The sequence below is a fragment of the Chiloscyllium plagiosum genome, unplaced genomic scaffold (genome assembly GCF_037043375.1).
Source record: "Chiloscyllium plagiosum isolate Xiang-an unplaced genomic scaffold, Cpla_swu_hap1 HiC_scaffold_3, whole genome shotgun sequence".
NCBI classification, from domain to species: Eukaryota; Metazoa; Chordata; class Chondrichthyes; order Orectolobiformes; family Hemiscylliidae; genus Chiloscyllium; species Chiloscyllium plagiosum.
Window position 1 is genome coordinate 75,161,370 of NW_028270141.1, and position 144,179 is coordinate 75,305,548.

Sequence of the window (144,179 nt, forward strand, 5' to 3'; positions counted from 1 at the left end):
GAGGTCCATTTACAACATTAACATTTCATTAGCACCTCATTTCACCTCACTGAAATGCAGTTTGCTGTTCCCTCATACACTGGGTAGAAGCTAGATGGTGGCAAATCCGGTCATCGGCACCTGATGTCACTTGCTCCTCTGTCTTCCATCTTGGCCGTCAGTCTTCAACATCTCACGGGTGACATGTGGTCAATAGTTCCTTCACACTGATGGAGCAGCTTTATTATATCACCAACTCGGGCCCACTTAAAATAAAGGTACAGTATAGAATTCTGTACTGCTCCATGGAATGCACCAACACCTTCAACACCCCCTCTCACTCTGCCGAGGACGCCTTCTCACAGAGCGCTTCAGAGAACATCTCCAGGACACCTGCACCAATCAACCCCACCACCCTATTGCTGAACATTTCAACTGCCCCCCCCCCCACTCTGCTGAGGACATGCAGGTTCTGGGCCTCCTCCACCACCACTCCCCTCACCACCCAATGCCTGGAGGAAGAACGCTTCATCTTCTGCCTCGGGACCCTCCAACCCTAAAGCATCAATGTGGATTTCACAAGTTTCCTCATTTCCCCTTCCCCCCAACTTACCCCAGTTCCAACCTTCCAGCTCAGCACCGTCCTCATGACACGTTCCCATCTAGTCGCTCCACCCTCCCCTCCGACCTATCACCTTTATCCCCACCTCCATCCACCTATTGCAATCTCAGCTACCTTACACCCTAGCCCCAACCCCCTCCCATTTATCTCTCCACCCCTGAGGCTCCCAGTCTCATTCCTCATGAAGAGCTTTTGCCCAAAACATCGATTTTCCTGCTCTTCAGATGCTGCCTGACTTGCTGTGCTTTTCCAGCACTACACTCTTGACCTCGCATTGTAATGCTGCTGCTCAGCCTAGCAGGGAAAGGCATCCATCCCAAAATGCACTTCAAAGTCTTCATTTGCCTTCTTAGTGTTCAGTCACTTTGCACAGAGTTGGATGATCATTGCATCCCTGCTTTGCCCTTTTGTACTTTGCCGCCAACTTCGGACACCCAACCTCACAGTAGTTCTGTCTTGTCTTGCCTTTTAGCATGGACATAAAGCAAGTTAGCTTGGATTGTGAGAATCAATGATCTGTCCAGACTACTGATACTGTGTTATATTGCAATGTGCTACAAGAATCTCACATCTATACCATATGCCAGCAGCCTACACAGCAAATACAAAGCATAGGCTTCCATCAAATGGCAACATCTCAAAATCTCAGGGAAGCAGTCCTTAATCAAGGGGGATTATTATCAGTCAGAGGTGTTGACACAGTAGGTCAAGGGTATCCTCCAAAATCAGTTCAGGATCTTGAACACAGTCATTTGGTGCTTGTGTCAATGAGAGACAAGGGATCCAATTTCATTACAGTCCAGAGTATGGATCATGGTCAATCCTGAAGGTCTAGTGCAACTAGTCTGTTAGTAGTAAGTCACCGTGATCAGTCAGGACTGCCTTTCAGAGTCAGTCAGGGGTGTACTGTGGTCAGTTCAAAGGGTACGTTCACTAAAATTCAAGGGGGGTTATCAGGAACCACTGCTGAGATGGTGACATTGGAGAAATCAATTGTGGGGATTGAAGGTAACATGCGGGGATGGCAGAGGGGTAATAATAGTTGCTGGACTTGGGTTTCCATGGCAGCTGTTCACTTGTCTGTGGAGGCAGCCAAATGCTTGTTTAAGGCAGCACCGTACAGAATGTTTGTGGTCTCCTCCAATCTCTGAGTCAGTTGCCCTCAGTGTCTCTAACACATCTTTATTGGTCAGAGCATTGAATATATGAGTTGGGAGATTATGTTGTGGCTGTACAGGACATTGATTAGGCCACTTTTGGAATATTGTGTGCGATTCTAATCTCCCTCCTATCCGAAGGATGTTGTGAAACTTTGAAAGGGTTCAGAAAAGATTTACAAAGATGTTGCCAGGGTTGGAGGGTTTGAGCTGGAGGGAGGGGCTGAATGGGCTGGGGTTGTTTTTCCTGGAACAAAGGCTGAGGGTCCTTATAGAGGTTTATAAAATCACAAGGGGCATAGACAAGGACTTTTCCCTGGGTTTGGGGAGTCCAGAACGAAAGGGCATAAGGTTAGGGTGAGAGGGGAAAGCTTTAAAAGGGATCTAAGGGGCAACTTTTTCACACAGAGGGTGGTACGTGTATGGAATGAGTTGCCAGAGGAAGTGGTGGAAGCTGGTACATTTGCAACATTTAAAAGGCATCTGGATGGGTATACGAATAGGAAGGGTTAGAGAGATATGGGCTGGGTGCTGGCAGGTGGAACTAGATTAATTTAGGATATCTGGTGAGCATGGATGAGTTGGACCAAAAGATCTGTTTCCATGCTGTACATTTCTATAACTCTATGACATGTGGCTGTTTTAGCAGACCTCTGAAACCTGCTCACTGATATTTTCAACTCTGGATGTAATGCAGCCACTGAGATGTCAGTATCTGAGCTGATGCAGGGGGCAGTCGGACAACTTTGCCAAAGTTTCCTCTGAAGGATCCGTGGCTTCTTCCTCAGAGATGGAGGAGAGGATGATGTCCTGAGGAACCTCTCACTTCATGAGAGGGAAAGATGATGAGATGGCTGGCTGAGTGTGAGTAGGAGATGCAGGGTTAGTCTGAGGGGGTGTGATGGGTAAGAGAATGATTAGAGGAAAATGCTAAATATATTTACGAGAGGGGTAGACCATGAGCCCCGGTGGGAAGAGGGAGTGATGACAGAGTTAAAGCAAGTGTGAGGTAACAGAGAAAAGATGGTGGCGTTTATCCTTGCTGAGCACAGAAGGTCATTAGCCTTCTTCCTGTAGTGCTAGGCATTCATGTGGACATTGCACTGACCTGGGTGATAACTGGTGGCATGATCTTCTCTGGCAGTCCTGAGAAAAGATGAAGAATCTCTTCTCAAGCATCCCATGTACCGGGATGACCAGGTCCCTGTCAGCAAATCTGGGTACCAACTTACCACTGTCAGCTATTTCTGTGGAATGTCTTCAGACACACTGCAGCTGCGAAGGACTGCTTCTGGTTCGCAGCAATTTTCCTAGAGCACAGCTGGAGTTTAAATATGGTGCCAACAAAACATCTGGAAGGTCCTGCAATGATGTGTAGTTCTGTCACTGCTGAGTACAAGATTGCATGAGATTGGCAGCAGAGTGGCATGGGGCATACCCATGGTGCATGGGGAGGTGGTGGCTGAGCAGCATTATCACTAGTCACTGTTAATCCAGAGACCTAAGCAATAAATGCTGGCCTAGTGAGTGATGCCTTCGTTCTGTGAATGAATAAAACAAAAAAAATGAGCTCACAGACAGAAACCCTCCATTAAACTCCCCAAAATTGAGACATTTTTGTAAAAGTCAGACCTTCGTGCTCCCATTCTTGCAGGACTGAAGCTGCACTTAAAAGAAGCATTGGGCAGACATTTTCAGGATGCTGCTTCCAAAAAATGTTTGATACAGGGAGTCAATATATGAACTGAACATAAGAAGACACAGCAAAAAAAAAGTTTGAATTCACAGAAAAAGTGAAAAGTGGAGAGAAGGCTTGCAGTGAGGAAATAATATGGAGCCAGGAAAGCACTGTGTACCAGTGATCAGACAAAAGCCTAGGAAACCTGACAAGCAGAAACACCTCTGCTAGGTGCAAGCAGCATTCAATAGTGTCTCACATTCTCATCAGAAGACCCTTTATCCTTTGATTGCACAACCTTTATTTATCTTTCAACACTCTTCAAATAAAAGTCAATTCCAACAAATTTTGCACAGCAACCTATTTAACTGCTAACTATATTATTGATTCCTCAGCTTCTATCAAGACTATCTGATGTAAATAACCAGTGATTCAATCTTACATTTGAGTTTACTGTTTAGTATTGGTTCTCAATGAATAGTTAAGATCCATATTCTTTTAACAATTTTACTCATTTTCCAATGTTAGCATTCACTCATGGTAAAATAACGGACAGTAGTTTAACCATTCAATGTTCAGCTTGTCTTTCATCACTTAACACATCATCCTTACCTGCTGATTAAGGCATTTAAGGAGAATCATTTACTTGTCTTTTTTCAATTAATTTTCTCTCAAAAGTACCTCTGTTCCACTAATATTTTTTGCCGCTTTCCAAGTATAAAATTTATAGTCACTCTTGTTTTATTATATATACACTTACATTTTGTGTTTAATTTTAAATGTAAAATTTGAACTCCAGTTTTTACTGTTTAATTTAGAAAGTGTTTTATGTCACCTGATAATAATTTACTTTTATCCTTTACAGCATGCTTGTTCTGGATATTTCTTTTCTCTTTTTCATTCTTGTACCAGACCAATTCTTATTGTGGTTACTATTTTCCAAATTTCTCTTTTGTTTTAAAGACAACCTTCTGATCTATTCCATTATCCGGAATAAGATCAGGTAATCCTTTATTCTGCAGAGGAACAACATATTTACTGAGAAACAGATGCAGGCTAGAAGACAGCAAGTCTTCTGTTCTGTAAATAATTCAGTAAAGAAGGTAGAAGTTGATAATAAAGGTACTGAGGAAAAAGAGCTGTGAAAAGAAAGAAATGTTCAAGTTTGACTTTTGTCTATAATTGAAATTTAAATGATGTTTGCAACAACAGAAGGGTGTTTTACAATATTGCTCCTAAGAATTGTTTGGAGAGATCGGGGGAGACAGTTAAATGAGGCATTGCTAGCTCCCTGACCTATGATTGGGAAGCATTTTCCATTTATCTGGACTCAGCAAGTTGGCAAGAGTCTGAAATATGCTGGTAGACTGGCACGCCCACATCTGAAATTGCTGCCTTCATTAAATGAAAGTTCTTCTCAGTGTAGCCTCCTCATCCTTGCCAGCAGGAGAAAGTGAGAACTGCAGATCAGAGTTAAAATGTGTGGTGCTAGAAAAGCACAGCCGGTCAGGCATCAGAGGAGCAGGAGAGTCGATATTCCTGAAGAGCTTATGCTCGAAACGTCGACTCTCCTGCTCCTCAGATGCTGCCTGACCGGCTGTGCTTTTCCAGCACCACACTTTTTGACTGAGATGGATATGAGGCCCCATTAGGAGTAGAGAACCCTGTATATTGGGTGGCAACCTACTTTCAGTTTTCAAAATAACAAATTTATAGAGGAGGCCATAGATAACTCCCAGCCTTGTTGTTGAATGAGGGTCTCCGTTAACCCATTTTGACATCAATCAATTTTGTAGTCTTAAACATGTTGAGCTGCAACAATTCAAGCAACTTAAGAACCTGACCAGGGGCTGCATGGTGGCTCAGCGGTTAGCACTACTGCCTCTCTGCACCAGGGTCCCAGGTTCGATTCCAGCCTTGGGCGACTGTCTGTGTGGAGTTTGCACATTCTCCCCATGTCTGCGTGGGTTTCCTCCTGGTGCTCCAGTTTCCTCCCACAGTCCAAAGATGTGCGGGTAAGGTGAATTGGCCATGCTAAATTGCTAATAGTATTAGGTACATTAGTTAGAGGGAAATGGGTCTGGGTGGGTTACTCTTCAGAGGGTCGGAGTGGACTGGTTGGGCCAAAGGGCCTGTTTCCACACTGTTGGGAATCTAATCTAATCAAATATGCAGGGGATTCAGCAGCAGAGGTTCCCACCAGGTGTGATCTCAGTACAATTGCCCAGATCACTTGCTCCACAGATTGTAATCTATCGATTCTGGTTTCAAATTTGAACATTCTGCCACTGACGGAGTCTTAGGTACAATGGCAAAGGAAAATGAACTTAAGATATGCTTACATGTAGAGGTCTGTCGCATAAAACTTTAATTTGTAGTTGTATTGCAATAGATTTTATGTCCAGTATCTGAGCTCTTGTCACTTCAGGACGCTACTATTCTAATGCTTTCCCCACTTGCCTCCCATCTTCACCCTGCAAAACCTTCATCTGATCAAGGCTCCCATCATACACTAAGTCCTGCTCACCTAGGGTTCCTGTCCCATTGACTTACTTTGGCTCTGGTCTCCCAACATAGACAGTTTAAAAGAAAGGATACCATCTGTATTGGAAGCAAACATGGTCATCTTTCAATGTGCAGCTGAAAGGTATGAGAATGCAGAAAATTAATGAACTGAAAAAAAAAATTCCTTTCAAAGGAGGTGAATATTTTGTTGTAAATTCTGCAGTGTTGTTACTTGGTAGAAATGAAATCAGGTTTAAGTTTTATCAATTGAAGCACTAATAAATCAAAAGAGAAAATACAAGTATTGACGTAAAATTAAAAATATGACACAATGTAATTCTGCTTTATTTTTCATTGGAATAGTACATTTGACATCGTCACATTATTTCAGCTATTGTTTTTGCACTGCTAGTTGTTTGTGGTCCAGTCACAAGTCACTTGAAATACCCAAGGTCTTACTTTTATGCAGATGTGTCATTAATCAGATACATTTACATAGGATGTATTATTTATTTCTTTTACTAATCTGATTAAGCTTTTTTAATGGAATTGGCTGCAACAATGTCATTGAATAAACAGCTACATCTCTTGCTTAAACTAAAACATAAAATTAAAATGAAAAAGCTTAAATACATCTTCTCAGCACAATCCACAGTGGAACTATATTGTAAAAGTATAATTTTTTTTGATCCTGACCAGCAGGACCCTACAATTGGCAGATCAATCAATAAACATTTACTGCAAGTGCAAAGTACCTCTGGACTCAAGTTTTCCTCGCTCTTTCCTGCGAGGGATGAGTGGGAATAGGGAATGAGAATTAAGCAATTTAAATTGGCATTAAAAAAAATGAACATCTTTGTGGATCATTGAGTATTTGTAGCCATATTGAAACTTACTGAAAAGATAAATTTTAAAGAGGCTACATCAAATAAAAAGGCACATGTTTTGGTGATGAATTATCCATTGATACTTACAAACAAAAACCATCTTTTTTTTTTAAAAAGGACAATGCTGTTATTTGGAAACAGAGAAATGTTACTGGTGTTAGTTTACTTAATTAATAAACTCAGTACATCTGTCCAGTTACAAAATTTACTCATACAGTTAATCCCAATAATCATTTGAAATAAAATCAAAAACGTTGTTACTGAAACAAAAATGGAGATGGAACAAATAAAGAATAACCTAGACAGAATGCTACTGATTTAAAGTAGTATTGAACAAAACATCATTGTGGGCTGTGGTCTCACTAAATTGGTTCCTTCATGGATCAAAATAATTCCAGTTGACTGTCCAAATTACAAAAATTTTAAATTTTCTTTCTGCACTGTTCAAGATATCATTTTCCAATATACTATATTTGTACAGGCTAAGTCAGAGTTGGAATGATTCGTGTTAGAAGTAAATCCAATTAAAGAGTCCCACAGGAATCTGTTTGGAAGTTTTCATGCTTCGCTGCTGTAATCTTGGTGGAAAATCCATTTAAATAAGGTTTCCAGAAACCTTCTACCCACTGACAGCGGTCAATCAGGAAACCACTGAGGGGTTTTCAACATTTGTGTCATAGCCAGCATTTCCAGCCATCTTTTTGGTTAGCTTTCAGATGGTGCAGGTAACACCTTTTAGTAAGTTACAAGCAGGTGAGATCATTCTCCAGTGGAGGCTTTGGAACTAAATGGTCTTTCTTTACCTTACTTTTGACTTTTAATGAGCAGGGTATAGAAGTTAATTCACAATTCAATATGGTTCTTGACTATGACAGTAAAAATGTAACGATGAAGAAACATTGAGCAAAACCACAAAATTGTCCCACACAACTGCTTTGAATTTTTCTGTAATATTTGTCGCTGTTAAGATAGCTTCTCTTTAAAATATGCTTGGACTATCAAGTGACCCATCTTAACCTACAGAATTAGCATTGAACTACATCTTATCTATAGCAAGGCTGTTTAGCAGCAGAAAGACTCTCCTCTCAAAACAAAATTGCGAATAAGGCACTAAAAATTACTTTTAGATAGCATTATTTAATGTTATTAGGTGGATTTCAAGCAAGTGAAAGGTGATTGCCAGATATTATCTTAGAATGTTTTTTACTTCCATTATCCTAGCAATTAGTCATGATTGGAAATCAAGCGAAACCAAGTTCATTGCCAGTCATGTGAATTGTGCAAACTGATATGTAAATTGCAAATATTTGCTTTTACGTGACCAAGCCAACCATCCATCCACACGTCCAGGCGGTACGAGGATGGGAGTGCTGCTCAGCCTGACTGACTGCCTACCTCCCTTCTCAGGTGTGCTTGAAGCACATGGAGATACCTGAGCCCTCTATGAATGGTGGGCACTGAAGTGTCAACCCCCAGGGCCAAATTTTAATTTTCTTTCATACCTTACACATTTTCTTCAGCTTAATGTTTATGCCCCATTAACAAAAAGAGAGCTTGCATACGCATGAACCAAATTTGTTCTGCATGTTCACACTTTCACAGCCGGTTAGTTTTGACTTGATTCCAAAATATTCCACTCCTGAAGTAAAGCATGTCTGTATGTGTTATTCTGGCTAAAAGTCAGAGTCCAGCTTTTTATTGTGACTCCAGAATTTTAAATATCAAGTCTGTTTGGGCCAGTTCAGAGATAACTTGGACAGTATTCTCCAATACCCCAGTTTATTTCTAGTCCCTTCAGCTGAATTAAAATTGCCTTCTCACAAATGTTAAGTGCTAGAAGGGTTGTGTATAAATATCCAATTAGATTAGATCTTAACGACATGGCATTTCATGGCACATTGGTATCCCTTGAGATGATATAATTTTCCTTGAGAAAGGAACAGGAATATCACACTATACAGGGAAAAATTCTCTTCAGAAACTGAGGCTCAAGACAGTGTTAGGACAATGCAAGAGTGCAAACATTGCCAAAGATCCACATCGTCCATGATTATAGCTGAGTATTCCTAACATGTGCAAAATGGAAGAGAGACTCCTATCTCCAGCTGTGATTGGTAGATTCATCAATAAAAATAAGAGAGTCTGATTAGTTTCTTCTTTCTTGAGTTGTACGTCACAGTGCTTGAAGCCAAGTCTTTGGAAATAATTCCAAGAATTTGTACTACTTAGTAATATGGCCAAGAAATAATGCATGACACCATTCCCAGTGTCATGTCTGTTCAGTATTTGAATGTTAATTACATGCTATTGCTTCTCACTGCAGAGTTCGGAGAGGTCCCTGACACATCCATCGTTTCCCATGTAAACAAGGCTCGTTTTGTTTATGTAAACATACCAGTCTGTGACCTTTTCCTTTGCTTCTTACAAATGTAATAGATAGGAAAGATAAACAAGCCTATCAAAAGAAAAGAAATATATTGTGTTACAAATACTAATTAACATAATGTTATAATTTGCATGTAAAAGCAAGAGCTGTCATTGTTAATGGAGTTACATGATAGCAAGCTCTGTAAGTAATTGTTGTCTTGCAATTATTTAAACCTACACTTCAAAAATTAAATAAATACATCATTAGGTACAAAAATGCACATTTTGCATTTGGCAATTATATAGTATTGTTTTTGTCATGTCATAGGAATGGAACACTCAAAGTATTGTTGTGATTATAGCTTTGGTTCAAGAGAATGTAATACATAATCTACAAGATGATGCAATGTGATTTAAAACAACATAAAAAATATCAGAAGTGAATCCAATTATTGCTCTATTACATTGAAAACTATAATTCCCATTTAAAACCAGATGTGATGCAGATCACTATTTGTGTGTTCTACATTGCCAGTTAATGGATAGAGGATAATCATCTGAACAGCACAAAATGCAAATGTGTTTTGTGAAACTGAGAATCTGGGAGAAGTAAATACAATGATTCTTGTGTACATTCCTTTGACAAATACAAATATGCAGGTCATTTCTTTATAAAATGGTAAAATAAAATTGAAGTGTTATTCTTGTATTTGGCAGCATCAATTACAAACAGATGAATTTGGTGCAGGAGAAGGCTATTTGACCTCAAGTCTACCTTGCCATTTAAGCTAACCTAACTATAGCCAAATTCCCAATAACCTCAAGAATCTACCTCCACCTCAAAAATATTCAATAATTCTTCTCCAGAGGGTAGTGCAGACAGAGTGTTTTAAAGACTCACAACCCCCAAAACAGAAAAAAAATTATCCTCATCTCAGTTTAAAACTAAGGGGGTCTTCCATTTCAGACATTGTATCCTAGTTCTCGCCTCTCCCACAAAGGGAGAACATCCTGTTAGCATCCATCCTGACATTGATCTTCACACCTCAATAAGATAACTTCTTATTCATCTAAACTACATTGGGTAAAGGTCTGGGTTATTCACACTTCCATTACACAATAACCATTGCAATCCCAGAAATCAGTCATATGAACCTGTGAACGACTTCTAAAACATTTTTATCTCTTCTTAAATAAGGAGACCAAACCTTTACTCAGTACTCCAAATGTGGTCTCACCATTCTTTTACAAATGTGGAAAAATATCCCTATTGCTTATTACATCCCTTGCAGAAATGAGAAGTTTCCGCTCACCTTCCCAATTACTGACTGACGTTACACAATATAATGTGTTAGGCCCCCCAAAATTCCATTGTATCTCAGAATTCTGCAATCTGTCTCCATTAAATAATAAGATGCTTTTCTAGTTCACCTGCCAAAGTGAACAAATACACATTTTTGTAGATTATAGTCAATTTGTCAAATTTTTGCCCACTCACTTAATTATCTACATCCCTTTGCAGACTCTTATATCATCCTCACAACTTACTGTCCTACTTATCTTTGCGTCATCAGAAATTTAACAACCATACATTTGGCTCTTCATCTAAGTCACTGATGTAAAAGAGTTAATGTTCCAGCATTCATCCATAGCAGTCCAACCATTAAATCATGTTGATCTGTTTATGTTTACTTACCATCTCCTGTAAGCTAATAAACCCCCTAGCTGCTGTCATGCTATTTCCTAAACAAAGAGTTTTCCAAGTGCACGCCATATCCTCCTTAATAATATATGCCTGCATTTTTCCCACTGGAAGGTGTTAAGTTAACTGGCGTATCGAGTGTCTGTGGCATTAATCACCGAATGATATGGATGTGCAACGCTATTTTGTCCATCCTTGTTATTCCCCCTTAACTGCTTTGTGGCTTCCAGTAATCTCTTTAAAAGTTCCATGTTTTTGCTGTCAATATCCGACTGATAGTTTATTCCACATATTGATCACTTATTATATGAACAAGACTTTCTTGATATCTATTAAAAAAAATCATCTTGGAGGTTGCACCTGTTATTCTGGTAGCCTAAAATAAAATCTCTGGAATAATGTTATATGCTTCTTGTGATAATACTGCCCCTTTAACAAGGTTATTTTGCTCTTGGTCTTTTCTGAGAGGGGTCATACAGGCAGAGGTACCGATATGTCTGAACTGGCTACTTTAATAATGGCTAATAGATACTGCCAAAGGCAACAAACAGGAGGCCTTTAGGGTTTTTTTTTAAAAACACTTGTACAATGAAAGGGAATGGCAAGTTCTCTCAGATCAGGGATTTTTCTAACTTGGTTTAGTTTTCAGCTGCGGTCCCAGAGAAACAGTTGTTGAGATTCTCTCTCTGACATGTCTCCTGTACGAGCTAGTGTTTGATTTTACCTTTTTTGCTAAGCGGGTGTTTATGGAGATGTTGCAGGAAATTGGAACAGTGTCATTAAATTGCGGTAGAATCGCTTGGGCTTTCAGATAGGTTGATATTCTGTATTCTGTTCTCTTTTGTTTGTGTTTCATTCAGTAGCCTTTAAATATTTGTTTTGTTTAAAACTGAGTGGTTTGACCAGCTGCATCACTATTGGAATATCCACCTTACACCTGTTTAAAACAACTAGAAAAGTTAGGGTCTGGGCTACCGTCTTGAAATTTTTTTTTTGGGGGGGGGGGGGGGGGGGGGGGGGGGGGGGGTTCTGGCCTGGTCCATAACACTCTGTAATATCAGTCTAGAAAAAACAACAAGTTTCTAAAGTCTCTTCTCACAGCAGAATTTTACAGTTCTCTAGCTTCAGATTTGCCTTGGTGGCCTTCCAGCGTCCATCCATCTCAAAAGAAAAGTCCTGAATTTTACACTTGGTAGGTCAGGCTGAGGTTGGTCTGTCTTCCTTCACCCTATTGAAGCCAAATAATAGCCACTTCCCAGATCAGGTAGTGTCAGGAATGTAGGTAAACTCGGATTGAATTCCCTTCACTGGTCCCATTTCTACAATGGCTGCTTTGCCAACCCCTTACCCCCCCCCCCCCCCCACAATCAATGGCTGCCCTTCCCACGTACTTTTACCCCCACCTAGTCTTTCCTTCAGGATTTGCACTTCTCTGCCCACTGCATGATTCCCACATTTACCCTGACTCTGTAATTAGATCTGTGGCCCCATCAGCAACTACTACACCCAGTGGCGCTCCTAGGTCTACAACAGTGCTGGCTATTCAAATACTTCTCAAAGGGCATTTATAAGGATTTGTTCCTTTCAACTTACAGCCTCTAACACACTAATATTTACAGACGAGCAGAATGGGACAAAGGGTTAGATTTACATGTACTCCTTGAGTCACAAATCAATGAAACTAATTTTCACAGCAAACGTAAATGTATTAAAACAGACCCAAAAGATCATCCCACAGATGGGAATGAGTTTGACCATAACCTCATGTATTCTGACATCGAGGTGTCCATTGACAAGACCAGGGAAATTTTATTTTCCTATCCACCAGCATTCCCATCAGGTCAAGCCGATTTTGGAAGGCTTCTGAAATATAAGTTTGTTTGAGAATTCAGTAACCTTCACGGAAGCCTGCTGAGAAGTTGGGAAGTTCTGACAATCAAAAGTTATCAAATGTCATTATTTGATACAGTTATAAATTGTATGCAATGATTGATTGTACAGTTCTGTCTTGCAAAGGCAAGTCAGCATTGCTTTAATCACCATTGTGCAAGTGCTGAGATGGTTTACAGTACTTTTTACACGGTAGACTGTGTTACTTTGCACTCAAAACTGAAGAAGAAACAGAATATCATGCTGGTGTCATGATCTGAAGTGATTTAAATACACCGTATTTAAACTGGAAAAAATCTGCAACTTCTGTTTGAAAAAAGAAATCATCTGTTACTGGAATGCTTTGACTGCAGACCATTATTGTAGCTTAGATAAAAAAGCTAGTCTTTTTTTCCAATTTCAATAGGCTCTACTGTATAGTGCATCAATGGTTTGTTCAACATCTACCTTCATTACGAATGCTAGGTTGAGTTTTAAAAGATGCTTAACAACTTATCTCAGCAGAAGGTTCCATACATCGATTGATTGACAGTCTGTATTTGATATCATTACTTAATAGATGCTGGTCCTCCTACAAATAACACTTGAGGGGATTTAAATTGTTTTCATTAGATCTGGATTTTTTTTATCCCTAGTATGAAAGGTTGTGTTTGTGAGTTACAGCCAAAGTACCCTCTAAGCTGAGCAACTGTGCATGCAGACATTACCATGGGAATTACCATGCCAATCATAGCATTGCTGCAATGCACAGACCTGAACGGTCTGTGCTGCCACAAATATAACTTGAGGCGAGAGCTGTCTTAAATTGTTGCAGATTTACTTGATTGTACACCAGTTTGAAATACCTCATACTGTTGTTACATGAGTCCCAAGGACTGTACAATGGATACTGCGTAACTGAAAATTACAAGGAGTCACGGAGGGTGATATAAGGAGAGACGGTGAATTACTGGTTTGTGTGTGCGTGCGCGCGTGTATGTGTTTATGTATGTATGGAGTGAGTGGTGAGAGTTAGGGCACAAAGGAAGGATGTGGAGAGGTGAATCAATGACTCAATGAATCCAGGCGTGCCACCTGGGTTTTGGAAAACCTGAAGACTGCCAGCCAGTTCATGAGGTGAAAATATTTGCAGAAGCAATAGGGTCAGGGTTCAGAAGTTTGAAATTTACATGACTCGCAATTTCTGAGCCGAAATACAAAAACATCAACTGAAATAAACAAAATGTGTGTTCTGACTCGATGCTGTAGAGCTTGATTAGCTTCTCTAACTTAGATTCAACAGCTTGGGTTATTATCTTAATTAATTATTACTTTGTATTGATGGGATAGTTCAATGTTCAGCCTTGGTGTCTTTTAACACCATTTACGATATACATGTGTTGTTAATCTTTTCTTCCAATCGAATTGCAATTTACATTTGTTCGTATTAAATTTCATCTGACATTATTCTCCTTACACGAATGTCAAACTTACCAATTAAAAAAAAATCTACAAAAATACACCATTCGGCCTATGGTCAAAACAACACACAAATCAGAAATTTAGTGGCATTATAATGTAGAATTGACAAGATTACATTTGGGCATTTCTTGAGGTTTCCCACAAACTTTACATCCAAGAGGCAACAAGGAAGTGTGCTGTCCCCAATTCCTGTTGCTCCATTCGTTACTACAACAAAACTAAAACCCTTCTAAGCATTTAGGAGAAACTGGTAAGTAATACTTAAAGTTAGAATTTAATAACAATTCTGTTTATGTTATCACACTTCCTTCAGTCAGTCTTGAAACATATTGCATTACATGGATATTATAATTATTTCTCCCCAAATTCAGAATTTAAGTTGCTGTACAAAAGACTTAACCTGCAGCCAACAAGTTGAATTAGAAACATTTGTGGGGTTTTCAGACTGCAAAGAGCATGGAAATATTTTTTGTCAAAGAGAAAATATTGTTAAACTCAAACAATATTCAAACTAATCTGTACATTATGTACACACACAATGGATCTTAGTATATACAAGTCAACAATTCTATTTGGCCATCTCCTCACTGTATTCTTAATGCACTGGAACTGCCCAATTCCACCATTTAAAAACTTACCTAAACTCCTTATCACCTTTTAAAACTATAGAACCACATAATCTCTTTCAGTTTCTTTTCTTCCTAAAATTTATGCACATTTAGAAGAAAAAGAAATGGTATTAGCCATTTGTTACTTATTGGTTCAACTTGTTGGATTTCATACACTTTTAAAAGGTTGACATTGCTCCTTTCTCTGCACTTTGGTTTCACAATAAAAAGACAATGAGAAAGCCTTAGAAACTGTAGACCTATAAATATTGTTAGTATTCACCATATCCATTACCAAGGCTTTGAGGAGATTGTACACAAAACTGAGACAATGGTCAAAGTTTCCTGAGGTCCTATCCCAGCAATAGGTCACCTACTGTATTGGAGACTATGCCGATAGCAGGGTTTTGGGAATGAAATTGTTGAAATGGGCTCTACCTAAACTGATCTGGGATCAATATCCTAGTGGAAAGGCTAAATAGAGTGGTCACAAGTAATTTAAATTGGGAAATGGGAGACAGGGCTCAGGGAAAGTTAATACTGCTTCAAAATAATTAACATGATAGCCAGCAGAGAGAGAAAGAGAGAGATAGAGAGAGAGAGAGAGTCAGGAATCCTACTTCAGATATGGCAGGTAATAGCAAGACTCTCAGAAGTGTAGTGATTAAACTGGATGAGAAATAATAAACAGGTGAATAAAGCATGAGGCACAGGTTACAGTTTATGCCCCAAATAAGGGTTCTACATACAAATGCATGGAGTATAAGGAATCAATTAAATGAGCTGCAAGCACATAATCTAATGAAAGATTAAAATTTAGTACCCATTACTGAGACATGACTGCAGGATGTTTGGGACAGGGGACTAAATATACCTGGATATAGGGTTTACACGACAATAGAGAAAATGGCAGAGGACGGAACAGCTTTACTGATTAGAAGTAAAATTACTTCAATGGTGAGGGAAGATATAATGAAGGAAAAGCATTCAGTGTAGACTGTATGGATGGAACTGAGGAACAGTAAAGAATCTGAAGTGGTAATAGGCACCGAATACAGACTGCTGAGTAGCAATTCTGAAGTGCTGGATTGTATAGATGCAAAAACTAGGCAATTGTGAAGCAAAGCTAGAGTAGTATTAATGGGGGATTTTAACTTTAACACAGATTGGAAGAGGCAGACAAGTATTTGTCAGAAAGGTAGTGAATTTCTGGAGTGTGTCTGGGATAGTTTCTTTCAGCAATATGTCCTGGATGCAACAGGGAACAAACAAGATTGGATTTATTAATGAGTAAGATTTAGTTAGTAGCCTGTGTACGAGAACATGTATCAACATTTGAAAATGAAAAGCCTAAATCAGCTGGTAGACTTAGGTATGGTCAAGATGACACACAGACTGTCCACTGGGAAAGTCTGCTAATGAGCAAAAGTGGAAGATATTTAAAGAAACATTTAACACAATACAAAATCAGTTTATATCACAGAGAGGAAAAGACTCCATTTCACACAAAACAAACAGCCATGACAACTAACGAGATAAGGAACAGCATAAAACTAAACAAAAGGGCTTAGAAAGATACAAAAAGCAGCACAGATCCTGCTGAATGGGAAAGATATAAAGACAAGCAAAGGGCCACAAAGCAACTTATAAGAAATACTAACCGGAATTATGAAAGGGAACTTGCCAGGGTCTTCAAAATCAGTAAGAACAAATGTTATAGTTACACAAAGGGAAAGTGGGTGGTCAGCAGCAATGTTGGCCCACTGAAGTCTAAAAGTGGGATAATTGTTCATGACTATGGAGAAATGGGAGGCATGTTGAATGATTACTTTGCCTCAATATTTACAGCACGAAAGGAGCACTGCTTGTCGGAAGTCCCAAGGAAATAAATTGTAGTTCAGGAACAGGGACTGAATAAAGTTAATCTAAATAAACATCGGTAATGAGCAAATTAATGAAATTAGAGTAAGCAATCCTTGGGACCCCATGGTTTCCATAGAGGGTGTTAAAAGAAGTAGGAGAGCACACTGTATAACTAGAATAATAACCTTACAGAGTTCCCAAATGCACGAGTTGTCCCACTGGAATGGAAAACCGCATGTCATTCTGCTTTTTAAGGGTGAAAGAGGAAAACCAGGGAATTACAGACCAGTTAGCCTAACGCCTGTTGTAGGGAAATTGTTGAAGTTTATTATCAAGGATGGAGCAATTGAACCCCTTGAAAATTTTCAGTTAATCAGGGACAGCCAGAATGTCTTCATGATGGGAGGCATATCTGACAAACCTTAATCGATTTTATGAAGAGTTGACGAAGGTAGTGGACACAGGAATGCCCATGGACGTTGTTTATATGAAATTTCTGAAGTCCCACATAACAGACTGTTAACTGAAGTAGAAGCCCATGGAATTGAGGATAAATCACTGACAAGGTTGGGAAATTGATTGAGTGGCAAGTGACAGCAAGTAGGGATAATGGATAAGCACTCAAATCGGCTGGATGTGACCAGTGGTGTCGCACAAGGATCTGTGTTAGGGCCTCAATTATTCACATTATTTGTTAATGACTTAGATAATGGCATAGAAAGTGATTTTTTTGAATTTGCTGATAACACCAAGTTAGGTGGCATTGTAGACAGAAGGATATTGATACACGGAGTGAGTAAGCAAATCTGTGGCAGATGGAGTTCCATGTAAGGAAACATGAGATTATCCATTTTGGAATGAAAATCAGATCAGGGTATTTTTTTTAAGAAGGTATGAAGTTAAATAGAGTGGGTGTCCAAAAAGACTCGAGAGTTCAGGTGTATATTTTTTGCATGTTTATGAAATCTAATCAGGAAAGCTAATGGAATGCTGGCCTTCATAATGTAGAGGTCTGGAATATAAAGGATGCAGAAGTCACGCTGCAGTTATACATAGCTCTGGTTGGATCGCACTTGGAGTACTGTCAGCAGATCTGTGCACCACACCTTAGGAAGGATACATTGATCTTGGAGGGAGCATAATGAAAATGTACAAGAATGATACCTGTTCTTCAGGGGTTAAGTTATAAGGAGATATCATACAAATTAAACTTGTGTCTCTCAAATTTTGAAGGTTCAGCAGTGATCTGATCAAAATCTTCAAGATTATTAACAAGAAAAGACAAGGTAGATAAAGATGAACTATTTCCACTGGTTAGGGATTTTAGAACTGGGGCATAGTCTGAGAAAAACACTGAAAGAACTGTGGATGTTGTAAATCAGAAGAGTCTGAAGGCATAATCTTAAAATTAGGGCCAGACTATTCAGGAGAGCTGTTAGGAAGCACTTCTACACACAAAGGATAATAGATATTTGGAACTTTCTTCCACAAATGACAGTGGATACCGGATCAGTTGTTAACTTTAAATCTGTAACAGTTTTTTTTGCTAATCAAAGATATTAAGGGATAAGGTTCAAAGCAATATGCAGTTAGGCCACAAATCAGACATGATCTCATTGAATGGTGGAACAGACTTGAGGAGATGAATGGCCTGTTCCTATGGAGTTCTGCTCACTAGGTAAACAGACCAGTATCAGATGATCACTAAATCCTGCTCACCTTAGTGCACAGAATAACTTGCAAGAAAATCCAGGGTGTGGATCTGGGCTGAATTGACACACTGCATTCTTAGTATTGACAGCAAACTGCCATGCTTGCCATTCCTCAAATATCTTGTGACTATAAATAATGGACAACATCATGCAATGCAATACACAAAGGTGTTCAAGCAGTGAATTTGAAAAAAAATGCCAGACCCACCCAGTCACCAACTTAATACAAAATCTAGGAAAGTTCAAAGGCATTCAGCTGTTCATTATTGCACAGAGGTGATCCTGGATACATTAAGATTGCTCCCATAACATAAATCAAAGTAATCTGTGCAATGGCAAACCCAATGTGGCAGTTTTTTATGGTTGGGAAATGCATTACTTAAGTAAAGAAGGTTGTTTTTACTTATTTTCAACCTTTTTACTTATTTTCTGTAATTGGTGTCTCAGGTTGCAGTACAGTTCCGTGAGCAGCCTACTGGTAAAACCCAAGTGTTCACCCTTCATATTTGTGTTCAACCAGAGGATACTAGCAGTTTATTCCAATGTTTGGGGTATGGAGAGGAGGGGGGGCAGGGGATATTACAATGAAATATTGCTCTGTTCTCATTTTTGTACTTTTTAAGCATCAGTCTTTTCATGATGATCGGCAATGGGAGTTTTGATACATTCCCAATTAAATCCATACACAATGAAATACACCTGGACAGTATTTCAACTGAAATCAAACTTTCTTAAATAACAGATGGGGAACTAATTCGTGCTGGACGTATTCTGCTAGCTTTGCTTTGTCATTTAAAAAAATCAAAGAGTCATTTTTAATTGATAATATTTTAATATCATGTAAATTTGTCTTGATTACCATTCACACAATGCTGATTGGGTAATCTAGACAATTGCATCAGTGCTCTTCACTTATATCTTGGATAAAATATTCACTTTAATGAAGGAACAATACTAATAAGCTTAGGAAATAGACTCTCCCACTATGTGCTTGTCCTTAAAAAATGTAAATTAAGAGGAAAAGTTAGATCTGGTTTAAAAAACAAGCTGCATTTTTTTACCACAGCCTTGGGCTTGGACTTGTCTTGACCTTGAGAATTTCTAGTTCATCCACTTCTAATGGGCAGTGCAGCTTGCTTACAATTGATTCAGAACTCTATAACCTAAGTGTTTCAGATAAGACATCTTCTCATTTTAAATCAAATTTTAAACTTGATAACATTAAGTACCTCAGCACTGTTTTACCTGTCAAAATGGAATTAATTTTAGATAGGACTCCATTGTACTAAAGATTAATGAAAACTAATGAATGTTGATAGTCATGGTACTATACTGTATTAAAGGATATCAACAAATTGGTCAGCAGTTATCAGAAAAATCTATATGCTCTCAATTCAATTATTATCTGATCGTTGCTTTTTAAAATTGTGTAACAGCTTGGCTTTTCCTTTTCTGAAATTTGATAGTTAAATTTGGGAAAGGCTCTCGTCAAATCCGATAATTGAGGTAAGGCTATTATAAAAATATCATGACATGAGCATAACAAGGTCCTAACACAGTTTTGTTAACCCCTGCATTATAGTTTACATATGTTAGGTCAGCTTAGTTACACAGTTTTTAATATACTTAATTTGAATCAGTTGAAACATTTGCACACGAAAGTAATTAAAGGTAAGCCCTTGAATAAGGCATTATAGAACCATAGAAAAGTGACAGCTCAGAGAGAGGCCTTTCACACTATCATGTCTGCCAGCTGAATAAACTAGTTGTCCATTCTCAACCCATTCCCAGCACCTGGTCAAGAGTTCAGGCACAAATCCAGAAAGCATTTAAAAGAGTCAATGGCTTCTGCCTTGAACATCAAACTGGGCAGCAAATTCCAGACGTGCACCACTTTCTGGGTGAAAAGGGTTTTGCTCATTTCCCCTCAAATCCTTCGACCTTCGATCTGCCTGTTGGTAACTGACTTCTCTGCAATGGGAAACTGGTCTCCACCGTCCACTCTATCCAAGCCCTTTTTTTAATACACTTCCATTAAGTCACCCCTCAGCCTCCTGAAGGAAGACAGTCCTAGCCTATCCAATCTTCCATCATAGCTCTCGAGAGCAATTACATCCTGCTTGTAACATGGTAACAAAAAAAAAAGACAGAACTTCATCTGTCGCCTAACCACTGTCTTTTACAGTTTCAAACTTCCAGCCTGTTTTTGTATTCAACACCTTTCCTCATGAGGGAAAGCCTCCAACATATCTCCTTCACCATCTTAACAAATTGCCCTGCCACCTCCAGGGACATACGAACATGCATTCCAACATCTCTCACTTCTTCTACCCCTCTCAATACCTTCCGATTTATTGAGTATACCCTCACTTTGTTTACCTTTTCAAAATCCATAACCTCACAATTATTCAAATGGCATATCACTTGCCATTTTTATGCCCACTCAACAAATAGCTTACAGTACATTCTCCCTGTGTCTGCGTGGGTTTCCTCCAGGTGCTCTGGTTTCCTCCCACAGTCCAAAAATGTGCGGGTTAGGTGAATTGGCCAAGCTAAATTGCCCGTAGTGTTAGGTAAGGGGTAAATGTAGGGGTATGGGTGGGTTGTGCTTCGGCGGGTCGGTGTGGACTTGTTGGGCCGAAGGGCCTGTTTCCACACTGTAATGTAATCTAAATCTAATCATTATACCATTGTTAATCTTTCTCTTTACGATAAAAACCTCCTGGCAAATTATCTGATCATGCCTCCCATGTTTGAGTCTAAATTATTAATAATTGCCACAAACAACAAAGACCCAACACTGAGCTGTAACACCACTGGAAACCATTTGCCACTTGCAACACATGCATTGCTCATTACCCTTTTATTCCTATCACTAAGCCAATTTTGAACCTGACCTAGCATGTCTTGTTAAAATGGGGAATCCTTTCGCAGACCACTTATCTGACTGAGATCTAGAGTCATAGAGATGTACAGCATGGAAACAGACCCTTCGGTCCAACCTGTCCATGCTGACCAGATATCCCAACCCAATCTAGTCCCATCTGCCAGCACCCGGCCCATATCCCTCCAAACCCTTCCTATTCATACACCCATCCAAATGCCTCTTAAATGTTGCAATTGTACCAGCCTCCACCACTCCCTCTGGCAGCTCATTCCATACATGCACCACCCTCTGTGTGAAAAAGTTGCCCCTTAGGTCTCTTTTATATCTTTCCCCTCTCACCCTAAACCTATACCCTCTAGTTCTGGACTCCCCCGACCCCAGGGAAAAGACTTTGCCTATTTATCATATCCATGCCCCTCATAATTTTGTAAACCTCTATAAGGTTACCCCTCAGCCTCCGACGCTCCAGGGAAAACAGCTCCAGCCTGTTTAGTGTCTTCCTATAGCTCAAATCCTCCAATCCTGGCAACATCCTTGTAAATCTTTCCTGAACCCTTTCAAGTTTCACAACATCTTTCCGATAGGAAGGAGACCAGAATTGCACACAATATTCCAACAGTGGCCTAACCAATGTCCTGTACAGCCTCAACATGACCTCCCAACTCCTGTGCTCAATACTATGACCAATAAAGGAAAGCATACAAAACGCCTTCTTCACTCTCCTATCTACCTGCAACTCCACTTTCAAGGAGCTATGAACCTGCACTCCAAGGTCTCCTTGTTCAGCAACACTCCCTAGGACCTTACCATTAAGATGTACAAGTCCTGCTGAGATTTGCTTTACCAAAATGCAGCACCTCGTATTTATCGGAATTAAACTCCATCTGCTTATTCTCAGCCCATCTGGTCAAGATCCTGTTGTAATCTGAGGTAATCCTCTTCGTTGTCCACGACACCTCAAATGTTGGTGTCATCTGCAAACTTACTAAGTGTACCTCTTATGCTCGCATCCAAATTATTTATGTAAATGACAAAAAGTAGAGGGCCCAGCACCGATCCTTGTGGCACTCCACTGGTCACAGGCCTCCAGTCTGAAAAGCAACCCTCCACCACCACCCTCTGTCTTTGATCTTTGAACCAGTTCTGTATCCAAATGGCTAGTTCTCCCTGTATTCCATGAGATCTAACCTTGCTAATCAGTCTCCCATGGGGAACCTTTTCAAACGCCTTACTGAAGTCCATATAGATCACATCTACTGCTTTGCCCTCATCAATCCTCTTTGTTACTTCTTCAAAAAAAACTCAATCAAGTTTGTGAGACATGATTTCCCATGCACAAAGCCATGTTAACTATCCCTAATCAGTCCTTGTCTTTCCAAATACATGTATATCCTGTCCCTCAGGATTCCCTCCAACAACTTGCCCACCACTGAGGTCAGGCTCACCGGTCTATAGTTCCCTGGCTTGTCTTTACCGCCCTTCTTAAACAGTGGCACCACGTTTGCTAACCTCCACTCTTCCGGCACCTCACCTGTGACTATCGATGATACAAATATCTTAGCAAGAGGCCCAGCAATCACTTCTCACTCCAAAATCTCTACTTTGTCTTCATTTTGATGTGAATTACAGGCTACCAAACAGTACTGGATGAGGCTGTGGGATATATATATAGCCCATTCAGAGACATAATGGAGGCTTCATGTCTAAAATGCCCTAACTTGTCTGCCCTCTTTACAAATGCTGATTGATTGATTGATCTCCTGTGCATTTCTTTGAATTTTCTCTTTACTTGAAGGGAAAAGAAACAGCACTGCTGAATACAGTTCTATGAAATAAAGCATACAGAAATATTAACATGGAGCTTACACAGGAAATAATGGCTATAAGTTAGATTGGCTGTGAAAGCAGACACCCATAACTTATCCAGGCAAAAACATTCACAATCAGCAATACAAGGCCAGTTTTGCTCATTAATATTTTACTATATTGTTGACACACTATCCTGCCCAGGGACTATACATATTAATGTTCCAGCATACTACATCTTAAGTAAAGATGCCACTGATTTGTTACTGAGCCAGAATGGTTATTTTTCTTCCTCTTTCTGCGAGGAAACAAACTATAGAGGGAATCCATGACTCCTGTTCCTTCATGGAGTTCTGAAGAAGGGTCACTGGACGCAAAATGTTAACTCTGCTTTCTCTCCACAGATGTTACCAGACCTGTTGGGTTTCTCCAGCAACATTTTTTTTGTTTCAGATGTAGAGCTATTTCACCCACTGTAAAGTCAGTGCAGCTGCTTCTGACTCCTTATAGTCACAATGTGTTGAGCTGTTGTAAACTGCACTATCTTTATTGCAACTGTTTTAAACAGTACTCTTTCCACTTTAGGTGCCAACAGGAGAATTAATGCCAGGCTTATTGTTACCTAGAGATGTACAGCATGGAAACAGACCCTTTTTCTAACTCATCCAAGCTGATGATATCCTATAATAATCTAGTCCTATTTGCCAGCATTTCGCCCATTTTCCTCTAAACCCTTCCTATTCATAAACCCATCCAGATGCTTTTTCAATGTTGCAATTGTACCAGCCTCCATCGCTTGCTCTGGCAGCTCATTCCGTACATACACCACCCTCTGCATGAAAAAGCTACCTTTTGGGTCCCCTTTAACTCTTCCCCCCTCTCACCTTAAACCTATGCCCTCGAGTTTTAGACTCTCCTACCCTGGGAAAAAGACTTTGGCTATTCATCCAATTCACACCCTTCATGATTTTATAAACCTCTGGTCTATAAACCCCTCAGCCTCTGATCCTCCAAGGAAAATAGTTCCAGGTTATTTGGCTTCTCCCTACAGCTTAAACCCTCCAAACCTGGCAATATCCTTGTAAACCTTTTCTGCACCCTTGGGACGGCAGGTGGCTCAGTATTAGCACTGCTGTGTCACAGCACCAGGGACATGGGTTCGATTCCAGCCTCGAGCAACTGTCTGTGAGAAGTTTTCACATTCTCTCAGTGTCAGTGTGGGTTTCCACTGGGTGCTCCAGTTTCCTCCCACAATTTAAAGATGTGCAGGTTAGGTGAATTGGCTATGCTAAATTGCACACAGTACTCAGGGATCGGTAGGTTAGGTGCATTAGTCAGGGGTAAATGTACAGTAATAGGATAGGGGAATGAGTTTGGGAGGGTTACTCGTCAGAGGGTCGGTGTGGACTTTGTTGGGTCAAATGGCCTATTTCCACACTGTAGGGATTCTATGATTCTTTCAATCACATAACATTTTTCCAATAACAGGGAGTGCAAAATTGAACCCAGTATTCGAGAAGTGGCCTAATCAATGTCCTGTACAGCTGCAACATACTCCCAATTCCTATACTCAATGCACTGACCAATAAGGCAAGTACACCAAACACCTTCACCACCCTGTCTATCTGCGACTCCACCTTCAAGGAACCATGAACCTGCGCTCCAAAGTCTCTTTGTTCGGCAACACTCTCCAGAACCTTACCATTAAGTAAACAAGTTCTTCCTTGGTTTGCCTTTCCAAAATGCAACATCTCACATTTATCAAAAATAAAATCATTTGCCACTCTTTGGCCCAATGGCCCATCTGTTCAAGATTCCATTGTATTCAGAGATAACCTTCTTTGCTGTCCACTACACCACCAATTTTGGTGTTATCTGCAAATTTCCAAACCAAACCTCCTATATTCATATCCAAATCATTTACGCAAAGGACAATAAACAGTGAACCTAGCTCTGATCTTTGCAGCACACTGCTGGTCACAGGCCTCCATTCTGAAAGACCATCCTCCTCCACCACTATTTGTCTCCTACCTTCAAGCCAATTTTGTATCCAAATGACCAGCTCTCCCCGAATTCCATGTGATCTAACCTTGCTAACCAGTCTACCACGCAGAACTTCATTGAACGCCTTGCTGAAGTCCATATGGACAATATCCACTGCTCTGCCTTCATTAGTCTTCTTTGTCACTTCTTCAAGAAACTCAACCAAATTAGTGAGACATGATTTCCCATGCACAAAGCCACACTGATTATTCCTAATCAGTTCTTGCTTTTCCAAATACATGTAAACCCTGTCCCTCAGAATCCCCTCCAAAACTAACCCACCACTGACATCAGGCTCACAAGTCTGTAGTTCCCTGGCTTTTCCTTACCACCTTTTTTAAATAATGGCAACAGATTAGCTAACCTCCAGTGTTCTGGCATCTCAACGTGGCTATCCATGATACAAATATCTCAGCAAGGGGCCCAGCAATCACTTTCCTAGCTTCCCACAAAGTCTGGTCTTGGTCAGGTCCTGGGGATTTATCTACCCTTATGTGTTTTAAGATATTCTTAATATGGGCACTTCTCAAGCTTCAAACAGGCTTGATTTTCTTTTGACTTGGCTTGTTGTTTGTTGATCAGGCTTTTGGGCATCTCCTAAGATCAAGAAGCACCAGCCTCCTATTCTGCCACTTCCTTTTATTTCTCAAAATATTACTTTACCAGGAATTTACCATTCCTAACATGAGATGAGCATTCTTGTATAATCCAAGCCAAAGTCTGTGTATCAAGAATCAACTTGTTCAGTCACAGAGAGCTGTGGCAGGAACTCACAACCCCAAGTTGATATCATGCTTAAACTGAGGGACAGATAACAGTGGCATCTACACAAAGTTATTTATGACTTCCCATCAAGCTATGAATTAATCAGACATTACAAACAGGAACCAGGCAAGCTCTTCACTTGTTTCGAGCCGTTCAGATATAAATTAAACTTGTACCAGAAAATCTAGTCTGAGCTGTTTTAATTACTCTGTATTTCTTTTCCAGAGTAAGATGCAAAATCCCCTTTGAATACCCAGTGAACAAGCGAAGTACACAGCCAAATCATCCCAATATTTTTCACCACACAAGCATTTGTGGTGATCACAGCTTAAAACTTTGTTTGACTTTCCCTGTGAAACTCTGTGCAAATTGAGATCAACTAAGCAGACTTGTAATGCATTGTGGCAACTTCATACTCTTCATACATTAATTCATGCTTGTTGTATAAATTCATTGAGCCATCCAGTGGATGACACACTATAGCTCTTTAATTCACTATAAAGTTTGATGGTTGTAGTCATAAAGCCAGAATCCAATCTTTGTATTTAAGAGATTCCATCAAATAAGCAGGTTACTCCACCCTGCCTAGAACAATCTCACAGTCAACTTACCATGCTTAAGGCAAGGCTCCATTGCTCACATTTTTTTGTCATGACTCATGTAGCTGCAACCATTCAGGCAAGTGGAAAATATGCCATCATATGCTTTGAGGGGGCGGACAGGCTCTGGGGAGTCAGGATATGAGTCACTCACACAAAATATCCAACCTCTAACTTCTGTAGTGGCAAAGGCACGTCCACTTCAGCTTCCAGTCAATGCTGACCCCCAGTAGAAGACATTTGGCTGTGGAAATGCCATTTAATATAATGGGGTGATGACTAAAATACGCCTTAATGACCAGCTCCACTAAGGGAAAGTGTAACCTGCTCCCCTTAATATTCAATTACAATTAGTAAATCCCCCTACATCAACATTCATGAGGTCACTATTGACTTAAAACTTAACACAAACATTGTGCCGAAAGGGTAAGAAAGAAGCTGAGTATTCTGCATTTAATAACTCATCTTTGTTCCCCAAAGCTATGCTACCATTATAAGGTACATGTCAGGGCTGTAATGGAATACTCTTTATATCCACGATTGAATGCACCTCCAACAATACTCAATGTTTTACACCATATAGAGCAAAACAGCCTGCTTGATAACATCCCATCCACAACTGGAAAACACTGGCAGTATGTATCATCTATAAGACGCACTGCTGCAACTAGTCAAACCTGTTTTGACAGGACCTTCCAAACCTCTACCATCTAGATGGAGGACTCGATGAAGTCCTTCCCTATCAGAATTGTAACTGTACCTAAATCACTCAGAATAGAGCAGTTAAAGATGCCTCACCACCATTTCCTCAAGTTGGAGATGGTCATTGCCCAGTATGAGAGTGACACAAATGTTACCTTCTGTTGAATTCTGTCCAGAGCATGCGACAGAAGAGCATGAATTGCAACATTTTCTGAGTAATTATAAATGGAGCTGATTGATGAAACTTCAGTGAACAGCCCCATCTCTGACCTAATGATGGAGAGACATAACAAAGAGGCTTGCAAACAGGACGCAGAGGGTGATGTTGGAGAGTTATCTCTGTGACTGGAAGTTTATGACCAGCAATGTAACACAGGGATGAGTACTGGGACCCTTGCTGTTTGTTATGTACTTTAACAACTTGGATGTGAATACACAAATATAATTAGTAAGTTTACAGATGACACGAAAATTGGGGTGTTGATGATACTGGGGAAGGATGGTCTCAGACTTCAGTCTGGTATTGATCAGCAATGGTGGATGGAATGTAATCCTGATAGTTGTGAGGTGATGCATTTTGGGAGGTCTAAAAAGAGGATGTACACAATGAATGCTAGGTCTCTAAGGATTAAGTGAGGTCTGCAGATGCTGGAGATCGGAGCTGAAAATGTGTTGCTGGAACAGCTCAGCAGGTCAGGCAGCATCCAGGGAACAGGAGAATCGACGTTTCGGGCATAAGCCCTTCTTCAGGAAACCTGAAGAAGGGCTTATGCCTGAAACGTCGATTCTCCTGTTCCCTGGATGCTGCCTGACCTGCTGCGCTGTTCCAGCAACACATTTTCAGGTTTCTAAGGAATACTGAGGAACAAAGGGACCATGATGGTACAAGCCTACAGAACCCTGAAGGTATCAATACAGGCAACCGGGGTCATGAAAGTGGCAAATGGGATATTTGCCTTCATGAGCCGGGGCATACAAGACAGAAGCAGGGACGTCTTGTTGAATTAGAAGAGCAAGAAGGGGCCATGAAATGACCTTGGCAAGTAGAATCCCAAGGCATCCTATACACACTTTGAAAACAAGAGGATAACTAGGGAGAAGGTAGGACCACTCAAGGATAAAGGAGGGAATGTGCTTGGAGGCAGAGGATATGGGTCAGATCCTAAATGAGTAAGTTGCATTAGTATTCACCTAGGAGAAAGGATATAGAGGCTAGAGAGATTTGTGTGGAGCATGTTACAGCATTCTCAGATCAAGAAAGAAGTGGTGTTCAGTCTCTTGAAGAGCATTAAGATGGATAAGTCTCCAGGGCCAAATGATATCTACCCCAGGTTATTGAGAGAGATGCAAGAGAGGAGATCCCTGAGGATTTGACCAAAATCTTTGTATCCTTATTAGCCACTGGAGGGGTCCCAGAGGACTGGCGAGTAGCTAATGTTGTTCCTCTGTTCAAGAGGGAAATAGGGATAATCCAGGAAAATATAGACTGGTGAGTCTCACATCAGTGTTTGGGAAGCTATTGGACAGAATTCTTAAGGATGGGATTTATGCACATTTGGAAAAGCAGCATAATTAAGGACAGTCAACATGGCTTTGCGTGGAGCTGGTCACATCTTACTAACCTGATTGAATTTTTCAAGGAGGTGAAGAAGGTGATCGATCAATGTAGAGCAGTGTCTGTTGTTTACCGGGATATTAATAAGGCTATTGGCAAGGTCCCTCTGGTAGGCTCATCCAGAAGATTAAGATGCATGGGACCCATGGTGTCTTGGTTGTGTGGGTTCAGAGCTGGCTTGCCCATAGAAGGCAGACAGTAGTGGTGGAATGGTGTTTTCAGGATGGAGGTCCGTGACTAGTGGTGCTCTGCAGGGATCTGTACTGGGACCTCTGCTGTTTGCGATACGCATAAATGACTTGGCTGAAAATGTAGATGGGTGGGTTAGTAAGTTAGCAGACAATATAAAGATCAGTGAAGTTGTGGATAGTGTAAAAGGTTGTCAATGGATACAGCAAGATATAGATCAGTTGCAGGTATGGGTGGAGAAATGGCAGATGGAGTTTAATCCAGGTAAGCATGAGGTGCTGCACTTTGGGACAGCAAATGTTGAAGTAATGGTAGGACCCTGAACAGCATTGATGTACACAAGGATCTTGGGGTTCAAGTTCTAGCTCCCTGAAAGTGGCCACTCAAGTAGATAGTGTGGAAAAGGCATATATATAGCATGCTTGCCTTTATTGGTCGAGGAATTGAGTACAAGAGTCAGGACGTCATGTTGCATCTTCATAAGACTTTGGTTAGGCCACACCCGAGGGTATTGCGTTCGATTCTAATTGCCATGTTATAGGAAGGTTGTGGAGGCTTTGGAGAGGTTTACTAGGATGCCTGGATTAGTGGGTGTGAGCTATAAGGAGAGGCCAGAAAAAACCTGAGGCAGCAGAGACTGAGGGGAGACTTGATAGAAATCTATAAAATTATGAGATGCATTGATAGGGCTGATTGTCAGAATCTTTATCCCCTAAAGTTGAAATATCTAAAATGAGGAGACATGCACTTAAGGTGAGGGGAAAAGTTCAAAGGAAATGTGAGGGCAATTTTTTTTAAACAGAGAAAGTGGTAGGAGTGTGGAAACATGTTGCCAGAGGTGGCAGATACAATAGGGGCATTTAAGAAACCTTTAGAAAAGCACATGACTATGCAGGAATGGTGGGACATGAACCAAAGGCAGGCAGAAATGCTTAGTTTAATTTGATGTATGTTCAGTACAACATCTTGGGCAAAAAAGGGCCCGTTCCTGTGCTCTATTGTTCGATGTTCTATGTTGCAACTTTATAGAGCATTTGTTAGGCTAAAAATGGAATACTGCGTACAGTTCTGGTCACCACATGAAAAGAAGGATGTGAGTGCATTGGAGAGGGTGCAGAGGAAATTCACCAGAATGTTGCCTGGGATGGAAAGTCTCAGTTATGAGGAGTGTCTAGATTAGCTAGGTTGTTTTCTTTGGAGCAGAGGAGGCTGAGGGAGGGATCTGATTGAGCTATACAGGATTGAGAGAGGCATAGATAGGGTAGATTGTGAGAATTTTTACTTCATGGCATAAGGTTAAGGTGAAGAGTAAGTGGTTTAGAGAAGATCTGAGGAAAAATCTCGTCATGGAATGCACTGCCCGAGAGGGTGGCAGAATTTGAGAAGCATTTGGATGAGCACTTTAAAGCCAGAGCTTTGGATCAAATGCAGATAAATGGGATTAATATAGTCGGATGTTTGTTGGTTAGCATAGGCATGATGGGCCAAATAGCCTGTTGCTATGCCATATGACTAAATCAGATATTATGATCATATTTGCAGCAGCATTGTGAAGTAACTACAACACAGTCAAGCAAATACTGAAGGCACCTCATTCATCTGCAAGTTTAAAGGTTAGTTACGGAGGGTGTAATGTAAAACAGGGGAAAATCAACATAACTTACTTTCTGCTCTATTCATTTATCTCTGTCAATTGTAGGTATTGTGCAATTGTTTATTGATTTCTTTATTCTCTAGTTTAGATTTCCACAACTGAAAATCAAACCTACTTGTATTCAGATGGCATGTAACATGACATCTATGGTTTATATTAAAAATTCTCCCTTTAACACAAGACTAGGTATCAAAGTTGTTGTTAACAGGAAGTAACTCAAAGCAACTGTAGAATTTCCTGTTCAGAATTATTCCAGAACTCATGTGGGTTGTGAAAAGATTTTAAGAAGTCAATATCAGTTCTTAGCACTTCTAATTCTCTTCAGTTTTTAAAATATTTCTTTGGAGCCTGGCTATACAAGTGCCTTGCATGAAATCAGGTTTGAATGCAAGAATCATGAGCACTTGAGAATCTTTGACGCAGTTATTTCTGGTTAACTTTAGAAATATTGTTCAATCTTTTGAAAATGTATAGAAGAGTTATAAGGAAAGCCATGACAGTTCAGGACAGGTTGAGCCAACTAATGTTCTGAATAACGCCATCAATTGACAACATAGACTCAATATGTTTTCTATAATAATAATTTATAGACTCAGATGTACAGCACAGAGACAGACCCTTCAGTACAACTCGCCACATCAACCAGATATCCTAAATTAATCTAGTCTCACTTGCCAGCACTTGACCCATATCCCTTTAAATCCTTCCTATTCATATACCCATCCAAATGCCTTTTAAACGTTATAATTGTATCAACCTCTACCACTTCCTCTGGCAACTCATTCCATACCTCTGAAAAACGTTGCTGCTTTGCTCCCTTTTAAATCTTTCCTCACTCACCCTAAACCTATGCCCTCTAGCTCTAGACTCCCAGACCTCGTTTATTTACCTTATTCATCCCACTCATGATTTTATAAACCTCTATGAGGTCATCCCTCAGCCTCCGAAGCTCCAGTGAAGACAGCCCCAGCCTATTCAGCCTTTCCCTATAGCTCAAATCCTCCAACCCTGGCAATATCCTTGTAAATCTTTTCTGAACCCTTTCAAGTTTCACAACATATCTCAGATAGGAAGGAGACCAGAATTGCATGCAATATTCCAAAAGTGGTCGAGCCAATGTCCTGTGCAGCTGCAACATGACCTCCCAACTCCTGTACTCCATACTGATCAATAAAGGAAAGCATACTAAATGCCTTCTTCACTATCCTGTCTACCTATGACTCCACTTTCAAGGAGCTATGAACCTGCAATCCAAGGTCTATTTGTTCAGCAACACTCCCCAGGACCTTACCATTAAGTATATAAGTCTTGCCCTGATGTGCTTTTACAAAATGCAGTTATTGAAATTAAATTCCATCTGCCACTCCTCAGCCCATTGGTCCATGTGAACAAGATCCTATTGTCCTCGGAGGTAACCTTCATTGCTGTCCACTACATCTTCAATTTTGATGTCATCTGCAAACTTACTAATTATACCTATGTTCACATCCAAATCATTTATATTAATGATGAAAAGTAGTGAACCCAGCAACAATCCTTGTGGCACTCCACTGGTCACAGGCCTCCAGTCTGAAAAACAACCCTCCACCATCACGCTCTGTCTTTTACCTCCAAGCCAGTTCTTTATCCAAAATGGCCCCTGTATTCCAACTGATCCAACCTAATTCAATGAAATTGCCCAAGTTTGAGAACAATGTAGCATTCTTCAACTGCCTGGAATGTGTTGAGCCTTGCCGAGCCTCTGAAATGTCCATTTTCTTCCACAACGAAGGATGCTCCAGTGTGGTTGATGACAGGGCCCTCAACCTGGTCCAACCCATCTCCTGCAGTTTGGCCCTCACTCCCTCTCCTTCATCCCACAACAATAATAGGGTTCCCCTTGTCCTTATGTATCATTCCCCTCCCAGCATCGACACCCACAAAATCATTAACTGCCATTTCTGCCAACTCCAGCAAGATGCCACCACCACATACTCCCCTCTCCTCTCTTATTTTGCCTTCCACAGGGACCGTTCTCCCTGGGGCATCCTGGTCCACTCTGCCTTCACTCCCGACAAGTCGCCACACATTGAAGGTGTAACACGTGCCCATTTATCTCCCCAGTATCCAAGGGCCCAAACATATTTTCCAGGTGAAGCAGCTCTTTACCTGCACTTCACCCAATCTAGTCTACTGCATTCGCTGCTCAAATGTGGTCTCCTCCATATTGGGGAAACTAAGCATAGACTGGGTGCCCGCTTCGCAGAACACTTCCATTCTGCCCACAAATATGACCCTGCGCTTCCAGTTGCCTGCCACTTCAATACACCACCCCATTCCCTGTCCAATATCTCTGTCTCAGTGTTCCAGCGAAGCTTAGTGCAAGCTGGAAGAACACCACCTCATTTTCCACTTGGGGACCTGCAGCCTTCCGGACTCAATATCAAATGTCCTAGCCCCCAACCCTACTCGAGGTCTTGATATCACAGTCTGCTAGTAACCCCTACCCAAATGTTAGTCACTAACAGTGTCCATTAACAGTTAGTCACCCATCAGACCAGATTGTTATCCATTCCTTTGTCTGTCCAACTGTTCTTCCCTTTCTTTGAGGTCTATCCCCAACTATTGTTTACTTCTTAGTCCCTTCCCCACCCCATCTTCGATATAAAAACCATTTTCCTAGCTATCATCAGTTCTCAGGAAGGGACACCAGACCCAAAATGTCAACTGATTTCTCTTCACACATACTGACAGACCTGCTGAGCTTTACCAGCAATTTCTATTTTTGTTTTCCATTTAGAGCATCACAGTTCATGGAATCATGGAATCCCTCCAGTGTGGAAACAGGTGGTTCGGCTAAACAACTCCATACCGACTCTCCAAAGAACATCCCACCCATACTCATTTCCCCACCAGATCCCTGTAATCCTGCATTTCCCACGGCTAATCCACCTAACTTACACATCCGTGGACACTATGGGCAATTCAGCACGGCCAATCCACCTATCCTGCACATCTTTGGACTATGGAAGGACGTGGGGCACCCAGAGGAACCCAATGGCAGTGGGAGAGGTGTAAACTCCACATAGACAGTTTTCAGAGGCTGGAATTGAACCCAGGTCACTGGCACTGTGTGGCATCAGTGCTAACCACTGAGCCACATTGCCACCTCTTTCAGTTTTTACCAAGCAAACAGATGTTAGATGCATTGAAATATATTAATGATGGGCTCAATTTCTGAAGTATCCCTCTATAAGATCTCTTACCATGGTATTAGGTAGGAATGGGGAACATTCCTCTGAGGATACTCTAGAGTCCCCAGATAAACTACTCTGCAGACCCAAGAGGAGCAGGAGTGCTCCTCCCTGTATCCTCAATGACTTCAGAGACCTTATGGTCATCTCAGCAGCACAACCTCCACTATCCAATAATTGTCACTTTCAAAGCCTCCTTTCTGAACTAATCAGCCGGTCAGCTGCTTTCAGTTGCCTGAAAAAAAATTCTGGTCATGATTTGGTTCTCGATGGTGAGGTCAGTCATTTCTAAGTTTCCTTGGCACCCTCCAAATGATAGGAATTTTACCTAATGAGCACTTACAGAAACTACTTCTGTCGACAGAACAATGATAATTCAAATTCAGAAAACAAAAATCTGATAAGAGTCCTTGAATGAATATGCAGGTGAGTGAAACACATTGAACTTACTGTTACAAAGACATTTGCACAGAAAAAACTTCTCATTTGAAGTACTTCAATGAACTTCCAGAACATTTACTGAAGTATTATTTCAGGATTAAGAGCAAGTCACAAAAGGCTACATGACTTACCTACTACAAATGTTATGGCTCCTAGTACCACCACCAACACCAGCATCAAAGGAGCTATAAGTAACTTTCCAGCTGTAAAACAAAAATCGTTCTTAGAAAAATTGTATATAAAGACACAGCCTTCCTTCTCTATCACCTTAGTGATAAAGCACAAACCTATTTATAACTGCTACTCAAATTTGGGTGCAGACACACAAACAGAGTTTTGGTATCAGTTTACATGTCACTGATGTTGGCATCTAAACCTATCATAATATTGACAGTTAAGCTGACACTTGGAATATTAAAAATTGTACTTGCCTCATTTTATGTCCCAAAAAGCTCAACCAATTGTGCTGGAGAAGGGGGATCGCTTAATGCAAAACTGCAGGAATTGATACAACAATCATTTCTAAGTTGACTGCAACATTCCAATAATAAAAAAAGCCACAGCTGTTTCATTCTGTTTCTTTTCTAATTTTTCTGAAGGCATTGTGTTTTATTTGTGTCAATTTCTTTACAGTAAAGCACAACCACCTGATGAAGGAGCAGTGCTCCAAAAGTTAGTGCTTCCAAATAAACCTGTTGGACTATAACCCGGTGTTGTCATTTTTGACTTTGTACATCCCAGTCCAACACTGGCACCTCCAAATCTTTACAGGTAAAGAATTTACAGGGTGTCTGCGTGGATCATGACTAAGCCATTTCAATCCTCACTTATCCACCTCCTAGTTGTGGGATGGAAATTAGGGGTAACATGCAACCCGTGCTACGAATGTTATTGTGATTGGCTAACTCAGTGCCAACCACAATTTGAACCTAGGAACTGTTTCACCTGTAGAGATCAGCTAGTCACTGTCTTGACCATTTGCACTGTGAATGGAAAAGGTTAACTTCGTCATTTTAATCCAGCTGCTGGTGAACACAGACTCACAGCACAAAACAGCCTAGAATTTGGTACCACTTCACTGACTGGTAGAAGACATGGTTGAGTTTCTACTAGTGCAGTGGAGGTTAATTTTTTTGAGCTCTTGCCAATATTGAGCGCAATGTCTTTTTGCAGCAATAATGTAATTTAAGGTCATTAGAAATTACGAAGGATTTGCAAATGCTTGGGAAACACTGTATTCATTACCTAACCCCAGGCTTTAGAATTTTATAAAATCTTCCAGATATTTAACTAGCTGCATTATAAACCACCTTGCTCACAGTGCCAAGATTATTTCTTACTTCCTTACTTCCCATTATATATAACTCCATGTCTTTTATTGAAAAAAAAATCAGGCAGGAATTTGCAATTAGACAACTGTTGAAGTAGTCTTTGAGTTTCTAAGTAACTCACAAAAAGGAGTATTTTTAGGAGCACAGAATTTTTCATTTGTAGATTCTAAAGTACATCTAACTTCCTTTGACAGTTATATTAGTCAAAGTGAGGGTGCAGTGGGGATAAAGGAACTGCAGAGACAGCGAGAGTCCAGCCAGGGGGAAGTGGTAAGATTGAGACCAACAGCAGCAATATGATTGGCACACAGGCAGTGACAGCATAACCAGCTGCTAACACATTGGGAGAAGCAATGCCCAGAGATTGCATTATTATGTTCTAGCAGCAGTAACTCTATGCTGATATTTGAGGGGCTGTCTGACATTGAGAATCCTCATTGTGCCATCAACCAACAAGTAGAAGCATCTCCTCGCCCCCCCCTCATCCTCCACCCCCCCCCCCCCCCCCCTCATCCTCCACCCCCCCCCCCCCCTCATCCTCCACCCCCCCCCCCCCTCATCCTCCACCCCCCCCCCCCCCCTCATCCTCCACCCCCCCCCCCCCTCATCCTCCACCCCCCCCCCCCCTCATCCTCCACCCCCCCCCCCCCCCCCCATCCTCCACCCCCCCCCCCCCCCCCATCCTCCACCCCCCCCCCCCCCCCCCTCATCCTCCACCCCCCCCCCCCCCCTCATCCTCCACCCCCCCCCCCCGCCCCCCCCTCATCCTCCACCCCCCCCCCCAAGGTCAATTCTCCCTTGGTGATTTCAATGCCAGAGTTAAAAGGATACAAACCTCTGGCAAGGGGCATAGGCCAATGAAAGTGCAGGAAAAGCCATCAGCCACAGAGTCCTCTGCTTCCTGGCAAAATAGCCAGAATATTATCCTGTCATAACAAAACACTTGTGGTGTCAGAGAGGCTAATGCAAAAACTCATGATAACATCCTCACCCTAGACACTGGCGTTGGCTCAACTACTGCTGGATTGATCTTCACATAATCCAGACCTCTGCCTGCTGGTCCAAAGGTGGCAGTGGCTGCAAAAGCATCTCCACAGGAGTTTTTAACTCATGGAACCTGCTGCAAAAGATCTACTCAAACAATGCAAAATTCAATATCAACAGCACTTGTGAGGAGACTAAAGGTTCCTCTTCCAGGAAACATCAAGGTCAGTTTAACGAGCATGACTAGGAGTAAAGGAGCCATTAAACCTCAAGCACAAGGAGTTCCTGAACTGGACACACCACAAAAACAAGAGGGAAAGAAAGAGATGTACAGATAAATGAAGGTCCAGTTTCAACAAAATTCCATAAGGAACAGACAGTAGGCAGAAACAGTGCAGAAAATCCAACCACGTGAGCATCCATGACATGTATAAGTTCTTCAGCGCAGTCAAATCACCTACTGAGAGCAAGGGATGGAGTGGTGTTCATCAAGGACAGAGGTAGTTTGAAGATCTCCTCATCCAAGACTCCAATCCTCATCTTGATCACACTCCTGAGTATGCAATCTGCCACTACTTCAGCACAACCTGAGCCCACCATGAAGTTGGAAAGGTTATCGGTGGACTGAGAACCAAGGCAGCCAGCACAGGCAGAAGACTTACTAAAATTCTAAAATATGGCAGAAAAGCACTCTTGATTTCATCTCAGTCATCTGGAGGAAGGATAGCATACATGGGGATTTCCAATATGCCATAATTCTGACCATCATGAAGAATTATGAAATGCTGTTAATCATCACACATTCCACTTCAAACTCTAGACTGATAACATATGCTGGACATTTGTTCAGCTTCTCGATGGATGCTTTTTATTGGAAGCATATGAACATCCAAAATAGGAGTTGAAGAAGGTCAATTCCATAAATGTCATGGCTGACTTGATCATGGCCTCAACTCCACATTCAGACTTACGTCAGACAACCTTTAATATCCTTGTCTATTAATCTACCTTGGCCTTCAAAATATTCAATGGCTTGGCCTCCACTGCTTTCTGGGCTAGAAAATTCCAAAAACCCTCAGGGAGAAGAAAACAACTTTCATCATCTGTCTTTAAGAGGCAACCTTTTATTTTAAAACTGCGCTGCCTAGTTCTAGGAAGAAACATCCTTTCAGCATCTATCCTCTCAATCCCCTTATGTGTTTCCATAAAATAGAACAAAGAACTGCAGCAGCTGGAGATCCAAAACAAAATTGCTGGAGAAGCTCAGCATCTTACAATATCTGAAGAAAAAGACCCTTCTTTGAGGAGTGAACTTGAGAATATGAAAGATGTGTTCTTCACAGATGCTGCCAGATCTGCTGTGTTTCTTGAGTAAATTCTATTTTTGGTTGTAACTCATATCTTTCAATAAGTTTGATTCTCATTCTTCTAAACTCCAATGGACTTGGGCCTACCTTGCCCCACCTTTCTTTGTAAGGTTACCCCACCCATCCCAGGACTCTGTAGAGTGAGTGTTTTCTGAATTGTCTGTAATGCATTTATAACCTTAAATATGATCCAAAGTATTTGAGATACTTTCTCACCAAAGCCATGTATAAATGAAGAAAATATACCTATTTTTCTACTTCATTCCCTCTGAAATATGCAATATTCCATTTCACTTCTTAATATTTATAGTATCACCTGACGAATATTTTGCGATTCATTTATCAGGATACCCAGATCTCTGTAATCTCCCTCCCTATTAAATAATATGCAGTTTTTTCTCTGCTTCTTGCTAATGTGGATAAGTTGACATTTTTCTATATTGTATTCCATCTGCCAAATCCACTCAATTAACTCATCCATATCCCGTTGCACACTCACGCCTTATCAAAACTTACTTTCCTACCTATCTTTGTCTCATCAGTAAATTTAAGAACCATACATTCCGAGCTAATATCCAAGTTATTGACGTATTTTGTGAATAATCAGAGCTGAGAACACAGAACATCGAACAGTATAGCACGGTATAGTTTCTTCTGCCCTTGATCCTTTATCCTGCTCGAAGATCAAACTAACCTACATACCCTATATTTTAACATCATCCATGTGCCTATCCAAGAGTCCCTTAAATATCTCTAATGTATCTGATTTTAGTACCACCACTGGCAGTGCTCTCCACACATCCACCACTCTGTGTAAAGAGTCTATCTCTGACAGCCCCCCCCAAACCTTCCTCCAATCACCTTAAAATTCTGCACCCTCACGACAGCTACTTCTGCCCTGGGAAAAAGTCTGGCTATCCACTCTATCTATGCCTATCATCTTGAACACTCTATCAACTCAGCTCTCATCCTTCTTCGTTCCAATGAGGAAAGCCCTAGCTTTCTTCATAAGACATGCCTTCCAGTCCAGGCAGCATCCTGGTAAATCTCCTCTGCACCTTCTCTAAAGCTTCCACATCCTTCCAATAATGAAGTAACCAGAACTGAACACAATATTCCAAGTGTGGTCTAACCAGGGCTTTAGAGAGCTGCTGCATAACCTCGTGGCCTGAAAACTCAATCCCCTTGCTAATGAAAGCCAACACACCATACGCTTTCTTAACAAACGTCAACTTGGGTAGCAAATTTGAGGGATCTATGAATGTGGACCCAGAGATCCCGCTGTTCCTCCACGATGCCAAGAAACCTGCCTTTAACCCTGTACTCTGCATTCAAATTCAACCTTGCAAAATGAATCACTTCACACTTTTCCAGGTTAAACTCCATCTGCCACTTCTCAGCCCAGTTCTGCATCCTATCAATGTCCTGTTGCAATCTACAACAGCCCTCCACACAATCCAAAACTCCACCGACTCCATGTCATCAGCAAACTTACTAGTCCACCCTTCCTCACCCAAGTCATTTATAAAAATCACAAACAGCTGAGGTCCCAGAACAGATTCCTGTGGAACACCACTGGTCACAGAGTTCCAGGCTGAATACTTTCCATCAGCTACTCCAGCCAATTCTGAATTCAGACAGCCAAATTTCCCTGTATCCCATGCTTCATTATTTTCTCAATAAGTCTACCATGGGGAACCGTATCAAATGCTTTGCTAAAATCCATATACACCACATCCACTGCTTGACCTTCAATGTATTTTGTCACATCCTCAAAGAATTCAGTTAGGCTTATGAGGCATGACCTGCCTTCACAAAGCCATGCTGACTACCTGTAATCAAACTATACTTTTCCAAATAATCGAATATGCTGTCTCTCAGAATCCTCTCCAATATCTTGCCCACCACTGACGCAAGACTGACTTGTCTGCAATTCCCAGGATTATCCTTGTTCCCTTTTTTCCAAAACGGAATAACATTTGTCACCCTCCAATCATCTGGCACTACTGCAGTGGACAGTGAGAACGCAAAGATCATTGCCAAAGTGCAGCTTGCTGTAGGAACCTTGGGTATATCCTGTCTGGCCCAGGGGACTTATCTATCCTCATATTTTTCAGAATTACCAGCACATCCTCCTTTTTAACTTCAACCTGTTAGAGTGTATTGGCCTGTTTCACGCTGTCCTCAATACGACAAGGTCCCTCTTACTAGTGAATACTGAAGCAAAGTATTCATTAAGGACTTCCCTTTCCTCCTCCGATGCCTGGCACATGTTCCTCCAATATCCCTGATCAGCCCTACCCACACTCTGGCCTCTTCTTGTGCCTCACCTAACTGTGGAATGCCTTAGAGTTTTCCTTAATCCTATACGCCAAGGCTTTTTCACGCCCCTTTCTAGTTCTCCTAAGTCCATTTGTCAGTTCATTCCTGGCTACTTTGTAACCCTGTAGAGCCCTGACTAATTCTTGCTTCCTCAACCTTAAATAAGCTTGCTTTTTCCTCTTGACTGGATGTTCCCCATCTCTTGTCATTCAAGGTTGCTTCACCCTACTATCACTTCCTATACTATCACAAACTATCTAGTGTTCACAGCAAGTGGTCCCTAAACAATCTCCACATTTCCGTAGTGCATTTCTCGGAGAATACCTGCTCCCAATTTATTCTCCACAGTTCCTTCCTGATAGCATTGTAATTACCCCTCCCCCAATTAAATACTTTCCCATACCATCTGTTCCTACCCCTCTCCATGACTATAGTAGATTAGATTGGTTTCCCTACAGTGTGGAAACAGGCCCTTGGCCCAACAAGTCCACACTGACCCTCCAAAGAGTAACCCACCTAGACCTGTTTCCCTACATTTACCCCTGACTAATGCACCTAACACGATGGGCAATTTATCATGGCCAATTCGCCTGACCTGCACATCTTTGGATTGTGGGAGGAAACCGGAGCACCCAGAGGAAACCCACCCAGACACAGGGAGAATGTGCAAACTCCACAAAGATAGTCACCGGAGGTGGGAATCAAACCCGGGTCCCTGGCGCTGAGGTAGCAGTGCTAACCACTGAGCCACTGTGCCGCCCCAGTCAAGATCAGGGAGTTGTGATCACTATGACTGAAATACTCTCCCACAGAGATCTGACACCTGACCTGGTTTGTTGCCAAGCACCAAATGTAATATAGCCTTCCCTATAGTCGGCCTATCTACATATCGAGTTAGAAATCCTTCCTGGACATACCTGAAAAAATCTGCTTCATCCAAACTATTTGCACTAAGGAGATTCCAATCAATATTACAGAAATTGAAGTCATCCATGACAAAAACCCTGTTAATTCTGCTCCTTTCCAAAATCTGCCTCCCAATCTGCTCCTCAGAGTCTCTGTTGCTATTGGGGGCCTATTAAAAAAAAACTCCCAAAAATGTGACTGCTCCTTTCCGGTTTCTGATTTCCACCCATACTGACTCAGCAAACAAACCCTCCTCGACGACCTCCCTTTCTGCAGCTTTGATACTATCCCTGATTAGCAATGCTACTCCATCTCTTTTACTCCCTCTCTAGTCCTTTCGAAACATCTAAACCTCGGAACATCTGACAACCATTCCCGCTCCTGTGATATCCAAGTCTCCATAACGGCCACAACATCAAAGCTCATCATAGCTCCGAGGACTGATCCAGTATTTAAAGTTCATCAACTTTATTCCTGACACTTCTTGCATTAAAATAGACACACTTCAACCCATCATACTGACTGCAGCTTTGCTCTATCAATTGTCTATCCTTCTTCACGGATTCTCTGCACATTGTATCTGTCTGTTCACTAGCTACCCATACTCTGATTCATAGCTCCATTCCCACCCCGCTGCTAAACTACTTTCAACTCTCCCAAAGAGCTCTAGCAAACCTCCTGGCCAGAATATTGATATACCTCCAATTCAAGTGCAACTCGTCCTCCTTGTACAGGTCCCACCTTCCCCAGAAGGTATCCCAATGGTCCATATATCTGAAGCCCTCCCTCCTATACCAGCTCTGAAGCTACATCTTCAGCTGCACTCCCTTTCTGTTCCTAGTCTCACTAGCCCATGGCACCGGTAGCAATCCTATTCTATTTCACTTTGGATGTATTTGAGTCTTTGGTTTTTTTTGTCTCTTGCACTTCATCTTGAAATTGCAAACATTCACAGTATCAGAAAACAGTTGGGTTATTACACAGATTCCACGTGGTTGCAGAGAAAAGCTATACAGTAGAGAGTTCCTCAGTTGCCCCATCACATCCTATCATTACAGCAATCTGGCTTTGAAGAACTATTAAGATAAAAAGCACGATTATTTGACACACATGGAGCTAGCTCTCACAAGCCTTAAGTGAGATTTTTTTTCCTCTCTGACTGCACACAAAGTAACAGTACATTCTGGCTCAAATAAATAAAGAATTGCAATTAATGCCTTTTATAACCAAGGAGTTTCCAAAATGCTTCACAACAAATTAACTAATTTTGAAATACAGTCACTGTTGCAATGCAAGAAATAAAGCATTACAGACCCCAATGATCTGCTGTTCCAAAATATTTACAATTAATCCTCTTTGCTAATGTTGGGATTTTTTCAGCAATTTCTGCAGACCCCAAGATCAGTAATCCTCGCTTGTAAACCAGATCACTCAGAAGCTGACCTTGAATTCTAACTTTTGTCTTGAATATTGAGAGAACTCTTAATTCCTTCTGTGCATTGTGAGAATTTCCTGGATAGTGAACATAAACTTAAACGTTTCTTTGGCAGGTCTGTGGATAAAAGGGAAGATACTAATCGGAGGTGCACAAATGTTCACGGGAATGCAATCATTGATACCTTTATACTCTTGAGAATGCCACCTTATTGGTAAATCTTGATTTGCTTCTCTCAGCTGCTGTGACAGACCTCTGATGCACAGGATCTGTCACCTCAATGATCGTGTGAAATTTGCTGAGTTAAATTGATAAACCTCCTGACACCCCGATAGGTCACAGTGTGTCTGGACCAGCCAGCACTGTAAGTATTGAAAAAAAGTAGTTTACAATCCAAAGATGTGCCGGTTAGGTTGATTGGCCATGCTAAATTGCTGCGGACTGTCCACAGATGTGCAGGCTATATGGATTAAATGTAGGGTAATAGGTGCGATGCTCTTTGGAGGATTGGTGCAGACTTGACGGGTAGAATGGCATCTATCTACACTGTAGGGATTCTATGAAAATAATAGGTATTAAACTAGAAAGGATGAAGAAAAGATTTACTAGAGCGCTAGCTAGACTGGAAGGTTTGAGTTGCAAAGAGAGGTTGGATCGGCTAAGACCTTTTTCCCTGGAGTGTCGCAGACTGAGGGTGACCTTATAGAGTCTACAAAATCATGAGAGGCATAGGTGATGTAGATGGCCACCAGCCCTTCCCAATGTAAGGGTGTCTAAAGCTACACGGCATAGATTTAAGGTGGGTGTGGAGAGACACAAGAGACCTGAGGAGCATGCTTTTCCCACACAGATCTTGGTGAGTGTCTGGAATGAGCTGCCAGAGTTGGTGGTGAAAGGGAGTACAATTTTGTCACTTAAGAAACATTTAGACATGGATGGAATAGGTGTGGAGGGATATGGACAAAATGCAGGCAAATGGGACAAGTTTAAATAGTGAAAACTGGGCAGCATGGGCAAGCCAAAGGATCTGTTTCCATGCTGTACACCTCTATGACACAGAAGTGCTGGAACTTGAGAGCAGATATAATAGGGGACTTTAATTACCTAGATAAAGACTCAGATAGTGGCTGTTTAAAAGGGGAGAGGGGGAACAAGAGCTCCTAGTGTGGTCAGGAAAGTTTTATGCAGCAGTACCTTTCCTGTCCAATGAGAAATGGAGCATTGTTGGACCTTATTCTTCAGAATGGGGTGGGACAAGTGGATTAAATGTAATTAGGCAAACAGATGGGTGACAATGATGTTTGTGACATAAAGCACAGATTGTTCCTTGCTCTTTAGCCAATCCGAAGTAAGTGTAATCAACCAAGGAAAGCCAACTGCTATGGGGCAAGAATGGATCTGGCCAAAATAAGTTAGCAGCTAAAACTATAACTTAACAATGGGCTGCCTTTAAAAAAGAGAGTTCAAGTACAGTCAAGATATTCTGATGAAGAGAAATGCAAAACTAACAAATCCAGAGTTGCTGAATGAAGGAGGAGATAAAGATGAAAGTGAAGCAAGAAGATTGAGTGTTGTCAGTCAGATCAAATTATTGAGAAGCAAGTCAAATTTAGAATTTTTAAAAGGGGAATTGAAGAAACAAAAGGAGACGATGTGAGAAGGTAATTGTAGTCAACATAAAAACAGCAACCCAAATTCTTCTACAGTGATAGAAATAGTGAAATGGTGTTCAGAGGATGTTTGTGTTCGATTAGAGACCAAAAAATCGGTTGATGAATGGAGGCACGGGACATGGATGAAGTATTAAGTTAATAATTTTGTATTGGTTTAAACCAATAATGATGCTGCTGCTCAGGTCCTGGTCAGAAAAGGTGATTCAGAAGCTTGAAAGGTTTGAAATTGATTCAAATAGCAGAATTAGTTAGACAGTCTGTGTATAAAGTTAACAAGCACCAGGACCAGTTCAAATTCATCCAAGGATACTGACAGAGAGAGTGGCAGAGGCACTGATCATAACCTTTCAGTCTTGTCGAGAGTCAGGAGCATTACCAGAAGATTGTAGAATTGTAAATGCTATAAACTTGTTCAAAAATGGATGTAGAGAAAAGCCCAGCAATTGCATGGTAGTCAATTCAAACTCAGCAGCAAAAATAAAGTTGTTTGAACACATGTAGCTTAATTACAGAAATCCAGCATGAATTTCTTAACGAGTAAATCATGTTTAATTAACTTGCTCTCGTTTTCCCAATTAGGTCACAAAGAAAGTTAACAAAGGTAATACTGCTGATTTGCTGTACACAGGTTTCCAAAAAGAATCGGATAAAGTGCCACACAACAGACTTGTGAGCAAAGTTGGAACTCAATAAATAAAAATCGACTGCAGCAAAATGGATATGAAATTGCTGGAGGGACAGGCAACAGAGAGAAGTGGCAACACATCATTTATCCAAATAGAGTAAGTTCTACAGTGGAGTTCTGAGGGATTGCTGTTAAGACCCAGTGTTTCCTGATATATACTAATGACCAAAACCATGATGTACAAGACACAATTTCAAAATTTGCAGATGATATGAAACTTGGAAGGATTGTGCACCTTAAGAAAGATAAAGTAGAATTTCAAAAAGGCACAGCAAAGTTAGTGGAAGGTGGAATGGGTGGACAAGTGGCAGATGAAAATGAATGCATCAAATGGATGCCTTTTGTTTTGGTAGGAAGGATGCAGAATGACAATACAAATAAGAAAAACATAATTTTAAAAAGGGGTGAAAAGCAGAGGAACCAATATAAATATCTGTATAAATCAAAGATAATGACAGGATAGCTTGGAGGCACTGTTAATAAAGCACATGGCATTCTGAGCTTTATCAAAGGTAAGGTTATGTTAACCTGTGTAGAACAATAGTTCAGTCTTCGCTTGAGTATTTCACCCATTCTAAGTTAATTCAAAGTAGCTACAGCTGTCTGGGCATTATCAATAGGTGTGCAGAGTACAAAAGCAAAAGGAACATAAGAACTAGAAACAGGTGTAGGCAATGCAGCCCTTCGAGCTTGCGCCACCAGTTGATACCATCTGGATGATACCATCTTGGTCTCAACTCCACTTTACTGTCTGCACTGTATAACCTTTCAATCCATTACTAAACCTGTCCATCTCCTCCTTAAATGTACTCAATGTCTCAGCATCCACTGCATTCTGGGGTAGTGAATTCCACAGATTCATGAATCTTAGAGAAGTAATTTCTCTCATCTCAGTTTTAAATCTATCCCCCCTTATCCTAAAACTATGACCCCTCAACTTAGGTTGCATTACGTCTCCTTTGTAAATCCCCTTTAACATTTTTTTTTAGACTTAATTAGATTGCCTCTTATTCTTCTAAATTCCCAGACAGTATAGGCCGAAACTGCTCAATCTCTCTTCATAAGACAAACTCTCCATCTCTGGAATGAATCTAGTGAATCTCCTCTGATCTGTCTCCAACACAAAGCCATCCATCCTCAAGTAAGGGGACAAAATTGTATGCAATATACTCCAGATGTGGTCTCATTAAAATGTATTGTACATTTACAGCAACACTTTCTTAGTTTTAAAATTTATTCCTTTAGCAATATATGCCAAAATTCCATTTGGCTTCCTTGTTACCTGCATACTAGTTTTCTGCAATTCATATACAAGGACAATCCACACGAACGGTAAACCTGTATAAAACACTGGCTCAGCCTTACTTGGGGTAAAGTCTCCAGTTGTGGGCATTATAAATAGGTAAGGTGTGATGTCATTAACAAGGATGCAGAAAGGATTTGTTAGAATGAAGTTTTGGAAAAAAGTGATTATTGGCTGAGAAGAGATTTGATAGAGGTATCCAAACTCATGGAAGGGTCTGGACAAAGGAGATAGAGGGGAACTGTTTCAATAAGTGGAAGGAAGGCTCATAAACCAGCATAAATGTGCTTGTCAAAAGAATCCATGGCAAGGAGAGGAAAAACCTTTTCATGCAGTCAGTGATATGATCTGACATACACCACCTGACAGTGTGATAGAGGCAGGGTTGATTGAGGCGTTCAAAAGAGAACTGGATTCTTATTTAAAAACAAAACGTTTACAAGATTGCGGGGAAAGGGATGACTTCAGATAAACTGCTCCTTAAAAAGGCCTGCACAGATGCCGGTTTTCAGGAAATGGAATTCATTGTATTTGATATCATGAAGGTATTGCTAAAGGCACTGGATATCGCAAAGGCAATGGGCCTCAACAACATTCCAGCATTAACGCTGACCCTGTGCTCCAGAACGTGCTGCACCTTTGGCCAAGCATTTCTAGCACTGTGTGTTACTTAACCATGTAGAAAATTAGCCAGGTATGTCTGTATCCAAAAAGTAGAACAATTACCATCCATCTTTCTACTCTTGATCATCAGTGGTTTGTGGACAACACCAAAATTGGTGGCATGGTAGCCAGCAAAGAAGGTCTTCTATGATTACTAAGGGATCCTGAGCATATGGGTCAGTGAGCTGAAAAATAGCAGATGGAGTTCAATCTGGATGAATGCGAGGTATTGCATTTTGGTACAACAAATGAGGATAGGGCTTATACAATTAATTGTATGGCCTTGTGTAGTGCTGTAGAACAGAGGGACGCTAGGGGTGCAGGTACATAATTCTTTGAAGTTGGTGTCACATATAGACAGGGTGACTAAAAAGGTGTTTCGCAAAGTTGCCTTCATTGCTCAGTCCTTTAAGTATAGGAGTTGGGAGGTCATATTCATACAAGTTCATACAGACCCTAGAGAGTGGAAACAGATCATTTGGCCCAACAAGTCCACTCCAACCCTCCACAAAGTATCCCACCCAGACCCATTCCCCTATCCTATTTCTCTGCATTTTCCCTGACTAATGCACCTAGTCTACACATCCCTGAACACGACAGACAATTTAGCATGGGCAATTCACCTAATCTACACATCTTTGGACTGTGGGAGGAAACAAGAGCACCCGGAGGAAACCCACGCAGAAGCGGAGAGAATGTGCAAACTCCTCACAGACAGTCGCCAGAGGCTGGAAGCGAACCTGGGTCCCTGGCGCTGTGAGGCAGCAGTGCTAACCACAGAGCCAACATGCTGTCCCTTTTTGAGGTTATACAGGACATTGGTGAGTTCTCTTCTGGAATACTGTGTCCAGTTCTGGTCGTTCAATTTTGACAAGCACATTAAGTTTGTGTCTGCTGGTTTATGATCCTTCCTTCCACCTATTGAAACAGTTCCTCTCTATCTCCTTTGTCCAGACGCTTCCATGAGTTTGAATACCTCTATCAAATCTCTTCTCAGCCAATATTCACTTTTCCAAAGAGGATAATCCCAACTTCATTCTAACAAATCCTTTCTGCATCCTTGCTAATGCAATCACACCTTACCTAAAGTATAGTGCCCAGAACTGGAGGCTTTACTCCAAGTTAAAGGAAGGATATTATTAAACTGGAGAGGGTTCAGAAGAAATTTACCAGGATGTTGCCAGGTAAGCAAGGTTTGAGTTGTAAAGAAAGGCTGGATAGGCTGAGGTTTTTTTCCACTGGAACATAGGAGGAAACCTTCTAGACATTTATAAAATAGTCAAGGGTATAGATAGAATTAGTGGTAGTTGTCTTTTCTCTAGGATGGGGTTTTCAAGACTGGGTGCACATTTTTAATGCGGGAGGAGAAAGATTTAAAAAAGACGAGGGACTTTTTTTTCCATGCAGAAGGTGGTTCACATGTGGAATGAACTTCCTGAGGAAGTGGCGGTTGTGGATATAATTACAACGTTTATAAGACATTCAAATAAGTACATGAATAGGAAAGGTTTGGAGGGACTGGTTAATTTTGGAATTTTATATGGCATGGACTGTTTGGAGCGAAGGGTCTGTTTCCGTGCTGTATGACTCTATGATGGAAGGGGTCATCAACTGTGTTATCAAGCGGCAATAATGTGCTCACTGATGCTCACGACTTCATTGCAGCCGTATTTCAAACATGAACTGAAGCGGTTATGTGACAATGACAGTCCTTGACATCAACACCACATGTGACCAAGTGTACAGTTCAGAAACCCTCGCAAAACTGCAGTCAATGGGAATCATGAGGCAAATTCTCCGTTGGAGTCATTCCTGACACAAAGGAAGATAGCTGTGATCATTAGGAGGTAACATCTCAGTTCCAGGACACTTCTTAGGTTAGATGAGATTCCCTACAGTGTGGAAACAGGCCATTTGGCCCAACAAGTGCACACTGACCCTCTGAAGAGTAACTCACCCAGACCCATTTCCCTCTAACACTATGGGCAATTTAGCATGGCAAATCCACCTGATTTGCACATCTTTAGATTGAGGGGGAAACCGGAGCACCCAGAGGAAAGCTTCCTGCGAGGAAACCCACGCAGACCTGGGGAGAACGTGCAAACTCCACACAGACAATCACCCAAGGCTGGAATCGAACCTGGGTCCCTGACGTTGTCAGGCAGCAGTGATAACCACTGAGCCACTGTGCCGCCCTACTTCTGTAAGACTTCCTCAAATCAGTGTCAGAATGCAAACTACCTTCAGTTGTTTCATTAACAACCTTCCTTCCATCAGAAGGTTAGATGTGAGTACATTTGCAAATTATTACACAAGGTTTAGCATCATCCACAACTCCACACATACTCTAAAATCTGTATTCATATTCAGAAAAACCCAGACAACATTCAGGGTTAAGCTGACAAGTGGCTATTAACAGTAATACCAGATAAATGCCAGTAAATGACCACTCTCCATGTGAGAGAACTTAACTAACTGTCTCCACCTAACATTCAATAACACGACCAGCACTGAATCCTCCACTATCAATATCCTGACAGTTGACTGCAAACTGAACTGGACTAGCCACAGCATTTACTTAAAACTGTGGTTGCAATAGCCACTCAGACACTGGGATGCTTGCAATGAGTAATTCACCTCATGACTCCTCAAAGCCTACTCACCACCCACAATTCACAAGTCAGAATTGTGATAGAATATCTCCTCTTGCCTGGATGAGTGAAGCTAATGACATATAGTTCCTTATCAAGATGGTGAGAGTTTTACAGGGGAACTTGCAGGATGTTTCAATCCAACATGTCCCCTTGACCTAGTCCTTTTTGATAGTAGAACTTGGAAGGTACTGTCAAAAGGAGAATTCTTGCAACACTACACTTGTACCACAGTATGAGTGTATTTCAAACCACTTTGTACTGAGGTAAATGTGTAATTGGCTTTAACAGAAGAATCAATACTTGTTCTCACTGACATAAAATATATTTTTATTCCACCAAAAGCATACACCCTGTATATTTAATTCTAACTTTTATTTATCTCACCATATAAACACAGAAATATCAAATGGACAAAATACACCCAAACTACATCTGCAGAATTGGCAAAAAAAACTATTGTCAACAAGTTTGGACTGAAATTGCAGGTACTCACTTACAGTCTGTATTTTATGTTTACAGATAGTGTAAAGATCGGTTGTGCTAACACATAGTCATAGAGATGTACAGCACGGAAACAGACCCTTCGGTCCAACCTGTGCATGCTGACCAGATATCCCAACCCAATCTAGTCCCACCTGCCAGCACCCGGCCCATATCCCTCCAAACCCTGCCTATTCATATACCCATCCAAATGCCTTTTAAATGTTGCAATTGTACCAGCCTCCACCACATCCTCTGGCAGCTCATTCCATACACGTACCACCCTCTGTGTGAAAAAGTTGCCCCTTAGGTCTCTTTTATATTTTTCCCCTCTCACCCTAAACCTATACCCTACAGTTCTGGACTCCCCCACCCCAGGGAAAAGACTTTGTCTATTTATCCTATCCATGCCCCTCATAATTTTGTAAACCTCTATAAGGTCACCCCTCAGCCTCTGACGCTCCATGGAAAACAGCCCCAGCCTGTTCAGCCTCTCCCTGTAGCTCAAATCCTCCAACCCTGGCAACATCCTTGTAAACTTTTTCTGAACCCTCTATGACTTAATAATTAAAAATTAACTGTGAATTTTATATTATATTCCAGTGCACATACTATATTACTTATTTGCCTATATCAAGAACTACTACAGTAGCAAATTCACAATATACAGGCCAAATAACCAACTATATTTTAATCAGAACAATGTATTCAGAAAACACATTTAACATCATAATACATTCAAAATGCTTCACAGGACTGTTATAAAGCAACATTTAAAAGTAACATAAGCTGATCTTGGGGGCAGATGCCCAAAGGTTTGATTAAAGATGCTGGTTTTAAGGACACTCAGAAGAAAGTGAGGCAGTTCAGGGAGAAAATTCCAGGATTTAGAAAATAGTTAGCTGAAGGTATGATCAAATAATGGTACAAAATTCAAATCGGTGATGCTCAAGAAGTCATAGTTACTTGCAAACACACTTGAGAAATTTAAAATCAATGTATCCCTTGACCAGGAGCCAATGTCAGTCAGCAAGCAATGGAGTGGTAGGTAAGTAGCACTTGGTGCATGGGAGGTCACGGAGAGCTGAGTTTGGATGACCTAGATTTTGGGACCTAGTCTTATTTCACCATTGCTCCCCTACATCAAGCCCTTAGGGACCAAAAGAACAGGTTTCAGCTGAGAAGGCCTCACTGCCTTCACAAATACAGTTCCTTAGTCAAAGTTCTCTCTCTCCATAGCAACTGTTCAAGGCTGAATCAGACTGGTCACAACCTTGGTGCTGCATTTTACAAAACAACCTCCCTTTATTATTGTGTGTCCACCAGTGGTTTAGCACTAAATATTAATTATAGATAGGTTTCATCGTTCTTCATAGTAAATAGCAGCATGCCCTTTTATGTCATTTGTTCAAATAGCCAACAAAGGAGAGAAAGATGTACCAGTCCAAAGAAATATAAGTAAATTAGATTATTTACTATGATCAACTGATTGGAGAGAATTATGAACCTGTACAAATAGCCTTATATAGATGGCTGCTTAGCATCAAGCTTTGGAAAATGGTCAGCATTCAATCATGAAATGAGTTGACATCACAGGGTGCAAGCTAGTTTTGTTGATTAATTGTGTAATACACAACAGATAATCTTTTTCTTACATAAACAAAAGCTAATAAAGATTGAGCTTGTATTTTCTTTTTTAAAAAGAAATATATGCACAAAGAAAATTTCCTTCCCTTTTTCCACTGCACTTAAAGCCTAAAACAATTAAAATCTGCTGCTTACCACAGACAGAACCCCGGACTAATCTTCGTAAATGTGGCCTGTCAGGGAGGTAGCGATACTTGCATCCAAAAATACTTAGGTTTGAAGTATGGTCACCAAAGAAACGAAGCTGCCGATATGTCTCCCCACAACGGTAGCAAAAGTTAGTGTTGCACTGTGAGCAGTTCATGTGATCACAGCCTTCTGTCCTCTGGATATGAATCTTGTAATGCATTGTTGTTTTTTTTTCAAGAAAACAAAAAATTAACAGCATTAGGTTTCAGTATTATTCACAACTTTAAAGAAACATCGTAGAAAACTCTAGAAAGAATTAAGCTTTAAGCCTACAGCTCTCAATCAATGTAGCACTCAGTTCAGTCATTTATTAAACCCATTAGAGGTGACAAAGAGTTTTCTTACTCCCTCCCCATAGCTCTGAACTTAGGGGCCTATGCAGCTACATCTCAATGAGGGATAATTTTGCTATAAAAAATATTTCATTCAAGAATCCACCATCAAGCTGGTGGTAAGCAAGCTTACTGTGGGCTTGCAGCTTTAATTAAATTTAATCAAGGTACTTTGTCATAGCTCTAGATCTGAATTGCTGAAAACAAAAAGGGTACACTCTCCAATTTGGCTGTTGTTGGTCTAACAGGTACAAATTATACCCAAAGTGTTTTATCAGTCTAAACAGTTTAGAAGAGAATACAGAGCCTGAAAAAATGTATAAAGTAATATGAAATATGGTAACAAGGTGGCAGCTATATATGCTATAGGAGATATTTCAGTAGGCAAAATAGTGAAGGAGAACATTTTTTAAAGGAGCAGCTATTAAATAGTTGGTGCTCAGAGTGGTCTGGGTGTTCCACGTACATAAAACACTGAAGGTTAACATACAGTACAGCCAAAAAAAGGAAGGTATTTTTAGTCAACTTATTCAGACACAGTTGGAGCTAGTGGGATCAGAGACAAAGGCTGCCCTTTATTGCAAGATGATTAAGAGTTAAAGAGTAAGGAAATCTTCCTGCAATGGCAGTGTTTTGATGAGTCTACCTTAGGCATCAAGATTTTGATAAATAAATTCTTGAGTCTTATGTCACCAATAAGGCCAACATTTACCACCAAACCTTAATTTCCCTTATCTCCGAATCTCAATTTCCCTTGATAGGGTAGCTGTGAGTTTTTTTTTCTAACCTGGTGCATCTACCTGGTAATGATATAGTCACAGAGCTGTTAGGATGGGAGTTCCAGAATTTTGACACAGTAACAGTGAAGAATCTGTGATTGGCCTATGAATTGGAGAAAGCTTTGCCAGAGTTGACATTTCCATGAGCCTGCTGCCCTTGTATTTGATAGAGGTGGTAGAGGTCAAGGATTTGGAAAGTACTGTCAAAAGAATCTTTCACAAGTTGTTGCAGTATATCTTGCAGATGATACAGATTGCAGCCACTCTGTATTAGTTGTGCAAAAAGCGAATGTGTAAGGTGGTGTTCATCAAATGAGCCACTTGGTGCTACGGTGTGGAACATTCTTCAGTATTAATTTGGTCTTCTTACCCAAGGAAGGATATACTTTATAAAAACATCTCTCATCTCAGGAGAGAATGGGGGGAGATTGAGGAACATGCGGCTACACTGTCTTCTAGTGGTGGTGTAAAGAGAAGGGGTAAAACACATAAGACTGAGGTGAGGAGACATTTCTTCACTCAGAACATCAAAGTTTCACAATTCTCTATGTCCAGAGGGCTAAGAATGATCAGTTGATTAGTGTATCAAAGGCTGAGACTGACAGAAATTTGAGCTTTAAGGGAAATGGGATCAGGTAGGAAAGTAGTGTTAAGGTCAAAGATCATCCATAATCTCATTGAATTGAAAAGCAAGATTAAAAGGTCATTTGGTTTCTTGGGTGCAGAATTCCAAGGATGCTTAACCCTCTGAATGAAGTTATTCCTCATAGTATTAATAGTAAATGGTTAAACTCTTGAGACTCTTATGCCTAATTCAGAATTCTCCAAAGACATGTAACAACCTCTCAGCAACTATCACATCAAGCTCTCTCAAGGTCATATCAATGGGTATTAGCAAACAACATTTCAATGAGTTTACCAGCCATTCTTCTACACTTTGGAGAATATATGCCCATTCTGCTCAATCTCTTCTATGGAACACGTTTTCATCATGTGCCGGCTATGTGGATCACGGAATACATTTTCATCTCAGAAAATCAATCTAGTTAACCACAATTGCAATCCTCAAAGGCAAGTTAAGAAAGCTATGCACACTACTCCAGATGTGGTATCACCAAAGCCCTACATAAGTACAATAAGACTTCTTCATTTTTGTTATCCCAACCCCTTGCAGTAAAGGCCAGCAAACTAATTTCCTTCTTAAATGCTTGTTATACCTGAAAATTAACTTTGTGATTCAAGTACATGGATTCCAAAACTCTTTTGAAAACCAACAAGATGTTAGGCCACTTTTGGAATATTGTGTGCAATTCTGGTCTCCTTCCTATCGGAAGGACATTGTGAAACTTGAAAGGGTTCAGAAAAGATTTCCAAAGACATTGCCAGGATTGGAGGACTTATGCTATAGGGAGAGGCTGAACAGGCTGGGGCTGTTTTCCCTGAAGAGTTGGAGGCTGAGGGGTGACCTTATAGAGGTTTACATAATCATGAGGGGCATGGATAGGATAAATAGACAAGGTCTTTTCCCTGGGGTGGGGGAGTCCAAAACTAGACGGCATAGGTTTAGGGTGAGAGGGGAAAGATATGTAAAAAAAAAGACCGAAGGGGCAACTTTTTCACACAGAGAGTATAGAATGGTCTGTCAGAGGAAGTGGTGGAGGCTGGTACAATTGCAACATTTAAGAGGCATTTGGATGGGTATATGAATAGGAAGGGTTTGGAGGGATATGGGCCAGGTGGGACTAGATTGAGTTGGGATGTCTGGTCGGCATGGACGGGTTGGACCGAAGGGTCTGTTTCCATGCTGTACATCTCTATGATTATGCTCCATGACTCTAAGCTGGTTCATTGGTCAATTATTAGCAAGTGTTTTGTGGGCAGGGACCGATTCTAGTTTAAAAAAAAAAGAACTGCCGATGCTGGAAATGTAAAACAAAAACAGAAATGTATAGAATCCATGAAACCTTATAATATGGAAGCAGGCCATTTGACCCATCAAGTCCATAGTGAACCTCTGAACAGTATCCCATCCAGACCTATCCCCCTACCATATCCTTGTATCTTGCACTTTCCATAGCTGATCCACATAGCCAGCACATCCCTGGTCACTGTGGCCAATCCACCTAAACTGCACATCTTTTCTCGATGGGAGGAAACCGGAGCACCCAGAGGAAATCCAGGCAGACACAGGGAGAATGTGCAAACTTCACAGAGTTGCCCGAGGCTGGAATTGAACCCGGGTCCCTGACGCTGAAGCAGCAGTGCTAACTACTGAGCCCGGAGAGCTGCCCTGGAGATACACATGAAGATTGCTGGAGAAACTCAGCAGAGATGATTTTCAGTTCTGAACAAGAGTCACTGGACCAGAAACATTAATTCTGCTTTCTCTCCACAAATGCTGCCAGACCTGCTGATTTTCTCCAGCAATTTGTGTTTCTATTCCGGGTTCCAGCAAATTGTTTTATCAACTACTATAAAGGTTCACAGAATCTCAATTTATCTAGAATATAACTTGCACCAAAGTCTGATTTTCTGACAGAGTAACAGGGGAAAATATAATACAACACAAAACCCAAGTTCGGATATCACTTCTTCACTGAACGCAACATTCTGCACACAAATAATACATTACGTGGTTAATTAGCCTAGTTTTAAACTCACCTTGCATTTTGGGCATTTTTGAGCATTTCTTTGTCCATGTTCAATCTCACTAGCCCAGTGACGTAACAGTTTATCTCCCTTTCTGTATTCTTTGCAGTTTAATCCTTCATGCCAAGGGGCATGGCACTTAAAGCACCAAACAAATTGGCACTTTGGACACTGAATCTGTAAGATTAAGGCACAAAATATAGTAGAACAATCACACTGTCAAGAAGAGAGAGGGAAAAGCTTTTAGGAGGCTTGAGAAAAAAATATCAGCCCTATAAGCAAAATCTTTAAAATGAACTCTACGTACAATTTTAAGCTACTAATACCTTCCAAACATGGCTTCAATAATGTCTGCATGAAGGGACTTAACTAATAAAATAAAAAAATCAGTAAAACCTTGTGACACACATTACATCTAAAATTCAGAGTGAGAACGGTCAGGATTATTTGGTCATGTGGCAGGGCAGAAGTGTTTGAGAGCAGGGACATCGAACAGCTTTGACATTAAACTAAAATTAACATATTGAGATAGAAAATAAACATTATTACACAGAATTACAGGGAGTGAATTGCACTACCAGAGTTAGAAGTTAAAGTAGAGATCACAGAGACAATAGGCTAGTTGCATGGTTGAATGAAAGGAAAATATAAATGATTCTGTGAATAGAAGAGGTGAATTATTTAATTTCTACACATCAGTTGGCTTTTGACACTGTGCATCACAAAACTTCTATTATTCCTCAAGGTAAGGAGGCATTGACTTGGAGAAAAGCATCTGCGGGGAACGAAAACCAGCTAATTTGTGAATGGATATATACTGACATGGGAAAAAAGTAACCCGTCAGTTAAGGAAAATTACTGACAGCCCCAAAGCCATGCAGAGTATTTTCATCCAAAATACTTTAAGGGCATCAGAATCTGGGGGATTATGCAATCATTTTCTGAAGCAATACTTCAATTTGACAATGGGTTATAGCAATTACAGCAGGAGCTCACTGGACAAATAAGTAAGTAATTGTTATCTGTGCCTTAAGGAAAGAAAACTAAATCTTTGATTGCATAAGCAGCATGACAACACAAAGTGTGGAAGGGCTATGTCACCTGCTGAGGGTACTAATCTGGCCATGCCTAGAATATTATAGTAAGGATATTCTGGTCCAGATATCAGTAAAGAAATAAGAAAGCAACGGAACACTCCTTAGTTATCAGGGGAGGTTTACTCTAAAGAAGATAATCAGGAGGGAATATTGTTTCAATATTAACAAATCTTAAAGAATAGATAAAATAAGCATTAGTAATGTATTTTGGAGATTCCAAAGGGACAAAGTCAAAAGTTCAGAAAAGAGATGGTGCACAAGGGACAATAAAATATAAATAGTGCAGAAACCTTTGTCTAAGAAATGGACAGATCTAGTCACTTTATATTGCTTGAGTACTGCTGAAATAAGACACATTTTGTTGAAGCTTTTCATCTTGCACTCATCAGGTATAATCATTAAACTAATAATCCAGAACCCAGGCTAATGTTCTGGGATGACAGATAAATGATACACACTGAATCAATTCTTAGTTACAGCAGCAGTATCCTGCTATGTTCATAAGCAGGATGGGAAGAAAATTAGCTAGTTAGGGTGTATAATAGTGAGCATGCACATTTTACATGCTTTTGCTAAGCACAAACTATACTATAAATCAGGTACAAACAAGATTGGGTGCACCTTCCAGGCTCATACAGGATGAATTAATATAATCTATGCAAATCTGTTAATAAGTCTTGCTGAGAGGCTTCTCAAATACTGATACAGAGACAGTGTAGTGAATATCCTCGGTCATTTGAGTCTTACAAGCTTTACAACTTTCCAGCATAAGACAAGTAGGATGGAGGCAAATTAACAAGTGCGTCCAAGGAAAGGTGAAGCCCTTATAAAGAAAAGCCTGCAGTAAAACAAGATGCCCGGCACTTAATCATCAACTCAAATTAAGCATCGGAGATCCTTTTTTTTAGAAAAGGAAAACCTCCTGTCCATGTTGTACAAAGCTCATGACTCCAGAAATTTTCCACCACATCATTCTTCATCTCAAGCAAATTACCACTTGTCCGTGCTCTCTAAATTCTCAAAGATTAGACAATTTTCTGGACAAGGTCAAAGCAGTGTAACAAAATTATTTGGTCCCATGTAAACTTATTTTCTGATGGTGCTGCTTCACTTTGAGTAGTTTACAACTTAAATTCTTGGTGTAATTTATTTGGAGATACGACATGAGCGTGAAGTCAGATCAGCCTTCTTGGGTAGAAAACATTCCTCCTGATTGCTGTCTTTACTGGGCAAGCCCTCACTGTGAGATTACACCCTCTAGTCCAAAACTCTTTGACAAGAGGTTACAAGCACTCTGCATAGGCCTCTAAGAATCTTATGTTTCAATAAGGCCTTCTCTCGTTCTGCTCAACTCCAATGAGCGCAAGCAATATTCTGGTAAATCTCTTCTGAAACTCCTCTCGTTTAATAATACCCTTCCGACAACAGGGCGACCAGAATTGTACACAGTACTCCAGAAAAGGCGTCACCAAGGTCCTGTACAATGTCAACATGATGTTCCAACCCCAAAACTCAAAGAATTGAGGAATGAAGGCAAGCATGCTAAATACCTTAACTATGCTATCGATATCTATAAATCGCTCATGGTTAGTGTACTGCCTTTTTGAATATCTTCATTATCTTACAAGTTATTTCCTGTCATACAGAACAGACACTGTTATGGGGCCAGACTATTCCCATCAGTGTAGTCTTCCCCTTGTTATTTCTTACCTCCAATCATTTGGAGTTAGAACAGAATTTGAGAGAAAGATGCTCACTTTGAACTTGTTCTCTGATTTTGTTGGGGTTGGAATATTGCTCTTCCGTCTGAAAGTAGTGAAATGCTTGCATTGTGGACAAGGTTTGGTGCTTGAATCCACTCTGCTAAGCTCCAGAAAGTAGCTGTATTTGACAATATCATCACGAGGCAGATTGGAGATGACAGTGCTTTCATCCAAGTATTTGCTGCATTCTGTAATGGGACATTTTATCTCTGCTCTTCCCAGCTGCACCTACATACAGATAAAACAAATGGTTTGAAAAAGTCACATGTATAGCTTTTTATACATAATATATACATAACACACACACATACTGCTCAGCACTATAAGGTAATAAATTACTAAAAACTACAGTTCCATTACACCAAATAATTTTACATCGATAGGAAATGATTTTATCCTTTCAGAGTCAGCTCATAAAAAGATAAGAAATCCAATTCAAACAATATTATGCAAAATAGAACTAGCAATAGTGTAACTGCAACGAGCACATAACTCAGGCTACAATAGACTGCCTGTAAATTCTTGAGAAGTATTACAAACTTTAAGAATGAAGTTTAATTATATTTTTTAAAAAACGTATTTGCTCATAGGATAGCAACGTAATTGGCTATGACATCACTTTTTGCTCAAACCTAATTTCCCTCGAGTATGGTGAGCTGCCACCTTGATATTTTGCAATCCATTTGATATAGGTACATGCGTGGTGCTGTTAAAAACAGAGTTTCAGGATTTTGAACCAACAACAGCAAAGGAATAGCACAATCACACTTCTGCTTCATTCTGGGTGGTGTCAAGATGCTGGAGTGTTGAAGCTGCATTCAGCCAGGCAAGTGGAGAGTATTCTACCACACTCCTAACTTGTAGATGATGAAAGACTTTGGTGGCTCAGGAGGAAAGTTATTCACTGCTGGATTCCTAGCCTCTGGCTCTGCTCTTGCAGCTGTAGTACTTATATGACTAATCCAGTTCAGTTTCTGGTCAATGGCAATCCCCATAATATTGAGAGGAGGGGATTCGGCAATGACAACACCTTTGAAAGTCAAGGGGAGAATGGTGAGAAATTGGGGAATTTGCCTGCCAGTTGTGTGGCATGAATGTTAGATGTCACTTATTAGCTCAAGTCTGAATGACATCCCGGTCTTGCTGCATATGGACTATTTCACTATCTAAAGAATCACAAATAGTGCTTAGCATCATGCAGTCATCAGCCAATATCCCTGAGCTCTGTACCTTATAATGGAGGGATGGTGTAAGATTCAGTTGAAGATGGTTGCTGCAAGGTACTCTAAGGAATCCGTGAAAAGATGTCCTGTAGCTGAGATGACAGATCTCCAACAATCACAACCACTTTCCTTTGCGCCAAGTATGACTCCAAGCAATATTCACAACTGGACAATAACATTCCTGTCAGATTTTGTTGGCATTAGAAAACAAGATGATGAGTTCATTTGCCAACTTGAAGGAGTGAGTAAAATTGTTATTTGTAGGATAGGTGTGATTTAATGTTAGCAATATAATTCCTGATCACTAAACGGAAAATGGTCTCAAACAGTACGTGATGATCCTAGGTAGGGAAAAGACAACTTTCAATAAAAGCCAAATCCATGAATGATGGAGGTGCTTGAAATAAAAATCCGAAGGTTCTGGAGAAACTCAATAAGTTCAACAGCACCTCAGAGAAAGAAACAGCGTTAAGGTTTCTAATATGACTGTCAGCTGAAACCGACATCTTCAATTTTATATTTGATCATTTCGTTTTATTGTAAATAATTTATAAATTTAGTTTTAGAATATTTTTTCCAATGGAATTCCTTAGATATTGGGCATCAGGAGAATAACTCTCCACTGGTTTGAATTATAGTTACCAGAAAGGGAGATGGTTGGGGTTTCTGGAGGCCAATCATCTCAGCGCCCGATATCTCTGCAGGAGTTCCTCAAGGTACTGTCTTGGGCCCAACCTTCCTCAGCTGCTTCAGTGACCTTTCCTCAATCCAAAGGTCAGAGGTGGGGATGTTTACTGATGATTGCACAATGTTCAGCACCATGCATGACTCCTAAGAAAGCAGCCCTGTCTCAATGCTGCAAGAGCTAGACAACATTCCAGTTTGGGCTGATGAGTGGCAAGTAACATTGTCATACTGTGAGTGCCAGGCAATAACTGTCTACAACAAGAAAGAATCCAATCCTTGATATTCAACAGCATTATCACTGAAATCCGACTGTCAGCATCCTGGGGATTACCAATTGACCAGAAACTGAAACATGTCAGCAATTTATTGATTGCAGTTATAAAAACAAGTCAGAAATCAGGAATCTGTGACAAGTAACTCAGTTCCTGACTCCCCGAAGACTGGTCACCATCTAAATTCAGGAGTGTGATGGAATCGCTTCCATTTGCCTGGATGAGAGCTGTTCCAACACCCAAGGAACTTAATCCAAGACAAAGCAGCCTGCTCAACTGGCACCACATCCACTAAGTATTCATTCCCTTCACCACCGACATAATGGCAGCAGTGTGCAGCATCTACAGGATGCATTGCAACAACTCACTAAGGTTTCTTAAACAACACTTTCTCAACTCACAACCTCTATTTCCTTAAGGAAAAGGGCAGCAGATAAATGATGCAGTATCACTGCCAAGTCATTCACCATGTTGATTTAGAAATATATCAATGTTCACCCACTGTCACTGGGTCAAAATCCTGCAGCACCCTCATCAACAGTGCTATGGGTGTATACAAACCACTTGGACTACAGCAGTTCAAGAAGGCATCTTACTACCACTTTCTCAAATGCAATTAGGTATGGGTAATAAATTCTGGCCTGGTCAGTGATGGCCTCACAATGAAAGAAAAGCAGCAATCCTGCAGGCAGCAATACCTGGACAACATCCACACTTAAGCTGAACAACGGCACAGTATATACATGCTGGGTAATGTACATCCCCAATACAAAACAGGGTTGAATCACTTCCCCTTGATGTCAATGACATTATCACAATCAAAGTTTTCAAACAATATCCTCACAGTCCCCACTTACCAGAAGCTTACCTGGACCAAGTACATAAACACTTATGTATATAAAAGCAGATTTGCAAGCATTCTGTGGTGAGCAAATTTGTTTCTGTCTCCCCATAGCCTTTTCACCAACCACAAAGCATAAATTAGGAATGCGATGGAGTACTTGTCTGGATGAACATAGATCCAACAATACTTGAAGTCAGCATCCCAACCACAATCTTGAATATTCATTTCCTCCCCCACTGGTGCACCATGACCCCAGTGATAGGAAGCACTGCAACAAGCCACCAACGCTTCTTCAACACCACCTTCCAAAATCTGGATTGTTAGCATCTAGGTCAGTGACAGCAGCTACATGGGAACATCAGTGACTGCAAGTTCCCCTCCAAAATCATATACCATAGATTTGGAAATAATCATTCATCTTCACTTGGTCATAATTCTCAAACTCTCTTCTTAAATGCATTGTTTGTCTGCCTTTACTACATAAATGACAGTGGTTCTCGAAAGTATCATAACTTTAAAGCAAAGAGGGATGGGCAAAAATGTTGATCTATTACTAACAAAAGGACTCTTATTCATTGAAATTTGCAAGTTCAAAACTTTGGGCAAAGACTGGAAAACAAACATTAAAACTGGAAATAATCGAGGTCTAGATTAGGTTAGTCAATACATGAAAAAGAAAGACAGAATAACATTGTGCCTCAGAACTATTTATTTTAAAGTAAATTCAGAGGCACGAACAGAGGAGGTGAAAAGTTGTAGAAACAGTCACCACAAAATTCCTCCCCCACCCCACCCCCATAGGGGACACGTACTCCAAAATAATTCAAATGATCGGTCGATTCCTGGAGGTCACACCAACTATAGGAGATGTCTACAAAACTGAAATTCCTGGACAAAATAGTATCAGGACAAATAAACTATTTTTTTTCTAAGGATAACCCGATTTGATGATACTCGTTCTCCTGTCTAATTTTACACAATACTTTAGGGATTTTCCCAGCACTAGTTTAATTCTCAAAACTCCTCAAACACAAATAAAGTAAATTCTACTCTGATCAGCTTTGACTCAAGAAAATGCAAATCTAAACTAAAAGCCAAAATATTACAAGTAAAGATGAAACTTGTATGTGGTTGGAAGGCGAAGTAGTGAGAAGAGATTATGAAAGCAAAAAAAAGTAAAATAATTTGATTTCCAGCCGAAGAAATGAGTTAAAATAGAAAAGCAATAGTCAAAGTTCAGTTAATTACAAATTCTGTACATCTGAAAAATAACTAGCAACTAGATATGGAGCATTTTCATAAATTCATTCTATTTGCAACTCAGCAAAATGGAAAATGTTTAAAATGTTAAAACATTAAGTCTACTTGCTGATAAAGTGCAATAAATCTGAGCTGAAAATGGGACAAAGCACATAGATGTACAGTATTGCACATTTCATTTTAATTTATGTAAACTGCTAGTAGATATACTGAGTTCAGCAAATAAGTAACAAAATCTAATGATAAAACTTTATAATCTCAAATTGTTACATTTGACAGTTATGTTATTTGTTCCTGAATGTTTAATGACTTAACCATGGAATCAAACAAGTCAACAAACATTTGTAAACCTTGAAGCATTCAAGTCTCAGTGGCCCTTGTCCTAATTTGCATCATCCAACTCACCCATCACCCTCTGCTCACTGACCTAGGTTGGTTGGTTTCCTGTTCAGCAATGTCTCAATTTTAGAAATAGCAAACATTTTTTTACAAATATTCTACATGGCTTCATACCTCTCTATCTGTAAGCCCTTCCAAGGCCTTACAACGAGCCTCGATATTGGCACTCCTCTAATTTTGAGATCTTCAGCATCCCTGAATTTATTTCCTCCACCCTTGCGGGACATGCCCTCAGCTACTGAGGCTTTAACCTCTGGAAGAGCTAGGACAGGTTTCCCTGACATTTTTTTTAAGCCTGGTAACAAGCACTCTGTAAAATGCAGCCTCACCCAAAAGTCCCTTTTCATCCAAGGAATTGGCCATCTGCCCTAACATCTCCTTATGTGGCTTGATGTCAAATTTTACTTCATAAAACTCCCCTGAGGTGTGCTGGAGATTTTATGATATTAAAGCTGCTATAAAAACAGAATCAGCCTGTTATTGGGCAGCAAAGAGACAAGAAATGGATGCAGTGTCAGTTAATAACAAAATGCACTTGTACAATTCATCATGGAATGTCCTCATGGAACTAGGTACCCAGCCTTTACAGAATCCAAAGCTCGGGTGAAGAAATGTGGATTGAAGAGCTTGGAAACCAGCTAAGTAGAGGGCTTTAAGGAGGAAGATCTAAGGAGCAGAGCTCAGGTTGGTGACTGTGCTGCTACTGAAGCTGACACAGGAATGCTGGGATACTCAAATTAGTTTTAGAACATTAGACATGATTTGGAGATGTCGGTGTTGGACTGGGGTGTACAAAGTTAAAAATTTCACAAAACCAGGTTATAGTCCAACAAATTTAATTGGAAGCACTAGCTTTCGGAGCACCACTCCTTCATCAGGTTGCACAACCACCTGATGAAGGAGCAGCGCTCCGAAAGCTAGTGTGCTTCCAATTAAACCTGTTGGACTATAACCTGGTGTTGTGTGATTTTTAACTTAGAACGTTAGAGAATGCTGAAGAAATACAAAGAAAGAATACAGAAGTTCAATGGGATGAGGGCATTGAAAAACAAAGAGATTTTGACTAACCAAAAGAATGGCTGAACATTTTAATCAGCCCATGTCCAAACTTAATAGATGATCCACTGACTGATTTTGTCAGCAGCCCAACAGTATCAACTGTAGAAATGAATGGCTCAGCTTTTACATCACTCTTAGTGTTCCTTTTGTTCAACAAATACTTCAGGGCAATTTGTGAACTCCGAATTGTCATATCAGGATCTTGCATTACAGAGTAGGAAAGAGCAGGATCTGTACTTGTTGACCCCTCCGAACTTCACTATGTAAGCAAACAACTCATTTGTATACAGCATCTTCAATGTAATCAAATACCCTAAGGCATTTCACAGGTGTATTCCAAAGCAAATATAATATCAGGCTACATAAGAAAATAAGAGGTGCGATGTCCAAAAGCTTGGCCAAGAGGAGATAGGGTTTTAAGTAATGTTTAAGCTTAAAAATGTGTTGCTGGAAAAGCGCAGCAGGTCAGGCAGCATCAAAGGAGAAGGAGAATCAACGTTTCAGGCATAAGCCCTGCTTATGCCCAAAACATCGATTCTCCTTCTCCTTTGATGCTGCCTGACCTGCTGCGCTTTTCCAGCAACACATTTTTAAGCTCTGATCCCCAGCATCTGCATTCCTCACTTCCTCCTTTAAGCAATGTCTTAAAAGGAGGAAAGTGAGGTTGAGAGGCAGAGGTATAAAAAGGAAACTTGAAAGCCTGAAACAAAGACAAATAAATGTGCAGCCAACAATGCCGGAGAGTTTAAAAATCAGGAATACTCAAGAAGCCAAAATTAGAACTGTGTAGAATATATCAATGAACTTTGGAGCTGGGTGAATATTTGGAGGGGGAGAAAGGTGAGCAAATGGAAGAATCTGAAAACAAGCATTAGAATTTAAAAATAAGGTGCTCCTTGACCAGGCATCAATGCAGTTCAGTACACACTGTGGGCTATGTGAATCCAGACCTGGTGTGAAGTAAGATATGGGCAGCACCTTAAGTTTAGAGAGTAAAATGCAGGAGACCTGCCATGAATTGTTGAAAAGTCTAGTCTCGGGGTAACAAAAGCAGAGGAAAATGAGACAGTTGAACATTACAAGTCAGATTTTTCTAAATTGAAGGCAATTGTTAAAACACAAAGTGGACAGTAACAGCAAGTTTATAACATACGGAAACACATCAAATACAACTGACCCTGTTTCTTTGTGAACTGCATTCGCAGAGTTCACAAAGTCGCTGATGTGAGTTTCTGGCTTGTAGTGAATCTCTTAGTGATCTGCATTTGAGCACTCATTCCTATAGAATTAGAAATAACATCAGACTGTCCAATGCAATTAGCAACACAATCGGTTAGACTGAATACCAGGTATGGATTTTGGGTTTAAAAATCTTTTGCGCAATCTCAACTCTGGCTAAACTAACAAAAAGAAATACAGCACATGCAAAACTACCAAATTCTCTTGTTCAATGAATATTTGATAAAAGCATATTTTACTAAATAATGTTATTGTCTCAAAACGAAAATCTTCTGGAAGCCTCTATTTCGAGAACAGTTTACTCTGAAAACTATCGCAAAATCAGATGATTGACTATGGCGAAGACTAAAACTGTGAACCTTAAAATTTTTATCCAAGATTTTCTTTGAGCTCTCAGAAAAATATTCAGGGCTCATCTTATTTCAACTTGGCCAGGTAAACATTTAGAAGGCTGAAGTCTCCGTTTTCAGCCCCTGCCATAAACTATGCTCACTTGCTGCTGACTGATCCTCCTCTTGGCACTGTCTTAAATTGAAATGTTAATTGTAGTGTCAACATCCTGTTCAACATCAAGCTCCCATGAAATCGCCATTACAAAGATTACCTTCATTTACCACAATATTAACTTCTGCTCCTACCTCAATCCAAGCCTTCGTGCAAGTTTTAACACCATCAGAAATGTATATTACAACATTCTTCTTACTCACCTCCAATTATCCACCATCCATCAATTCCAGTTTGCCCGATTTTACAATCCTACCTGTCCATCATTCCAATTTTAACCGACAGTCCCAAACGGTCTCTTGAGCACACTCTTTCTCCAAATCCTGCCTTCAGAGTTTCTTTCACTCCATCATTGGAAACTGCAGCTTCTTTGAACCATTTTCCCAAACCTGGTCATTGTTTCAGTTTCCTCACCTCAAGCTCCATTCTTTAACCAAGCTTTTCATCACCCCACCTAAACTACGGTTCAGTATTTGTTGAAGAAAATAAATGCACTTGAAAAAATATAAAACATCAATTTTAGAAGTTCAGCAGTTTAAAGTTTGGAGGTTTAGACATTCTCAAACCTCTCAAACAATTCAAACAAGGAGTTCCCAAATACTGGGAGTCTATATTTGTTGACCCATTGGCATTAGCAAACAAATATAAAACTTTACCTTTTAGTAGTTGCCACGCCCATTGGAAGTTAGAAAGAAATTCTTGAGTCTTATACAAATTCTCTAGAGACAGTTGTGAACATAATATTTGCAACAGATCCGCAAAGAATTTTTGAAGGCTATATGATTGAAGCTCTGTACAGGAAGTTACATCAACTGATCATTTAGAACATTAATCTGTGGTGGTTCTTTAACATCAACTTCCATTTTAAAAGCTTTGGAAATAAGTACTAATGGATTGGGGAGGACAATACATAAAATGAAAGCAAAACGTCAGTATACTCTTATTGCCTTTGTAAGATGAACCTCTAAAAGTAAAATTCAATGCCCATTCAAGGTATTTAGGAGGGCTAGTAAAGTGATTTTTCTAAAAGCTTCCCTTGCTTGTAGGAAGAAGAATCAGTTATGTCACATAAACATTTTAAAACAACATCATCACAGTGGGCAGGATTGGAGAAGTAAGGTGCTAATATTGGAGGATGACCAAGAAAATAAAAGCGAGGTGGAGGGAGAAGGCAATGGAAGCAAATACTGGTTTATTTATTTATTTGTACTGCCTTCAGGTTCTGTATGGCTGCCTGGCATTCTGCTGACCATACTGGTTTGGCTTACTCTCTTACCAAATTTGTTAAAGGTATATCCATTTAGAAGTTATTTACAGTAATTTCCAGTCAAACCCACACATCACTAAAAATCTCATTATTTCCCATGTAGTTTTAGGAACCATTTCCAATGAACTCCAGTTACTATGGTAGGTTCAAACAAATGATCTTCCAGCATGTACCAAATCTTTGTTGTGACAATGCTGTGCATTTAAGGGGTGTGTTTTGTCCTGTTTTTTGTAAGCGAAAGATTGGGGAACAGGTGATGAGCAATCTATGAGAAAATACACAACTTGTGAAGCCTTAGTGATTTTTTTTCCAAAGTTGGAACAATGCAAGCATAAGTGGGTGGAGACACAAACAGACCTAGGCTTTTTGAGGTCTTGCTTTAGTTAGTTAGTGGGTGTGAACTGAGATTGTGGAAGGAAAAGATCTCTCTCTCTGGAAAGCTGCTGCACGCATCTCTTTCATGCTGATCAGACTGCACATCAGACAATCTATGTTCGAATGTGCCTTTTGCCAAGGGTGTGTTTACGGGATGCTACAATATGGGAAATGTTAATTAGTAATAGTTACTGTATCTATTATTTCCAATAGAATTAAGTTATTCCAATTGCTTCTTTCTTTTGTTGTACTTTTACTATAGCGCATGAAAAATGTGTTGTACTTTAAGTCTAGTAGTTTAACCAATTGAATTGCATCTGGAATGCAACACCTTACATTTACCTTTAAAATAAGAATATTTAGGGTATAGACTATATTTTGATTATTTTAAAGGAGATTGGTCTGGTCCATAACACTTGTTTTTTTAGGCTCAACTAAAAGGACTTTATATTACTGGTACTGACAGTCCTCTGTCCACAACATGCTAATGTATACATCTAGATGTATCTCTACAGATTTCCTTATACTCCTTAGGTAGTTTCACTAAATCCTCTCATTTCCCCTCCTTTAAATAGGAGAGTAGTGTCTAATGGTCCCAGTTTTTCTGTGTAAGCTAATCGAATTGTACGAGAGATGCTTTCTCCCTTCTCGGTTGCCTTCTCCCTCCACCTCGCTTTTATTTTCTTGGTCATCCTCCAATATTAGCACCTTACTTCTCCAATCCTGCCCACTGTGATGATGTTGTTTTAAAATGTTTATGTGACATAACTGATTCTTCTTCCTACAAGCAAGGGAAGCTTTTAGAAAAATCACTTTACTAGCCCTCCTAAATACCTTGAATGGGCATTGAATTTTACTTTTAGAGGTTCATCTTACAAAGGCAATAAGGGTATACTGACGTTTTGCTTTCATTTTATGTATTGTCCTCCCCAATCCATTAGTACTTATTTGAAAGGTTATTCAGAAACTGGTATGGGTATTAAAGGTACTGGTTAAATTACATGTTCAGGTTGACTGACCACCTGAACATGCATGACACCTTTTATAGATTGCATCATCTCCTACTACCATCAGAATTTAAGGTGCATCTCACAAGATCTCATGATTTCTAGGCAGGGCTACTATTCGATGAACAACCGTCTGTTCATCATCTGCAGGTCTGAGAGGATGTGGGCATTTCATCTTCAGAATTCTAATTTTGGAACGTGTTCAGCCTCAACTTGCCAATTCAGTAAATCCAGCTTTTGAAATTTATTCTACATTAACCAGAAACAACTCTGCAGTCCACAAGTGCTGTTCTGGATCTCTTCAACTGATGTTAAAGATGACGGCTAGTGACTTTTAAATTCAAATGAAGCTGCTGCTATTACCTTCCTCACATATACAGTCTGCTCTAAGTAATTCTTTGAAATAATCCAAATATTCATCCTTTAGCACTAGACTTTATCTTAAGGAATTGTTTGTAAATAGTGCCATGTTTTTGGCAGCAATACTGAAACACATTCACACACAGTTTTGTTTGAGATCTCAAGGACAATCCTACAATGCAACAAGCTGTCAATGAAAATAGTCAGACCCTCATCACTTTAAAATCTTCATGACCAATCTTTAGATTATTTCCATTTAAATATTTTATTAGCAGGACTAACATCACAACAAGACCTGCCAGGTCTTGCTAGTGGTACCCATGTAAATGTTGTGGAATAATGATATTAGACCATGAAACTGACACAGTCAAAGCAGGTGCAGAAGAACATCCTGTATTTAACAATCTGAGATTCCGTGATCACAGGGAACTTTCACATTTCATTACACGCAACTTTTAATCATGTTTAACCTGCTCTTGTCTACCATCATCTTTCAGATTTAAACTGGCTCTTTATTACATCAAAAAGAAAAGTATTTCATGTATTGCAAGACCCTAATGGATTAAAATAAATCAAATATAAAAAGAGGACGACTTTATCGTCAAGGCGACAAAAACCACATTAAAACACCTTTCCACTGCTGGTAGTAGCATTTAATAATAAAAGCTGAAAGTGTAGGGCAGGTCTGACAGAATCTGTGGAAAGAAACAAAGTTAGCCTTTCAGGACAATGATAAAAGAGTTTTAAGCTGAAAAACTAACTCAGCTTCTCTCTATTGATAGAATTCAGAAGCCGAGCATTTTCTAACATCTTGTTTTGATTTCATATTTCCAACAACTTTTCTTCATGTCAGCCAAATGCCTAGACAAATTAGAGTGCAAATATTTCATTTGTGTGTAAACGTCACTGATAACTACTTCAACCCAACTGCCAAAGTTGAATTTAAATGATGAACAAAACAGTAATTTTTGTAGATTTCTCTTTTGCTTTATTTTGATTAAACATAATGCAGATTTTGTGATCACCTCACACTTGTACTCAGTACTAACCAGGATTGAGGTATTTATCAAACCTTGTTTAGAATCACAGATTGCTTACAACACAGAGCAGGTTTGCCTCACCCTTCATGCCTATGCTGGCTTGCTGCATGAATGATCCACAGCATCTTCTCCTCACAATCCTGCAAGTTTTCCATCCTTAGATAATGATCCAATTCCCTTTTGAAAGCAAGCCATGATTGGATCTGCCTTCATCACACTCTCAGCATTGCATTCTAGATATATCTCACTTGTTCCTCAAGTCATTTTGTTCTACTACGATTCACCTTAAATTAGTGTTCTCTGGTTTTTGATGTTTCAAACAATGGAAACAACTTTTTTTCTATCAAGACACATAAGAATTTTGAACGCCTTTATCAAATCTCATCTCAACTTTCCTTCTGTAAAGGAGGCTGTTGTATTAGGACATGTTTCTGTAGGGTTAATGGTTATGTTACATTAGTAACACCCATTCTACTGATATCACACACAGTATATTTGTGGGGACAAGGAATTCTATTCAAACTTTCCTTTCTCTTCAGCCTAGTGAATAATGGTAGAGGATTCACCACCACAGAGTACACACAGAAGAGCCATTTGGATAGATAGAGTTCTATTCTCAGTTTCCAAGGGAGTAGACTTGTTTGTGTGAGCTCCCTAACTCTGACTAATTATGCCTAAACAAATGTAGCTTACTCATTGCTATCATGCAGTAAACTTTCTAGCTATTTAAGAATGGTACCATGGGAATAGTATAGGAATGAACTTTCTGTTGAGTCCTGCCCCAAAGAAACATCTTTTTACATTTCCAGAGTTACGATTATTTAAATCTAAAAAGCTCCTTTAGTGGACTCTGATCAAACTCGATGGAATTTAGAAGGATATGGGGGGATCAGATTGAAACTTACAGGATACTGAATGGCCTGGACAGAGTGGATGCTGGAAAGAAATTTCCATTGACAGGAGAGAGAAGACCTGAGGGCACAGCCTTAGAGTAAAGGGAAGACCCTTTATACGGAGATCAGGAGAAATGTATTTGGCCAGGGAGTGGTGAATCGTGGGATTCATTGCCACAGAAGGCTGTGGAGGCCAGGTCATTGAGTATATTTAAAACAGAGACAGATAAGTTTTTTGATTGCCAAGGGGTTCAAAGGCTACAGACAGAAAGTGGGAAAACGGAATTGAGAAACCTTTCAGCCATGACTGAATGATGTTGCAGACTCAATGGCCGATTGGCCTAATTTCTGCTCCTATGTCTTATGGTCTTAAGTTTCTGTTAATTCTTTTAATTTCAGAATATAAGTAAACCTAAGAAGGCCAGTGGTAAAAGTGAATGGAGTCTAAGCCACATTCTAAAGTCTAAATATTAAATTATTTGAACTGAAAGTCTCATGAAAGTTCACTGCAAAAAAAGTCAATGGCTTCTAGAAAATAACTGGTCTGGCACTCAAGTACACCCAAGTACTGTACAAGAACCATCAGCATCACAACAGCCATCAAATCATGTCAAGAGAAGTCACAGGCAATCAGGAACCATTAGACACTTGGTTGGCTTTTACCTGGAGGAACAGCAAGCAATGGAAACACCAGCTAGAAAATCCATAAGAATATTGGCACTGGTCTTATAGTTAGAAGGAATGACTTCTTTCTATATCAAACACAGATATTGAAAATTATATTAAAAAGTAATAACACATATTGCAGTTTGTTGATAATTTGCACACACAAGAGACAGGAGCTCTGCATTGTCTCAACAGGTTTACCAATGATTAGCTCAGTTACACAGTCCAACATGTTTCTGGTCAATGCAGAGTTGCACATTTCAGATAAGACAGTTGAGCATGACCTTTTGCTTTAGTTTCCATGTTAGGGGTGAAAAATAAGCCGGAAATCATGAAATTACACAGATGTTGAGAGAGAATGGCAGTGATTTGGTCATAGTACCAATTTAGAAGATATACTAACACTCATTTACTGCATTAACAAATGACTAACACCCATTTGAATAAGACATTGATAACTTCGAAACTAATCCCAATATGGAGTCAAATCCTTAAAAAAGAAAATTTTAAGGTATATTGAAGGAAAGCAAGGTAGAGAAACAGACAGGTGGAGAAGGTATTCATTCCATTGCTTGGGGTCTTAGCAGTTGAATCCACAGCTGCTAATGCTGCAGCAACTTAAACTGAAATGCTCAAGAGGCGAGAATTACAGCAAACATATTTTGAAGGAGATTGAAGACATAGGAAGGGGGATTGCCTTGAAGGCATTTGATAACAAAGGAATTTGAAAATAATGATGAGAATATGAAATCAATGTGTCACTTAACTGGGGGGTAGGGGCAACAAACAACGGTGGGCTCAAGATAACGATGAATAGAACTCGGTGCAAATTCGGATTTAGGTAGAGTTAGATAGCCTTACATTTGCAGTGGGATGTGCATGGCACACACCAGCCACAGATGTGTGTAAAGGATTAGAGGGGGCACAAGGAAAACCTTTTTTTTTAAAAAACACAGCAGGTGGTGGGTATCTGGAATTCGCTGCCTCAGTTGGGGGTGAAGGCAGAGATCCTCAACTCTTTCAAAAAGTACTCAGATCTGCACCTTAAGAGCTGTAAGCTGCAGTGCTCTGGGCCACGTGCAGGAAGATAAGATTAGGAATGTCACCGTAAGGTGGCACAGTGGTTAGCATGACTGTCTCACAATGCTAGGTACCTAGGTTCGATTCCAGCCTTGAGTGACTGTCTGTGTGGAGGTTGCATGTTCTCTGCGTCTGCATGAGTTTCCTCTGGGTGCTCCAGTTTCCTCCCACAGTCCAAAGATATGAGGGCTAGGTGGATCAGCGGTGTAAATGCGGGGTTATGTGGATCGGTTGGAGAGTGGAATACTGTTTGCTGACTCTATGGGCTGAATGGCCTCTTTTTGCACTGTAGGGATTCTATGAGCAGGCTGCTTTCGGGTCGGCATGGACAAGATGGATAGAATGGCTTCCTTCTGTGCTGCATAATTTCTATAGTTGTATGATATGTTGGAATAACAAGGTTTAGAATTAACAAAGGCATAAACAAGGACATCAACAGATGAGCAGAGACCGGCACAAAGGCAGTCTCTGGATGTTGTGGATATGTGGTTGAATCTGGGCTCTAGTATGGCAACGTTTTCAACAGTCGGGTTCAGCCTCAAACAATGCCTTTGACCGTCTGCGCATTTGCTATTTTAGCCAAGGAACCGGATAATACAGAGACAATGGTGAGGTTGGGGATCATGGTGATGAGGTACAGCTGCATACAGTCAACATCAACACAGTCAATGTGAAAACTGATATGTTTTCCAGTGTTGGTGAGAGGCACCATAGAAATGGGAAATAGAACATAGCCATTAGAGTCACTGAAGGCAACAGTACAGACAGAAGACATGACAGGTAATTCTCCAGCTAGATTTAGGTAGGTAAGAAAGGAACTAAGCTACTGTAGTTTCACAGCTGAAGAAAACAAAGAGGCATTATACAGTAGAAGAGGATTTTATAAACAACTGTGTACATTAAAGGAGTAACAAATGTACAGATTTCCATATACAGTTTATGAACTTACATTTAGTGCAAGGGAGAGAATAGTTACGAGACATTTCAGTTTCTTCACTTAAATCAAATGATCATAGTCTTTGTATTAATGACAACGGTGAATTATATCTTAAATACATTTTACAGATTTGCACACATCAGTTACAGTCTTGCTTGCCATAACTGTTGATGGTGTACAACTTCTCAGTTGTGGGTCCTGTAAAACCTGCCTGTTTACATTTCAGGGCAGGTTCCAGGACATTGATTGCAACACAAAAGCAATGACGTGGTTGCAGGCGAACAAGAATTTAAGTGTATATTCACCTTTCAAACAGATCTTCTGAGCGCTTTGGGTACATTTGGACCAATTTTAGCAACACATTTCCCCTCAAGAAACCTGGCATACCTTGGACCCACATGTACCAGTTCTATTTATTAAGACAAATGAACCACTTGGTAAAAAGAAAATTGAGTTGTTTTGCATGTACGTGTGTATATGCGCATATGGGTAGGTGTGCATATGTGGGAATTAGGGGTGGGGGGGGGGGGGGGGGGGGGGGGGGGAAAGAGATCAAGAAATGAGTGAGCAAATGACAACATAGCTCAAGACTTTTTTGCCCATCAAGCTTCACTGATGGTTTCCCAATCTCACCCAAAGTTCCGTTCTGGGATCACTGATATATAATATCTACTTTCTGAGCACTGCATCTAAAGTCCCAAGATCCATTTCCATTTTATATAAAAAAAGGCTTGCATTTAAAAACTTTTTCACGAACTGAATACATCTCCAATGTTCAGCTCAATGGAGTACTTTCTTTAGTGCAGCCTCTTTTGTAATGCCTGGGAATGCAGTACTACACTATCAACCCAGGAAACTCCCCAAAATGTCTATGTATCCTGTTTTAGTGACGTAGATTGAGAATCAATTACTATCTCTGGAATCTTTTAAGAGACAAATAAAACTACAGATGCTGGAGTCCAAGATAGAAAAGCAGGAGGCTGGAAGAACACAGCAAGCTAAACATTTCTGCCAACTACAATTAGATCCCACCACCAAGAATATCTTCCCCATCCCACCCCTCTCTGCCTACTGCAAGGACTGTTCCCTTCGACAGTCTTGGTTTGTGCCACTCTTCCCCCCCTACCACCCCCCCCCCCCCCCCCCACCATCACCCCGGTACCTGGAAAAGATGCAAAACCTGCAGGTACATCACCTCCCTCACTTCCATCTAGGACCCCAAACAGTCCTTCTAGGTGAGACAGAGGTTCACCTGCCTCTCCTCTAACCTAGTTTACCGTATCTGGTGCTCCCGATGTGGTCTTCTCTGCATTGGGGAGACCAAACATAAACTCAGGGCACATTTCGCAGAGCATCTCAGCGAGGCCCACAAGGGCTGATCTGACCTCCCAGTCTCTGCCCATTTTAATTCCAGCTCCCACTCCCTTTCTGACATGACTATCCTCGGCCTCTGGGCAGAGAATTCCATAGATTCGCTACTCTCTGGTAAAAGCAGTTCCTCCTCATCGCTGTCCTAAATCTACTCCCCTAATCTTGAGGCCATGTTCCCTAGTCTGAGTCCTCACCCATCAGTGGAAACAACTTTCTTACCTCTATCTTGTCTGTCCCTTTCATAATTTCATATGTTTCCATTAGATCCCCTTTCATTTTTCTAACAAGTGGGACTTGAGCTCAGACCTCCTGACCAAAAGGAGACGCAGAACGTACAAATTCTACATAAGACCTAGAAGCCGACCATACGTGGTACTTCAAGCTCTGACATTTTCAGATTAGTACTGGCGTAGGCCGTAGGATATTGTATTTCAATCTGTCCCTGCCACCGTCAATGAATTCTTGCATTCACTTGTGGGATGTGGGTGTTGCTGGATGGCCAGCATTTATTGCCTGTCCCTGTTTGTCCTTGAAAGGTGGTGCTAAGCTGCCTTTTTGAACTGTTGCAGATCACATGCTATAGGTGATCTATAGCATGTGATCACAATGCCCTTAGCGAAGGAATTCTGGGATCTGACCTAGCGATAATTTCCAATTCAGGATGGTGAGTAGTTTGAAGGGGAACTTGCAGGTGGTGATGCTCCCATATATCTGCTGCCCTTGCCTTTCTAGATGGAAGTGGTCATGGGTTTGGAAGCTCCTGTTATGAGGATTTTTGATGAACTGCTGCAGTGCATCTTTTAGATGAGCAGTAGTTGATGGAGTGGATGCTTGTGGATATGGTGACAATTGAATGGGCTGCTTTGACCTGGATGGTGTCAAATTTCTTCAGTATTGTTGGAAATGCACCCATACAAGCAATTGGAGATTATTCCATCACATTCCTCACATGTGCTTTGCAGATGGTGGACAGGTTTTGGGGAGTCAGGAGGTGAGTTACTCACTGCAGTGTTCCTAGCATCTTATGTGGTCTTGTGGCCACTGTTTATGGGGCAAGTCCAACTGAGTTTCTGGTCAATGGTGACCCCAAGGATGTTGATAGTGGGAGGATTCAGTGATGATAAACACCATTGAGTGTTAAGGGGTGGTGGTTAGATGGTCTCTTTCTGGAGATGATCATTGTTCAGCATGTGTGGCGTGAATGTTATTTATACATATAGACACACAGCTTAACACCTTTGCTGCTGCACCCACTTTAGAATTATACTCCTTATTTTCTAATGTCTCTCTGCATACTTTCTATCAAAAATAAAATGGTGCATACTTCTCTGCATTAAATTTCAGTTATCAACTCATTCACCAATTGGGCCATGTCATTTTGAAGTTCTGCAATACCCTCCTCATTATTCACAATATTTACGAATTCTGACTCATCTGCAGATATTGAAAGGTCTGTTGTGCAGCACTTCAGCAAATACCCTTTGGAATGATGAAGGGTCATTAGATTCGAAACATTAATTCTTTTTTTTCCTCTACAAATGCTAGCAGACCTGCTGAGTTTCTCCAGCAATTTCTGTTATTGCTACCCTTTGGAAGCCCATGTGTATCACATAATAACTCTTACCAACATTCTCTGCTACCTCTGTTAGTTAAAATCAACATACTCTTGAGAAATCTACATGTGCCTGTATGATTTTTTTTTAACCACTGGGTATTAAACTGACTACCCTGTAGGTGCTGGGCTTTTTGCTACACCTTGTTATGACTAGTTTATAACATTTACAATTCTCCAGTCCTCAGGCACTGCCCTAGAGTTTAAAAAAAAGATTGAAAAACTATGGTCAGTGCCTCTGCCACTCTCAGTCCCTTCAGTTTCCATGGATGAATTTCAGCTGGCGCTGGTGTCTTATCAATATTATACAGAGGCAGATCTTCTAATACCACTACTTATATCAATTTCGACCCTTCAAGAGCCTGAACAACTTTTCACCAAGACCTAAGCAGCAACATTTTGTATAAAACAATACAAAATACTCATAATACTTCAGTCATGTCCCTGCCTCCATGCATAAATTCCTTTTTCAGTTACTATTTGGACACATACATCCTCATACACCTTTCGACTATTTGTAATAGTATAGTAGGCTTTTAGATTCCCTTTGATCTTAACCGTTTGTCTATTTTCATACTCTTTTTGTGTTTTAATTTCCTTTTAGCCTTTTATATTTGGCCTGGTTCTCAATAATTCTGACACCTCTCAGAAGCACACTTTTGCTTTACTTTAATCTTTCTCTCCTTCATCATTCAAGGAACTTTGGATTTGTTTCTCCTGCCTGTCTCCTTCATAGGAAAATCTTGACCATACTTGAAAGGCAAGTAATCTTCTTTAAAGTCAACCCATTGTTAAGTTAGAATTTTTTTGTTAATTTATCTCAATTAGATCCATTCTTGCCCCAGTACAGTTGGCTTTCTCCCCAGTTAATTGCCCTTATTCTGAATTGTTTCCTACCCTTGAGCCAACTTATACCTTATGACACAATGAGCACTGTCACCTAAATATTTCATTAACGTAATATCACTTAATTTATTTGGCCCAACTCATTCCATAGAACCAAGTTCGGCAATGCTTCATTTTTCATTGAACCACAAAATTTTCCTGAACACACTCTGAGGAACTCTTATCCCTCTCTATCATTTACAGAAGCACTATCTATATCCAGATAATTAAACTCCCTGTTGTATATACTCTCCAATTCTTGCCCTCCTTTTAAATTGCAAACTTGTTTCTCTAGGTCTTTCCCAACAGTTGGTTGTCTTTAGACTAACTGGAGTAATGTAACGGGAGGTCTTCTGTTTCTTTAACCAAATAGATTCTGTCCTTGACCCGTCTGGCACATCCTCTCTCCGTGCATTTCAGTGTTCTCCTTAATTGCAACATGTAAAAGGCAACTAGATGGATATGTGAATAGGAAAGGTTTAAGAGGGTTACGGGCCAAATGCTAGCAAATGGGACTAATCAGTTTAGGTTGACATGGATGAGTTGGACCGAAGAGTCTGATTCCGTGCTGCGTGACACTACGACTCTAGAATCAATGCTGTCAACCTCCACACTTCACTATTTTTTCCTGAACACCTTATATTCACGAATATTTAACACTTAGTCCGGTCCTTCTTTGAGTCAGGTCTCTGTTAGTGCCACAAAATCATATGATAATCTGCAACTCACCAACTTTATTTACAGCACTCCACACATTCACATACATTCACTGTAAACCTATTTCCAAGTAGATTATTTTCCCTCTTATCCTGAACTCACCTAATGTTTTACTATTTTTTAGTCTAACACTATCTATCTCTCCAAATATTCTTTGCAACTTGGGAGTCTCTGTTTAGTATCATCTTTCTTCCCCAGATTATGGATCACAGTGAATTAAAATAAAACCAAAAAAGTTAAATCAAGAAAAGTAAAGGCCGTATTTTTGGGATTAAAAGATTAATGATGATGTAATACTTTACAGTTTCAAATGACTACTTTAACAAAAAGAAGCACCATGCTCGAATTAAACCTTGGTACAGTTACACAATTGTTATGACATCTTTAGTTAGTGAAACTGCTTTTAAGATTACGGCTGACATTGAACTTATTTTCTCATTTATAAACAACGATTAGTGATTTAAAAATGCACGCCAGCAATAGCCTAAAACATCCTTTATTCTACACACAGTTTGTTTTAAACATGATTTCATGGACACAATTATTCTCAAAAAACCTCAAAAAAGCATGTAATTCAGTAAGGTCTATTTAATTTTGATTTCTTTTTCAATCCATAGCTTTTATTATGTACATCAATTTTTACATGTTAGCAATTCTTGGCAATTCTCCAAATACTGTGTTTGATTTAGAAATGTTGATCTTTTGACTTGCTTTTTAAACAAGTATACCTATGGCTGAGGATTGAGTACTATGACTGAAAAATCATTTACCTCAACAAACCGTAAAGGCTCCTACCACTCTTCACTCTGGCCAGTTACACTGGGTGATGTTAAACTCTTCACTTTTCAGATTCAAAATGTGGTGAACAGGTATTGAATATGCTGTCACACACTATGTACTTGCCACTGCATTGTCAACCTCTATTTGCTTCTTGGTCTCAATTCAAAAGTTGAGAAGTAGTAGGTAATTATCCTTGAGATGGGCAGAAAGAAATTAAAATTTAAAACAAGTAAAAGGTAACACATGTTTTTGTTGTGGGATCAGGCATTAGATAATGGCCTTCTACAAAATAGTACCTCAAAAAAAATGATAACAAATCGAAAAGAAATATCAGTGCAAATTGGTAGTATTCCTAGTTTGCAAAACCCTAATAAGTAAAACAACTGTAAGAGTGACCTTAGCATTTTGCATCAAGACAGAAAAAAAACCCTGTACTGCATGCAGATTACACTGATCAAATTAATTACTAAGAACTAGATAGATTGCTAGTCAAAAATATTGCTGACATCACTGGCAGAAACCATAGTTCAATGTCTAAGAGAGATGTCGGATTAATTTTCCAGATGTAGACTGAAAAATGGGCTCCACATAGAATATCAATATATAATCCTGCAATATATAATTGCTGACAAATTGTATATTTACAAGATCTTTCACCATTATTGAAATTTTCTAGGTTTTATCATATTTACTTTTTTTGAAATTTGTTGTTGTTTATTTGGACTTCTATAAAGCTTTGAACAATTTCCAACTACAGCAACAATCACAGAAATCCAGAATGAACATAGCATTGGATAATAATGAAATAAAAGAGATCCACAGAATGGAAGTCAAGTGGATTCTATACCTGGAAGCAAACCTCTCTGCCTACTATAGTCTGGACAGAGGAAACAAAAATTGACTAATCGTGAGGTATACTGGCATAAAGTCAGCACATGTGTCAGTAGTTTTATAACATGCATAACTGGCAGGCAAGACTGTCTAATAAAAGAACAAACCTTAGAAAAAAAAACCTCTGAGGATTTGGCAGACAATTTGCAATTAGTTATGCAATTAAGTAGACACACATTATATAGAGGTCAAAAACTCATGGAATAAATATAAAATGAATTAAGTTGAATTATTGCAGAGTGCTCAAAGTGTTTTGGGAATAGTAATCGGCATGTCACTTTAAAATATCCAGACTATTTGGCAAGCCAATTAATAAGGCTACGTCAGAACGCAAGTCCACACCAGCTGGGTCTCTGCAATGGTATCAAAATAGGAAAACGTATGATATAAATACTAGTTCTTTATTCATTTTTATTAGTAAGAGAACATCCAGTATAGTGCTTTTGGTTATAGTCATCATGTTAAAAATACTTTTTATAACAGAAAGAATTCAGGAAACGAACACAAGCCTGATCCCAGCACAGAGTGGGTAATCCAGAAAGAATGGTCAAAAAGGGATAATAAAGGACTACAGCCTCGAATGCATTACATGGTCACTTCATGCAGTCAATACAAAGGACTTAATTAGAAATCTCGTCAAATTTGCAGAACTGATGCTCCTGAATTCTCAACATTTATATTCAGTGGATGAAACTCTCCAAAGAAAATGTGAGTTCATAGAATTGTCTTTTAGCGTATAAACAGATTTTACTTGAAGAAACAAAATGGGGATTGCCAAAAGAAAAGAAGATGAATGTAAATTAAAAAGTGATAAACATTATGGAATAATCTAACAATGTAAAGACAGAACACTGGGGATTTTGAATAGAGCCAGGTGTCAGGGCAAAGAGTTCAAATGTGAGTTGATGGGCTAACTGGTTTTCTCACATCCTTGACTAAATGTTACTACCTCTGTACATCAGAAAATGCCACTGTATGCATTAGAGAGTGATTTGTACAGCAGGTAGTACTGTACAAAAGTTTAAGCAGAAGGCACAAATTTGCTTTGCCTGTCATTATATCTTTCCCAACTTCAATGGGAGCTCTCTTTGTGTAATTAAATATGCATGCAGAACTGTGTGTATACTATGATACACTGTTATTTAGAAAGAAGAAAAAGACTAACTGGTTGAACAGATTACTGGACTTCTGTAAATTTAAATAGTAAGAAGTGTGAAGTACCATCTTTGTACTTACTGAAATTAACCTATAATGTGTTGCTGAAACAAGGTAATACGATCTGTTCCAGGTAGTCCTGTGTCAATATTAAAAGCCATCCATTTGTTTTGAAAATGAGAACACATTATCTTTCCTGTAACAGGTTATAGTCCAACAGGTTTATTTGGAACTACTAGCTTTCAGAATGCTGCTTCTTCATCAGGTAGCTGTGGAGCAGAATCATAAGAGACAGAATTTATAGTACAAGATCTCAATGTCATGCAACTGAAACAATATATTGTACAAACCTAGATTGCTGTTAAGTCTTTTATCTTTTAGAATGGGTTGCAGGTATGAAAAATAAAGAACATGAAAGCATGGGCAGGCTTAAAGCATGAAGACGACTGGCAATCTGGGGTCTGTGGAAGGCAGGATGGGACAAGAATAGTGGAATGCTCTTACACCAATTAGTGGAGTAAGGTTAAGGCTGAAAGGTCACTATGGCGAGATGAGATAACACAAGTAATAAAGCAAGTTTCTCTGCTAAGTATCATTGTGATAAGATTGGGAAAATAAATATTTGGGACATGACATTGGAATATCTAATTAATAGTTAGGAGAGTCAGCTTGAGACAGGAGACTATTGTAATAGATGGAATAGCTAAATATCTATCATGACAGGTTAATCTGGAATGGAAGATCGCTGTAGCAGAGTTAGCAATAAATCTAACCGTGACATTAGAATAACATTAAATAGAATGTACAACTAAAGAGATAATGGGAACTAACATCACTGGTTTATTGTGTAGCTAGAGTGAGGTACTTTGTTTAACATAGTTGGACATGCTGATAAGCTAACAGAAACAAGATATAAAAATCCACGGACCTGGAGATTCATGGGCATTCGAGAATCTGCTTTCTCAGTGTCACGGTTTTTTGTTTGCAAATAAAAGACCTACTTCTTGAAGAACTCTCTGCGTCTCTTGGTGATTCTCTATATTTCCTCCACGACACAGGTTTCAGCACTTATTGCCTTGAAACAACTGCCAAATCTTAAACAGACCATTCTTCGCAGCAAACTGCCCAGCCTTCAGGACAACACCAACCACAACACTGTACAATCTTATCATGCCAACCATTGCAAGGCATGTCACAGTGTTGACATGGATACTACCATTACACATGTGGACACCAGCCACCATGATTCTATGTATGCGGCAGGTACTCGTGTGACTCAGCCAACGTTGTCTATCTCGTACGCTGCAGGCAAGGATGTCCTGAGGCATGATACACTGGTAAGACCAAGCAGACGTATGACAACGGATGAATGGACATTGTGCAACAATCACCAGACAGGGATGCTCCCTCCCAGTCAGGAAACAGCTCAGCGGTCAGGGGCATTTGGCCTTGGATCTTCGGGTGACCATCGGGATATGCAACAACGCAGAGTGGCCCAGCAGACACTGCTAGCCAAGTTCGGTACCCATGAGCATGACCTCAACCAGGACCTTGGCTTGATATCACACTACAGGTGACCCCACTACACTATACACTCTCAGACACACACACTCACGCGCACCCTCTCTCATATACATGCTCTCAGACACACTCATATACACCCCCCACACTCACGCCATGCAAACACCCTCTCACAGACTTATACTCTGTCACACTCATGGACACATTCTACCAAGCAAAAACACATGCAAACTCATAAATCTAGGAGGTGAATTTGCATTTGCAGAATAGTTGCAGATACATTCTATTTGGTTCAAAAAGCACAGAATCTGCAGGCAGTCAATCCATATAACATTTTATAAATTCCTACTTTGGAAACAGATCCAGTCTGGCTCAAGATTGGGATACAAACAGACTCTAACCTCACACCTTGCCTGAGCAGAGATATCACTTTTTTTCAAAATAAAACCTTAAGTTATCTTGAGAATGTGACTTGAAAGAGGTTCTGGGGTTTACATATTAATGAACGGAAACCTGCAACCCCTTCTAAAAGATGAAAGACTTAACAGCAATCTAGGCTTGTTTAATATAACATTTCAGTCGCATGACACTGTGATCTTTTGCTATAAATGTTGCGTCTTATGATCCAGCTCCACGGCTACATGATGAAGGAGCAGCACTCCGAAAGCTAGCACTTCCAAATAAACCTGTTGAACTATCACCTAGTGTTGTGTGATTTTTAACTTTGTCCACACCAGTACCCTCCACACAATTTCTTGTAATAGTTAAATATTACTAAACTCAACCATCAGTCCTCTTTACTCAGAGCCAGCCAAACTTGGCCATTTTCTTTATCAACCCTCCCATCCTAACACTCATTTAAAAAAATCAATTCTCTTGAACCCACTTGGTAGTCTTCACTCATAGCTTATTCCGTGGTCTACTACCTGGAAGTGAATACATTGCTTCCGAATCCTCTCTTCCCCTACGTAAATTATTTTCATTGATCAATTTGGTAATACTAATTACTTAAATTAGATTACAAAATTTTCACTTTTCCAAAAAGAAAATACATCTTCAATCATCCCTCAAAACCTTCATTCCTGAAATGTGGAATCACTTTCACCTATCAACAAGAACAATATCCCAGCAATGCATAAATTGGTTTGTAGAAACAAAAAGTAGTCTTTTTAACTGACTTACCAGAGAAATAATATAATTTGTTAATTTTAATGTTGCAGCACATTAATTATTTTAGATGTAGGTTTGCTCGCTGACCTGGAAGGTTCATTTTCAGATGTTTCATCACCATACTAGGTAACATCTTCAGTGAGCCTCCGGACGAGCCTTCCCCATGTAAGCCAATCCCCACATTAATATTTGTTCCAGTTCCCATTTACTCATCCACTCACATTAGTTGATTTTAAAATGCCAGCACTACCAATGCCTCTTAACATCTGCAGTTCAAACTTCAGATATTTATTAAATGCAACAACAAAATTAGAGTTTTATAGCACAGAAATAGGCCAATCTGCCTGACAGATCCATGTCGGTACCTATGTGCTATGTGAGCTTTCCCCTCCATCAACTCCCTTCAATATACCCTTCCATAGTTAACTCTCTTATGCCATAACGCTACACACATTGCACCAGCGAAAGTGGATATATGACCTGTTTGTAAACTCGGTTAAGAAGCTAATTACAAAACATGAACAATGTGCAATCGAATCTCAGAGTAACCCATTCAATGGCACATAGTGAATATGTTGTAGTCAGTATGTTACCCCACAACCCTAAAAATTCAGAAATTCAAATGGATACAGAACATACTTAAGTATTTTGACACACCAATTACTTTCAATGAATACCAAAAAGTAATTTCAAATAAATCTCTCTTCAAGTCAACTCATTTATAAACTCTTTATCAAGGCTTTCAGTATCCGGAATACATTTTTGTACAAATTGTGCCAGAGGACAGATCATGTATCCAGAGACCTACATGTGTGCAAACATCAACAATACTTATGTCTCATTAGCGTTTGTTCTGAATCATTAACGGACCAAGTATTCTGTTTCCCAGCAGAATGTGAAAGCAAAAGAGTACTGGAGATAAAACAAATCAACAGCTCAGATTTTTGTGTGGAGTGGAACATTTCATGACATGTGCTAAGGGACAGAGTTTTCCCTTACCCTTCAGCCTGAATAATTTTGAACTACAAATGACTGGAAGTTCAAAATGTTAATCGCATGGAAAGACACCATCAACAGGACCTTGGGAACGTTGGTGAACAATTGAAGCAATGGTTTATCTCCTTTACCAATGAAAACATAAGGACTTGAATGGTTAGAAATGCTTCTGAAATGGCAGCTTGGACATCTGGTTAGGTAACAAACATTTATTAAAATATAACTGAATTACAAACAGGAATTGTCTTTTGTAGTCTACATTGTGGGAAGAGCCAAGTAGTACTTGGAAATGAGCTTTCAATCCTGAATACTGGCAAGAGATGGAACTGTCAAGGAGTACACTTCAGAGCAATTCCCAAGCAACGTGGGACAAAGGATTACATGAATGCATAGCAATGTGCAGCAACACAATAGTCTTAAGATTATTAAATAATCAGTGATACAAACAGCTGTTTCCACAATTACTTTCAGGAGAGCGCATGATGCGTTGCCTCTCAGGTGTCAGGCTAAAGCTTGTCACGGAATGGATGCAGAACATTCTGCTCTGCCAGGTGGAATGGGAGGGAACAGACTGCCATTGGCCATCTCACATTGCAATCAAAAAAGGACAGAAAAAGCTTGATGTCTTTCAATCAGACTTCCAGGAGTTAGGGAGCAGGGTTAACAGCCAGACCTCAAAATCAGTAATCATTGGATTATTTCTCGTCACAAACCTGTTGAAGGCTTGGGAGAGTGGAAATGTAGGTTCACAAAGCAAGAGAACATGGCAACATGACAAGGTAGCTGTTAGGATAACGGTCCCCAGAGTGGGACAGGAAGGGATACAGTGTACAAACATGGATAAATAGCAGTAACTAGGGTCAAGAGGGGGAAAAAAAATGTAAAAACACACTTGACTGCATGTAGTATTCAGGAAAACAAAAGATGAATTAACAACATGTATACAAATTAATGAATATGATCTTATAACCATTAGGGAGACATGTTTACAAGGAGACCAAAGCTGGAAACTAAATATATGGTCGTATGTGAATTGAAAAGACAGGCAGGAAGGAAAGGGTTACGGGGTAGCATTGCTGGTACAGAATGGACTAAATACGATAGTAATGAACGATCTTGAATTGGAAGGCATAGATTTAAGATAGGCTGAGGCACGAAATGAAAAGGGAAATGAAACACAGGTAGGAGTAGACTACATGCTTCTGAACAGTAACTATACCATAGGACATAGAATAAATCGGGGGATAATAAGAGCATGAAACAAAGCCAGTACATTAATCATGGATGATTTTAATCTTCTGTGTATAGGATAGACAGATTGGCAGAGGAAGCCATGAGGAAGAATTCATAGTGTGTGTTCAGAATGGATACCTAGAACAATATGTTGTGGATCCAACAAGAAATCAGGCTATTTTGGATTTGTTGATGCATAAAAAGGCCAAGCTTAATAAATGATGTTAGGAAATAGTGACCGTGACATTGTACGATTTAGCATTCAACTTGAGAGGGAGGAACTTAGGGTCAGAAACAACTTATTACGTTTAAATAAAGGTAATTACAAATGAATGAGGGTGGAGTGGACTGGGGAAAAAAGTTTAGCAGCAAAGATGGTTCAGGAACAATGGTAGATGTTTTAAAAAAAAAAAGACAGCTCAGGACTCACAGCAAAGAAATATCCCAGTGAGGAAGGAGGCTTCTAGGAAGGGGAGAGACCAACCACAGTTAACCAGGGAAGCTAAGGACACCACCAAATTGAAAGAAAAATAAAATAAAATGTGGCAAAGATTATCGGTAACCAGAGCACTGGGAAAGTATTAAAAACCCAACAAAAGATGACCAAAAAAAGGGAAAAAATAAACTGAGAGATTAAATTTGCAAGTAATAGAGGCAGATAGCACAAGCTGCTTTAAATATAAAGAAGGAAAGAGAGAAGCCAAAGTGGACACAGCCCTTTAGAGAATGAAAGGGTGGATAGCAAGAAGCTTTGTCCCCAGATTGTGGAACTCAATTATTAGGGATCATGAGGTCAAGGTGAGGGGGGAGAAATTTAAGGGAAATATGTTTGGGAAGTTCTTTATGTAGAGTGTGGTGGGTGCCTGGGACGCATTGTCAGCGGAGGTGGTAGAGGTGGGCATGATAATGTCATTTAACATGTATCTAGACAGATATGTGAATGGGCAGGGAGCAGATTTTTGGAAAATAGGCTACAACTTTAGATAAAGGATCTGGATAGGTGCAGGCTTGGAGGGCCGAAGGGCCTGTTCTTGTACTGTAATTTTCTTTGTTCTTTGTTCATAGGCTGGTATTCAGGAGAGTGCACAACCTGGAAAGTCAACCTCCATATGTTTTGGAACAGATAAATTGCTTAGCAACATTAAAATCACAACCAATCAAAATGAAGGTTTGGTTAAATGGTCTGCTGATTCTATGTGAGGTTAATACCAGGGCAGCTGCTTCAGTGATCAGAGAACCAGCCTTTAACAAAATTCGCTCTGGACACCAACACTTTAGTTTGTGCAAAACCTCGGCTAGACTGAGAACAGATTAAAGTTGTACAGATTAAAGGTACAACTTCGATTTCGCTCTCTTAGTGACAGCTGGTTCACTAAGAAGCTTAGGCCCAAGCTTGATGGTGCGAAATTGGTTGAGAAAGATTCACCTATATTGGCTCGATATTTTTTGATTAGAAAATGGCTGCCTGTGTGAAGTCCTAATTAAATACCTGGACGCTTTTTCAGGAAGATATCGGGACAAAGGAGCCCAGGCCACCTTGCATACTGAGCAGGAAGCAAGTCCACAATTTCTCAAGGCTCACCTAGTGCGATTTGCCTTACAGGCAAAAAGTAAAGGCAGAAATCAGAAGGCTGGAAAGTGAAAGAAACCAGTCCCATTTGCAGAATGAATAGTACCGGTTGTGCTGACTGTGAAGTCCGGCGGGTCGGTTTCTCTTTGTGGGGATTTTAAATAAACAGTAAACCATTTTTTACAGCGGAATGAATATCCAATTCCTTGTATAGAAGACTTATACACAAAGCTGAACATGAGCCATGTGTACTTGCAATTGCGGTTAGATGAGGATTCCAGAAGTACTTTACAATAAATATGCACAAGGGTTTGCAACTTAAGAAAGCTAAAGAGTCCCACTAGTTGAGATATACGAGGCTGCCATTTGGGATATCATCAATTTTTCAGAAGACGATCGAAAACATGTTACAAGGTGAAAGTGGGTACTGCAGAGGCTAGAGAATCACAGCAGGTCAGGCAGCATCCGAGGGAAATCGATGTTTCTGGCAAAAGCCCTTCACCAGGAATGAGTTTGGAAGCCTCGGGGAGGGGATGGAGAGATAATGGGATGGGGGGAGGCTGGGGAGAAGGTAGCTGAGAGGGCAATAGGTGAATGGAGTTGGGGGTAAAGGTGATAGGTCAGAGAGGAGGATGGACATTTTAAAAGGTCTACCCCAGGTTTTGATTTATCTAGATGAAGTGCTCATAACAGAGAAGGCCAATAAGGAGCACTGTAGTCCTTCGATGCTTCTTCCAGGCAGGTATATGCCTTGGAAGGGAAAAATGCATTTTCCAGAACTTCAAATGACATACCTGGGCTACAGAGTCAACAGGACCAGGTTACACCTGTTGAAAGATAAAGTGAGAGTGATCAAAGATACCCCAACTCCCAATTCTGAACCGGAACTTAGGTCTTTCCCAGAGCTGGTGAATTATTACAAAAAGTTCATACATAACCTGACCTTCATCCTGGCACCTTTGCATTAACTTGTGAAAAAAAGGGGACAGCCTTGGAAATGGTTGCACAGCCAATGTGCATGTGGACCATATGAAAGTTGCAAACTTGCAAGCGGTGCAGGAGCAAAATATGTCTGGCTCCTCAACAGCTTTTCCAATTATTCCAGAACCTGTGGGTTCTCCCTCTCCAATAAACATTGACAATATGTCTGAATCTGCGGGGGACTCTGGATGTCACCATCTCAACGCCTTTGCTGCCAAAGAGAATTAATTTCTCCAGAGATATTCTTGTGCAAGAGGAGGAGCCTTTCCTTGTGTTAAAATGCCCTAGGAAGAGCTACACAAAATAAAAAACAGGCGTATTTCCTCAGGCTTAGAGGGGTAGGGATGTAGTGATTGTAGCAAGGTCAGCCAGGTGGACTTCATCGAATATAGAGTTCCATGATTGCACCAGATTAACAGCCCAGGGAGCCCTGGCTGGCAGATCCGTACAGGAGTGTCAGAGATCCTGTTCACTCACTGAGGGAGCTGGATTAGTGTCAAGGACTCATCACATGTTGGTGATGGGATACCAGCTTCTGTGGAATTATTTCACCTGACGTTTGTGGATTGCAGCAGTTCAAGAAGGTAGCTTACTACCACATTCCCAATGACAATTAGGTATAAGCAATAAATGCTGGTCTATCTACTGAAGCCCAAATCCCACCAATGAACGTATAAACACCAAGTTTGTAGGTAAAAGATTGTTTGGCAGTGTAGCAAATCATCTGAATGATTAGTTTGACAGAATAAACAAACAGAATGAAGGTTCTTCATCATTTTATAAGTGTACTTTTGATGACATGATACAGGTATTAATTTGAATTGCAACTGAAACATGAAGGAATACATTTTGGTAGGAAGGTCAATGAGTCGCAGCATAAAACAATGTGTACAATTTTAAAGAGGGTGCTGAGGTCAAGAGATTTGGAAATATATGTGCATTATTGACTGAACATGGCTGGGCAAGTTGAAAAAACAGTTAATACATCATACAGGATCCTGGGTTTCTTAAACAGAGGCATAGGGTAAAATAAAAGGAAGTTATCACTGATCTATACAAGACATCTGTACAAGCTTCAATTAGGATATTGCATTCAATTCTGACACCACACTTTAAGGAGATTTTGAACTGGGTTCAGAAAAGATTTACAAGAATCATTCTGAGGACAAGGGTCTTCAATTATATGGATAGACTAGAGATAGAAGGGTTGTTTTCCTTAATAAAGCTTAGAGAAGATTTGACAGAAGTGCTCAAAATCACAAAATATCTAGACAGATGTGAAACTGATGATGCCAATTTAAAATGACTAACAAGAGGACCAAAGTTGACTTGGAAAAACTTTATGCAGTCAGTGGCTAGGATCCGGAATGTGCTGTGTCAAAGTATAGTGGAGGCATATTCCATCATGGTTTTGAAAACTGAATTGGAGAAAATGGATAAATACTTAACAAGAAAACATTTGCAGGGCTATGAGGAAGAGTAACTGAGTTGGTCTCAGAAATATAAATGAAAAACACAGATACGGTTGGCCAAATGGCTTCCAATCTATGTTGAAACTATTTTTGAGTATTTGAAACTGTCTTATGGAAAATCAAGTTTTATTTGATAACGTGTTACAATTTCCATCTCTACAGATCAAATATAGTTCGTTTGCTATAATCTACAACCAACTGGTTTTTGTATTTTGAGTCTGGTTTACGTCCTGGAACTCAGATGATTAATATTATTTTGACAGCTATGCAATCGATTAACTATAAATGCAGAGTCGTTTATCCTCAGGGATCACAGCAAAGTACGTACGTTTAACAGGCTGTTTTAAATTTTGTTCGAATGATTTATTTGTGTTCCAAAACAATACATTGATTAAAAATACAAAAACTGGGAAAGAGAAAATACCATCCATTCAAATAAACAAACATAACTAATTATAAAAAAAAGACTCAAATTTAAGTTTCACCTTTAGTCCAGAGACTAGAGTCTAATTTTCAGGATCTTCTGACATGCTATCTGAGCTCTTGATAGTCCACCTCACAGTTTAAATACACACATATTGTTTCCAGTCTATTCTGGATTCACCTCATGATAAAATCGTAGAAATTTCAGCACTCCTTGGCTTGGTGTGAATACCAACTCAACATAAGAACAGCTGGTTCAATCCTCGCGCTCTCTACTACAGTACTTGCCCCATACTCTGTAAATATATTCTTCATTTACTGCGTCCAATTCCCTCTACAAAAAGGTCACAACTGAATTGACCTGAAATATATTTCATATCTTTATCAGATAAAAGTCTGACTTCCTCTTTATTTCTAGCGTTTATTGCAGATGTATGATCTGAGGTTCAGTTCTATTTGCAGAATGAAACAAAACTCGTTCAGTTCAAATAATACGAGATTTTTAATTTAAAAGCCCAACTTTACTGAAGTAAGGCTGCAATATATATCGTATTAGAAAACGCCAGGAATATTACGCTGCACTTTTTAAAACTAAGTATACCAATTTTTAACAGACGTCAGCAATCGAGATGTTAAACTGAAGACTGTTCTCAATTTAATTTAGTAAACAGTTAACTAAATGCAGAATGTCAGTCCTTCTGGTTGATTGCAGTTGTACTGAATTAGTTTCACAATTTCTAACTGAATGGAAAATAATCCACCATTTAAAATTAGTCCGAGACAAAACGTTCTAAATCAAGTACGCTCAAAGGTGTAGATTCTGTTAACAGCGAATACGTTGTTTTGGAAAGGGTTAGTTGTAATAAGACTTAAACATGAACATCAGATACCCTGCGTAAATTATGAATGAGACCTGTAAAACTGCATGTAGCAATCAAGGTTTCAGTATCAGTCCCTGTAGGGTTATGGTTTCTTGCATTGTCTGCGCAAAGGGGACACCGAAAGTTACTGTTCAGCTGAGCGTGACAATGGGACTTACCTGATTACTAAGATACCTCTTCAAACACTCCTCGCAAACAGCTTTCTTGCAACATAAAAGTGGTCGGATGGGTTTGTCATCCAGGCAAACGCGACAGGTCAAAATAATAAAGTGTTCATACTCTCCAGCATAAGGGTTCCCCGCCGACTGAATGTCGACCTGCCGGGAGATGCTAAAAGGTTCCCGAGCGGAAGGTTCTGAAGTCGCCGGTGTCAGGGACGGGGCGGTATCCCAATCCGTCTGTCTGCCGAGATCAGTCGGTGTGGTTCGGCCCGAGTCAGAGGGCTGGTTGCTCTGCTCCTCTGCCTCGGCTTCCAGCGCTGAGCTGTGGTAGTTCTCATTCTCCACATAATACACGGTGCAGTAAACGTGCTGCTGGTGCCAGGGTTCAGTGGCAGGCGCGAGCCGGGTGGAACGCTGCCCATTGTCCTCAGGGCCAGCTGCAACATTCTCCATTCCAATCCTATCCGGGCCACGTTCCATCTCCTCTTTGCTCCCGACCGCCTCTTCATCCTCGCTGGACACCAGCACGTCTCCCCCATCTCTCACATTTACATCTTCCATTACCGACTTCAATCCCATAGGCACAGCTCAAAACGAGCCCAGCTAGTCCTGCTTCTGCTTCCGGGTCCTACTCTCTTTTTTGCACAATCGCCATTGAAAACGTCCACCCACACTTGTATTTTTTGGGGGGGTGGGTATTAATGGGAGTTGGTGTGCAACTTTCTTGTTTTTTCACTTAAAATGTAATATCTCAAGAATACCGTCTTTCCCCTTCCCGTGATTGCATCTTTCCTCCGCGCGAAGACCACACTTCAACTCCACGCCGAATAACAAAAACTGGGTTTAAACACAAACGAAACCCCTCAGAGTTCCCCTGAAGTCACCGTACACACTATTTTCCAGATTCATACTTTCACAACAAAGTCAGCCAGGTTCAGCTCAGCTGTGCGGAGTTCGGCGCTTACTGTATTTACTATAGTAGACGGGCATCTACCATTTACCGTAATTATCAGATTAAACCTATAAATAAAATTACTGGAAGGAACCATGTTATGATTCGATTACTTAGTGTGGAAACAAGTCCAACAATCCTTCACCTAATACTACAGGCAATTTAGCTGACCAGCACATGTTTGGACTGTGAGGGGGAAACCTGAGCACCCAGAGGAAACCCACACAGACAAAGAGAATGTGCAAACTCCTCACAGAGGGTCACCTGAGGCAGGAATTGAATCTGGGTCGTTGGTGCTGTGAGGCAGTAGTGCTAACCACCATGCCATTCATTGAACTGAAACAATAACCCGTAGGAACTGAACTAAAGATGTCTATTTTGATAGATGCCAGTACTCTCTGGGATCAGTGACTAGTGCTTCCATTTTTAGAACAGGGTATGACTTGCATTTTGCAGAAATATGGGCGAGGAGAGGGTAACAGAGAGCCTCTAAACAAATATAAAGGATAAACTGTAACAACAAACAAAGAACTGTAAAGTAAGCTTTAAGAATACTTCCAGGTCACCTAAAGTTCATTAGGTTTTGCACTGCCTGGAAATGTATTAGGTTCAATTGAAGCTTTCAAGAGGGCAGCTCCTTCATTAGGTGCTTGTGCACAACCACCTGATGAAGGACCAATGCTGCGAAAGCTAGTGCTTTCAATTAAACCTGTTGAACTATAACTTGGTGTTGTATAATTTTTAACTTTGTACACCCCAGTCCAACACTGGCATCTCCAAGTCATTTCAAGAGGGGGCATTGAAATTTTTTTGGATAGTAATGGCATGCGGAAATATGTGGAAATGCTGAAGATTGGCATTAGATAATAGTGTTAGATTAGATAACAGGGCAGTGCAGGCACAATTGGCTGAACTTTCTCCTTTGGATTACACCAAATTAAACTCTATGATTCTGTGATACTACCTTAATATCACCATATATATTGGAGATTAAAGCAAAGTTAAGCAATCTTATGAATGTAGAAATTTTCCAAGCAGATTGAAATATTAATATTTGACTCTGTACTGCTGAAAAGGATGTGCAGCATAGGAATCCGCAAAATTGCAAGGAATGATTAAAGGCCAGTATGGCACACAGCCCTCTTGAACATGTACCACAATCAGCTGGAAGAAAACAATCCAGTCACAAACCCTATATCTGGTGATGTTAATGTCACAGGTTTGATGAAAAACCCTTGTTTGATTTGCGGTTGCAAGATATGAGACAGAAGGATCTTTATTTCAAATTAGTTGACAAAATCCAAAAGAAAACCCCTAGATCAAACTGGGGGGAAGAATGGGGAAACAGGGTCATGTGTCACTGACTGCCCCATTTGCAGGATAATTTCATTGTACTTCAAAGAGTCAAGCTGAGTAAGATCAAATTTCTTCAAGTATTGGTGAATGGAATCAAGGAACAGATTGTCAAAACAGAAAGTGGAACATAAAGTTTTTAAAGTAATTGATATCTATTGCATTTTCTGAACAGTTACATTTCTAGAATTGATAATACAATTAACAAAAGTCAATTGTTTCAGTAAGCAGCAGGACAAACAGTTCTTTACTCCCACAAACTTTCTGGATTAGTTTCTGTAAGGATCTTTTATAAAGCGTCAATTGAAATTTATAACAAGGAGGGAAAGTTCTGTCTCTGAGTAACTGATCCTGATGTCATTTAATTGCTTTTTATTCAATATTATTTCTTGTATTACGTTATTGAGTTTTGCAATTGGAAAATCAAAAACCCCGTTGTTTAATAACAGAAGATTCACCCCTTCTCCTCCACTATAATACACTCTACATATCACAGAGTGATGAAAAATAAAGGTAAAGACACCATAGTCTTACTGGACCATACAGCTGCTCTCTCATTTGACTAGTGGTGGTTCAACCTGATGGTCATCAGGTTTCATGCAAGGGGAGAGGTTGAGAAGGAGAGGCCTTCATAGTACCGTCAACCAGTGCAGGAACTGAACTCACACAGTTGACTTAACTCTGCATTGCAAATCAGCTATATAGGTAACTAGGTTAAGCGATCCCCCTCCAATGGGATGGAAAAAAATCAGTGAAGCACAGAAACCCATTGCTTAACGTATATTGTTGGCAATGTTTGTCTTGCTGCATTTGTGACCTAGATACATACATGGCACAAAAAAAATCAAATTACGTTATGTTCATGTGAGAAGAGGTGAACCAGCTTCCTTGTTTTCAGTCTGCTTATTTGGCACAACAAAGATTTTATGCTCTTTTCAGCACACAGCTAAACCTCACTTCAGTGTAACTGTAGTTACAACTTTAGCAGAAGCAATAAGGGGCCAATTCCAAACTTATCTTGCATGAAAGGAGCAACAATTGAATAACTTGCTAATCCCAAGAAAAAATAATAAAAATGCAGTATCGAACATGCGTAAAAATGTGGTTATAAAGTTACAAAGAGATAGTCAGAAGTCACATGACACCAGGTTATAGTCCAATAGGTTTATTTGAAATCACAAGCTTTCAACCGCTGCTTCTTCATCAGGCGAAGTGGGGGGAAGCGCAAGGGCATAATATTTACATGCAGAGAGGTAATGGTACAATGTCGTCCTCATGTGTACAGAACTTGACTATTAGTTTCTGCTCGGTAGACAAGCAGGAGGCTGGAAGCCAGGCAGCATCAGGAGGTGGAGAAGTCAACATTTTGGGTGTAATCCTTCTTCTGGACTGGGGGTGGGTGCAAGGGGTGCTGCAAATAAAGGGATGGAGGATGGTGGTGGGTGGGGTGGTGAGGTAGGGATTGGTGAACACAGGTAGAGAGTATGACTTGTTTGGTTGATGGAAGGAATGAATCTGGTGGTAGCTGAAAGGAAGGGTCAGTCAGAGGAATGGAAGGGAAGGGGAGGGGAGGGGGAGGGAGGTTATTTGAAATTGGAGAACTCAATATTGAGTCTTCTGGGCTGTAGGTGATTCTGTGTTTTTGTGTATCTCGAAAGCTGCCTTTGAGGATGCTTACCTGAAGATCAGAGGCTGAGTGTCGTTGACTGCTGAAGTTTTCCCCAACTGGTAGGGAACACTCCTGCCTGGTGATTGTTGCGCAGTGTCCATTCATCCATTGTTGTAGTGTCTGCATAGTCTCGCCTATATACCATGTTCTCCTGAAGGCTGGGTAGTTTCAAGCAAATGATGGTCTCTTTAAAGTTAGGTGACTGTTTGAAGGTGAGAAGTGGAGGGGTAGTGATGGTTTTGGTGAGATGTTCGTCTTCATCAATGACATGTTGAAGGCGGCAAAGAACATAGTGAACTCTCTCCACTCCAGGGAAGTACTGGACGATGAAGGGTACGCTATCAGTTGTGTCCTGTGTCTGTCTTCTGAAGAGGTCATTGTGGTCCTTCTCTGTGGCATTTTGGAATTGGCGTTCATTATATCCCGTTTCTATGAGGGCACCTTTCAGCATCTGTTGGTGTCCCTCGTATTCCTCCTTGTCTGAGCAGATCCTGTGTCAATGTCGGGATTGGTTTCTTTAACATGTTTGCGGTAGAAGCTGGAGAAGCGAAGCATCATGAGGTTCTCCGTGGTCTTATGGTAGAGTGAAGTATCGAGGTGTCTGTCTTTTACAGAGATGCGTATGTCCAAGAATGAGACTGATTCTGAAGAGTAGTCCATGGTACGTCAGATGGTGGGACGAAACTTTATGATATCGTCGTCTAGTCGCTTCAGCGATTCTTCGTCATGTGTCGAAAGGAAGAAAATGTCATTTTTGTATCTGATGTACAACGTTGGTTGAAGGTGCAGCAAAGATGTCTTGCTTGAACTTATGCATGAAAACATTGGTGTATTGGGGTGCAAATTTGGCCCCCATGGCTGTTCTGTTTGTTTGGATGAAGAACTGGTTGTCAAAGGTGAAGATTTTGTGGTTGAGGATGAAGCAGATGAGTTGTAGGATGGCAACTGGAAATTGGTAGTTGTCAGTGTTGAGTACTGAGGCTGTTGCAACAATGTCATCATCCTGGGGGAAGCTGGTGTAGAGTACTGAAACATCCATTGTGATGATGAATGGTCCGTGGATGCAGCATTTTTATAAGAAATCTGTAGTGTCGCAACAGAAACTTGGGGGTTTTTTGTGTAGTGGATTTCAAGATGCCCTTGACTTAACCAGAGAGGTTCTCAGACAGGGTCCCATTGCCTGTTACGATAGGATGTCTGAGTGCGTTGGCTTTGTTTTATTGACTTAGTTTTTAATTTAACTGTTAAAACTTTCCTCCTGGTCTTTCCCCCGTTCACCAACAATCTGAAAGTAACCTATAACAGGCAGTCAAATTCTGTTCCAACAAATTAACTTATAGTTTTCTGTGACATCACTCTCTCTTTTGTGCTGCACTGCCAATTGTGGGCTTCAATTTATCCTGTAATGTATTCAATTCTACAAACTATGAACCTCAAAAGGAAACAAAAAGCCCTTCTACCCCTCGACACCAAATTTTCGCACACTTAAAATTTTTAGAACTATATACTCACTTGTCTGTGTCTCACTCCCAACATGATCTCTCCTTCCTGACCAGGCACAGCTTACTGATCATGTGCTTTCAACAAGTCCTCTCTTGAAGAGAGCTGAGGTGGCCTGAAATGCCTCACGCTACTTAAACTTTTTTGGAAGGGAACAGAGGTCTCCTGTGCCAGAAGTACATGGGATGAGAGCATACAGGATTTTCTGGAGGTCTGAATCAAAGGTCTTGATCAGACTGTTGCTTTGGTGGCTGTGTTCTTTGGTGGGATCGGCAGGAAGTTGTCTGTAGTGTTCCTGGTTGTTTAGTTGTTGGTACACTTCTTTGTAGTAGTCCACTCTATTTTCTATAATGATGGCTCCTCCTTTATCTTCTGGTTTATGATGATGTTGCGGTTGGTCTTGAGAGCATGGATGGCATTGCCTTGTGCTTGGGTAATATTCTGCACTATCTTGTGAGAGTGGCTGATCAATCTGGCATTGACACATCTTCTGACAGTTTGAGCATACATGTCGAGCCTAGGGTAGTGGCCTTCTGGAGGGATCCAATTTGACTCTTTCTTCTTTGGTTGCTGCACTGTGGATCTCTCTGTCAACTGTTCCTGTTCATTGGTTGTCTTCATTGGGCTCGTTGCTGACATCTTGGGTTTGTGGAAGAATTCCTGGAGCCTCATTCATCTGATGAATTTTTCTGTGTCTGCTGCAAGAGCAAGGATGTACATTTTAGTAATGGGACAGAAATTGAGCGCTTGGCTGAGTACTTCAATTTTGTCCGATTCAAGGGTGTGGTCAGACATGTTTGATCAGACAAATGGGATAGTGTTCACTACAAAAAGGAAGAGTGAAAAATATCAGCTGAAAGTCATTTCTTGAGCTGTAAGGTTTTAACTTAAGACCATGGTTGGCTGCGGTTGCCCTGGATCAATGACAGCCATGAATTTTGTGGATATATTTGCATTCTCAGTGAAATTTAACATGAAAAATAGTAAGCTGAAGATGGACAAATCACATCTGAAGTGAGATACAGCCCAAGTGAGTAAATCGTTTGGGGAATTCAGAGGCAGCTTGGGAATATATCTTTCTTTTCTCTCTCCATTACAAACGTTGAACATTCGGTACTCCAGAGAAAAGGTCAATAAGGTAGCTGACTCCGTTCTGATCCAGAGGGACAGTTAGCATCTGAAGCCTGAATAAGGCCATAATAGGTGTTAATTATTGTTGAAGTTTAAGTAGTGTGAGTCATTTCAGGCCACCTCAGCTCTCTTTAAGAGAAGAGTTGTTGAAAGCACTTGATCAGTAAGCTGTGCCTGGTCAGGAAGGAGAGATCATGTTGGGAGTGAGACATGGACCGAGTGAGTAAATAGTTCTAAGAATTTTAAGTGTGTGAGAATTTGGTGTCGACGGGAAGAAGTGCTTTTTGTTTGCTTCTTTGGTTCATAGTTTGTAGAATTGAATACATTACAGGGTAAATTGAAGCCCACAATTGGCAGTGCAGCACAAAAGAGAGAGTGATATCACAGAAAACCATAAGTTAATTTGTTGGGAACAGAATTTGACTACCTGTTATAGGTTACTTTCAGATTGTTGGTGAACTGGGGAAAGACCAGGAGGAAAGTTTTAAGAATTAAATTAAAAACAAAGTCAATAAAATAAAGATGGAGGGCCAGGTGATCTGTTGTGGGAGCTGGTCGACCTAATTGTGGCTCATGGTGATCATATCTGCAGTAAGTGTTTGAGGGACTCCTGCTCAGAGTTAATGAACTGGATTCTGAGCTTCAAGCACTGACAAATCAAGGAGGGGGAGAGTTATCTGGATGCTGTCATACCCCTCAGATTAGCTACTTTGCATTCAGTCAGTGGTTAGGGACAGGAGAGTGTGACTAGAATGAGGCAGGTAGAGTTAACCAGGAAGGAGGACTGAAGGAGTTTCAGCCTTTGAGCTTGTCAAACAGGTTTGAGATTCTTCATCCCTATGTGGATGACAGTGGGGACTGTAGGGCGGATGAACAAACTGACCATAACACTATGCTACAGGGAACCATTCAAGAGGGGGTGGGGGGGCAAAAAGAGAAATCGAGTTGTAATCGGAGATAGTATAATCAGGAGAATAGACACTGTTCTCTGTGGCCAGGATTGAGAGTACTGAAGGCTGTGTTGCCTGCCTGGTGCCTGGGTTCAGGTTATTTCATCTGCATTTCAGAGGAATTTGGAATGGGAAGGGAAAAGACTAACTGTGGTGGTCCACTTCGTACCAATGATACAGGTAGAGAGAGGAAGGAAATTCTGCTGAAGGAATTTGAGCAGGTTGAGAGTAAACTTAAAAAAAAACAAAAACAAAGGTTATCTCTGGATGGCATGGAAAATGTTAAAGGTAGTGGGAAAGAGCTCAGCAAAGATTTTTAAAGTTTCTAGACCATATAATAGGAGAGAGTAGGGAAATGGTCAGGAATCTAACTTCAGGTACAGAAGACAATGGAAATCTATGAGGAATGGGAGGGTGATCAGCCAGGACTGAGGGGTGCTGTACTTCAGTGTATGCAATATGTGAAACAAGGTAAATGGTCCTGGAACACAGATTGGAACTGGCAGGTATGGTATTGAGTAGCAGAGATGTGGCTGCAAGGGGATCAGGGCTGGAGACTAAATATCCAAGAAAATATGTCCTATCAAAAAGATAGGTAGTTGGGCAAAGGGGCAAGGTTGCCTTGTTAGTAAAAAATGAAATTAAATCAATAACATGGGTAGAGTTGAGCAACTGCAAAGGAAAAACGACCCTGATGGGAGTTATGTGCAGTTCTCAGTAGTAGTCAGGATGTGGGACAGAAATAAATCAGGCACTAGAGAAGGCAGGTAAGAAAGGCACTATTTCAAGCCTCATGGGGAACTTCAATATGCAGGTGGACTGGAAAAATCGGGTTGGTAGTGGATACCATGGAAAGGAATTTGTGGAATGTTTGAGAGAGTTTTATTTGGAAGAGCTTGTGGTTGAGTCCACTAGGAAACAGGCAATTCTAGATTTGATGATGTGTAATGACAGACTTGATCAAGGAGTTTAAAGTGAAGGAACTCCTTGGCATCACTAACTATAATTTGATAGAATTCACCCTGCAGTTTGATAGGGAGAAAGTAGATTCAGATGTAACAGTATTACAGTTGAATAAAGACATGAGGGAGGCTTTGACTAGAGTTAGTTAGAAGGGGAGCCTAACAGGGAAGACGATGGAGCTGCAATGGCAGGAGTTACTAGGGGTAATTCAGGAGTCACAGCAGAAATTCATCACAAGGAAGAAGAAACATAATAAGCGGGTGGGGTGGGGAGGGGGGTGGTAAACTATGGATGATAAGAGAAGTCGGGGCAGCAAAAAAGCAAACGAAAAAGCATACAATACAGTGAAGATCAATAGGATGCCAGAAGATTGGGAAAGCTTTTAAAACTAGCAGAGGATAACTCAGAAAGCAATAATGGGCATGAAGATGAAGATGAGGGTAAGCTAAGCTAGTAATATAAAAGAAGATTGTAAAAGTTGTTTTTCAGACATTTAAAAGGTGAAAGAGAGGCAAGAGTAGACATTAGACTGTTGGAAGATGAGTCTGGAGAAGTAGTAATGGAGAACAAAGAAATGGTACAGGAACTGAATAGATTGCTCTAGTTGTGGGTATTGTTATGAAGATGTGGGTGTACTGTACCTTTAAGAGAGTTAAAAACAATAGAACTACCTGACAGCACCAAGTGTTCTGAAAAAAGATATAATGTAACCTTTTGGTCCAACAGTTAGGGTGGATGGTTGCCTGGAGACAAAAACAGATTCAAATTCAGCCAGTCAGTTTAAATTGTACCCCAAAAAATACCAAACTCCAATCCAATTTGAACAGTTGGGAGGAGAACTGCCAAGTCATCAGCATGTAAGACTGCCTGAAAAATAGCTCTCTTAAAGATATCTTTATCGATCAGTAAACTGTGAAACAGAATCCCCAAGAAGAAGAAAAGTAGATGAGAATACAGAGCAGAATACAAAAGCTGGCTGGTTTTGAGATAAGAAGTTTTTTTTTGTAAATCTTAATCGGGATTGTTATCAGACCAGTATTGTAAAGGGGAAAGTAAAAGATAGGTTAGAGGAAAGAGTATTAAATAGTTGTTAGTTAATTATTCTCTGTTATACTTTAAGAAATAAAGTTGTTAAGTTTTACTTTAAATTGTTCTTGGCCTCTCGGATTTTCAGAGATTACTGCATAGGATAAATCTTTTCAGTGTTGTTGATTTAAATTAAGCAGGAGAGTTTACCCTGTGTTGTAACAGGTTAGGGGCTCATTATTGGGATTTGAACTGGTTTAGACAGATTTGAATAGATTTGGGGGTATAAAAACTCCCAGCAAATTTAAACACCTGCAGGTTAGTGTCCTAGATCTTTAAATAAAATGTAGTGAGGCAATTTGTTTACTTTTGGCAACTTGTGGTTGATTCAATTAAAGGTGAGAGAATTGGCTCTTAAAATTGCTAAAGAGATTCTGAGATTTGAAGATGATTCTTAAATTTGCCAAGAAAGTTTAGAAGGAAAGAAAAAGACCATACTTTTAGAATTAGTAAATAAGTTAGATTTGGGTTTACCCAAGGACAAAAGTAAAGCTGAAATTGTAAATGGGTTACTCAAACACTTAGGTGTGTCAGAGAAACAGACAAGAGCAGTAGAGGTAGAAAAACTTAAAGTACAATTGAGGAAAATTGAGTTAGAAGATAAACAAAGGGAGAGAGAAACAGAAAGAGAGGAAAAATAGAGAGAGAAGGTTCATGGCCAAGCAAAGAGAGAGAGAGAGAAGTAAGGGAGAGGGAAAGAGAGAGAGAAGAAATGGAGAGAGAGAATTTGAACTCGAGAAGTTGCGACTTAGTCAACAAAGTTAACAGAATGGAGATTAAAAGAGAAGGTAGTGATATATACAAATATGTCAAAACTCTGCCACATTTTGATGAGAAAGATGTTGAAGCCTTGATATATGTCCTATCATTTGAAAAACTGGCAAGGCAGATGGTATGGTCTGAGGATTTATGGGTAATGTTAGTTCAGACTAAATTGGTAGGCAGAGCTAGTGAGGTATTTGCTATGCTGTCAGATGGGGGGTCACGAGATTATGAAGAGGTTAAACAGGCTATTTTAAATACTTATGAATTGGTACCAGACAGGGTTCAGGAACACAAAAGGGAACCAGGTCAGACTTAAGTTGAGTTTGAAAGAATTAGACATAGTCATTTTGATCGATGGGTGCATGCTTTCAAGATAGATAGGATCTTTGAGGCTCTAAGAGAGATTATTCTGTTGGAGGAGTTGAAAAACTCACTTCCAGAGATGGTAAGAATTCATGTTGAGGAACAGAAAGTTCAGGAAGTGATGAGGGCAGCAGAATTAGAAGATGGGTACATGTTGGTGCGTAAGTCAAGCTTCCAGCCAGAATTTCGTCCTGTGAGGGATAGAAGTTGTGAGAAGGGGAGATCCTAACTACAAAACCAAGAGTAGAGAGCACTAGTAAGAATTTACCACAGGATAAAAAAGAAGACCAAGAGGGTGGAAAGGAGGTGAAAGTCCTCAGGTGTTTCCACTGTTGTAAAGTGGGACATGTAAAGTCACAGTGCTGGTCCTTACAGAAAGGCACTCTGGGAAAAGATGTGGGAAAAGGAACTAAGTCTGTGGCATTAGTGAAGGTAGTAAAGGAAACCCCAAGAAGAGCCGAGGAGCTGCAGGAGAGTGCACAGCCTAGGCAGGGGCTGGGTATGGAGTTAGTACCTGATCTTTGCAAGAATTTGCCTCTGTGGGTAAAGTTTACTCAGAAGGAACAGGGGGAGAAGGACAAGAAGTTATAACTTTGAGAATACAGGCTCTAACCAGTCGCTGATAGTAAGGGGTGAGCAAATATTCACTCTTTCTGATCTGTTACCGGATAGTGTGGTAATTTGTGGGATAGATGGACAGACATTTAGAGGTCCCCTGTAAAAGATCAGATTGGAGTTCCAACTCAAGTCTGGGGAAGTTACAGTTGGCGTGACTGACAGAGTGTCAGTTCCAGGAATTCAGTTTGTACTTGGGAATGATTTGGCAAGATCCAAGGTGGGAGTGACACCCCTTACTGTGGAGAAGCCCAAGGAAGACCAAGAAACTGAGGAGCTTAGACAGAAATATCCTGGTATTTTCCCAGACTGTGCAGTAACCAGATCCCAATATCATAAGTCAGAGCATGAAGCGAAAAGTAAAGAGGAAGATGAAGGAGTTGAGGTTCAGTTAGCTGATACGCTGTTTGACGTAATGATGCAGTAAAACTTGAACAGGCAGAGGGTCAGACAGAAGTGTTTAATCCTGAAAGACTAAGAGATTTGCAACAGCAAGACAAGATGATAAAAGGTATATATGTGGGTGAATACTCTGAAAAGGAGGCAGGAAATATTCCGGAAGATAGAATCCTCAGATGGAAATAGAGACCATGGCAGGTTAGTGCAGAGGGGAAATGGGCCAGATTGGGTTGTCGGTAGCATACAGACAGGAGGTGTTATGGGTAGCACATGAACTACCCGTAGGAGATCACCTGGGGGTACGAAAGGCTCGGGCTAAGGTACAAAAACATTTTTACTGTCCTGGAATGCACAAGGATGTGGTTAACCTTTGCTGTACATGTCATACATGCCAAATGATAGGAAAGTCACAGGTGCTAATAAAACCAGCATCTTTGTTGCCAATTCCCATGTTTGAAGAAGCTTTCATGCGGGTTAGAATTGATTGCCTAGGTCCCCTCATGAGAACTAAATTTGGGAACCAGTACTTGTAAATCATAATGGATATGTCTACTAGATTTCCGGAGGCAATTCCATTATCGAATATCAAGGCAAAAAGGGTAGTCAAAGAGTTAGTAGCTTTCTTCACACGGTATGGGCTATCCAGAGAGATTCAGTCGGATCAAGTGTCAAATTTTACTGCTAGGCCATTTAAGGAGGTCATGGATAGCTTAGGTATAGAGCACTTTAAATCCAGTGTGCATCCTGAATCCCAGGGAGCTTTAGAAAGGTGGCATCAGACCTTGAAGACCATGTTGAGAGCATACTGTCAGGACTATCAGAATGATTGGGATAAAGATAACCCATTCATATTCTTTGTCATTAGAGGTGCCCCAAACGAATCTACTCAGTTTACTCCCTTCGAGTTAATATTCGGTCATGAAGTAAGAGGCCGTTTGAAATTAAATAAAGAAAAATTGACAGGACCAAAGTCAGAGATCTCGCACTTAGGTTATGTATCGGAGGTGAGGGAGAGACTAAGTCAAGTAGGTGAATTAGCTAAACAGCACCTAAAGAGGGCACAGTATAGAATGAAGCAGGTGGCAGATAAAAGTTCTGAGACTTAGACGTTTTCCCAAAGGGATGACGTGTTAGTACTGTTACCAGTGATAAGAGATCAATTCACAGTAAGGTTTAGTGGTCCCTATCAATTTGGGAAAAAGTGAGTCAGGTGAACTATCCAGTAAAGATGCCAGATAGGAAAAAACGGTATCAGGTATGTCATGTGAACATGTTGAAAGCGTATTATACCAGAGAGAAAGAACCGGAGAAACAGGTGTTAGTTACTGTTCTGAAGAGTGAGGAATCAAATCCAGATGATACGGATTTTGAGGTGCCTCAAAATAGATTAAAAAATGAAGAAGTCCTCGCGAAGTGGGATAGGTTAGTAAGCTATTTGTCTCAGGAAGATAGAACGCAGTTGAAAGATTTGTTACTGCAGTATAAGGACATATGTAAGAATCAGATGGGGAGGACTAATGCTATTGTACATGAAATAGATGTAGGGAATGCTGCTCTGATAAAACAACAGCTTTATCGGCTTAATCCTTGCAATGCCAGACAACTCCAGATGGAGGTGGAAGCCGTGCTCAACGAGGACATCATCGAACCAAGCCAGAGTGAGTGGCATGTGCGGATCGTCTTAGTTCCCAAACCAGACGGGGCTCAATGATTCTGTGTAGAGTATCGGAAGGTCAACGTCGTTACAAAATTGGACTCATATCCAATTCCTAGATTGGAGGACTGTATCAAGAAAGTTGGACAAGCCAGTTACATCACCAAGTTGGACTTAATGTATGGTTACTGGCAGATACCTTTACCAGAGATGGTGAAATAAATTTCTGCATTTGTAACCCCAAATGGGCTATGTCAGTTTAAAATGAAGAATCCACCCGCCACTTTCCAAGGACTCATGAAGAGAGTTGTGGCGGTTAACAAACTATGCAGTCTATGTGGACAATGTAGTGATCTTTAGTAAGTCCTGGAAAGATCACATGGTACAGTTGGCAGAGCTCTTTGAGCGACTACGAAAAGCAAAACTGGTGATAAATTTAAATAAAACTGAATTCACGAAAGCAGAGGTGACATTCTTAGGACATAACATTGGTCATGGAAGGTTGACCCCACAGAACACAAAGACGAAGGCCATCAAGGAATTTCTACAACCAACCTTGAAGAAAGAGATGTTTTGATTATTAGGACTCAGCGGATTCTATCGGAAGTTTGTTCCAAACTTCTTCTGTGTAGTGGCACCATTAACCGATTTGCTGAAGAAGAACACAAACTTTCGTTGGACAGAATCATGCCAGGAGGCATTTGACCATTTGAAAGCCATATAAACCACCAAACCAGTTTTAGCTACACCATCGATGCTAGTGACATATGAATTGGAGCTGTACTCTTACAGGAAGATGAGGATGGGATTGAACTGCCAGTTGGTTACTTTTCAAAAAAGATCAACATCCAACAGAGGAAATGCTCCACAACCGAAAAGGAACTATTGAGTTTGGTACTGGCCTTACAACATTTTAATGTGTATGTCACGAAGAATGTGTCAGAGATGGTTGTGTACACGGATCACAATCTGCTTACATTCTTGGAACACTTCAAACTCAAGAATATGAGACTATTTCGTTGGAGTCTTATATTACAGATTTTTAATTTAAAAAGTGTAATGTTGCTGTTCGTTAGGATGTGTTATTGAAGATTTAACTGATAAAGTTTAGATGAGATTTATATTTATTTAATGTTATATTTATACAGGTATATTGGAAAAGATAAGGTGAACTTATATTAAAGTTATCTGTATGTTAGGAGTGATGTTTTTAAAAAATAAAAAAAATGAAGCCATCTTTTCATTACAATGGTTCCTTTTTTTTCTTAAGGGGGGAGGTGTTATGAAGATGTGGGTGTACTGTACCCTTCCGAGAGTTAAAAGCAACAGAACTACCTAACAGCACCAAGTGTTCTGAAAAAGATATAATGTACCTGGTTGCCTGGAGACAAAAACAGATTCAAATCAGGCCAATCAGTTTAAATTATACCCTAAAAAATACCAAACACCAAACCAATTTGAATTTAGTATATTGACAATCTTAAAAGCCAATGACACAATCTGATGTTTTGGGGCATAAGACCGTGGAAAATTGAACAGTTGGGAGGAGAACTGCCATGCCACCAGCCTGTAAGGACTGCCTGAAAACTAGCTCTCTTAAAGGTACCTTTATTAATCAGTAACATGTGAAGCAGAATCCCCAAGAAGAAGAAAAAAGACAGGAATACAGAGAAAACTGAAAACTGCCTAGTTTTGAGATAAGAAGTTTTGTTTTGTAAATCTTAATTGGGATTTTTATCAGACTAGTATTGTAGAGGGGAAAGTAAAAGATAGGTTAGAGGAAGGAGTTGTAAATAGTTGTGAGTAAATTATTCTCAGTTATACTTTAACAAACAAAGTTGTTCATTTTTACTTTAAATAGTTCTTGACCTCTTGAAATTTCACAGATTACTGCATAGGATAAATCTTTTCTGTGTTGCTGGTTTATATTAAGCAGGAGGGTTTACCCTGTTTTGTAACAGTATGTTCGCCGAGGTGGGAAATTGATTTGCAGATGTTTCGTCCCCTGTCTAGGTAACATCTTCAGTGCTTTTGAAGCCTCCTGTGACTGCTGCTGTACTGTAACTTCTCAATTTATTTGGTTCTGTTCCTGCTGCTTCTGGTTGCTGGTTCCAGTTGTTTATTGTAGTGGACGGTATATTGGGTCTAGGTCTATGTCTAGGTCTAGGATTGGGGCAACACAACAATCATAACAGAGCTAAACAGAGGACAGCCACACAATGTCTAGAAGTATGGCACTCATCCACAGACTTCATCAAGAAACACATAGACATAGACCCTATATATCAACCAGAAGCAATCGGAAGCAGCAGGAATCCAACCAAATAAATTCCAGAAGACACAGTACAGCAGCGCTTCATAGGAGGCTCCAAAGCACTGAAGATGTCACCAAGATAGGGGACAAAATGTCTGCAAATCAACTTCTCAGTTGGTGAACATATCCACAACTACAGCAATGGCACCTGAGCCTCAAATCTTTACACAAACCTTGAACTGAATAGGTACTTGGCATCAGTTTTCATAATGAAAGACAGCAGTAGCATACCAGAACTTGAAGAGAGTCGGGGCAGAGATGAGTGTAGGTGTAGAAGCTTTGACTATGAAGAAGGTGCTAGGGAACCTGAAAAGTCTGAAGGTTGATAAATCACCTGGACCAGGTGGATAACACTCCGGGAGTTCCTAAGGAGATAGCTGAGGAGATTGTGGAGGCATTGGTGATCTTTCAGGAATCATTGGAGTCAGGGAAGATTGCAGAGGACTGGAAAATGGCTAATGTAACACCCCTATTTCAGAAGGGAGGGAGACAGAAGACAGAGTTATAGGCTGCTTAGTCTGAACCAATCATTGCTAAGATTTTAGAATCAGTTTTTTAGAATGGGATCACAGAGTACTTGTAAGTGTATGGTAAAATAGGGTTTCATCAAGGGTAGTCAGGCCTGACAAATCTGTTAGAATTCTTTAAGGAGGCAACAAGCAGGTTAAATTAAGGAGAGCCAGTGGACATGATGTATTTAGATTTCCAGAAGACCTTTGACAAGGTGCTGCACAGGAGACTGCTAAATAAGATAAGAACCCATGGTGTTAGGGGTAAGGTACTGGCATGGATAGAGGATTAGCTGACTGACAGAAGACAGATATGAGGTAGTCTTTTTCATGATCATAGCTGTTGACTAGTGGGTTTTTGCAGAGGTCAGTGTTGGGGCCACGTTATACATTAACGATCCAGACGAGTGAACTTAGGGCTTTGTTGCTAAGTTTGCAGATGGCACAAAGGTATGTGGAGGGACAGGTAGTGTTTAGGGAGCAGGGAAGCTGCAGAAGGATTTTGACAGGCTAGGAGAGTAGGCAAAGAAGTTACAGATGGAATACAATGTGGGAATGTGTGACATTATACACTTTGGAAAGAAGAATAGAGGTGTAGACTATTTTCTCGGCTTCATAAATCTGAAGCACAAAAGAACTTAGTCCTACTTCTGGATTCACTTAAGGTTAACATCCAGGTTCAGTTAGCATTTGGGAAGGCAAATGCAATGTTAACATTCATTTCAAAATGGCTTGAGGACAAGAGCAGAGATGTACTGCTGAGGCTACATAAGACTGTGGTCAGACCGCATTTGGAATATTGTGAGCAGGTTTGGGCCCTTTATCTAACGAAGATTGTGCTAGCATTGGAGAAGGTACAAAGGAAGTTAACAAGAATGATCCTAGAGATGAAGGGCTTATCATATGAGGAACAGCTGAGGACTCTGGGTCTGTATTTGATGGCGTTTAGAAGGATGGGAGGGATCTCATTGAAACTTACAGAATAGTGAGATTCCTGGATATAGTGGAAGAGGAGAAGATGTGTCCATGAGTAGAAGAGACCAAGGGCACAACCTCAGAGTGAAGGAATGACCGTCGAGAACTGAGATGGGGGGGGGTGGGATATTTCTTCAGCCTGATAGTAGTGAATCTGTGGAACTCATTGCCACGGGGGCTGTGGAGGCCAAGACATTGAATGTATTTAAGACAGAGATAGATGCGTTCTTGATTAGTACAGGCAGTGTCTCTGCCTCTGGGCCGGAAAATTCAAGTTCCTGTCCCACCCACACCAGAAGTGTGTTAAAGCACCTAGAACATTCACCAAGGTAAAAGAAACATTAAGAGTTACAGAGTGAAGGTAGGAGAATCGGGTTGAGAAATATATCAGCCATGATCAACTGGTGGAACAGACTCAACTCTCAGAATGGTCTAATTCTGCTCCTGTATCTTTTGGTCTTGAGTAAATCCAACTTGGAGGTGCAAGTCTCTTTACACCTAACCTGGTTTCAGTCCTTTTTGATAAAAATGTTGATTTCAGTTCAGACTGTTCTTTTGTTTATTGTTGGCTTCATGAAGCTTGGCTCAATCTCTGGTCAGGTAATTATTGTGGCCCTTTTTAAACCATAGTATTTTTTAAAAACCATTTCAGTTCACAAAATTCATATGCATTAAACTGAGGTGATGGAAGTCAAAAACTGTTAGTCTGTCTTTTATCACTATGGTGATGACACCTCGTCACAGGAGCAAAAACAATATTTTCCCCTTTTGTTTCTGTTGAGAATTCTGATATGTGTTGTTGGGTATTTTTCCATTCCTTTTCCCACCATATCAGGAATGAAGTTTCCCATAACCTGTCCAATTCTCTCTGGATCACTGCAATCATCAGATGAATGTTCAGCTTCTGCTTCCCTGGGTGCTTCCACCAGGTAAGGCTTCACACCCCTTTTCCCCTGGTCTGATTAGGAATTATTTCAGTCCCCATTTCAATTTATTGTGAAGATCTCTGATTCTGCCCTGTCATCTTCCATGGCCACTACTTGGCTTCTTTTTCTGGCAATTGGGCTAACTCTGGCTGTTGTAGGTTTAGTTCCTTTGGGATCTGTCTTGACCCATAGAGTCATAGAGTCATAAAGCTGTACAGCATGGAACAGACCCTTCCATCCAACTCATCCATGCCAAACAGGTATCCTAAATTAATCTAGTCCCATTTCCCAGCTCTTAGAGGGATGTGGACCTCTAAATCCTTCCTATTTCTATATCCATCCAGATGCCTTTTAAATATAATTCTACCAGCCTCCACTACTTCCTCAGGCAGCTCATTATCATACACACACCACACTCTGCAAGAAAACGTTGCCCCTTAGGTCACTTTTAAATCTTTCTCCTCTCACCTTATACCTATCCCCTGTAATTCTTGACTCCCCTATGCTGGGGAAAAGATCTTGGCTGTTCACCCTCCTTATAATTTTATAAAGTTATCCCTCAACTTCCAAAGCTTCAGGGAAAATAACCCCAGCCTATTCAGCCTCTCCTATTGCTCAAACCGTCTAACCCTAGCAACATACTTATAAGTCTTTTCTGAACCCTTTCAGGTTTCACCACATCCTTCTGATAGCTGGGTGAGCAGAACTGAACGCAGTATTCCAAAGGTGGTCTAACCAATGTCCTGTTCAGCTGCAACATGACCTCCTAATTCCTATATTCAATGTACTGACCAATAAAGGCAAGTGTATCAAATGCCATCTTCCCTACCCTGTCAACCTGTGAGTCCACTTTCAAGGAATTATGAACCTGCATTCCAAGATCTTTGTTTGACAACATTCTCCAGGACCTTACCATTAAGTGTATACGTCCTGGCCTGATTTGCCTTTTCCAAAATACAACACCTCACATTTATCTAAATTAAACCCCATCTGTCACTTCTCAAGTCCATCTGATCAAGGTCCTGTTGTACTCTGAGGTAGCCTTCTTGGCTGTCTTCTATGCCACCAATAATGGTGTTATTTGCATACTTACTAATCATTCCTCCTATATTCACATCCAAATTGTTTATATAAATGACAAAACACAGTGGACCAAGACCAATCCTTGTGGCACACAGCTGGTCACAGGCCTCCAGTCTGAAAAGCCATCCCCCACAGCCACTCTCTGTCTTCCACCTTTGAGCCAGTTATATGTCCAAATGGCTACTTCTCACTACGTTACATATGACCTAACCTTGTTAACCAGTCTACCATACAGAATCTTGTCGAAAGCCTTACTGAAGCCCATATAGATCATGTCTAGTGCTCTTCCTTTTCCAATCCGCTTTGTCATTTTCTCAATAGACTCAGTCAAGTTAGTGAGACACTATTTCCCACGCACAAAGCCATGTTGGCTATTCCTAATCAATTCTTGCTTTTCCAAATACATGTACATCCTGTCCCTCAGAATATCCTCTAACAACTTGACCACCACTGATGTCAGGCTCACTGATGTATATTCCTGGCTAATCTTTTACATCTTTCTTAAGTAATGGCACAATATTCGCCAACCTCCAGTCTTCCAGTACCTCACGTGTGGCTATTGATGATATAAATATCTCAGCAAGAGGCACAGCAATCACTTCCCTAACTTCTTAAAGTTCTGGGGTACAACTGATCGGGTCCCATTTTGCATCTTAAAATGTCCAGCACCACCACCTCTGTAATGTGGATTCTTTTCAAGATGTCGCTATTTATTTTCTCAAGTTCTTGAGCTTCCACATCTTTCTCTGCAGTAAATATTGATGCAAAATATTTGTTTAGTATCTCAACCATCTCTTGCAGCTCCACACATTGGCTGCCTTGCTGATCTTTAAGGAGCTATATTCTCTCCCGAGTTACCCTTTTGTCTTTAATGGAATGTAGACTCCCTTTGGATTCTCCTTAACCCTATTTGCCAAAGCTATCTCATGTCCAGACTGGAACTAATGTCCTTGGGGGAGTTTTTGCTACTGCTGTTGGTGAGGTTTTAAACTAATGTGGCAGGGGGCTGGAAACCAGAAGAGAAGAAATAGTGAGGTGGAAACTAGAGACTGTAAGGATCATGAATTTGGCATTACCAAAGGGAAGAATAGGCAGCAAGCAGATGAACACAAAAGAACTAGTGGCTTGAAGTGCATGTACTTTAATGCAAAGATTATAGTGGGTAAGGCAGATGAATTTAAGGCTTGGATTGGTGCCTGGGAGTATGATGTTATTGCGATCATAGAGACTTGGTTGAAGGAAGGGCATGATTGGCAACTAAATGTTCCAGGATATAGATGCTTCAGACAGAAAATGGAGGAAAGTAAAAGGTGGGAAGGAGTTGCATTGCTGGTCAGGGATGATATCACGGCAGTGCTAAAAGAAGACACTATGGAGTGGTTGAGCAGTGAGGCATTATGGGTAGAGCTGAGAAATAAGAAGGGTACAGTTACATTGTTGGGGCTGTATTACAGGCCTCCCAACAGTGAGTGTGAGGTAGAAGAACAAATAGGTCAACAGATTATGGAAAGATGTAGAGGCAACAGGGTGGTGGTGATGGGAGATTTTAACATTGACTGGGATACACTTAGTGTCAGAGGTCTGGATGGAGTAGAATTTGTAAGGAGCGTCCAGCAAAGTCTTCTAGAACAGTATGTCAATAATCCGACAAGGGAAGGGGCCATATTGGACCTCGTGTTGAGGAATGAGCCAGGCCAGCTGGTAGAAGTTGCAGTGGGGAATTTCTTTCAGAATAGTGACCATAATTCTGTAAGTTTTAGAATACTTGTAGACAAAGATGAGAGTGTCCTAAGGGAAGACTACTAAACTGGGCCAATGTCAATTATATCAAAATTCGGCAGGAGCTGGGAAATCTGGATTGGCAGCAGCTATTTGAAAGGAAGTCCACATTTGATATATGAGAAGCTTTCAAAGATAGGCCGAAGACAGTGCAGGATAGGAATGTCCGTTTGAAAACAAGGGATAGGAAAGGCAAGATTCGTGAACTGTGGATGACAGGAGAAATCGTGCGACTAGCCAAGAGGAAAGGGGAAGCATATGTAAGGTCCAGGCAGCTAAGAACAGAGCGGGCATTGGAGGAATATTGGGAGGGTAGTACCAATCTTAAACTAGGAATCAAGCAGGCTAAAAGGTGTCATGAAATAACTTTAGTGAGCAGAATTAAGGGGAATCTCAAAGCCTTTTATTCATATATAAGCAGCAAGAGGGTAACGAAAGAAAGGATTGGTCCACTAAAAGATAAGGAAGGAAGAGTGTGTGTTAAACCTGAGAAAATGGATGAGATTCTCAATGATTACTTTGCATCAGTGTTCATTGAGGAGAGGGACGTAATGAATGTTGAGATTAGAGATAGAAGTTTGTTTACTCTGGATCACATTGACATAAGGAGGAAAAATGTGTTGGGTAGGCTAAAGGATATTAAGGTGGACAAATTCCCAGGACCGGATGGGATCTATCCCAGGTCACTGAGGAAAGCAAGAGAGCAAATAGCTGGAGCCCTGACAGATCTCTTTGCAGCATCCTTAAACACAGGTGAAGTGCCAGAGGACTGGAGGGTTGCTCATGTTGTCCGTCTGTACAAGAAGGGTAGTAGGGATATTTCGGGTAACTACAGCGCAGTGAGCCTGACATCAGTGGTGGGAAAGTTGCTGGAGAAGTACTGCGGGATAAAATGTATTTATATTTGGAAAAGAATGGACTTATCAGTGATAGGCAACATGGTTTTGTGCTGGGGAGATCATACCTTACCAACTTAATAGAGTTCTTTGAGGAAGTGACCAAGTTGACAGATGAAAGAAGGGCTGTAGATGTCATATACGTGGACTTTAGTAAGGCATTTGATAAGGTTCCCTGTGGTAAACTAATGGAAAAAGTGAAGTCACATGGTGTGCGGGGTGTTCTAGCTAGGTGGATAAAGAACTGGTTGAGCAACAGAAGACAGAGAGTACTAGTTGGAGGGAGTTTCTTGAAATGGAGAAAGGTGACCAGTGGTGTTCTACAGGGATCAGTGCTGGGACCACTGTTGTTTGTAATGTACATAAATGATCCGGAAGAGGATATTGCTGGTCTGATCAGTAAGTTTGCAGATGACACAAAGATTGGTGGAGAAGCAGAAAGCATAGGGGATTGTCAAAGAATACAGGAGAATATAGGTAGACTGGAAAGTTGGGCAGAGAAGTGGCAGATAGAGTTCAATCCAGGCAAATGTGAGGTGATGCATTTTGGGAAGTATAATTCAAGAGCAAACTATACTGTAAACGGAAGAACCTTGGATAAAGTTGATTAGCAGAGAGATCTGGGAGTTCAGGTCCATTGTACCCTGAAGGTGGCTGCACAGGTGAATAGAGTGGTCAAGAAGGCATATGGTATGCTTGCCTTCATCAGACGGGGTATTGAGTATAAGAACTGGCAGGTCATGTTAAAATTGTATAAGACTTTGGTTCGGCTGCATTTAGAATACTGTGTACAGTTCTGGCCGCCACATTACCAAAAGAATGTGGACACTTTGGAGAGGATGTAGAGAAGGTTTACGAGGATGTTGCCTGATATGGAAGATGCTCGCTATGAAGAGAGGTTGAGTAGATTAGGAATTTTTTAATTAGAAGAAAGAATATTGAGGGGGGACCTGTTTGAGGTCTACAAAATCACGAAGAGAATAGACAGGGTGGATAGAGATAAGCTTTTTCCCAGGGTGAAGGATTCAATAACGGGAGGTCACATGTTCAAGGTGAGAGGTGAAAGGTTTAAGGGGGATACAGGTGGACAGTACATTACACAGTGGGTGGTAGATGCCTGCAACATGTTGCCAGCGGAGGTAGTAGAGGCAGGCACAGTAGACTCATTTAAGGTGCATCTAGACAGATGCATGAATAGGTGGGGAGCAGAGGGATACAGGTGCTTAGGAGTTGGGTGATAGGTTTTGATAGTGGATTTGGATCGGTTCACGCTTGGAAGGCTGAGGGGCCTGTTGCTGGGCTGTAAATTTTCTTTGTTCTTTGTTCTATGTACCCTTTTTGCCCTCTTGATTTCCCTCTTGGGTATACTCCTACTGCCCTTATATTCTTCTAGGGATTCACTCAATCTCTGCTGTCTAAATCTGACGTATGCTTCCTCCTTTTTCTTCACCAAATCCTCAACTTTTCAAATCATCCAGCATTGCCTATATCTACCAGCCTTACCCTTCACCCTAACAGGAATATACTGTCTCTGAACTCCCATTACATTGATTTTGAAAGCTTACTATTTTCAAACCGTTCCTTTACTTGCAAGTATCTGCTCCCAATCAACTTTTGAAAGTTCTTGCTTAATATTGTCAAAATTGACCTTCCTCCAATTAAAAACTTTAACTTTTAGAACAGGTCTATCCTTTTGTAATCACTATTTTAAATGTATTGGAATTATAATCACTGGTCCCAAAGTGCTTCCCTACTGACACCTCAGTCATTTGCCCTTCTTATTTCCCAAGAGTAGGTCAAGTTTTGCTCCTTCTCCAGTAGGTACACTTGTATACAGAATCAGCCCTACCTCATTCTATACTTTGCTGCTGCCTATCGAGATTGTTTTAGTATAGACTTGCTCCTTTTCTCAAATGCAGCAGCCTCAGACGGATCCCCTTTCTCACTATCTCTCTGGGTGTCTTGCCCCAGCCCCAACTCTTACTAGTTTCAATCCCCCCACCAGCATATTAGTCCCCTTCCAATTCAGGTGCTCGAGAAATTGAGGTTTTCATCAAGAAAAAGAAGGAAGCATATGCCAGATATAGACAACATGGATCAGGTGAATCCCCAGAAGAGTATAAAGGCAGAAATATACTTGAGGGAAATCAGGAGGGCAAACAGGGCATCTGAGATAGCTTTGGTAAATAGGGTTAATGAGAATCCAAAAGAATTCTACAAATGCATTAATTCAAAAGGATAACTAAGGAGAGAATAGGGCTCTTAAAGATCAGCAAGGCAGCCTACGTGTGGGAGAACTAGCCATTTGGATATAGAACTGGCTCAAAGGTTGAAGACAGAGGGTGGTGGTGGAGGGTTGTTTTTCAGACTGGAGGCCTGTGACCAGTGGAGTGCCGCAAGGATCGGTGTTCGGTCGACTACTTATCATAATTTATATAAATGATTTGGATGTGAGCATAAGAGGTACAGTTAGTAAGTTTGCAGATGACACCAAAATTGGAAGTGTAGTGGACAGTGAAGAGGGTTACCTCAGATTACAATGGGATCTTGATCAGATGGCCAATGAGCTGAGAAGTTGCAGATGGAGTTTAATTTAGATAAATGCGAGGTGCAACATTTTGGGAAAGCAAATCTTAGCAGGGCTTATACACTTAATGGTAAGGTCCTAGGGAGTGTTGCTGAACAAAGAGACCTTGGAGTACAGGTTCATAGCTCCTTGAAAGTGGAGTCGCAGGTAGATAAGATGGTGAAAAAGACGTTTGGTATGCTCTCCATTATTGGTCAAAGTATTGAGTACAGGAGTTGGGAGGTCATGTTGCGGCTGTACAGGACATTGGTTAGGCCACTTTTGGAATACTGTGTGCAATTCTGGTCTCTTTCCTATCGGAAAGATGTTGTGAAACTTGAAAGGGTCCAGAAAAGATTTACAAGGATGTTGCCAGGATTGGAGGATTTGAGCTATAGGGAGAGGTTGAACAGGCTGGGGCTGTTTTCCCTGGAGCGCCAGAGGCTGAGGGGTGACCTTATAAAAGTTTACAAAACCATGAGGGGCATGGATAGGATAGATAAAGTCTTTTCGCTGGGGTGGGAGAATCCAGAACTAGAGGGCATAGGTTTAGGGTGAGGGGGAAAGATATAAAAGACACCTAAGGGGCAACGCTTTCATGCAGAGGGTGGTACGTTTATGGAATGAGCTGCCAGAGGACATGGTGGTTGCTAGTACAATTGCAACATTTAAAAGTCATTTGGATGGGTATATGAATAGGAAGGGTTTAGAGGGATATGGGCCGGACGCTGGCAGCTGGAACTAGATTGGGTTGGAATATCTGGTTGGCATGGACAAGTTTGACTGAATGTAAAAACAATGACTGCAGATGCTGGAAACCAGATTCTGGATTAGTGGTGCTGGAAGAGCACAGCAGTTCAGGCAGCATCCGAGGAGTAGTAAAATCGACGTTTCGGGCAAAAGCCCTTCATCAGGAATAAAGGCAGTGAGCCTGAAGCATGGAGAGATAAGCTAGAGGAGGGTGGGGGTGGGGAGAAAGTAGTATAGAGTACAATGGGTGAGTGGGGGAGGGGATGAAGGTGATAGGTCAGGGAGGAGAGAGTGGAGTGGATAGGTGGAAAAGGAGACAGGCAGGTAGGACAAGTCATGGGGACAGTGCTGAGCTGGAAGTTTGGAACTGGGGTGAGGTCGGGGAAGGAGAAATGAGGAAACTGTTGAAGTCCACATTGATGCCACGGGGTTAAAGTGTTTCGAGGTGGAGGATGAGGCGTTCTTCCTCCAGGCGTCTGGTGGTGAGGGAGCGGCGGTGAAGGAGGCCCAGGACCTCCATGTCCTTGGCAGAGTGGGAGGGGGAGTTGAAATGTTGGGCCACAGGGCGGTGTGGTTGATTGGTGTGGGTATCCCGGAGATGTTCCCTAAAGCGCTCTGCTAGGAGGCGTCCAGTCTCCCCAATGTAGAGGAGACTGCATTGGGAGCAACGGATACAATAATTGATATTGGTGGATGTGCAGGTAAAACTTTGATGGATGTGGAAGGCTCCTTTAGGGCATTGGTTGGAGGTGAGGGAGGAGGTGTGGGCGCAGGTTTTGCAATTCCTGTAGTGGCAGGGGAAGGTGCCAGGATGGGAGGGTGGGTTGTAGGGGGGACGTGGACCTGACCAGGTAGTCACGGAGGGAACGGTCTTTGTGGAAGGCGGAAAGGGGTGGGGAGGGAAATATATCCCTGGTGGTGGGGTCTGTTTGGAGGTGGCGGAAATGTCGGCGGATGATTTGGTTTATGCGAAGGTTGGTAGGGTACAAGGTGAGCTGATCAGGTGTACCCCATAACTTTGTGGGAATGTAGGAAAGTGATTGCTGGGCCCCTTGCAGAGATATTTATATCATCGATAGTCACAGGTGAGGTGCCAGAAGACTGGAAGTTGGCTAACATAATGCCACTATTTAAGAAAGTTGGTAAGTAAATGCCAGGGAACTATAGACTGGTGAGCCTGACATCAGTTGTGGACAAATTTTTGGAGGTAATTCTGAGGACATGATTTACATGTATTTGGAAAGGCAAGGCATGATTAGGGATATTGACTTTGTGCATGGGAAATTGTATCTCGTTAACTTGATTGTATTTTGTAAAGAAGTAACAGAGAGGATTGATGAAAGCAGAACAGTTGACATGATCGATATGGACTTCAGTAAGGCATTCAACAAGGTTTCTCATGGTAGATTGATTAACAAGGTTAGATCACATGGAATATAGGGAGAACTAGCCATTTGAACACAGAACTGGTTCAAAGGTAGGAGGCAGAGGGTGGTGGTGGAGGGTTACTTTTCAGATTGGAGGCCTGTGACCAGCAGTATGCCACAAGGGTTGGTCTTGGTCCACGGCTTTTTGTCATTTATAGAAATGATTTGGATGTGAATATAAGAGGTACAGTAGTAGGTTTGCAAATGACACCAAAATTGGTGGTGTAGTGGACAGTGAAGAATGTTGCCTTAGAGTACAACGGGACCTTGATCAGATGGCTCTAGTTGGGCAAAGAGTGGCAGATGGAGTTTAATTTAGAAATGTGTAAGGTGTTTCACTTTTGTAAGGCAAATCAGGACAGTACTCATACACTTAATGGTAAGATCATGGGAAGTGTTGCTGAACGAAGAGACCTCGGAGTGCAGGTTTATAATTCCTTGAAAGTGGAGTTTCAGGTATATAGGATATTAAAGAAGACATTTGGTATGCTTGCCTTTATTCATCAGTGCATTGAGTATAGGAGTTGGGAGGTCATGTTGTGGCTGTACGGGACATTGGTTAGGCCACTTTTGGAGTAGAGGATTCAGTTCTGGTCTCCTTGCTATAGGAAGGATGTTGTGAAACTTGAAAGGCTTCAGAAAGGATTTACAAGGATGTTGCCAGGGTTAGAGGGTTTTAGCTATAGGGAGAGGCTGAATAGACTGGGGCTATTTTCTCTGGAGTGTTGGAGGCTGAGGGGTGAAGGGAGAAATAGCCAAGGTCTTGGGGCAATAGAGTCCAACATTAGAGGGTATAGGTTTAAGGTGAGAGGAGAAAGATTTAAGAGGGACAAAAGGGGCAATGCTTTCACACAGAGGGTGGTGCATGCATGGAATGCACTGCCTGAGGTAGAGGCTGATAGAATTTCAACATTTAAAAGGTTTCTGGATGGGCATATGAATAGGAAGGTTTTAGATGGATGGATGGGGCCAAATGCTGTCAAATGGGGTGAGATTAATTTAGGATATCTGGTTGACATGGATGAATTGGACCGAAGGATCCGTTTCCATTCCTGTACAGCTCTAATACTGAGTGGCAGGTCAGATGATCTGACAGAACATAAAGGATGGTAGGAAACGACTAAAAGGTTAATCAGGAGGAAGAAATTATGGTATTTTACAGTGCAAGTGAAAAAAAATTATGTATATTGTTTTGGAGATACTGGTGATGGGGGACCTACCAAGGGAAGGCGATAGTGGCCAGCTCTCCGGCACTGAGCCTGGCTCTGTGGCTCAGAAGGGAGCGATGAGAATAGAAAAGCATAAGTGGTAGGAGAATAGTAATTAGAGGAACAGACAGGAGATTCTGTGGTCGTGATCAGGATTCCTGGAAGGTATGTTGTCTCCCAGGTGCCAGGCATATTTCTGATTGAGTCTCCAAGATTCTGAAGGGGGAGGGTGAGCAGCCAGAAGTCATGGTGCACATTGCCACCAATGACATAGCTAGGAAAAGGAATAAGGATCTAAAATTTGATTTCAGGGAGTTAGGTTGGAAGCTAAAAAGCAGGACAAGCAGAGTAGTAGTCTCAGGATTACTCCCAGTGCCACATGCTAGTGAGGCAAGGAACAGGGAGCGAGTGCAGCTAAACAAGTGGCCACAGGGCTGGTGCAGGAGGGAGGGCTTCAGATATGCAGATCATTGGGGTACCTTCTGGAAAAGGTGGGACCTGTACATGAAGGACGGGTTGCACTTAAATTGGAGGGACATCGATCTCCTGGATGGGAGATTTGCTCGAGCACTTTGGGAGTGTTTAAATTAGTTTGGCAGGGGAATGGGAACCAGAGCTACAGATCAGAGGAGAGGGTAGTTGCTGAACAGGCAGAAATAGAATGCAGAGAGTTTGTCAGGAAGGATACAGAGTTGATAGGCTAAAGGAATGTGTTAAAATGTGTCTATTTCAATGCAAGGAGTGTCAGGAATAAGAGCGATGAACATAGAGCATGGATCAGTAGTTGGAAACAATGTTTTGGCCATAACAGAGACATGGATTTCACAGGGGCAGGAATGGTTACTGGATGTTCCAGGGTTTAGAACTTTTAAAAAGAACAGCTGGGGTGGGGGGAGGGTGGGTAAAAGAGGAGGGGAATGTAGCATTGTTAATTAGAGTGCATCACAGCTGCAGAAAAGGAGGTTGTTGTGGAGGGTTTGTCTACTGAGTCAGTATGGGTGGAAGTCAGTAACAGGAAAGGAGCAGTCACTTTTTTGGGTGTTTTCTATAGACTCATTAATAGCAGCAGAGAGATGGAAGAACAGATTGAACAGCAGATCTTGGAAAGGTGCAGATGTAACAGAGTTGTTGTTATGGGTGACTTCAACTTCCCTAATATTGGAACCTCCTTAGTGCAGATGGTCTGGATGGAGCCAATTTTGTCAGCTGTGTCCAGGAAGGATTCTTGACTCAATATGACGATAGGCCAACTAGGGCGGAGGCCATATTGCATTTGGTGCTAGGCAATGAGTTCGGCCAGGTGTCAGATCTCTCAGTGGGAGGGCTTTTCAGTGACAGTGACCACAACTGCCTCACCTTTACCATAGGATAGGAACAGACAATATGGGAAAGGGGAGGGGAAGCTATACTGCTGTTCGACAGGAGCTGTGGAGGATAAATTGGGAACAATTGTTCTACAGGAAATTCACAAAAGAAATGTGGAGGCTGTTGAAGGAGCACTTATTGTGAGTGTTGGTAACTGTCCCACTGAAACAGGCAAGGAATGGTAGGGTGAAGGAGCCTTAGATGACGAGAGAAGAGGAGCTTCTTGTCAAGAGGAAGAAGGAAACTTACTTAAGGTTGAGGAAGCAAGGATCTGACACAGCTTTAGAGGATTACAGGGTAGCTAAGAAAGAACTCAACAATGGACTGAGGAGAGCTAGGAGGGAGCATGAAAAAAGCTTGGTGGGACGGATTAGGGAAAAACCAAAGGCATTCTACACTTCCGTGAGGATTAACAGAATAATCAGAGAGTGTGTAGGGCTGATCAGGAAGAGTGGAGGGAACTTGTGCCTGGAGTCTGAAGAGGCAGGGGAGGCTTCGGTATTCACTAGAGAGAGGGGCCTTGTTGATAGTGAGAACACCATGGACGAAGTTAATAGGCTTGAACAGATTGGTGTTAAGGTAGGTTACTACGGGAAGTGAGGAATGAGTTTGCAGAATTTCTGGCGATGATCATTGCATCCTTACTCTCCATACTAGTAGTACCGGATGATTGGAGGGAGGCGAATGTTGTTCCTCTGTTCAAGAAAGGGAATAGGAAAATCCCTGGGAATTACAGACCAGTCAGTCTTATATCTTTGGTAAGCAAGGTAGTGGAAAGGATCCTGAGATAGGACATATGACTATTTGAAAAAGCATAGTTTGATTAAAGATAATCAGTGTGGTTTTGTGAGGGCAGGTCATGCCTCACAACTCTTATTGAGTTCTTTGTGGATGTGATGAGACATGTTGATGAAGGTCGAGCAGTGGATGTGGTGTAAATGGAAATTAGTAAGGCATTTGGTAAGGTTCCCCACGGTAGGCTTATTTATAAAGTTAGGAGGTATGGGATTCAGGGGAATTTGATTGTCTGGATACAAAATTGGCGGGCTGGAAGAAGAAATTGAGTGGAAGTGGATATGAAGTATTTCATCTGGAGGTTAGTGACCAGTTTTGTCCCACAGGGATCTGTTCTTGGGCCTCTGCTCTTTGTAGTTTTTATAAATGACTTGGATGAAGAAGTGGAAGGGTGGGTTGGTAAGTTTGCTGATGACACAAAGGTCGATGGTGTTGTAGATAGTGTTGAGGGCTGTTGCAGGCTACAACAAGACATTGACAGGATGCAGAGCTGGACTGAGAAGTGGCAGATGGAGTTCAACCTGGATAAATGTGAAGTGATGCATTTTGTAATGTCACATTTGAATGCTGAATACAGGGTTTAAGACAGAATTCTTGGCAGTGTGGAGGAACAACAGGATCTTGGGGTCCATGTACATAGAGCCCAAAGTTGCCACCCAAGTTGACAGGGTTGTTAAGAAGGTGTATGGTGTTTTGGCATTCATTAGAAGCGGGATTGAGTTTAAGAGCCCTGAGAATTTGCTGCAGCTCTATAAAACCCTGGTTCAACCACACTTGGAATATTGTGTCCAATTTTGGTTGCCTCATTATAGGAAAGATGCAGATGCCTTAGAGAGGGTGGAGAGGAGATTTACCAGAATGCTGCCTGGATTGGAGGGCATGTCTTATGAAGAGAGGTTGAGTGAGCTATGACTTTTCACACTGGAGACCAGAAGGAAGAGAGGTGAATTGATAGAGGTTTACAAGGTAATGAGAGGCATAGATAGCGTAGATAGCCAAAGACTTTTTCCCAGGACAGAAATGGCTGTCATGAGGGATCATAATTTTAAGCTGAATGGAGGAAGGTATAGGGGAGATGTCAGAGATTGATTCTTTACACAGAGTGCTTGGTATGTGGCATGTATTGCCAGCAGTGGTAGTAGAGTCAGAGACATTAGGGACATTTAAGCGACTGCTGGACAAGCACATGGACCGCAGTAAATTGAAGGGTGGATAGGTTAGGTTGATCTTAGATTAAGGTAAATTCTTGGCACAACATAGTGGGCTGAAGGGCCTGTACTGTACTGTACTGTACTGTTCTATGTTCTAAACTAAATTTTGTTTCTGCCTTTACTATAAAGGATGCCAAATACGTTACAGTAATTGCTAAAACATCAGGAGGTGAAATGGAGAGAGGAACCAGGTAAAAGTACAATTACCAGAGAAGCAGTACTGAGCAAACTGATAGTGATGCAGGCTGACTAATCCTAAGTCCTCCTGAACTTCATCCTAACGCCATAAAATGGAATGCTAATGAGATAGTAGATTGGTGTTCCTGATACAGGTATTCCAAATTTCCCAAATTAGACTGAAAAGTAATAAAGTATAAATCCCCAACCAATTCAAAAAGGAAGGAGAACACAAAATATGAAATTATTAGCCAGTTAGCTTTATATCTCTCTTGAGGAGAGAATTAGTTTTGGTCAGTGTGGTTTTGTGAAGATAAATCATGTTTAACTAATTAACTGGAGTTTTTTGAAGAGGTAAGCATGTGCTGTGAATAAAGGAGAATCTGTAGACATACTGTACTTGGATCTCCAGAAGGCATTTGACAGCCATATAAAAGGTTATTGCACTTCAAAGGACTGTAAGGGCACAAATAGAAGCTTCACTGGCTGGCAGAAAACAATGTATGCATATATTTGGATTTTTGATTGAAAAGATGTGATGAGTTGAATACTGCAGGGTTTGTGTTGGGTCTCAGCTTTTCACAATCTGCCTCACTGACTGAGGGGGGAAATGACATGGTAATTAAATTTGCAGTTGACATAAAGAGAGGTGGAAAGTATGTTATGAAAAGGGTGTGAGCAGGTTGAAAATTGATGTAGATGGGTTGAGTGGGCAAACATCTGTCACATTGAGTATAATGTGGGAAAATGTGAAGTTGTTCATTTTGGCTGGAAGAAAACAAGTGGAAAGTATTACTTAAAAAAAAAGGACAACCTGAAAATTCTGAGGGGCAGAGGGATCTAGAGCCTCAAAGCTAGTGTGCAGTTGCAGCAGGAAATTAAAGTTAATAGAATATTATGCTTTCAAGAATTAAACATAAAGGTATCAAAGTTGTACTTGATTATACAAGGTGACATATTGTGTGCAGTTTTAGTTTCCTTCTTAGTTAAGGAGAGATGTAAATGCGTTAGACCCAGTTTATTGGACGTTTACTAGATAGCTACATGGAGTGAATAGGTTCTCTGACAGAGAAAGGTTGGACAGATTGAGGTTGATCGCATTAGAGTCAAGAAGAGTGAGGGCTGACTTTATTGAAGTTTGTTAGATCCTGAATGGTCTTGACAAGGATGAAAGTTCCTCTTGTGGTCAGCCCAGAAATAGGGGGAACTGTTCAAAAATGAAAGGGTCACCCTGGTTAGGAAAGTGATGAGAGGGGAAAAATGTTGGTGCTGTGCAACTTTGGAATTGTCTCCCTCAGATGGTGGCGGATGTAAGCTCATTGAATATTTTTAAGGTACAACTCTACAGATTCTTGTTAGGCAGGGGAATCAAGGGGTTGCCGGAGACAACGAGAATATGGAATTCACAACGCAACCAGATCTTTTATGATTTTATTGAAAGACAGAGAGCAGGTTTGAGGGACTGAATGATCTACTTCTGCTCCTATTTTGTATCTTTGTAAATTTTAGTTGTTTTAGTTTGCTTGTATCTTTACGCATGTAAATTTATAAAGTGTGCTGCTCTTCACTGTACCTCTTGAATTTTGGCTTCCTCCTTGACCTTGAAGTCTGAAGTATAATAGTTATTTAATATTTCTAACATTGTAACTGTTCTAACTTTATACCTTTATCTCTTTTCCTGAATGTAATTCTGTTAATAGGCCACTTTTTCTTTTACCTTTATTAAAATTTTTGATCATCTGTGATTATTTTATTTCTCATGGCAACTATATTTTTAGCATTACAAGAATGTTCTATTTTGTTTAACACTGATCCATGTTATTCCCAATTGTATCCATACTTTTCAGTTCATTTGAAGAAAAAATGTTTTTGCTTTATTGTTGAGCTGTATGTAGGGTTAAGACACAGTGTAGGCAACATTAAGAGAATTGTTTTTATTAATTGTGTCCAACTCAATGTTTACATTACAGTATATAAATATGCAACTGATGTAAAGCGTAACAACACACACATTGTAAATTTATCAATACACGACGAGTTCTCAGCTGTCGATAAATCTGGGTGGGTTAGTTGAAGTTTGACTTCTTAAATTCTTGACTTGAGGGTGGTAATATTGCAATTCCATCACAGGTACAGGGGCTACCTTTACAAACAAGTAGGTTGCCATTGTTAAACCATTCAGCTAAGTTGAAAACTGGATTTTTATACATTTTCTTTACATATTTTAAAATAACACAGGGAAATCTTGGCTCTGGTTCACTGTTTGTTCAAATGATTCTATATTTATTATATAAAAGAAAACCAGTAAATATCACAGACAATGAAAATATTTGAAAAGAGAGCCTGTGAAAAGGGATATAAGGAACAACATTAGTTTCTATAAAGCCTGTGCAGAGTAACGATTATACTACAACTGACTGAGTAGCTACTGCGGATATTTGCTGTCACAACGTTCTCCTGGATAATTGTTTTTCTACCTCTAATATTAGAAATTTATTAAATTTCATTTTGGTGGTTGGAAGCTTTAACATTGGTATTTTGTATTTTTTTTCTTAAGGCTTAGAACAATCTATAATTTCAATTCATGTGGTTAAGCAGATAATTGTGTCATAATGAATGCAATGTATCACTGTAGTGCTTCTTCTGTATGTGAAAATTAGACATTGAGTCATTACACGTTCTGGACAACCACAGTTGTATGCTGAAGAGATTTTCATTTTTACATTGTGCATCAAGTATCCACATCTGCCATGCGGATATGGTTTAAGGTTCGAAGAAGATCGCAGTCTGGTTAAGTCCTTTTGTAAAGTCTTATGAACTGCATGAAGCTTTCTTCAACTTACCAAGTTTTGGCAAGTTGTATTGTCAAAAATTAAGACGAGATGTTTGGCAACTTCAAGTGGCATTAAGGAATGTTAAGGAGGGCCTGGGTGGATGGAGAGACATTTCTTTTCTTGATTCACTGGATTACCTGAGTATTGTGGCATTGTGGCAAATGGATATGGGAATTTTGTGCAACACCATTTTGTGCTGAGGTTGACTTGGTTTCCAAGGATAGACATTTTAAACTCTGTTCAGTTGAACATCAAGGTGAAATGGTTACCTCAGGTATCTAGTGTCGGGCTAAAGATACATAAATAATGTTTCAAGGTCACGGCAAGCAAGAAGTTGGTTTGAAGTGTGTGTGTTTCAACACCAGGAGCATCCAGAATAAAGTGGGTGAACGTGCAGCACAGGGCCACATCAATGTTGTCGCCATTTCGGAGACATGGATAGAGCAGGGACAGGAATGGTCGTTGCAGGTTCCAGGATTTAGGTGTTTCAGTAAGAACAGAGAAGATGGTAAAAGAGTGGGTGGTGTGATGCTGTTAGTCAAGGACAGTTTTACGATGGCAGAAAGGACAATTGAGAACTCGTCTACTGAGGTAGTATGGACTGAGGTTAGAAACAGGGAAGGAGAGGTTATCCTGTTGGGAGTTTTCTATAGGCCTCCGAATAGTCCCAGAGATGTAGAGGTAAGGATAGCAAAGATGATTCTCAATAGGAGTGAGAGTGACAGGGTAGTTGTTATGGGGGACTTCAACTTCCCAAATATTGACTGGGAATTTTATAGTTTGAGTACTTTAGATGGGCTAGTTTTTATCCAAAGTGTGCAGGAGGGTTTCCTGACACAGTATGTAGACAGGCCAACAAGGGTTGAGACCACATTGGATTTGGTACTGGTAATGAACCTGGCCAGGTGTTAGATTTGGAGGTACGTGAGCGTTTTGGTGATAGTGACCACAATTTGGTGATATTTATTTTAGCGATGGAAAGGGGTAGGTATATACTTCAGGGCAAGAGTTATAGCTGAAAGAAAGGTAATTATGATGCGGATTAGGCAAGGTTTAGGATGGATTGGATGGGGAAGGAAACTGCAAGGGATGGGCACAATTGAAATGTGGAGCTTATTCAAGGAACAGCTACTGCATGTCCATGATAAGTATGCACCTGTCAGTCAGTGAGGAAGTTGTTGAGTGAGGGAGCCGTGGCTTACTAAGGAAGTTGAATCTCTTGTCAAGAGGAAAAAGAAAGCTTATGTTAGGATGAGACATGAAGGCTCAGTTAGGGCACTTGATAGTTACAAGTTAGTCAGGAAAGACCTAACGAGAAAGCTAAGAAGAGCCAGGAAGGAACATGAGAAGTCATTGGCAGATAGGATCAAGGAAAACCCTAAAGCTTTCTATAGCTATGTCAGGAATAAAAGAATGATGAGACAAAGGGCCAATCAAGGACAGTAGTGGGAAGTTGTGCGTGGAGTCAGAGGAGATAAGGGAAGTGCTAAATGAATATTTTCATCAGTATTCACACTGGAAAAAGACAATGTTGTTGAGGAGAATACTGAGATACAGGCTACTAGACTAGATGAGCTTGAGGTGCACAAGGAGAAAGTGTTAGCAATTCTGGGAAGTGTGAAAGTAGGTAAGTCCCTGGGCCAAATGGGATTTATCCTAGGATTCTCTGGGAAGCCAGGAAGGAGATTGCAGAGCTTTTGGCTTTGATCTTTATGTCATCATTGTCTATAGGAATAGTGCCAGAAGACGGGATGATAGCAAATGTCCCCTTGTTCAAGAAGGGGAGTAGAGACAACCCTGGTAATTATAGATCTGTGAACCTTACTTTGGTTGTGGGTAAAGTGTTGGAAAAGGATATAAGAGATAGGATTTATAATCATTTAGAAGAGAATAAGGCGATTAGGGGTAGCCAACACAATTTTGTGAAGGGTAGGTCGTGCCTTATTGAGTTCTCTAAGATGGTGACCAAACAGGTGGATGAGGGTAAAGCAGTCGATATGGTGTAAATGGATTTCAGTAAGGTATTTGATAAGGTTTCCCAGGGTAAGCTATTGCACAAAATACAGAGGCATGCGATTGAGAGTGATTTTAGCAGTTTGGATCAGAAATTGGGAGCTGAAAAAAGACAGAGGGTGGTGGTTGATGGGAAATGTTCATCCTGGAGATTGGTTACTAGTGGTATACTGCAAGAATTTGTTTTGGGTCACTGCTGTTTGTCAATTTTATATAATGACCTGGATGAGGGCGTGATTTACTTTGGAATGAGCAACAGGAATAAATAGTACTGGGCTAATAGTAAGATTCTTGGTAGTGTAGATGAGCAGAGAGATCTCGGTGTCCATATACATAGGTCCCTGGAAGTTGCCACCCAGGTTGATAGGGTTCTTAAGAAGGTATACAGTGTGTTAGCTTTTATTGGTAGAGGGATTGAGGTTCGGAGCCATGGGGTCATGCTGCAGCTGTACAAAACTCTGCTGCGGCCGCACTTGGAGTATTGTGTAGTTCTGGTCACCATATTATAGGAAGGATGTGGAAGCTTTGGAAAGGGTTCAGAGGAGATTTACTACAATGTTGCCTGGTATGGAGGGAAAGTATTAGGAGGAAAGACTGAGGGATTTGAAGCTGTTTTCCTTACAGAGAAGAAGATTGAGAGGTGACTTAATTGGGACATGTGAGATAGTCAGAGGGTTAGATAGGGTGGACAGTGAGAGCCTTTTTCCTTGGATGGTGATGGCTAGCATGAGGCGCCATAGCTTTAAATTGAGGGGTCATAGATATAGGACAGTTGTCAGAGATAGTTTCATTAATCAGAGTAGTAGGGGTGTGGAACACACTGCCTGCAACAGTAGTAAACTCACCAAAGTTAAAGGCATTTAAATGGTCATTGGATAGGCATATGGATGAAAATGGAATAGTGTAGGTTAGATGGGCTTCAGATTGGTTCTAGAGGTCAACGCAACATCGAGGGTCGAAGGGCCTGTACTGCACTGTAATCTTCTATGTTACATGCTTCTGGAGGGTTATTGTGCAGAATAACCAATTGTGACTTTTTATTATTTGTTCATGGGGTGTGGGTGTCGCTGGCAATGCCAGCAGTTATTGCCTTTCTCTAATTGCTTAGTGGGCACTTAAAAATAACCACGTTGCTGTGGGTCTGGAATCACATGTAGGCCAGACTGAGTAAGGATGGCTGATCAACCATTGAATAGTGGGCAAGCTCGTTGAACTGAATAGCCGATTCCTAATTTCCATGTTTTCCTCCTCTTTGTGAATATATATTGGAAAATTGAGTGATGACTTGTGTTTAAGATTATTATATAAGCTTTTGTATTTTTTGCAAACCAGCTGAATTCTTTTGTTTTTAATTTTTTCATATTTATAAGCAAAAGCAGAATAAATCTCACTGGTTATCAACAACTATGACCTCATTGAATATGTCTTATGATCAGTCTTTGTGAAATCTTTAATAAATATAATATCACCCTCTAGTGGCTAAAATTCTTTAAGCAATGTGATTTTAGAGGCAAATCAAATATACAAGCTATTTACAAAGGATTAGGTTAAGGGAAAGGGATAAAAAGACAGAAGAAAAGGAAATGTAGGGGGATAAAAACTAATTTATTCCAAGTAGGCATGTGATTTAACCACTTAAATTGTTTATTTTGGATTTGAGCAAATGATTGGTTTTGTGATTGATAGAACAAGTATCTTCTTCAACAATGTCCTATGAAGTATAAGCCATAAAATACTTTATTGTGTTTAATGGTCAATTAATGCATCAGTCCATCCATCCCATAAAAATAATGGGAAGTTCGAAACAAAGCTGTTGTTTATATAAGTAAATAGTGGAGTTGCAAAATAGACCAGCAAGCTGTTTAGACTTGCAACCCACAGTCTATCTCTTCTTATTCTGAACTTGCCAGCTGACACGCGTAGGGTGTATGTTGTGAACTAACCATTAATTTTTCAGGAAGGTTTGTCCCATTATGTGCTGATATATTTCTGGAGCTGAGGTGATTCAGACAGACATCCCAGCGCATGCATAATTGCCAAAGGAACTATTATACACGTACAATTTAGGTAAATCTCCAATTAAATGTACTTGCCAATACCCATAATTTGTATGAACAAATGAAAGATTTTGAAATTTGAAAACTATAACAACATCTCCGTTATTTTATGCAATCGGTAACATTCTTTTCCAGTAGCTTTATGCAAATGAGATTCAAGATAATGCAGATTGTATAGTAACTTCTATGACACAAGCAGACTGAATTTTACTTTTTTGGCAAAGTGTCAGAATTTTTGGAAGATTTTCACATGAGACCGCAAAATCTCTTGTGTATCTTACTAAACCCACCTCATTAATTACCTACACTACCAATATCGTGTTCTTTTCATCCATGTTTAACCTCATCTTAACACGTGTTACTCCCAGAACAACTCACCACTCAGTGCATATCTGCCAGATGATCAGCAGTTCTGGCCTCCACACTATGTTAAGGCCATTGTACTCCTGGATAACTGGCAATCCATTGGTTTCCCTTCATGGAAATGAACAGCCACACTGCTCATGGCACATAGCAGGCATAGCTGACATTCCCTCACATGCAACATTCTTCTCTCAGTCCTAGTTGTTGTTGAACTACCATGTCATACAGTCTACTTGTCCATAGTTACATTCTATCTCACCACCCACTGTAGGTCACTGTTACGCTCTCTCCATTGCCAATGGAAGACCCACATTTTGTCATGGTCCAGGTGTGGAACATCAGGCAAACAATGGGGCAATTTCATACAAGCTTTCTCCCTCCCCCCCCCCACATACCCCCGACACCCCCCCCCCCCCCCCCCCCCCCCGCCCCACCATCCCCTCAAAACAGTCCTGACAGTAGAACAATATCTTCAGGAGTCCTGTTGTCTGCTCCACCACAGTCCTGCACGCAGCATGAGCACTGATTTGGTGAAGGTGCTGTGCTGGCTCAGTAACCAACATATTGTTGGACATCAAAAAAGGATGCCTACTGCACTCTAACCCCCTTCCCATTCGCAGACCCAAATCAATCATTCAACTTTTTATTGTATTCAGTACAGTCATCACCATACTAATATAACAACATATGGTGAAGTGATGTTCCACCCATCCTTGGAACTTCCCCAAGTGATAGGACACTTTAGCAAGCATCTGCCTCTTTTTAAGCTAATGCTGTTGACTTCTGTTTTATTGTGATGTCAATGTTAGATTTTCAAGCACCAGCATTTGAATTGTAAGCTTCTTCACTCTGTATGCATTGCAATGGGTGAAGAAATTATTTAAAATCAAATGTAGTTGGAGTTTGCAAATGCATGGTACATGTGTGTCCTAACGCATAGCAGACATGGATAACATACTTTTGTCCAGCAAACTGACACTGACTTTGACCACCCTGGGCATTGACCAAGTTATTTTCCAGTTGCAGTTAGTATCTAGGAAACAGCAGCTCATGGTGGACATGTCAGCACTGGCCTCCACCTTGTCACCAGGTGCTCACCCTCCCCACAGAGCATCCATGTTCACTTTGGCCTCACACAATGCTGACCACTCAATTCCTTGCATCATCCCCAGCATGTTGACCTTCACCTCCAACTGTCCTCTCTACTGCCTGAGCTTCATCATTGCACCTAAATGATACCCAAACTGGTGCCCCAATGGAGAAAACTGTGGTGGTAACTGCCATTAACACCCACTCCCATACCCTATCAAGCTCTCTGATGTTGCTCTGCCTACTCCCCTTATACCTTGAGCTCCCCTCAAGTAACTATCCCTGTGCCCAACTCAACACAGTCCTCTGTATTCTCCTCACACCCACTTTGACTGCTGTACCTTTTTTTTGGCAGTAACCCCCCTTTTACACCTATAGCCTCCCTTGCATGCTCCACAACGATCATTATACATGCCCTCAGGATGGTATTTTCTCCAGACCTCTAAATGAGTTCAACAAGCAGGCCCCAGACATGACTGATCACTGTGTTTGCAGCTACCTTACCAATAATGTGATTCCACTGAGTGCTGGTGATGGTCCCACAACCAACTCCCAGACTGTAGTCTGACATATCACCAGACTCTGGTTCAAGAGGATGACTGTAGCCAAATCCCTGGACTGTGCCATTAACTGATGGTTGTGGGACCTGACTGACAGTGGCTCCCCCTTGATTGGATAGAGGGCAAGCCCCCAACCACTTTCCAACATGGTAATTTGGTTGAATAAATGTGTAGCGTGTTTGCCACACAGGTAGCTGGCACATGTTGTTGGTTAGATTGACGCCTTGGTGGGTTATACAACAAGATGTCTTCCATCATTCAAGATGGACTCCTACTGGTAATCTTGAAAAGCAGCCTGTATGTGCGACTGCACAAAACAGCATGTCAATATGGCTGAAGCACCAATGAACTAACAAACAAAGCACAATATGGCACGACAAAGCTGCAAGCATGCAGATCTGTGTTAATGTTTGTGAGTGCTAAAAGAGCAAATGTGCAGCTCTGAGTTGCAGCCTGGTCCAATGCATGAACTAAGTGCCTGTCCCTGTGGTTAAACTGTCTTTGCAGCAGCCTTTCATTGCTAGTTGCAAGTGCACCCTGCAAATTAGGTCTGTTTCCTAAGTGTCCTGCAAGTGAGTCTGACACGTGCCATGATGATACTGGGGGCTTGGCAAATATAGGATACCATCCCTCGTGAATGAGGGATGCATCACATTGTTGGACATAAACAAGACATTGGAATTTTGAAGTCAACTTAAAAGTATTTTACTTTTCACTTGCTGCTTGATATTTGAAGAGAAACTTTGAATCATGTTGCATGATTTTGAGGTGCATTGTCCACACCAGTAAAGCTTATTCTGGATGAGGTCTTCACCTAAAAAGAGTAAATGCTGTGCTACTGTAACTAATTGGACATATTGGGCTGAATTTTCAGCAAGAAAGGTGGAAGGGGCTTGAATATTACAAGAATGGCCAACCAGTCAGACTACCTCCTGATTACATTGGTGACGTCAGTCACTTTGACAACCTCATTCTCAGGGTTCAGGACCACACACGCAACATGCAGGCAAATTTGCTCTTCTGGAGCCTTTGTATTGGTGGTAATGGTGACCGAATTGGTTTTCAGACTGTGGTCCAGTCATAGGGCAGCAGAGGACCTCCTCTCCCTGGAGTGGTGTCTGGCTGCTTTCTTTTATTCCGGTATGAAAGCTTTAAAAAGAGGCTGAGAGGGCTTTCTTTGTTGTTTAAACAGCTTTCCCGTTACATATTTCATATTGTGGCTTCTCTGAAGGTGAAAGCATTGGATTGGCAAAATGATGAAAGGGTGTTATCAAGCAGCACTTGTAAAGCAGTAACTTGCTCATTGATACTCAGTTTGCATTTCACCAGAGCCACTCAGTTCCGAAACTCGTTACAGCCTTGTTCCAAAAATGGGTGAAAGAAGTGAACTTGAGGGGAGATGAAAGTGACTGCACTTGACATCAAAGCAGCAACTGGCATAATGTGGCATCAAGGAACCTTAACAAAACTGAGGTCAATGCGAATCAAGGGGGACAGCTCTGCACAAACTGTGGTTTTACCTAGCACAAAGGAAGATGGTAATGGTTGTTGGAAAGCCAATCATCTCAGTTCTAAGGCATTGCTACAGGCGCTTCTCAGGATAATATTGTAGGCCCAACCATCTTCAGCTGCTTCAACAATGATCTTCCTTCAATCATAAAGTCTAAATTGGGGATGTTTGCTGATGATTGTACAACGTTCAGCATCATTTGTGACCCCCTCAGATGCTGAAAGAGTCTGTGTCAATGTCACGACAAGATTTAGAATTTGGGCAGCTAAATAACAAGAAATATTCATGCCACACTAGTGGGAAGCAATTACCATCTCCAAAAGGAGAGAATCTAATTATCTTCCCATGACGTTTAATGACATTATCTTCATTGAAGTTCTCATGATAATGCTTTAGAGGTTAACATTGAACAGAAACTGTACTGGATCAACTACATAAAAACTGTGGCTACAGCTGCAGATCAGATGCTGGAAATTCTGAGGCAACTAACTCACGATCACATTCCCTCAGCTTACCCACCATTTATTCCAGGTGTCTAATATAATACTTGCATGGATGAGTGTTGCTCTAACAATACTGAAGGATTTCTGCTGATGCAAAGCAACCACTTAATCTGCATTACATTCACCAGCTTAAGCATTCACTCCCTCTGTCACGGATGTACAGTAGTAGTAGTGTATATTTCATGCAAGATGCATTGCAGCAACTCACCAATTTATCTTTTGACAGCACCTTCGAAACCTGTGACTTCTATCATCTAGAAGGACAAATACAGAAGATGCATGGAAACACAACCACCTACAAGTTACCTTCAAGTCTCTCACTATCCAAACTTTGAACTGTTTTGTCAGCCCTCCCTCCCTCACGCTTGCTCTCTCTCTCTCTCTCTCGCTCTTCCCCGAATTGTCATCTGCAAGTAATACAATTGGCTATAGCAACCTATTCTTAGCTTCTGGATCATTACTCTGCCTTTGTCAAACTGCTTGTTATACATCACTGGATTTGTCAACTGCTACCACTCAGCTTGTTCCCTGACGTTTCATGTCTTTCATAGTTGGTCTGCTTAGAAGTTTTGCTTCCCAAACCTTATTTTGGATTCTTTACATAGTGGGAAGGGTTGTTTCCTTTTTTATTGTTTTCTGTTGTCCTTTCAGTTTCTATTTTCTAGGATCTGCCCCAAGAATACTAACTATAGAATGACAGATTCCATCACAGTGTGGTACATGATGTGCCCATGATTTTTTTGAACAAAGCTGATCCTTACTGTTATCTTTATAGAAGACTTCAGTGGTCTCGCTTTATTAAATAGTTTTCCATTGTAACTTTTATTGGTTCCACTTTCAATGAAAGGGCATCTCAAAGAGATAAATGGCTTTGAAGGTTTGACAGGTTTGCAAACATTAATTTTTTTTGGAAACTCAAATGTCAGATTTTCATTCTTGGGTTAGGTGTGCAAGGCAGGACAGATCTTGACTCTACAAACATGACTTTTAAAAATGGCCTCCTGCTCTTTCTATTTTTACTCCAGGCTGGATTGGGAATAAAACTGGATAATGCAGGAAGAGGGGAGGATGGTGCTAGTTCTCAGTTGGACTGGACTAAACACCTGCCTGTGAACTTTGCTGCTGTGCTCAAAGTTTAAAAGATAAAAATGCAAAGCATCATAGCTGCTCACTCCTTTTCAATCTGTATGCACCATCCATGCCAACTAATGCCCTATACTTATCCCATGCTTCAACACCATCCATGCCAACCTCTACCATGTACTTAGCTACATGGCACCTTCAACCCTGTGCCCATCTATCCATCTTTCATGGCCCTCTATTCCCTTAATGCCACTTGATGCACATCTACCCATCTCTAATGACCTGTCAAAGTCCCTGTGCCCCTTATCATTTCAATGAACCTTTATAGCCCCTATCCCAAATCATTCCTTATTCAGAACCATTTGCCCATCTTTCTCTATGTTGACTCACCTTACGTACAACTTATCAATCATGGCTATACAACGGCAGGCATGCTGACAGAAAATAAAGTTGCGTCTCTTGGTGATTTCACGAGTGAAGTAAAACACACTCATTGATTTAAAAATAATCAATTAACTGAAATTCCATCAACTAAACCCTTATGAAAACAAGCATTTCACTGAAATGCTTAATCCTTGTGCAAGTAAATAGTTAAGTATTTAATGTGTTAAATTCTTAATCACTTCTTTAAGCAGTTGGGGCTATTCAGCAAAATCTTCACTTGATAGCTAAAACAACTCAGATAATGGTATTCTGTGAACAGGAACACTAAAATACTTCGCACTATTTTGTTTCCTTCACTGCACACACTTTTTTGAACGTTTTCTTGACAACTTTGGCCATCTTAAACATTATCTCAATCACCAACCAAGTTATGGAAGGGTTTGTTGACAGCGATATCAAACCTTTGCTCAGCAATGACCTGCTTACTGATGTTCAGTTTGAGTTCCAGCAGGGGCACCCAGCTCCTGACCCCTTCAAGACTCCCTTTCCATCATTATGAACATAGCTGATCATCCAGCTCAATATCCTGTTCCTGCTTTTTCCCCATATCATTTTATCTCTAAGCCAAGTGGTACATCTAACTACTTCTTGAAAGCATACAACATTTGGCCTCAACTGCTTTCTGTGGTAGCAAATTCCACAAGCTCACCACTCTCTGGGTAAGGAAATTTCTCCTCATCTCAGCCCTAAATGGTTTATCTGTATTCTTAGACAGTGACCCCTGGTTCTTGTCTCCCCCATTATTGGGAACACACTTCCTCCATCTATGATGTCAAGTCCTATTAGAATTTTATAGGTTTCCATGAGACTACACTCTCATTCTTCTAACTGTTGAATATAAGCCTAAACAATTCAACCTCTCCTTATATGTCTGTAGCGCCATCCCTGGAATCAGTCTAGTAAACCTTTGCCACATTTCCTGTATAACATGAACATCCTTCCCGAGAGAAGGAGACAAAAATTGTATACAGTATCCCAGATGTTGTTTCGCCAAAGCTCTGTATAACTGCAACACGACATTACTGCTCCTGTATTAGAGTCCCCTTCACTGTGGAGGCTAACAAACCACTTGCCTTCTTTTTTGCCTGCTTCCCTCAGATGCTTATCTTCAGTGTCTGGTGTACAAGGACATCCAAGTCTCATTGCACATTCCCCTCTCAATTTATAGCCAGATGGTCATCCATCTCCCTGTTTTTACTATCAACCTGGATAACCTCACATTTATCTACTTTATGCTTCATCTGCCATGCATTTTCGCACTCACTCAGCTTGTGATTATGCTGAAGCATCTCTGCAACCACCTCAGAGCTTGCTCTCCTACCCTGCTTTGTGTCATCTGCAAATTTCGAGTCCCAAGATACCACTGCAGGAGATCCTCAGGGCAGTGTCCTAGGAACCAAACATTCTGTCCCTTCAGCAATGACCTTCCCTTCATCATAATGTCAGAAGTGGGTTTTTTCACTGTGCAATGTTCAACACAATTTATGACTCTTCAGATTCTGAAGTATCCTTAGACTGTATGCAGCAAGACCTGGACAACGTTCAGGCTTGGGCTGATGAATGGTAAATAACATTTTGTGTCACACAAGTGCCATGCAATGACCATCTCTAACAAGAGACGATCTAACCACTTCAGTTGAATAACCCGCTATCAAATGCCTGGAGGTTACCATTGACCAGAAGTAGACCAGCTATAGAAATAGTATGGTTGCAAAACCATTGACCTGAAGTAGACCAGCTATAGAAATAGTATGGTTGCAAAAACAGGTCAGAGGTTTGTAATTTTGTGGTGAATAACTCCCCTTCTGTCCCCCTAAATTGTATCCACCATCTATAAGACAAGTCAGGAGTGTGATAGAATATTCGCCATGTCAAGAAGGTTGACATAATTCAGGACAAAGTAGATCACTTGATTGGCATTCCATCCACCATTCACTCTTCATCACTGATACATAGTAGGAGCAGGGTGGTCAATCTACAAGTTACATTGCAGGAACTCACTAATGGTTCCTCTAACAACCCCTTTCAAACTGCAACCTTTATTACCCAATAGGACAAGAGCAGCAGATAAATGGGAACATGACCATCTGCAAGTTCTCCTCCAAGCCACTCACTATCTTAACCTTGAAATAAATCGCTGTTCAATCAGTGTCGCTGCGTCAAAAGTCTGGAACTCTCACCTTAATGGCATTAAACCAACTACAGTTGTTCAAGAAGGCACCTCATCACCACTTTCTTGAGCAATAAACGTTTGCCTAGTCAATGATACATACATCTCTTGAAAGAAAGCCAATTTAAATTGTGAGCTGTTCTTGAATCTGCACATGCATGAACAATGGACCATCTGCAAGAAATACCATGGTTGGTGCCTTGATCCGGAATTCCCAAATTTTTCCAGTATTTTTGCAATAGCAGAGATGCACTCCATTGTGATGAAAATTGAGTCAAAACATATTGACATAAAACACATTGCAATTTTACAACTTGTACAAGTTTGAGCTTTAGTTTTCAGGAAGTAATATTATTTTTATAGAGAGCAGACACTTTCCATTTTTGTTTTCTTTTTTCCAAAGGTGTAGATCCCTACTGAGATTGTGACATTGGTGTCTTTAGTCAATGCTGAGATATTGTTACATTGGTGCCTTTAGCTGCCAGGTCTTTGACCCAGAGTCAAACTTTTCCAGAGGAAAAACTACTCAACTGTCAAATGAGATACCTCATCTTCCAACTTTCAAAATGTAGCTCCACTAAAGATAAAAAAAAATCTTCAGTTTTTTGAAAACTGTTTTTCCCTTTGGGCTATTATGTGTGAGCCAAGAAGGAATATTGGTGAGCTCTTTTCCTCGAAGATGTCAAATAGAACCCCTACAGTACGGAAATAGGCCCTTCAGCCCAACAGGTCCACACTGACCCTCCGAAGAGTAACCCACCCAGATCCATTCCCCTACCCCTCTACATTTACCTCAGACTAATGCACCTATCTACACATCCTTGGTCACTATGGACAATTTAGCATGGACAATTCACCTAACCTGCACATCTTTGGATTATGAGAGGAAACCGGAGCACTCAGAGGAAACCCACGCAGACACTGGGAGAATGTGAAAACTCCACACAGACATTAACCCCAGGCTGGATTTGGACCCAGGTTTGATTCTAGCCTGGGGATAATGTCTGTGTATGCAGTATTTCACAATTGGCTTTAATCTAGTCTCTCTGCTAAATGTATACAACATAACAATTGAAAGGTAGACACGATAACTACTTTGTCTCCTCCTTCACCAAGCACTTAAGTTGCACCTCACTGGGGTAGAATACTGGAAATCAAGCCCAGTTATTTCCAGATTCATCATGGAAATTAAAGAGTTTTAAAAAATATGCAGAATTCCCCAATTTATCAGTCTCAGATTGACAGAAAGCAAGGATCAAGTTTCAGTATTTAACAATAAATACTATTTATTACAAATAAATAGACTCCAGCCATAAGTTAACAATTATTAACTGTTGGCACATTACTCTGGTTAAATCTTTAACCCCTTTATGTACTCCACCTTTAAATACACATGCACAGAAAGGAAGAAAAGATGTGCATGATGGGAGTGAAAAACTAGTAAGGCAGTTCACAGGTTCACTGAGATGGTTCTTTTGGCTTGTCAGGATTTTCTGCTCTTTGATTCTCCCATTCTAGATATGTTCATTTACACATGGCACATGGTGGCTTTTCAAATTTATAAAGTCAATGGCTTCTGAGTTATGAGCAACAGCTAACAGTAATTATTGAGGGATAAATAAATTGGCTTTCTTCAGGCTTAAGGTGGTCTTTACTGCAGAGCAAAAACAGCTCCTTCCCTTTCCGAGGACCAGTGGTTCCTGCTCAAACATTTCCATCCCAAATCTGTTCAGCTGCCTGCTGAGTGGTTGTTGGCAGATAGAAGGCCTTTGTCATCTGATCTGATTTGATAACTGCTCGTTAGTCCATAGACCACCAGCTACTTGTTGCTCGCCAAATCTTGATTCCCAAATGCCCCGCTCCAGCTCATCTGTAACTAGACTTCTGCTACTGTTTGAACTAGCAGTTGGGTAAACGGCATTTACGAATCTCGGGTTAGTTACTTTTAAAAAGTGTAGTGATCCTCCAACAATCCTTGGTTTTTATAACCATTCTTTTTCCACAATCAAGCACACAGAAAAGTAAAAGATACAGTATTTACATATTAGAAAAACTATATAGCGCCAGGTGAGATCAGCTATATTAGTACAAGTAAGGCCTGATAGTGGACTTTAATGTTTTTAACTAAGATGGTTTGGTGGCCAGAGAGTATTTAATTGATGGGATTATGATGTCTGAGGATGCTGCCATGTTTCCACCTTTGCAAAGTTAAGTATAGGCCAATTAAGTACAGATTTGTGGCTGGCTTTCTCTCCTGCTGCCAACTAAGGCCCTTAAATGTGTAACTAACCGTTATTAAAGAATTCAGCTTTGCACTTTTAGTAAGAGGGAAGGAGGTTCCTTGTTAAAAGACAGTCAGAGCTACTGAGAGAAACCTTACCTGCCCATTTTTGCTGACATTCCCCAAAACCACCTCCTGTGACCCCTATCCTGCTATTACTCTTCTATAGCCAGAGTCCTTCAGCAATCCAAGGCCCAGCAAGTTTGCCTTCCCAGTGGTGCTACTGAGTGGCCCCTACTGGTTAACAGATCTTGGGGGCAGGATTTTGCAATTAGAGTCCTTGATCCTGGGGAAGGCCTGTTGTTGCCCAAATAAGTATCTGATTAATTGTCATTTATTCCAATGGGCCTTCATTGTAGGAGATGACATCTCCCTCTTGGCTGGCTCTCCAACTAGCAGGTGAGATTCCCCCATCACCCTCTTTAATGTTGTTGCGAATCTGTGATTTTCAGGTTTGTATGAATTACTAGTACAATCCATCAGTAGGAAACTGGAAGGGATTGACTGGTAATATTGACTGTGGTCATGATTTGGGATGAAGTCTCTGTCTTCAACTGCAAAGAGATGGAGGTTAAATTAAAGGTATTCCTCTGAGAAGAACCTTAAGGATGAAAACCCAGAGGAGCAAACATAAGCATTAAAGTTTAAAAGACAATGTTCCATTTAAATCAGAACATTTTTCTCAGACATCAGTCATGAATTTATACTACTGTATGGGAACAGTGTACTCCCTTCTGATTACAAGTGGTACATCGAGAGAGTTCAGGGACTTAAAAGCATCAAAATTCCACTAAAATAAGTTCCCAGAGTCCTGCCTGACATAACCAAATTCATTACCAGGGTATCAGGATCAATTTTAGCAGGAATTCAGCGACAGGCCATTGCAGTTGTCAGAATCAATATGCAGCAATCAATGGGTGGAGGGCTCTGTAGACAATTAGATGCTTCTGGCCAGGAGTGTTTGAGCATCATTAAGAGGTGACCATTTTGCAGAAAAGCAATTTTTATAAAGTTATCTTGATCTCTTCTGAACAGTGGTTCTGCCATTGTTATCAACAGAGCAGGACTAACCCTCGAGCATTTTGATGTTTGGCAGGTCTCCCACTCACTTGAAAAATTGTATTTTGCAAAGTGTGGAAATCAAGTTAAATGTTTATGTTGCAATGGCCCTCAAAACGTTAATAGAGATGCAAACCTCAAATTAACTACTGGTGAATAGTAAGGCATCTAACTTGATTACAATATCAACAATGAAAGAAAATTCCAATTAGACTATAAGACCTAGGAGCAGAAATTAAGCCATTCAGCTCAGCTCTGCCATTCAATCAGGGCTGATAAATTTCTCAACCTGATTCTCCCACTTCCTCATCGTAACCCTTGTTCCCCTTGACCAACAAAAACCTATCTATCTCAGTCTTAAATATACTGAATGATCTGGCCTCCACAGTCTTCTGTGGCAGTGAATTCTATAGATTCATCACTTGCTGACTGAAGAAGTTTCTCCTTATCTCTGTTGTGAAAGGTCTTCCCTTTACCGTAAGGCTGTGCTCTTGGGTCCTACACACTCCTACCAATGGAAACATTTTCCCAACACCCACCCTGTCCAGGCCACTCAGTATTTTGTAACTTTCAATTAGCAAGCCCCCCCACCACACACACACACAACATCCTTCTAAACTCCATCGAGTATAGACCCAGAGTCTTCAAACATTTCTCATATATTAAGCTTTTCATTCCTGGGACCATTCTCATGATCCTCCTCTGAACATGCTCCAGGGCCAGTACATCTTTCCTGAGATATGGGCCCGAAACATTGCACAATACTCCAAATGTGGTCTGACCAGAGCCTTGTAGACCACTAGAAGTACATCCCCGCTTTTATAATCAAGCCCACTTAAAATAAATGCCAACACTGCATGTGCCTTCCTAACTACTGACTCAATCTGCAAGTTTACCTTGAGAGAATCCTGGACTAGAACTCCTAAGTCTCTTTGCACTTCAGACTTCTGAATTTTATCCCCATTTATAAAATATTCTTCTTACTAAAGTGCATGATCTCACACTTTCCCACGTTGTATTCCATCTGCCACTTTGCCCACTCTCCTAATAAGTCCAAATCCTTCTGCAGCCTCCCAGCCTTCTCAATGCTACCTGTTCCTCTACCTATCTTTGTACTGTCTGCAAACTTAGCCAGTTCCTTCATCTAGATCATTAATATATAAAATGAAAAGTTGTGGTCCCAACACTGACCCTTGCAGAACACCATTTGTCACCAGCTGCCATCCTGAGAAAGACCCTTTTATCCCCACTCTGTGCTTTCTGCCAGACAGCCAATCTTCCATCCATGCTAGCACCTTGCCTCTAACGCCATGGGCTCTTATCTTGCTCATCAGCCTCCTGTGTGGCACTTTGTCAAACGCCTTTTTGAACTCCAGGTAGATAACATCCATTGGCTCTCCTTGTCAGGCATTACCTCTCCTCGATGAAACCATGCTAACTTTACGCTATTTTACCATGAAGAAGGGCTTATGCCCGAAACATCGATTCTCCTGTTCCTTGGATGCTGCCTGACCTGCTGTGCTTTTCCAGCAACACATTTTCAGCTATTTTACCATGCACTTGCAAGTATTCAGAAATCTCATTCTTCACAATGGACTCCAAAATCTTACCCACGACTGCAGTTAGGCTTATTAGCCTATAATTTTCCGTCTTTTGCCTTATGCCCTTTTTAAAGAGGGGTCTCACGTTAGCGATTTTCCAGTCCTCTGGGACTCTCCATGATTTTAGTGCACCACTAACACTTCCACTCTCTCTTCAGATATCTCATTTAGAACTGTAGGGTATAGTCCAGGATACACTCCTTTAAGCCGTCTTGATTTTCTAGCACCTTTTCCTTAGTGATGGCCACTATATTCACCTCTGCTTTCTCACTTGCTTTAATTTTTGGGATAGTATTCCTGTCTTCCATCATGAAGACGGACATGAAGTAATTATTCAGTTCCTCAGTTGTTTCTTGTTCTGCACTCTCTCCAATGTCTACTTTTGCCTCTCTTTTGCCCTTTATATATCTAAAGAAACTCTTATAGTCTTCCTTTACATTACTGTCTAGGTTACTCTCATATTTAATCTTCTCCCTCCTCATTTCTTTTTTTTTGTTGCCCTCTGTTAGTCTTTATAAGCTTCCCAATCCTCTGGTTTTCCATTGCGATCTGCGCCACGAGCTAATTTACCTTATTCCTTATACTGCGTGCATTCAAATATAACACCTTCAGTCCTGTATTAATCATCCCTTTTCTCATTGTCATTCATTTGTCCAGTGTGCTTGAAGTTTGATTGCTAACCCTTTCCAAACACCTAATTGTGTCTGTGCTGGAGATTTTAGTAACCTCTGAGTTCTCCTCCACTGTCATTTCTTTCATATTTTTCCACACAGTTAAATCAAGCCCTACAAATGTTAACTTGCTGCTTTGTTTCCCACCAGGCAAAGTTTATCCTTCCCTTCCCCCCCTCCCCCACCCCATTTTCTATCTTAAAGTCTGTTGACCAGCCTGTTGATCCTTTTCACTAGAACACTGGTCCAGCTTGGTTCAGGTGGAGACCATCCCAGTGGTACACAAGCCTCCTATTCTAATACTGATGCCAGTGCCCCATGAAAAGAGCAAAGATAGGACACAAACAGTCTTTAGCAAATAGAATAAAGGGGAACCCTAAAGCTTTCTGTAGGTATGTGAGGAATAAAAGGATGATTAGGGTAGGAATAGGGCCAGTCAAAGACAGAAGTGGGAAGTTGAGTGATGAACCTGTGGAGATTAGAGAGGTACTAAACAAACATTTCTCAGAAAAAGGAGAATATTGTAGAGGAGAAGAATGAGGTACAAGATATTAGACTAGAAAGGATCGAGGTTAGTTATGAACAGGTGTTATCAATTCTAGAAGGAGTGAAAGTAGACAATCCCCTGGGCCGGATGGGATTTATCCAAGGATTCTCTGGGACGCTAGAGAGGAGATAACAGAGCCTTTGGCTTTGATATTTGAGTCATCATTGTCTACAGGTTTAGTACCTGAGAACTGGAGGATTGCAAATCTTGTGCTCTTTTTCAAGAAGGGCAGTAGAGATAATCCAGGTAATTATAGACCAGTGAGCCTTATTTCTGTTGTAGGAAAGGTTTTGGAAAGGATTATAAGAGATAAGATTTACAATCATCTTGCAAGCAACAATTTGATATCAGATAATCAACATTGTTTCGTCAAGGGCAGGTTGTGTCTCACAAACCTCATTGAGTTTTTTGAGAAGGTGACCAAGCATGTAGATGAGGGTAGGCAGTTGACGTGGTAT

General features: G+C 40.7%; 1 protein-coding gene across 2 annotated transcripts; it reads right to left on the minus strand.

Moving 5' to 3' along the window:
- Positions 1–6,263: 6,263 nt before the first annotated feature.
- On the minus strand, positions 6,264–92,487 carry rnf217 (ring finger protein 217). 2 transcript variants are annotated; one of them, XM_043684048.2, is made up of 6 exons: positions 91,553–92,487; positions 58,619–58,852; positions 55,777–55,941; positions 51,951–52,152; positions 34,497–34,568; positions 6,264–9,283 (listed from the first exon to the last, which is right to left on the minus strand). In XM_043684048.2, the coding sequence occupies exons 1-6, from the start codon at positions 92,132–92,134 to the stop codon at positions 9,210–9,212; spliced, it is 1,329 nt and encodes a 442-aa protein (XP_043539983.1). In that variant the 5' UTR covers positions 92,135–92,487; the 3' UTR covers positions 6,264–9,209. The 2 variants fall into 2 exon arrangements, with proteins under 2 accessions (XP_043539983.1, XP_087836805.1); XM_087980679.1 differs by lacking the exon at positions 34,497–34,568.
- Between the last annotated feature and the right edge of the window lie 51,692 nt (positions 92,488–144,179).

Excerpts from the sequence above, each read along its gene's own strand:
- rnf217 (XM_043684048.2), bottom strand. The coding sequence starts at position 92,134 with ATGGGATTGAAGTCGGTAATGGAAGATGTAAATGTGAGAGATGGGGGA. Across the intron at positions 58,853-91,552 it reads AGAGGTATCTTAGTAATCAG|GTGCAGCTGGGAAGAGCAGA; the intron begins GTAAGTCCCATT and ends ATCTGTATGTAG. Across the intron at positions 55,942-58,618 it reads AATCAGAGAACAAGTTCAAA|ATTCAGTGTCCAAAGTGCCA; the intron begins GTGAGCATCTTT and ends TTAATCTTACAG.